Genomic DNA, 127,711 nt, shown 5'->3' on the forward strand with positions numbered 1-127,711 from the left:
ATGGAAAGTAGAAGAGAGGTTACCAAGGGCTGGAGGGAGGGGAGGATAGGGAGGTCTTGTTTAATGAGCATAGGGTTTCAGTTTGAGATGGTGAAAAAGTTCTGGAAATGGGTAGTGGTGTTGGTTGCACAATATGGTGCATGTATTTCATGCCGCTGGATTGTATACTTCAATGTGATTAAAATGGTAAATTTTATGTTATGGTTATTTTACCACAATAAAAAAAATCCTTTAAAAAACACTTAATTTGTGTTTTCGTATTCTTAAGTTTTATTAAGTGGCTTCAGAACAGTCTTTAGAGTTAAGTTAGCCTTCGTGATGAGGCAACAGCCTCTTGGGTTTCTGCTTGATGCCCTATGTGTTGAGGTCTTTCTACCCTTGCCAGTGAGAGCACAGACTGTTCCTAGTTTGCTGAGCCTCAGGAATTTTCTGCCTTTGTCCTGTTGGTGCCTGTTTCTCTGGCTTCGGGTGATTTCTCGTAGGTGTGTAGCTGGTCCCCAGCCAAAGACTCGAGAGCATCCCTCTGTTGATTTCTGCGCAGCTTGTCTTCTCCCTGATGCTCAGCCCGGCAATTCTGGCCACGTTGCACCTGCCACACTCCAGTCTCTGCCTGTCAACTCGGCGAGGCTGCTGGCTCCCTGCACGGGAGCTTGGTGACCATGGCCACACAGCGAGCTGCTGCCGTGGGAAAGCTCACCTTGTCTTTTCCCTTCTCACAAAGATCATGGTCCAGGGCTGCTTCCTGGACAGGGTCTCAATCCCTTCGGGGATGCCTGGATTTCTTTCCGTGCATAGCTCTCTCCACTCTGGTACTCTGCCTGAAACTCCCATGGCTTCAGACTCCCTGAGCACGGATCCCCAGCTCTTAAAGACTTCGACCCCACTGTGTTTTGCCTGGGTTTTCCCTCCTCCTGTCGTGACACAAAACATGTGTCCACATGGGAGCCAGAGCCCCTTTTCTCTCGGGAGTTATCTAATGTCCGAAAATTGCTGTCTATATTGGATCCAATTTACCTGTTTGTGGCATCAGGGCAGGTCTGGTACTAGTGGAGTTGCCTGGTCTGGCCAGATCTGGAAGTGTGAAATACTGTGCTTTTAATTTTTAGAATTTCTTTTAAAAAACAAAACAAAACAAAACAAAACATATCTGATCCTTTTCATTACGTCTTGTTCTTACATTATGGTTTCCACTCTTGATTCCCTTTGAACATGTAAACATCTTTAATTTAAGGCACGCTCATATTTTTCTATTATCTGTATTTCTTTGGATGTGATTTATCTAATTCCCTGCACTCTCCCTCTTTCCTACTTCCTTGTCTCCTCTTGTGGGATACACATTTTTACTAGGAATGCTTCTTCAGTGGGAGCTAGTTCCACAGGGATCAAGTGCGCTGATGTGTGGAGATTTTCTCTGTGGGGCAAGGTCACATTTGACTGTGTCTGCCAAGGCCCCAGAGGTTTCAGTTTTTATAAGAATTTATCGTTTGGGGTTTTCCACATAGACAGGATAATGCAAATTCATACAACACATCGATCAAAGTTCAGGGGCAGGCTTCCTATTTCTTTTTTCTCTACCCTCTTGCTCCTTTGCTGCCTCACTGGCTTAGTGAGCAGGGTAGTCTAGTTTCCATTTTAGGGACTGGCTCTCAGATTTACCAAAGGGCCCATTTCTTGGTGGCAATGTTTGTCTGAAACTTTGGACTCAAGTCTAGAGCTTCGTATGTGTTAAAACCATGGTACCCATAGGGATTTACTTCATTCTGGCACCTCCATAGGTCATTGGGTTTAGCTCTTGCTCACTGCACTGGTTTTGAATATTCTATTTGTTCTTCTACCTGGGGATTTCCCATTCTCAATTTCAAGCTCAACTGTCTGTTTTAAAAATGTGATTTTGGTTTATTGGATCCAGTTTTTCTAAGCCTTTTGCATGGGATGAGAAGCTTCAAAAGTCAGTCCTGTCCACCATATTGGCTTGAAGGATGTGTGGTATTGAGGACTCCATCATACGGCCTCTCGAGTCATACAGTTTCTGGAATCACGCTCTTTCGCTTGTAATGAATGTGTTATTTATCTTCTGCTTGATTCCAAAGAGAATTTTAGATGCTAGTGGTGAATTTCTCATCTCCTAGTTTGACTATAAGGTGCTTTCGTGGCATGGAGCATGTTATTGTAGCTTCTATGCTCCAGGACTCCTGAAGCAACACCAGCCTAACACAGGGCTGAATAGGTATCTGTTGAAAAGAACAGAAAGAAAATTTCTTAAACTTTATTAAGAACTTGTATGTATGTATGTGTGTATGTATTTATTTATTTTTAAAGATTTTATTTATTTGTTCATGAGAGACACAGAGAAAGAGAGAGAGACAGAGACACAGGCAGAGGAAGAAGCAGGCTCCATGCAGGGAGCCCCATACGGGACTTGATCATAGGACTCCGGGATCATGACCTGAGCCAAAGGGAGATGTTCAACTGCTGAGCCACCCAAGCATCCCAAGAACTTGTATTTATCAAGTTCAATTTCTTTAAGATGAAACCCTTTTTATTGGACTGAAGATAACTGCTGGGTAGGCACACGATCCCTCAACCAGTAGCTGTTTTTTATTTTCTCTATTAATCTGCTAAGAAAATACAGCATTGGGTAGCCCCGGTGGCCCAGCAGTTTGGCGCCACCTTCGGCTTGGGGTGTGATCCTGGAGACCTGGGATCAGGTCCCGTGTCGGGCTCCCTGCATGGAGCCTGCTTCTCTCCCTCTCCCTCTCCGTCTGCCCTTGTCTCTGCCCCTCTCTCTGTGTCTTGAATAAATAAATAAAATCTTAAAAAAGAAAAGAAAATACAGCATTAGAAAAAAGCTCAATAAAAAGATAATACCTCCTCAGAGAGGTAATGCTTCAATTGGCTAAAACAGGAAGTGACAAAGTGGAACCACTCCTTTTAAATCCTATTGGTTATCATGAAGTAATTTAGACACACGAAGATGCAGAGAAAACTTCATAAATGTCTAGCAAACAGCGTAAAGAAACAAAACCTTCCAATGAGGGTGGGGGCCAGGGAGGAGTGGGTGGTGGTGCTCTCTTGGAGTCTATTACTGGACCACTCAGGGACATCCTCTGGATCTGGAGCCAGAGCAGAGCGAGATGTGGCAGGGGCCCCATCTGTAAGAAGGGAGCTCTGAAACCCCCTCATACTTGCTGCTTGGAGCTCCCCAAGAGGTGGTGCCTCCCAGAGAGCTGATTGTCTGGGGACTAGAGAGGCCTCTGGTTGACCCTCCAGCCAGAGACTCTGGAAATAGTTGGATGCACCCCATTTCTCCTCATTTTAAGAAAATCCCTAAGAGACCCTTAGTTGGAAATTTACGCAACTGGATTGCCCCAGACTTCCCGAAGAAGGAGGAATATCTTGTTGCTTCTGCAAAGAAATGAATCTTTTGGAAAACTTAGGACTCTGGATATTCTTTCAAAAGGCTTTTCCAAGGACGGGGGTGCAGAGAGATGGAGGGGCATGACACTAATGGGAAACACTTGAGGAGCACAGCTGGGAAATAATTTATTTGGGTGCCTGCTTCCTGCATCCAGATTTTGGGGGAAAACCTCTCTCTAGAAGGATCCAGGATCCCTGGAGGGGCAGAAGCGAGGTGTGAGGACAGGTTTAAGAGCAAAGTGGTCTCAGCACTGAGCAAAACAGGCTTCATGGGCCCTATTGCCAAACTGAGGACAGTGCTCCATCCTGTGGGCAACTCCTCCTTCAGAGAGGGCTTCTAGAAGAGCCCATAACGAAAAAAAAACCTCAGGCTATATATTGGAAAAAGCTAAAAACACCCAAATATCTGTGACTTCCATGACATTTAAAAACTTAGATTAAAGTTTATTAAGAAAGAGGAAAGCCAGCAATGATAATAGGGATTCTCCAGAGGCAGATAAAGACATCCATCAAGTTGAGTTTATCCTTTTGGCGCTTGTAAGACAAAACATTAACTCTGCGGACAGAATGTTCAACCCATAGGGAAGGAGGGATCCCTTCTCAGAAGAACATATACCAACTTGGTCCACTTACTTTTACTCATCTGTAGGGATTGCCCAGAGAGCTGACTCATTCCAGTACCAGGGACTTTTGAAGCAAAGGCTAGGAATTAATTTCCAGCTCTTGACTAGACTGCAGAGTCCGCTCACCCATGCTAGGAGAAACCTTTGCTAGTCTTCAGTTTAACTCACTTAATTTGCAGGAAAGAGCCTTGAAGTCCTAAAGACATGCAATCATACCACTCAATGACAGCTGGGACTGCAATCTGATGTCCTGACACTCAGTCTCATGCTTTTTTCTGATACAACCCCAAAGCCTTTCTGGGCTGGAGGGCACACTCAGAGCTGGCTTACCTGTGAAAGACAATTAAGGAAGTACTGACTTTAGGTGGGGAAGTGACTTGTTCAGCGGTAATGGAACCTTTCCACTGGCAGGAAAATAGATATGGGCTACTTATTATCTGTGATAGGAAGGAAGAACGTCGAAGTTTCCATACTCAATTTCAGACTTTATTTTTATTTTATTTTAATTTTTATTCTAAAGTAACAATCTCCAATTTTTTTTTTGAGTATATCTGTTTGGATTATTAGAACCACAAGTAATCCCAGTCCCCTTCTGTGTTCAATACTTCCTGAGAAGGAAGACAAAGTTTGAGACGAAATCTTTGGGTTATCTTTCTCGTTACTGTTGGGAGGAGTGCGTGAGGTGGGAGGGCAGGTGGTAAAAGTTAAGAGAAATCGAGGCTATGATTCAGTTGCTCTTCCACATAGCAGATGTTCAGAATGTTCTTTTCTACACATGGTACGTATGGTGGTTTCTAGGGTCCTACAAAGCACGGTGGGCCTCCAGGTGGGCTTGGAGCCCCTTGTTCAGGGGAACCTTGGTGGGAACACAGAAGGATCTGACTCAGCTTGATCTTGCCTCCCTTCCTGTTGTCTCATTGTTTTATCCAGGTCACAGTTCCTTTGATGGGAATAAATTGACAGGGAAAAGGGAAGCATAGGAGCAGTAGAAATAAGAACTTTTTAGGGAAGAACCGGAATTGGTTGTCTTCAGAGTTAGCCTCCAGCCCCCATGTGCACACTCCGTTCACACGGTGCCTTATAAAGACAGCCAACCAATAAACATGCTTAGCCTGTTTCTTTCTTTTTGCTAAACAAATGTTCCTTGGACTAAGTAGCATCTTCTTCTTGTCATTCTTTGAATCTATGGCAGAAATCTTAACTTAGCAATAATTGACCCAATGGTATTTTAAGAAGGTGCTGTAGAAAACGTGCAGGAAGATAGAAAATATATATATTTGTATATGTATTTTTGTAAAGCCTCTTAAATTTCTGGACATTTTTTGATGGTCAGCTCAATTCAACTTGATGTATAGACTTTTATGGAGTATTTTTCTATTTTATCTCCTCATAACCTTCTCATATTCAGAAACCTCGTTGTTCTCTTTATTATGTAATTTTACAGTGAATTCATCATATGGTTTCACTCATAGGTGGAATATAAGAAATAGTGAAAGGGATTATAAGGGAAAGGAGGGGAACTGAGTGGGAAAAATTAGAGAGGGAGACAAACCACGAGAGACTCCTAACTCTGGGAAATAAACAAAGAGTTGCAGAAGGGGAGGGGATGGAGTGACTGGGTATTGGGTACTGAGGAGGGTACTTGATGGGATGAGCACTGGGTGTTGCACTGTATGTTGGAAAATTGAATTTAAATTTTAAAAATGCAAAAAAAAAATTACAGTGACTTATATTCCTACTGGATTTAAGCATTTGTACAAATATTAGCTGACTTCATTATCATAATTGCAAGTAATGGAAGGTCTTATAAAAGGCACTAAATTTGGAATCAGGAAATCTATGGCATATTTCCATCTCTGACATTTACTTGTTTATTGAGATTGGATTAATTAAGATATCTTTACACCACATTTCCTTCATCAGAAGACAGAGGCATAAATACCTTTTCTATCCTCCTGGCAAAGTTGTGGAAAGTGTTGAGTGAGACCATGTGTACAAATGTGGGAAGTACTGAAGGTTTTTCAAATGTTGGTACTGTTACAGATTTAAAAAAATGGAAGGCTCAAAAAGATTCACTTAGTAAATGAAGGAGAATCATTACAAAGTTATCTACATTTCATACCTGAAACCATTTTATTTTTAAGAAAGTCTGAGGGCAGGGATGCCTGGGTGGTTCAGTCGGTTAGTTGTCCAACTCGATTTCAGCTCAGGTGATGATCTCAGGGTCATGAGATCTGGCCTCGAGTCAGGCTCTGCTCAGCGGGGAGTCTGCCAGAGATTCTCTCTCTCCCCTCCCCCTGCTTGTGTATGCTTTCACTCTCATCAGTAAATAAATCTTTGTAAAAAAAAAGTTTGAGGGCCATATGTAAGTGTGAATAATATCGGCTCTTAAAATTTAGCCAGAGGCCAACCTGAGAAAATGACCAGATAGCTAGCTGACTCCATCACATAAATAAGAACCACTAGCATCTTTATTTTTTTCACATTCAAATAAGCAAAAATTTTTCAATTAATTAACAGAGTATATTACTGCTTTCAGAGGTAGAGGTCAGTGATTCATTAGTCTTATATAACACCCAGCGCTCATGACATTATGTGGCCTCTTGAATGCCCATCATCCACTTACCCCATCCCTCCACACCCCCCCTCCCAGCAACACTCAGTTTGCTTCCTAAAGTTAAGAGTCTCTTATAGTTTGTATCCTTCTTTGGTTTCATCTTGTTTTATTTTTCCCTTCCTTCCTTTATGATCCTGTTTTATTTCTTAAATTCCACATGAGATCATGTGATAATTGTCTTTCTCTGATTGACTTATTTCACTTAAGCATAATACCCTGTGTTCCATCCATGTCATTGCAAATGACAAGATTTCATTTTTTGATGGCTGAGTAATATTCCATTGTATGCATGTACCATATCTTCTTTTTTTTTTTTTTTTTTTTACCATATCTTCTTTATCCATTCATCTCTGGAAGGATATCTGGGTCACCACATTTGTAGCTTTGGGGTAAATCCCTAGTAGTGCAATTGCTGGGTCATAGGGTAGCTCTATATCCAACTTATTAAGGAACTTCCACTGTTTTCCAGTGTGGCTACACCACTAACATCTTTAATATATATTTTTATATGAGAATTTTAGACTTTATACAAAAGGATCTTGTTAATATTTTAAAGACTTGACACCACTAATTTGAATAAAGTAAAATTTAAATAAAATTTTTAGTCAGCAAAAAATATTTCCTCCCTACATAACAAGATAAACTGTGGGGACCCTGATGACATTTACCCAACAGCAGCCACAGTAATTCCTATTTATTCAACGCTTCAGAAGTTTCCCAGTGCGACCATGGCCTTATTTATTAAACAAGTACTTGAAATATTTTTCTACCACTAGATGGAGACATAACTATAAGAGATCAAAGCTCACTTGCCTGTTTAAAAGAAGGGGGGAAAAAATCACCTCACCCTGCACTAATTGCATAGAGAAAGGGACATATAAGTAATACAATGTGATCATTTTTTGACAGTTTTATATACTTGTTTATATTTTTAGTATTTCATTAATATAAAAGCCTGACATGTAAATGTTCCAGGTAATTTTCAGATGCCGTATTAATACCTCAAATCTCTGGGACTGAACAACAGAAGATGGTCAGTTATGAAAACAGAATATAGTAAAACTGCATGTGTAAGGTTATTAGGACCATGTCTAGAATCTAGTTTTCTTTTTTTTTTTAGAATCTAGTTTCTATTTAATAATAGTAAAAGATCTAATAAAAGCTATTATCTAGCAGTACTTTCTGTCATGGAATTTAAAGATTCTCTTTCAGAATAAGCCTTTGATGGATGCATTTGCTTTATCAGTTCTGCCTAAAATTCTGTAACTTTTTACTCGATTCAAGACTATCTTCAAACTAGAAACATCTTCCTTTATTATTTCTCTAGTTATCGTCTACAATGAAAATGTTTTTATGTACATTATTATGTGGTTATATGTGTATGTATAAATTTTAATAAATTAATATATATTCACCTATTTATAGGATATAGATAATAAAAATGAGATTCCCAGGTTAAACATTATATATATTTATTTTTTTTTTATTTTTTTAAACCCTTTCTTTTTATTTATTTATTTATGATAGTCACAGAGAGAAAGAGAGAGAGAGGCAGAGACACAGGCAGAGGGAGAAGCAGGCTCCATGCACCAGGAGCCCGACGTGGGATTCGATCCCGGGTCTCCAGGATCGCGCCCTGGGCCAAAGGCAGGCGCCAAACCGCTGCGCCACCCAGGGATCCCTGTATATATATTTAAATGTAATCATATACTGTCAGATTACTGTCCAATTGTTGAAACAGCCACTTTAATCCCTGATGTGTAAGTTTGCTTTACTAAAATCTTTTTAACACTGAATGCTTAGAATTTTGCCTACCTGATCACTGAAAATTTATAATTTTTACCTGCATATCTTTGAATACCTGTGATATTGAACTTTTTATATTTTTATTAGGTATATGCAATTTTCCCCCTATAATTGTGTTTTTGCTGCTTTATCCAATTTCTTATTTGAATGTTTATCTTTGTAATTGTAGAATTCATTTTATATCAGATATTAGTTTGTTGTCTATTATACTGGCTGCAAATATATTCTGGCTTACATTTATAGTGATTTATGCCATATATAATTTTGAAGGTGATCAAGTATTTTTCTTTAGAATTTTTGGTTTTCTGGTATTGTTCAAGTTTATTCAATTGTTATTCTCAATTCTTATTGCATATATATACTTTCACATAAAGATAATAAAATAATATATACATATTTAAATTCTAGATACTTAATCTATCTGGATTTTACTTATGTAAATAATGGGACGCAGCAATCTTTCTGTCTTCCAGAACAATATGCATTTATGCTGGCCTCATTTTTATAAAATAGTCTATTATTTTTCTAGTGAATTAAAGTATCAAGTTCATCCTAAATTAAGTTTCTGTATAATGTTAGATCTCTTTCTCTGCTCATACATTTCACTATCTTGGTTTATCTATTCTTAAATATGTATTAGTACCTTTCATGATTAATTTAATTTCAATTTGATAAGCCTTATTTCAAATAATTTAAGACATAAAACGATGGCTATTATGGAATTACAATAAGCCTCAAAATCAGCTAAACTCCTGGACTCCTGACAGTGAGGATAAGCAATTTCACTTGTTCCTCTTTCTGAGGCCTCAGCAATGATAAATCTAGGTGATTCCTCGTTTTCCTGAAACCTAAACACAACACAGGGCTTTTTAAAAAAATACATTTTCCATGATGAATAGTTCCATTGTCTTGATTTTATTTTTTTTCTTACAGTAAATAACTGTTTTCTCTGAGCAGTGTGGCATACTGTTCTATTATAAATTACCTAAACATAGAAAGATCTTTTTCTCTGAGTGGGACTTTCAGTAGGGGAAAGCCTGGGCTGGCTGCTTAACTGCATGCTTGCCTGTTTGGAATGTATTTCTCCCAATCTCTTTTGCAGTTTCAGAATGATGTTTTATAAAAGTCATCCTCTAGTTTGTAACAGTACATGAAAAGTATGGGCTTCTGATTGGCTGCCTTAATAATATTAGCCTTGGTTAAATTTATTTAAATTCATATATCTGTTTTGTCAAAGATACAAATACTTTTGAGTAGGGGGCCCTGGGTGGTTCAGTCAGTTAAGCATCCGACTCTTGATTTCAGCTCAGGTCACGATCTCAGGGTTGTGGGATCAAGATTGTGGGATGAAGCTGGACATGGAATCTGCCTAAGATCCCTGCCCCCAAATAAATAAATACTTATGAGCCTTATTTTTAGGGAAGAGCTTTAAAATTTTCTTTTTTCCCCATTATTCAAAAGAAAAAGTAAAATCTGCAGTCTTGCTGGATTACTTATTCAAACAGAGAATCAAGAATCCTTGCCTCTTTTCAATTAACAACTCGCTGGGGACTAAATGATTAAAGTGAGGTGGAGTGCATGCTAACAGAGGTAAGAGTCACCACCATCTGGGGCTCAGAGTGAAGACCCATCTGTCTGCTGCCATCTGTCCCAGCAGTTGGTTGTCGCTGGGGATGGATCCATTAGGATTCAGATATTTGTTTTGTTTTAATGACACGAGGACATCTGCAAGCCTTTGAACTTAAAGAAAAATGATTAAACTGCTTAATTCCCCATTTTGGGTTTGATACTTCACCTATTAAACTGGTTAGAACCGTAGTCTGGCTAAAGGCAGGAAATAGATTTCTTTCTTTTGTAGGGAGAGCTTGGGGTCCAGCAGAAGGAGGTTCTGTTTCTGTAATGTGAGGGGTCCAGCAGGGAGTGCTGCTGCTCCCCGCACCCCGGGAGATAGATACACTGTGCGCCCACCTGGTTCCCCAGCTTCACTCAGGGAGGTGATTGGCATCCTCAGTTGAACAGCCTCTCCCTGCCCTGGTTCATTCATAGTTTGCTATTTCTTTTCTTTTCTTTGAACAAAAAGGATGGTCAAAACCCCTACTTTGCTGCCCAAGCATTTGATGAAATTCCACTACTGATGATGATCTGTTTTTTTTTTCTTCACTGAATGAAAGTCCATGACTTTTACAAAACAGGGACTGGGGAATCCAGGTGAAATTTGTGAGTCCAAAACGGGGTCTCCAGTCTTCTAGAAACACTTTGTTTTCAGGGTATGCGTATCTCCTGAGAAGTGGAATGGGCATATTGAAGACAATCCTGATATATTCTGAATATAACCCAGTTCCCAAGGAGGGAACGTTGTTGACCTGGAACAGTTTATGTGCCTTAGTAGAAAGAGAATAATGTTTTCCAGATGCGATGGTATATTAGTACAAAAAGACCACTAAATGCATATATAAATCAGAGGAGAGTCTCTAAGGCTTCAAAAAGCATAAGAAATCATGATAATATTCCTAATGTTTTAAATGTGCCTTTTCTGAAATTAAAGCAAAAAAAGAATAAAGCAAGAAAAACCTCTGTATTTTGAAGAAAACAGAAGCACCTATCTTGCAGTCACTGTGTTTGTAAAGACAACCATTATTTACATATGATAAAGAAATAAATATTCAGGGGACAAAGCCTTAACATGTTTTTTTTCTATTTGAAAATGTGGCCTTCCAGGGGTGCCTGGGTGGCTCAGTTGGTTAACCATCTGCCTTTAGCTCAAGTCATGATCGTGGGGTCCTGGGATCGAACCCTGAATTGGGTTCCCTGCTCAGTGGGGAGTCCGCTTCTCCCTCTGCCTATAGCTCTCCCTGCTTGTGCTCTCTCACTCTATATTTGTCAAATACATAAATAAAATCTTGAAAGAAAATGTTGCCTTCCAAATAAAAATACTGGTTTATTTAAATGTTCTAACATCATTGGCTAAAGATAAGAGTACACTTTGATGAGAGGGGAAATAGAATGCATACACATTAGCTGTAGAAAAATCTAAATTAAAAATGAAAGTGTTTTTCCTGAACTGGTATAAATACTTTCTATCCTTTTTGGGGTTTTGGGTGAAGAAAAGGAAAACTTACAGCTTAAAGGCCTCAGTGTTTCTATTGAAAACAATAAATTAATCAGCAACACTCCAATAATTAATAGTCATGAAAAGGCCAAAGAAGAAAAACAACCATGGAAGGCAGTAGGCCTAAATTAGTTTTTATAGTAGAAAGACAACATTTAAAGCTATAATATACATATAAATATGATTATAAATGCATTTTATTTTTACTTATATTTAATGTAATAAATACACAGCATATTGTGCCAGGCACTACTCTAAGAACCCTACAAATATTGACAGATTTCATTCTTACAAAAATCCTACAGGGTTCTACTGTCAGATTTATAGATGAGGAAACAAAAAGGTTAAAAAAAATTGCACAAAATCACATTGCTAAAGATCTCAAATATACTTTTCAGTTTAAAAATTAATATATAAAATGTCCCTTTAAAATATAATGGGAGTAAAATTACCAAGTGTTCTGTAAACAGACACAAAATAAATAGTGAATGCTACATTTAGCTATTGTTATTACCTGGAGCCACCATAACAAAATACCATAGACTGGGTGGTTTGCACAACAGAAATTAATTTTCTCACCATTCTGGAAGCTGGAATCCTAAAATCAGAATGCCAGCATGGTTGGTTTTGGTGAGGGCTCTCTTCCTGGCTTGCACTTGGCCACCGTCTCACTACGTATTCATATGGTGGTGGTCGGTGGGGGAGACTAGAGAGGGGGCCAGCTTTCTGGTGTCTCTTCTTATAAGGGCACCAATCCCATCCTGAGGGCCCTCTCCTGTGACCTCTTAACCCTAATTGCCTCCCAAAGCCCAGTCTCTAAACACTCATCACAGTGGGGAGTTAGGGCTTCAACATATGAAATTTGGAGTGGACACAAGTCAGTCCCTAGCAGCCACCTTGCAAGTGATAACTCAACATTCCCACAATGAAATGACCATTGAGACTCCACTACATCTGCAGCTCCTCCTGAATCAGCAAAGACCCAATTGTTTTTAGTGTAGTTTGTAGGTAACTAATATATTTTATGTGTTTGTTTCTATAATACTGCATCAAAGAAACTGTGCTTGTGTGTTATTTTTGGATTAGATCTACTAGAGATTATTTATATCCTTCTAGTTTAGGGCTCTAGACTAGCAATTGACACCTGCCCTAGGACTGATAAATATGTGCATAGGCCCCTGTGACAGCTTTCATCTATTTGTTCCAATTGTGGTGCCACCTTTGGCACCTTTGGAATATGGCACCTGAGGATGGTGAGAGTGGTAGCTCTTATCTTCTGTGCCCCCTTGGGGGCACCCAGAACAGTCGCCCACTCCCTCTGCTGGCCCATGTGAAGGCAAATCTCCAGTGATGACATTTCTATCTCTCTCTAGAATTTTCCAGATTGTTGCTCCACAAAGCCAATGACCCTTCCTTTCAATGCCTTCCCTTGTTTCCAACTCATGAGGAGATGCCATGCTGTCCTTGGTCAGTATTAGGCTATGCTGGGGAGAAATGAGTAATCTTTGTATTAATGGGCTGCTTTTTCACTCCATCTACAGGCCCCTTGCCTGTTCTCCCAGCTGATGGAGCTGATGGAAGGCGGAGGTGCAGTCCACATTGAAAGAGGTCCCATTCCAAGAATGCAATGATTATGACCTAAAGAGTCATATCATAGGTTAAGACACACTGCATACCATAAAATCCAAGGGGTAAAATAACAACACATATAGAAAATGAAGTATTATTTATGTTCTCACTGCCTGGAAAATGGAAAACACTTGCATTTGTGTTATCAGTAATGAAGCACAGTAACAACCTTTGAATGGCATTGGAAGCTCCAGGGTTCACAGGTGGTGCAATGAATGATCAACATAACGAATAATGATGTGATTAAAAGGAGTAAATGGTATTAGGGAACCACAGGAATAAGAAGACCTAGACCAATATAAATAGGTTCTAAAGAACTATAGCATTGTGCGTAGTCACAATGTTGCCATCTTTTCCTGCCACTAGAAGATATAAAACTACCCTGAGTAGCACATTGGGCATGTTTAGCACTAAGAAAATGTGGGGGATCTAGGATCCAAACCAATAGAGATGGCAACTGGACACTATGAATTGATCAGACAATAAACAGATACATAAGCACCTTCCCTCTACTTATTATTCTAAATTTTCATCAATAAATGACTGTACTTCATATGGGACCATGAATTTAAAAATTCATTTTAAGCCACATTGCATTTATAGACAGGGGATTCTCAAAAAACAAATTGCTTGCGGCCCTGTACACACTCAGTGCAGCCCTGCTTGTATAGGAAGGCAAAGGCAGCATCTGCCCATGGCTCTGATACTTGGTGGGGCAGAGAAGGGGGATGACCAGCATCATGATCCACAGAGGCTCCTTTCATTGGTCAGCCTGATTTCTGCTTCCTTTCCCAATCCCTATCTTTGTGTCTGCCAGCTCCAGTGTGGGAATCTTTCTAGTTTTCTCCAGGAATAATGCTCCGTGCTTGATGCTGCTGCTGTGCACAGTTGAGGCTCCAGCTCCCCCTACACTGTATCATTCCTATTTGGGCTCCCATAGGCATTCTATCTTCCAAACAACCTAAAAGCAGAAGCAGACAGCTGCTGACACCTCCGTCAGCTTATACAGCAGACTATACAACAGACAGCGTTCACAGCAGTCACTAAACCGTGGATGGAAATAACAGCATGTTCTAGAGAAGTTTGTTCCTCAAAGTCAGAGTTAGGCCTGTTCTGCTATTCTCCTGTGCTGCTGGGCTCAGTGCGGCTACCTAGAACAGTGCTTCCGTACGGAAACTGAGCTTAACCTAAGCTCACTAAAGAATGCTGTAGGGTATGACTCATAAGAAGAACTGGTTAGACTGTCAGAGGCAAACATAGGAGATTTTGATAAAGAATTATGAAGATCACGGGCGCCTGGGTGGCTCAGTGGTTGAGCATCTGCCTTTGGCTCAGGTCATGATCCTGGGGTCCTGGGATCCAGTCCTGCATCGGGCTCCCTGCAGGGAGCCTGCTTCTCCCTCTGCCTCTCTCTCTGTGTCTCTCATGAATAAATAAATTTAAAAGCCTTTTTAAAAACTATTATGAAGATCAGAACATCAGAACAAGCTTGATAAAGAATTAGGAAAGACTGGAGTCTCAGAGTACAGTCCATGTCATGACTGATGCAAAATAAATTCCTGCAGACAGCTAAAAACTAGGATGGTGTAGAGCAACAGTGGCTTTACTTTCATGTAAACAGAGCAGAAAGTCCTCTCCAGCTCTGTGGCCATTTGTTGGGCACCTGCATGTATTCTGGCCTGTATTATATTTGCTTTACTCAATAATAAAATCAGCTAATTCTGCATTTATTAATTAGCACGTTTCCTTTGGGTCTTGATTTCTCCCTTTCCCAATACTTCCAACTGTTTTCGTATCTGGGCACAAAAAGAAAACTGTGATAAAAAAATTCATTACATTAAAACTATCACATAGTTATGATAAGAATAAAATACAAGAATTGGGAAAGGCCTTGTATATTGAATGCATATGAAATTTCCAAATAAAATATTTTCAATTTTTTTTAAAATAATAAATTTATTTTTTATTGGTGTTCAATTTGCCAACCTTCAGCTTTCTCATCCATGTAGCTTTTATGCAACTTTTTATATGGAATTTTGTTCTTGAAATGCTCTACATAATTCCTGATTATGAGCCTTTAATGATCCTTTCAAAATCTTGATGGTAGCTGTCAACGGGAAATTTTTCTTGTACAGTTTGAAATGGTTTTAACTATTCACAGTTTATAACATTTGAAATTACAGTTGACTGTGAACAATGCAGGCTAAGGGGTTGACTCCCTACATAGTAGAAAATCCGCATATAACTTTTGACTCCCCCAAAACATGACTACTAATAGCCTAGTGGTGACCAGAAGCCCTACCAATAACATAGTCAATTCATACATATTTTGCATGTTATATGCATTATTTACTGTATTTTTATAATAAAATAAGCTAAAGAAAAGAAAATGTTAAGAAAAGCATAAGGAAGAGATAATACATTTTTAGTACTGTACTGTAAAAAAATGTCACATGTAAGTGGGCTTATACACTTCAAACCCATGTTGTTCAAGGTCAACTGTATATATTTTTCTTTGATTTAATATTTTACATTTACATTTACACGTATTACATGTATTGTATCATTGTATCTTTCTTTTCTTTCAACGATTTCATTTTTCATAGGTATGTGATGAGAGCCTACATTGTGCTTAGGAATTCTATACTTCAACAGTGGCAGCCTAAGATTTGGACTTATTACTAAGAAGCAACCAAGGTAACGGGATTTAAAACATTAGAAATTATCTTAAACCCATTGATAAGCTAACAAAATAGCATGGGGATTGTCAGAGATAACTGATTGCAAAACTGAACCTAGGAAAGAAAGGGAGAATATTAGCAAGAAAATTAAATCTGCCTGAGGGTTGATAACAGGAAGCTCACATTTATCCTTTTAATTTCAAGGGGCAAGAGGACAGAAGTCATGGTCCAGTGCCCATCCAAGGTGGAGAGTTTTATCAGCTGTGCGGTCCCAGCATTGCACTGGACTTATAAAGGACTCTAGCCTCAGGCTCAGAGTGAACCAAAAGTAAGGTCCCTTTTCTGAACCCAACCCTGGAAGATTGCAGGAAAGGTTGCCATTCCGTTGAATGGAACAGAGGAAAATAAAAATGAATACAAAGATAAAAATGTAACCCTGAGAATTTGTGGTGATTGCCCAGTCATGGTGAGAGACTGTCAGTCCAAGTTCACAAGACCTGAGTGGGTCAGGGAAGCCCACACTTTAAACATGGGTTAAGGTAGTGCCCAAATGATACTGCCAAATAAATATGGTGGATGGCAAACTAAAGTAACCCTGGAGAGAGTACCTTCACCCTATGCTTAAGGTAATCCCAGCAAGCAAGTCTGCAAAGAGCAACAGGTAGCACAGTCAAAGGCAACCAGGCACACACAAGGAAGTAAGCCTCCATGAGTGAGAACCTGCAGAAACGAGGCAAAGAATGAGATGGTGAGTAGGAGGCAAAGAAACAGATCAGGCTTGAGAATTTAATTTAGTAAATTGTTTGGCAGTGGCAACTGTCCCATAGTATGTACTGGAAACAAAGAGATCAGGAGCCCACTAGGTTTTTGAGGGAATTGTATAGTCAAGGAACTTAAGATCCTGGACTTAGAAGACCTTGGGCTGTTCAAGCTTTTGGGTGCCCCAAATTTCATGGGCAGTATGTGGGCAGCAACAGATGTATACTCCAAGGGAACGGAGCCCCTGACCTCCACTCATGGTCATTCTGAAGTGAACAAAAAAAAGGAACCTCCCTGGGGTGGAACCACAATACTAGTGACAAAGGGTGTTGGCTGTAATGAGACTTACTGGGAATATAGGAATCAGACGGAAAGCAGAGCACACAGGATTCCTAAACCCCGATATTCCATACGTAGACAGGTTTGGGCCTGCAGAGTGGTGGGTGCTGTGAAAGGTAACTTCATACAACGAATCTCATTCCGGCACCGCTTTACATACTTCTAGATTCCTCTCCATTTGTGCCTTAGCAAGGGCTAAAATGTACTGAGCATTTCCTATGTGGTTTGCACTATTCTAAGAACTTTATGTTTTTTAACTTAATTCTCATAGAAATTCTATATATTCCCACTTTGCAGATGGAGAGGCACTTTATAGATTGATAACTAAGGTACATAGACAAGGCGTTTTCCTAAAGTCACACAGTTGTATAAGGGCAGGAGTCCTACCCGAGCTCAGGCAGTCTGTCTCCAAAATCCACGCTCTTACCACTTAGCTATACCTCTCACCTCATCCAGGGCTTTAGAAATTCTTTCTTCTTTCTCCTGCATCATATCCCATCAGCATAAAACCTGATACAGTTTCCCCCATATTTTAAAATACAATCTCTCTTGAGCAAACATGTCTCTGCCTGAACTTTTCTGTAAAACTTCTCAAAAGAGTTGTCCGCATTCATCTGTATTAGTTATCTTCAATCTCTCTCCTCCCAGTCTCTGTTTTAGCCCTCAGTCTAGGCTTTTCATTACAACCACTCTATTGAAAGAGCTTAGCTCAAGGTTACCAGTGACCTCCACATCGTAAACCCTAATGTTGAGTGTAAGTCTCCAGCTTGCTTTCTTCATTTGGGTTCATTGACATGTGTTCTCTTATTGAGGACTTCCAAATATGTATCTCTAGTCTAGACCCTCTTCAGAGCTCCAGATTTGTATTTTTAACTATTTATACAACACCCCCACTTTGATGTCTAAAGGGCATATCAAACTTACTGTGTAGAAAAACAAACTCCTGATCTTTCTGTTACAGAAGTCTTCCCCAAGGGAAATAAGGTTAGGAAAGAGGGACAATCTCCCTCTTCCTGTTGATCAGGCTAAACTGCCTGATGTTATCCTTAATTCCTCTTTCCTTTTTAACTGGACATCTAGTCCTTTAACCAATCCTGCTAGTCTTAGCTGCAAAATATAACTATACCTCCCATCACTCACCTCTGAGTCCTTACCTCCTCACCCTAGAAACTATCAGGATACCTTGGATCAGAGGCTTTGAGCAACATCTGTCTTCTTTGTTGTTCACAGGAGTCTTCTCTCTTCCTGATTCTGCTTCTACCTCCCTCCCTATAGCTTAGTTGGTCCACGATGAGAGCAAAGGACATCAGAGAAGAATAGCAAGAAAGAAAGTTGACATTAAGTGGTTCTGCTTCCATAGGTCATCATGCTCCTCTGTAGCAAGGAAGACCAAAATTTGGCTACCTGCTTGGCATTGAGACAGAGAGAAAACTATAGGGAAAAAACATTTTAGTAAATTGCCCTACTAGAGTGAAAGAATAGTTACCCTTATGCGGTACCTGGGTGGCTCAGTGGTTGAGTATGCCTTTGGCTCAGGTTGTGATCCCGGGGTCCAAAGATTGAGTGCACATTAAGCTCCCTGCAGGGAGCCTGCTTCTCCCCCTGCCTATGTCTGTACCTCTCTCTCTGTGTCTCTCATGAATTAATAAATAAAATCTTTAAAAAATTAAAAAATAATAGTTACTCTTTTTAAGGAACATATGGGAAACTTAAGATGGATGGAAGTAGAAGCAATGGGTAGTAAGGAAAAGAATACTTCTCAACATTGAGGCACATGGAGTATGAAAGTGAACCAGCCCACCACTGGGGTAGTTTGCAAAGGAAGCACTGACTTTACAGAAGAGGCTATTTTTAATTTAGGGGGTGAAGGGAACATTCAAGTTGTTTTTTTTTTAATTTTTTTTTTAAATTTATTTATGATAGTCACACAGAGAGAGAGAGAGGCAGAGACACAGGCAAAGGGAGAAGCAGGCCCCATGCGCTGGGAGCCCAATGTGGGATTCGATCCCAGCTCTCCAGGATCGCGCCCTGGGCCAAAGGCAGGCGCCAAACCGCTGCGCCACCCAGGGATCCCCATTCAAGTTGTTTGAATAGAAAATAAGTCATTTCCACTTTGGCATTAGCCAACCTAAAAAGCTAGGGTGTGGTAAGACAAAAACTATTTATGCTTAGGTGTTCTAAGAAATTTGATGGTGATAGTAGGTTAAATATAATAAAATGCAAATTTCTGTGGTAAGCAAGAACAATATCCAGCAACAAACCAGCATCAGTCTCAAGAGCAACACAATCTTCACAAAGTATAATCTCAAAGGAGGGCTTACCTTGGGGAAAAATAAAATTATTCAAGCTCATGACAACAGGACACAAAACAATAATAAATCCTATAAGAAAATGCCATTACCCACAATTTGCCTACTGTTCATATTATTATCTTCAAGATAACTGTTAAATATTTTTTCAGCTTTGCCTTTATCTAAACCATAAGATGTAAAGGCTAACTCTGGATTGTGTTGCTAAAGTTCAATATTTCCCAATGGCTACAATTCTTGCTATTATCAACCTGTGCTCATTGACTCCAGCTTTAAATTTAATCAAGGCAGAATAAATATTTGGAACTTGTGGTATTTACTTCTACACTAAATACGAGTCATCTCTCTGAGCCTTTCCTACTTTATCATGCTGCATTGTTTGCAGGTTCCATTTCCCCTCTATTTGTTCTTCCGCATTTCACATCCTGTCTGGAACACCTCCCTGCCCACCATTCACCCACATAGCAAAGATAGCTTAGGCACTCCCTGTATTCCGCACGGGCGATTACTAGAACACTTGTAATTCTATCCTCTTTGTCTCAGTAAGTGTTAATTTTGGTTTTCCTGTGATAGAATAAAAGCAAATTGAAGGCAGCCACTGTATCATAGTTATCCTGACAAGCTCACACCTGGCACACAGTAACCTGAACATTGTTGGCTCGCAGGTAGTTTTCTGAATAACTGAATCGGTGTTATCCTTGCTACTCCCCGAGGAAGCACCAGACTGTCACAGGGTACGCAGAGTAGGCCCTCCCATTTAACAAACAGATGAATTAGTAGTTGGCTATGTGTCTATCCATATCCAACACAAGAACTTTTAGGAGAGTTAAAAGAACTTCCTAATATTAGAAACTATTAGGAAATTATTGTTAATCTTGTTAGTTGGGACCATCATGGTTAGATAGAAAACATGTCCTTATTACTAGTCCTTATTACTAGAAATACATATTTTAGTATTTATAATGAAATATCATGATGTATATGGAATTTACTTTAAAATACTTCAACAACAAAATAGATGAAGCAATATGACAAAGTAACTATTGTTAAATTTCGTTATGTGTATATTCTAGTCTATTCCAACTCTTACATATAATTGGTAAGGTGGTAAGAATGAATAATAATCTAGAAACTAATGTGATTGCCCTTAGGGAAATCAGTAACAAGTGACACAACTCTAATGTGAGAATATGACATGCTTGAGAAAGTACAATAAGGTATAATTTAAAAGCAACTGAAAGTGATTCACACCAGGAGAAGCAGAGGACAGCATTCTAAACTACTTACGGGAAGCAGGAGAAGGATTTCTTATTTAGAAATAAATTTTTTATATCTGAGAAAATAAATTTCAAATACTACATGAGACCAAAAAATGTGATCAATTATTTATTTCTACTTAGGGAAAATAGATTTTTCTTTACATATATTCTTGAACTTTTCTTCCTATACATGTAAAACCAATTCATTCACCAACATAAATAAATATAAATAAATTAATCTCAATATTACAAAAGAAGATTTACAATTTGGCTATGACCATCTCACTTCAGAAAGATACACCTTTTTCTCATGTTAATATCATAACATCTCTGGATATTTTTAAAGACATTAAGTCAATAAAGACACCTTTCATGCTTTCATAGGGGTCTTTCTCCAAGTGAAAAAAAAATTTGTCCTAAAACAAAATTATAGCCAATCCATCTTACTTACAAGTGAGAGGCTAAGTCTTGTTGTGGTACCTGTACTTGTGTGACAAAGAAGGAATTATTTCTTCATTCTATGTTCTTCCTTTGTCCCCAATTAACCCAAGAAAATCAACTCTTGGGTCATAAGCATGTTTTTCCTTTAGGATATTTTGCCACCCCATTCAGACTCATTTTAATGGAATAAGAAAAGATAAAAATGCCCTCCAGTCAAGGGTTATTTTATAATAGGATTCATCTCTTTTTGGCAAGTTTGCTCAGAAGAGACTGATTTTAGATTTTTTGTTTGTTTGTTTGTTTCTTTCCAATATCCAGTTACTGTTTTTAATTTTCTTTGTGAACAAAATAATGTACATATCTAGTGAGGAAAAATGATATTTTCTTTTCTTCATGCTCACATTCTAAGTATGAACAAACCTCTACACTTTCCTACACTTTTAGGAAAGTAATCACTCTAAATCTTGCAAGTTGTTCTATTGGTTTGGGAGTGTCCAAGGACAGATTCACTTCTCCTTGCTTTGTTGATTTTCCTATGCCCCTTAAAGACAAGGATAGTATGCAGAATGAAGAGCACTATTCCATTTATTTCGTCCACTCCTTCAGAAAGGTCTAAGAAACTAGAAATATTCTGCATACTTGTGTGCACTTTCTTCTTAACTCTTCTTCGGATAAATCAGCTAGCCCATGGTAACTAGCGTCACAAACAAGACTGTCAATGTTACACATGCATGTCCTGAAAGTTAAAAAAGAAAAGTAAAATCAAAATAAATTTATTGACTGATGATACACATTAATCTTTTGGTTACCACGTATGATAAACAGTGAAAATTAATCGGTTAACATGGCATGCAAAACAAATGCAAAATTAGTAAGTTATCCAATCTCGGCCAGTGTACACTCTAGGGTTTAGTAGCTAGAGTAACAGCGATTAAAACAGGACACTTGAGTTTTTCAGTTTCTTGAAATTAAGTGGCCAAGTTAGAATCAATTCGGATACTTCCAGATTAAAAGTCAATGAAGACCCCCGACATGGGCAATAGAGAAAAGTGTCATCAAAAGACACCTTGAGGAAGACACCTAGAATGTTTCCTAGATATGTTTCTATTAAGTTATTTTTGTGTCATAATTTTGTGTAACATGAAAGGGATGTAAAATCTATAAACATGACTTATAAAAGACACCATAAAACAAATCTCAATATTTCCTATATACTGGAAACTCTCAAAGCCACCAAGCAAAAAGGAGAAACAAATACAACAAAAGCAAATCATCTCATGATGCAAAGTCATAATGAAGGCATTCCTATTTGCAAGCCCTAATTTCTTCCCCAAATATTTGTGGCATTACTAACATCCAATCATTTCAATAAACTGAGTGCAAAATGCAAGATGAGATGATGAATGAAGAATGGATGACATGTCATGCTAATGAATGATCCAATCTGTTAGTCATTCACTCAACAAAGAAAAACCAGTATGACAAGATAACAGAGGTCTGGGCCCCTATTATTTTTGAACAGTCGTGGATAAATCCTGTACCAGCTGTAGTGATGGACATTTTGCAAGACACAGAAGTGTGACTTTATAAAACCACATACTTTTTATAATTTAGCAGAAGGTCTTACTTCTGAGGCATCACCAGTCACAGTTAAATTTTGAAACACAGCACTGAATGCTTTGCTGTTTTCATGAAGGTAATAAGAGCTGAATAGTAGAGAAGGAAAACACTAATTGAATTACATAATTTTAACTTCAATCAAAAAGCAGTATCAGCATTTCCTTACAATCACATCCCTTTCATGAACTAAAACATATGCAAACCCAACATTTCTAAAAAAAAGTAAATCCTTTGATAGGCAAACAAAGGATCACCGATGAAGGTACAAGATCACCTTTACATCAACTCTCTTCCCTGTCCCTATTCAGATCCAACTTTTAGTTATATTGGTATGAAATCAGGAGCATAACCAGGAATGTACAAAGTTAGCTCTTAACTTCAACAGCTTTTATTTCCAAAACAAGGCAAGTGGAGTGTTTTTTAAGTGCACACGAAAAAGGCAAATACTTTCTTAGGGGTTAGCACGAATTTCCTCTGACTCAGAAATAGAGGAATTCAGTTTACTGCGAAACCCCAATAAAATTCAAAACAAATATTCCATTCTTCTACATTTCAACACTTTCCATCCCAATGGAACCATCATGGCCAATTATTTTACTGAAAAGTGTGTAAAGAAACTGAAACCACCTGGAGAGGGCCCCATGAGCTCCACATTCCAACCAACCCGCCTCACCTACCAAGCCACAAAGCACTAGCTCTGGAAGGTAAACCCATAAAGCTCTAATTCAAAAGGAGAGCCAGAACAAGGGCAAGGAAGTACATAAGATGAGTGCTTTATTTTTTTTCTAACGGTAGCTTTGCTCAAGCGTCTGTGCCAACTTAACTCACTTTATAGGACTCTGAATTCTGTTCGTTTTTGGTGGACTCTAAGCCACATTCTTAAAGTGTTTCTGAAAAATCCGAAATTAACATATTAACTTAGATAAGTTAATACTGTATAAATTAATGTACTTTACTATATATAGCATCTAAAACATTTTATTGACAGTAAACACGTATCTATTTAAAAGCCCACAAAGCCTAGGACACAATGGCCAGATAGTTTTACTGTAAGCCCGAACCATTTAGTGACTTAAAGAATATTTACATACTTTAGCTTACAACAGGCTTAAATAATATTGTTAAGAAGAAAGGTAAGAGTACAGAGGGTAAAAAGTAGATAGCTCACATCACTTCCTAAATTAAAACAGGCCATTTAGTAACAGCATTAGAGTCATTTTTAATTAATGAGAAAAAATAGACAGGCATTAGGGCAGTTCAGAAATAATTCAAGTTTCTATGAACTCTACACTAAGTTTTCTGAATAGTAAAATACACGAAACAGAGGAGGATCCATTTAAATAAATCCTCTGTCTACAGGATATGTCAGAGCCAATTATGACATTATTCTTAACACACGCACATTGAATGCAGGTCAGATATTTCAAATAATACTGATTTTTTTTCTATGTGTTGCTGTTTTACCATCTGATGGCTTTCCAGGTACCAAGCAACAGTCTACCTTCTTCACAGGTGGCAGCTCATTTGATCCTTACTACAATCCCCTGAGGTAGGTGTTCTATTTGCCCCACTTTACAAATAAGGAAGGAGGCATCAGAGAAGTGACATTGCCCGTTTTCACCCGGCACAGGTGATTCCTGTGAATCCCAGGAGGATTCAACGCAAACGGTCAAGCTCCTGGGCCTGCCCTCTTAACCACTGTTTAGCTGTTCTGGCGTGTTTTAATGAATACAACCAGAAAAAGGCCGAATCACAGGCAATCTGACAAGTCTGTTAGAAGCTGATTTTTTTCCCCAGGTTTTTGGCTTCTGTGTAACACACAGATACTACCAGAAATTGTACTGAGTGGGGGAAACAAGGTGAGTTGATTAATTGATGGCTTTCAAATCGTTTTCCTTTGAAACGTTAAAGTCCTTGATTCTACTGAAGAAGTAAAAAAAGAAAAAAAAAGACAAAGTCTGTTCACCTAGGGAATTACAGAGAAAAGGAATCAAGAGATAGGATGTCAAAAAATACAATTAAGCTAAGAAAATTATGGTCGGATACAGTGTTAAGTTTTACTGGAAAGAAGCTGAGAATACATTTTTTTTTAATTATCAGAATTTCTGCTCACCCTGATTTTCCATAGTGCCAGAAAATTTTGATTATAATTAGGATAACAATTACAGTACCAGCAACAAGTCCTTGAGGGGGGAAAAGATTTGGTAACACAGTTAATAGAAACATGAGCAAATAAATATACAGTGCAGTTTCACAATGACAAACACACCGGTAACAAGCCAAGTTAAAGAAAAACAGGAGACAGGAATTATATTCTGTGTGTGGCTTTCTCAGGTCACAAGTTTGACAGTAAAACATCATCATGCTCAAATAAAATGTGTCTAACTGGTTGGGGAGAGGCTTCTGAAGTATTTCAGCCCCACCATGCTCAATTTTAAATGCTTTTTGATCATTGATCATTCCAATATGATGACTGCATTATGTAATTTCAGGACTAGAAGGTTTCTTGGAGTTCACTGTCATTGTGTAGATGAGTAAACTGAGTCTCAGAGAGGCGAGGGCTACATATGTGGTTAATGGGGAAGCCATTTACTCTGTTCCTAGAAAAGATAAGAGCTGTAGGCATTTTGCCGTCACAGGAAAGGTAGTATCACCTGTGCACGGAGGCTAGCCCATGTTTTCCTTACAGAATATGCTGTTCAGTGTTTAGTCTGTTGTAGATAAAATTTCATTTAGGAAAGCTAACATTTCCTTTTAAGATCAAATGCACTATTTTGAGTTGAATGACAGAAAAAGAATTGGTCAAATAAGTTGGTCAACAATAATTTTTATAGCTTGATTTTTGACACACGATCTTTCTTCTCCAAACACACCCTTTCCCCATACCATTCTTTGTCTCCCTTTTCCTCCCTACTCCACCCCACAAAGTCCTTGAGCTCTATTCTTTTGATCTGTATTGCAAAGGAAATTACACATGACACCAGGAAAACAACGGAAGCTGATGTGACCAAATCCCAAATTGGTTCCAAAATCAGCAAAAACACACATGCCACACAATTGCATTGTCATAGGGATACATGATGGAAGAAAACAGCTATTTCTACAGCAGGTTAAGTTTTTACAGTATTTTACCCAATCAATTTCTTTCACTGATCCCCTAGCTCCAGATTGTTAGCTCAGAAAGACTGAATTCATAAAATAAATCATGGCTCCTCAAAAATTTGGGTTTTTTTTTTCCCTTCACCACTCCCATGAATGCCATCATTTTCAGTGATTGTAAGACCATCCCATTTTCAATTTGAATGATAAATGAAGATCGAAAAGTTTAAAGTGACCCAAAGTATCTGGATGACAGAACTAAAATCTTATTCTTAGAACACTGACCAGCAGATATATGTAATTCTAGAAGAATATGTGCAGAGACTCATGTTTTCACCGGAAACTAGATCAAATACAGAAATATGAGAAACAAGATTCTACATAAATGATTCCTCAGTAAATTAATAAGAATATTACTTCCCAAATTGTAAACAAAGATATCTTTGAGTATAAAGGCAATAGCTATGATCTCAAAATTTACTTGGTATCTATGGAAAACCAACCCAAGCGATTCAGTCTCATTTTAAGACTTATGGCTTAGAATACGTGAGGCAATGGAATTATGATTATGATACCAACATTCTGAATCATTAATTGAAGAACTTTTAGGTAGGAAAATTATATAATTTTAGAAAACAGTTTTCTCCAAGTAAAAGGAGTATTCTAACAATGTTCCTCAATAGGATGATATTTACAGTGTTTAAAACACTATAAAGCCGTTTGTCACCTCGTATCTCATTACTCCAGTAACTAGCACAGTACTTGGCAAACAGTAGGAAGTGTTTAGAAAATATTTATTATTAAATAGCATTGAATAATCTTTTTGCAGATGAGAAAACTGAGATCAAAAAAGGCTATGTTGAATAGTTTGTCACCAAAGAAAAAGTGATTTCTAATCCCAGATTCTGGTCACAATTTTAATTGTTCATAGTATGCTCAATAAAAACACCTGAAGGTTATTTGAATACCATTTATATTAAATGGGTACTAAATTAACATGTATAGTATCCATCCCCATTCCTGAAGAAACCAAGTCAGAATTCCACTAAAAGATCTGATATTAATTTAAGGATTCTATTTCTGAAGAAATGTGGGTTTGTCCAGTCACTTCAAAAGGTCTCACTTATATATAATAAAGTGGAAATGCAGTTCATATGCAAAACTAAAGAAGTTGTTAATAGGTTGTTCTTCCTTATAATCCTATTTAACCTAATAGAATAAAGGAACTGAGGTCTGTAGACAGTGGAAGTCACACCAGAAAGAGTCTTTTATAGAAGGGAAAAAAATGTGCTGGAGTAAACCTTAAGTTTTCAGATTTATAAATGACAATTCAAGACTACTTCCTTAGCAACACCCATAGGACCCTTAAAGGGTTTTGTTTTTATCAGTGGATTTTCTGTGCCTCTATATTTTTTAAGTGAGGGAAATTCAAATGCCTCTCTGGCCAGCCTAAGCAGATCAATGAAAAATTATATGATTATGTTACCTTATTTCTTAACTTTGAATTAAGCTTCAAAGACTTTAAAAGAGGGATCATAAATGAGAACATGGAGACTCAGAAAGATTAAGTTCAATCATCTGGGTTGAATAATTACTAAATTAAAAAAAAAAAAAACCAACAACCAACAGGATTCAAGGCCCGACTCCAAAACATAAGCCTGTCTTCTATACAATGTCAGCTATGTGGAGCATGTATTCTCAATGGGGGTAGGAGTATCCCAAAGGGGTGAAAAAAAATCTTACTTTTTTAGGGTATAAAGTATAGATATACATACAGAATATAAATAGATTTACAGTATATCAATGGTAGTAAAATTTCATGGTGGGGGTTATTAGGGAAAAAAATGTCTAAGAAGTTCTGTGAGGGGGAGAAGGCAATAAAGAAAAAACTATTTTTGAGAAACACTGGTACAGAGTCAGCTGAATGGATAGCTTTAAACCTCACAATAAAGTCTTCACTTACGTGGCAAACAAGGAAGTTCTGAGATTAGTCAGTCTCTTTCTTAGCAGAATTAAATAGGAAAAATTCAAATACTTCCAAAGTTCTAGTGTCATCCACATTAGTCACTAACCTTGCAAGGTAATCAAGAAAAGCAATTTCCTTGCAAGTTGAGTTTGCTTATCTTCCAAATGAAAAAAAAAAAAAGTGGCAGGAATAAAAGGCGCAGCATAAGGAATTTTGTTAACGACATTGTAATAGCAGACGGCAGCTACAAGGGTAGTGAGCACAGCATAGTGTATATACACTTGTTGAACACTATGTTGTACACCCGAAACTAATGTAACACTGTGTGGGTGGCAACTACACTCAAATTTATAAAAAAAAAAAATTGATAAAAATAAATAAAAATAAAATGAGAAAAGTTACCCAATTCACAGAGTAAATTGAAGAAATAAAGATAATTTTTAGGTTCATATTTTACAAGTATGGGATCCCAAAGAAAAATATTGCCACATGTCTGATGTAAGAAAAGGGAAAGAGCTCCTCTTTATTTTTGAGCACAAACTGGAATTACAACTAACTCTAAGGGAAAGTTTCTGGGAAATCACATAATACACACTTCAAGAATTTCAGAGAAAATAAACACCTGAAACCTTCCTTGGATGCCACTGCGCAGGCGAGAAAAAGCCCATCCACTAAACTTATCATTGTTAATATTAAATGATGAAATCATGAAGTTTTCATTTAGAATACATTTATTTCTATTTAAAATATCAAACAAACAAAGTGAATTCCAACTGTTCAAACCTTCCAAGATAAATATTTTAGCTAAGGAAAAGTTCATTCAAAATATAAAAGAACTATAAATAATAATACTAAAATACTACTCTCAGCTTGGGCCCCTTGTGTCATTCATGCATACATCAATAGGCAACTTTAGCTTATAAGAACATAATTTAAAATATTCACTTTTTTATGAGTATATTTTCTATTGGACATTATTTATTAACATGCCAACTTAGCTGTATTGCTTCTTAACAAATGCTTCTTTCACCATCTTCTTCAGGGGTTATTCATCTTCTTGTTAAAATTTGTACCATCAAATAATATATTTATGAACACTCAAAAAAGGACTGGAATAAGGGCTAGAAGAAATCGCAACACAAATATGTCCTCCTATCTATAACAACAGAATAATTTTAAAGCTATCTTTGCTTTAAATCACAGACAGGGAAAGGAAGAAGAAGAGGATGCAATTAAAGGTAGCATTCCGGTTTATTTGGAAGAGAAGTGAAGGAGTAGTTTGCGATTACTTATAAAATATTTGAGGCTTAAAAACCGTATTGATAACTGCCTCCTTCTCCTTCTTCTTTGGCCCCTAGAATGATTATGCATTGACACACAGGCATTCAATAATACTTGACTGGCTGGCTAAATGACTTTAAGTCACCCTAAAATTACCTTGGAACAAGAACATGGTTGGAAATACTTAGGAATATACCGAGTACCTAATGGTGTCCAGCAAACATGTCGATAAAACGCATTTACCTTTCTTCTCTTTGACACCTTTAAACATCGCATTTTAATAGTATTCTTAAGACACTTAAGAGACAACATTCTCTCCCAGGGATATGGACTGTACAGCCCACAGTAACGACAATTCCTTTTAACTGCCGAAGAACCAAACTTACCAGTTGTAATGGTGCTAGCACCTGAAGAAGAAAATAAAAGAAAAAAAAGAATTAAAAAAAAACCCCAATAAATTTAAAGTCAACGATTTGCTAGCAATTTAACATATATATCCACAGAATGTACTTGTTCAAAAGTAACTCAGATTTTCATAGCTGAAAGAAATAATTGTAAATAAATTTATGAAAAATTATATGTTAACTTAATCCAACAACATATATACCAGTATCTACATCTATTCAATAGAATCAACACTATAAATATGAAACATGTAGAGAGTTAGTGAATACTGAAACACCATATAATTCAGTTATATGACTTGATGGCAAGAAACAAGTTAGAAAGCTTAACAGAGTAAATAACTACAATCCAATCCCATGACCAAGAAGCTATCAGAAACTGAGGTCTCTCTCAGCAGACTCTATCAAAAGCTCAAATTACCATAGCATGTTAATTTTTACACCTTTCGAGGACTATGGAGGCGCCACTGCAAAATAACTTTCAAATAAATATATTGGTAATAATACGCTGCTCTCTTAAGTAGTGAACAGATTTACTCAAAGTACCACTGAGAACAAGGAGATATTATGCAGCAGAAAAACCAAAGGATTTGGAGCCAGCAAACAGATGTTTAACTCCTAACTTTGTCCCTATAAGCTGAGCACTATATGAATCATACAAATTAATCTCTGAGCCTGTAATTCATCATCTATAAAATGAAGCCAGAAAGGCTTATTTTGCAAAGTTGGCACAAGGACTCATGTCTAGAAATGGGAAATGCATGGTACACACCACTATGGCACATACCCAGCAAGTAGCAGCGACTTTCTTCTTCAATTTGAGCATAAAATAGTATATGATTTTTAAAGAATAAGCTAACTGCACAAAAGAGAGAAATCTGACTCGAAATATTGGTTGTATTTTCATCATAGTTATTGACTCAGGTTTCATTCATTTTTTTTCAGGTTTCATTTAAATTTGTTTCATTGTCATATATATATATATATATATTTTTTTTTTTTTGCAAAAAGAAATAGTTCAACAAAGTACTGTAACAAATTTATATAAAGTGGAACTTATTTCTCTTTGCCTTGCTCCATGAAAAATCAGGTGTACTCATCGTAAAACCTTTAGGCCCAGGGAGGTCATAAAAATTGGAGAAGTTGGTAACCTCCTACGAGTGTTAAAAGTAATGTACTAGATCTAAAAGCATCAACACAAGCTATAAAACCGATGTTGAGGGCCAAAAGTTAAGTCAGATAATGAAACATACAACATGCTGCTCATGTAAATCATAAAAAAATACAAAACAATATCATGTACTACTAATGGATACACGCATACAGCATAAGAATTAAAACATAGCTAGAATGCTTACGCACCAAGCTCAGGAGAGTCAGTGCCTTAGAGGGAGAGAAACGGAAGTGGCACAAAACATAGTATCTGTAATGTTAGAATTCTTAAAAAAAGAATGGCAAAAAAGGCTTCAAGAGAACAACTGTGAAATGAATGAAATCCCCATGAAGATATGGTCATAATGTGTAAAACTATTTTTAAAAACTTTCAAAAGAGGGCAACCTGGGTGGCTCAGCGGTTTAGCACCACTTTCAGCCCAGGGTGTGATCCTGGAGACCCGGGATCGAGTCCCACGTCGGGCTCCCTGCATGGAGCCTGCTTCTCCCTCTGCCTGTGTCTCTGTCTCTCTCTGTCTCTGTGTCTCTCATGAATAAATAACTAAAATCTTAAAAAAAAAAAAAAAAAAAAAAAAACTTTAAAAAGAGCTATAAAAAACCCACAGTGATTTGATGCCATCGAAGAATGAGCAAAAGCAGGCAGGAATGGCTTAAAATTTCATGTACATGCCTGTACTTGGCTTTTTTACCTAAGGGATCAAGAAATAAAGGAAAGTTCAACAAGGATACGGGTGATATTTCAAGCTCTTAAAAATTATCTGGGTGATGATGGTAAAACAGGCTTCATCATAGCAGTTCTGAAATTTGGACAAAATATGGAAAAGCAATAATCACAATGATTTGAAAGCACTGGTGGGGAAACTAAGAAGACAAGCAGAAGCCGGCTGAAGCCAAAAGAGGGAGAACCATATGCCATGAGGGAAGGTCCTCGGGCCATGTGGTGTAGGGGGCAGAAGCCAGGGTCCTACTGGTTAGGGAAGTCAGAGGACGGAGTTCAGGATCATCGACAGAGCACCTGTAAAGTAAGGGGGCAAGTCTGAAGGGCTGCCAACATTTTATTTCTTGATGTTTGTAGTGGTTACACAAATATTTGCTTGAGAAAAGTTACTGAGCCATACATGGGTGCTTTATGCAGATTTTGTGTGTATGTGTGTGTTGACTTCAACTAAAAAGTTAAAACAATTTTAAAGAAGTCTCTTCTGGCTCAAAGTCCTATTGAGATTTCCCAAAGAACTGAAAAAAAAAAAAAAACAACAAGGTGGGGGGGCTCTCTCTAACAGGGAATAAGAAAGTCTATAAAAATTTTGGCTCTACATTAGGCAAGTTAATAGACAAGGCAAGAACATCCCGGTAGCCCGAAGCAGCAGTCATCAGTAAGAAGGGTTTCATTCGTTCACTCAAAGCGTATTTCTGAAGTCTACAGCGTCTTTTACTCCACTTTTCTAAAAATTGTCATTTAAAGACCCTGTGTAAATATAGACTATTTCAAAGAATTCTGCATTTTCTGTTATTTAGAAGACACAGTTGACATGCTCTACCAAATTAGCGACTCTACGGAACCTAGAGAGATCCTGGAGCGTGCTGAAGCAATGGGTCTCTATCAATAAACTGGACCCCAAAAATGACCATAAGGATGGTACATATTTGGTTCTCTGAAGGATCTTGAGGAACTCAAGGACCCCCTAAAGCTCAGATAAAGAACAGAGTTTCTTTGCCAAACTTAATGTAGCATTGTTTTCATGGAGCCCCACTCTTTTTATATATTATTACAGAATGTTTCACCCTCACATACTCCCAATCTGCCTCTGAAGAAAGTCAAGAGTGTTCATAGGAAAAACTCGTTCCACCATAGCACATTAGATCCCCACTCAGGAAAACCTGAGTAGTGTCAACTAACCTGAACCGGGGGTCCCTCTTCCTTTAGGTGTGCTGGTTGCTCTGGGAACAGCTGAACTCTGTTTTGCTGTAATATGAGCAAAGGTCAATCTTTTTGTTGTGTGGAGACCCTTAGTCGTTGGGGCATGTACAGCAGTGGACTTTTGTGTTGCTGGAAGGCGCTGTGTAAATGAAGCTTTCGTTGTGGTGGATTTATGGGTTGCTGGGATGGCCTGTGTAGCAGATGCATTTGCCATGATGGGATTCTGGGCTGCTGATGGGGTCTTTGTAAATAGAGCATTTGATGTGGGGGATTTTTTGGCTGTGGCTGAATCATTTCCTGTGGTGCGTTTCTGAGGAGGTGATGGGACCTTTGTAGATGAAACATTTACTGTGTTGGGTTTCTGAGGAGTTGGTAGGACTTCTGTAGCTGAAGAACTTACTGTGTTGGGTTTCTGAGTTGATGGGACCTTTGTAGATGAAACATTTACTGTGTTGGGTTTCTGAGGAGTTGATAGGACTTCTGTAGCTGAAGAACTTACTGTGTTGGGTTTCTGAGTTGATGGGGCCTTTGTAGCTGAAATATTTACTGTATTGGGTTTCTGAGGAGTTGGTAGGGCTTCTGTAGCTGAAGAACTTACTGTGTTGGGTTTCTGAGTTGATGGGGCCTTTGTAGCTGAAATATTTACTGTGTTGGGTTTCTGAGGAGTTGGTAGGGCTTCTGTAGCTGAAGAACTTATTGTGTTGGGTTTCTGAGTTGATGGGGCCTTTGTAGCTGAAATATTTACTGTGTTGGGTTTCTGAGGAGTTGACAGCACTTCTGTTGCTGAAGAACTTATTGTGTTGGGTTTCTGAGTTGATGGGGCCTTTGTAGCTGAAACATTTACTGTGTTGGGTTTCTGAGGAGTTGACAGGACTTCTGTAGCTGAAGAACTTATTGTGTTGGGTTTCTGAGGAGCTGATGGGACTTCTGTAGCTGGAACGTGTGCTGTAGTGGTTTTCTGAGGAGTTGATGGGGACTTTGTAGCTGGAGCATTTATGGTGGTGGGTTTCTGAGGAGCTGATGGGACTCTGGTACCTGGAACATGTGCTGTAGTGGTTTTCTGAGGAGTTGATGTAGCTTCGACACCTGGAACATTCGCTGTAGTGGATTTCTGAGGAGCTGATGTAGTTTTGGTACCTGGAACATTCGCCGTGGTGGGTTTCTGAAATCCTGGTGTGACTGTAGAAGTCTGAGAACCTTATGTGGAAGAAAAATGTTTAAAAAAATTTAGCTAAATAATGCTGTCAAGTTAAGACTTAGGAACCATTTGCTTCCTCTAGGACTTCTCTCTTTCTCTCCCACAAACACCCAAATACAAATATGACATTTAGGAAACCAAGTCTAATTGTGATTTTCCCAGGGAACTGAAACGATGCATTGTTTTTACTTTAATATAAATTATACTTGTGGCCAACTAAAGTAGGTTTACACCAAAGTAGTAGTACTGAGGTTCTTAAGCTGTTTTCCGTGTTAAAGAAAAGAAGCCAAAGTCAGAGTTGGTGGTGATCTCATTCTGCGACACACCCCAAATTAAGATATTTTCTCTCACTAAATGTTTTCCTTTGCTTATGCCAGGACCAAAGAACCAGATATAACCACTGGACAGGCAGAGATAATCACAGCATGGTTCCTTTTTCTAATGTTTTCAGGACATGTAAGTGACCTTGGGAACTTGTTCTGTTTTGCTTCTTTTTTTTTTAAAGTAATACAGTTGACCTGAATAAAATTACTCTTTTTCCCCTTGTGCCGGATGCCAACTTTACACATTTGAGTTTAGTCCCTCAAGGGACCATAAGACCACAGATCAGCGAACAAACCTCTGAAGTGAACTCGGATTAGGATCCTATTCTGAAAATCACAAATCTAACCATTTAGTACAATGTTAGGTCTTCAGTGCCTGTTGGTTATTGGGGTTGCTTACAAACTCCCTTCTAGGGCAGCTAGTAGGGCTGCGTTTCACCACACACTAGAAGAGAATTTCTCTAATCCCTCTGAGCTTTATCATTCCTCATGGGTGCAATGAGGACAAAAACAAAGCAAATTTGAGAGCATTATGGTAAGGACTGAGAGAAATAACGGAGGTAAGTCATCTCACACAATGCCTGCCCCTGGAGCAACCCATTTTACCATTCAGGTGTGCCACCACCAGCACTGCGGGCACACATTCTGCTCCACGTACCCAGGTGCTGTGTCACTTACTTCTGCTTCCCGAATCTACCTCTGAGGACAGTGGAGAAGTGATAACTCAGGTAAAACACCTGGCCAGAAGCACAGCCCTTAGCACACAGACAATGATGGATGGTAATGTTAGGGTAGGATTTTATATGGACTCTTCCTCTAAGATGCTCATATATAATATTGATTCTGTGTTGCACTAGGCTGGTTCTCATTTTTGGTCCAGCAGACTTACATGCTACCATAGTTTATGTTTCCTGGAAATGGCTCTTCCAGTTGCCTTTTTTGGTTTTTGGTGTCTAGTTTAATTCCATCACCATCGGCGCACTCCAAACTATTTCAATCTTCCAAACCACATCATGATTTAGAGCCCAGCATATGGTCAGTGGTCCATGTACACTTGAAAAATTTTTTCCCATCTGTCCTTGTGGGGCTTCCTTATGTCCTTATGACTCTTAGCATGTCAATTTTTTAAAAGTTTGACTGTTGCTTCTATAGTCTTATTGATTTTTGGTTGCTTATTCTAACAGCTATTGAAAGAGGTATGTAGAATTCTCAAACTATAATCATGGAATTTGTCTATTTTTCTTTCTGTCCGTTTTTTTTTTTTTTTTGCTTTTGTTTTTGTTTTACATGTGGATGGAAGCTTTTTCTCGAGTGTTCATAGATCGCAGATCGTGATAGATTCCTGTTGGATGGACCCCCTTTATCACTATGAACTGTCATATCTTAAAGTATTCTTTGATATTAATAGAACTGGCACCAGCTTCTTTTTTCTTTTTGGTAACTGTTTGCAAAGTATATTTTTCCATCCTTTACTTTTGACCATTCAGTGTTTTAATCATTAAATTGTGTCTCTTGTAAACAACTAATAGGTCTAATTTTTGTAATCCAGTCTGACTCAAATTACACTTGGTGTAATTACTGATGTAGTTGGGTTTATATTAAACACCTTACTATTGGCTTCCTCTCCCACTCATCTATTTTATGTTTCTCTTCCTCTCTTGTTTCCTTTTGGATGAAGTGTTTATTATCATTCCTTTGTTAGCTTATGATTTATACTTTCTGTCACTATTATTTTCCTGGCAGCCCTAGTGATTACAGTAGGTATTAGAGGATAAGTCAATTATGCAAAGTAACAATTTTACAACCTTTTAGTATTGCCAGAGCCTTTTAACTTTTAAATTCAATTGACCTCTTTCTGCCTTTTGCTCTGTTGCTATTATATACTCGTACTCGACATACAAGTCAAACCCCAGAAGACACTGCATTTATCATTTTGTACAGTCCATATTTGTGTACTTTGCTAGTGTGCTTCATTTCCTCTTGCATTTTCATGTTTTTCTTGGGATTATTTTAATTCTACTTGAAGGAATGCCTTTACTTTGTCATTCTGTGCAGGTCTGGTCTGCTGGTGACAAGTGCCCTTAGTTTTCGTATGAGAACATCTTCATTTTGCATTCAGTTTTAAAGGACATATTCATTGGGTAAAGGATCTTAGGTGAGCAGTCATTTTCTTTTCTTTAACTTGAAGGATTTCTTCTTACTGTCTTTGGCTTCCATAATTTTTGCTGAGAAGTCTATGATCAGTTTTAGCATTGCTCCTTTGAAGATAATGTGTCTTTTTGTTGCCTGCTGCTTTTATCACTATTTTGAGTTTCCAAAATTTTTGCCATGAGATATGCCAGAAAGTGGTTTTATTTTTATCCCTGAGAACCTCTGGAATGGGTTCATGTATTTGGAGCATTCTATTATCTCTTGGAATACTTCTATTTTTTTTCATTCTGTTTATCTCTCCTCTTAGCTAACCTATGTTAGAACAGTTTCACATGTCTCAAATAGCTCCTGAAATGCTATCTATACTTTACATTTTTCTTCCCTCTTTGTGCTTCTGGGCATTATTCACGAACCTTCCTTTCAGTTCCTAATGCTGTGCCCTAATCACTGTTAAACCTATGGTGCTCTTCGTTTCAGATTTTAGATTTTTCAGTTGTAGCATATCTACTCCATTTTCATAGATTCCAGTTCTTTGTTGAAATTCTCTATTTCTTTTTTTCCTTTAATACCTTAAACATATTAATCACTTATCTTAAAGTCTTCATCTGTTAACTCCATTATCTAGACCTCCTTGATCTGGATTTATCTTCCCCTGATTTGGTTATAATTTCTTGCTTCTCTTCGGGTCTAGTAACTTTACTTTCCGTTTTATACCCTTCTGCATGATTTTAATATTACTTCACTGTCTATGTATACCATTCATAACAAAAAACTGTTTTTAGTGAGCACTGACATTCACAAATTCATGCTAACACAATTCTTTGTATAATTATAAAAGCAGCATTTGCTCAAGTCACACTGGCATTCGCATATAACATTGTGTAAACAAATACCACCTGCGAGGGTCACTATTTCAATCCCTCACCTTAGTCTAAGCGTCCCTCACAACTGAATAAAATAAACCATACATACAAAAAGCTTCCCTCACAACTATTAATAAAATAAACCATTCATACAAAACACCTTTTGTATGAATATTAACTTACTGAATGTGATCTGGTAAGAAATGGCAAATTTAAGTGAACTTACTAAAAATGTGAGACATATTATGTGTGTGTGTATCATATGCTATATGTGTGTATTTATATATTCATACATTTTACATTACCCCATGTTTTCCATATCAGTGGTTCCTCCTTCCTTGGAAATCACAGACCCCTCTGAGAATCTGATGAAAAATTGTACCCCTCCAGAAAAATGCAAATATGCATATGTACCACATTTTCCATTCATTTCTCAAGGAGTTCATAGAATCTGTGTAGTCTAAGTATAGACCAAAAGGTAAAAATAAAACAAAAATACAACTATGCAAACTCATTACCTCTGCATTCAGGTGGCGGGCCGCTCCATTCTCCTTGATCATCTTTAACAGTACAATAAATAGAGTTCTCTCCAATCAGGGTGAAGCCGATCTTACACTTATATTTTACAGACTGTTGATACACGTAAGTCTTCTGTGGATCATAAATGAATCCATTGCTAATTTCTGGTGGATCTGGACAAAAAATCTCTTTAAAAAAATCCAACATAGTTTACATTAATAAAGCTGCCAATTACTTTAATAAGTTAGGACTACAATATGTTAGATAATTTGTTTAAAAAATTAAAAAATCTACCATTTCTAAATTCAGCATTATCAACCAGAGAGCTTAGAAATACCTATTAAGTAATGAGTAGTGTGTTTGGAGTTTTCGATACAAATGGTATAAAACATGAATGCTAATTTTGAGATCAAAGTATAGAAATGAGATTTAGGAGGAGGCTAGTGGCTCAATTGGTTAAAAGTCTGCCTTTGGTTCATAATCCTGGGGTCCTGGAATTGAGCCCCTTATTGGGCTTCCTCTTCAGCAGGGAGCCTGCTTCTTCCTCTCCCTCTGCCTGCCACTCTCCCTGCTTGTGCTCCCTCAATCTCTCTCTCTCAGTCAAATAAATAAATAAAATCCTTTAAAAAAAAAAAGATTTGTAACATACATGTAAAGCAAAAATTATAATAAAGTCCTCACACATTACATACCAAACTGTGCAAGAAAAAGCAAATACTGCCGGAGTTCAGACAGAGGTGAAAGCAGGGCAGAGATTTTTTTTTTTAATTTTTATTTATTTATGATAGTCACAGAGAGATAGAGAGAGAGGCAGAGACACAGGCAGAGGGAGAAGCAGGCTCCATGCACTGGGAGCCCGACGTGGGATTCGATCCCGGGTCTCCAGGATCGCGCCCTGGGCCAAAGGCAGGCGCCAAACTGCTGCGCCACCCAGGGATCCCAGGGCAGAGATTTTTAAGGAGGAAATGGAACTTGAGTTTAATACTGAGCTAGCTATACCCGGGACGCCTGGGTGACTCAATGGTTGAATGTGTCCGCCTTTGGCTCAGGACATGATCCCAGTCCTGGGATCGAGTCCCGCATCAGGCTCCCTGCAAGGAGCTTGCTTCTCCCTCTGCCTATGTCTCTGCCTCTAAATAAATAAATTAAAAATCTTTAAAAAAAAAAAAACAACTGAGCTATACCCTTCTGCTAAGAGGGCAGAGAAAAGGGCATTGCTCTGCATTCCGGAGGGAAATGATGCCAAAATGAAAGGAGCCTAGAAGTCACATGGCATACTTAGGAAACAGGAATAGATCATTTGAACAGAGCAAAATATCTAAAGTATCAGGATTACATTTTGACTTTCATGATAAAATTTTTTAAAGCAAATATTGACTCACAGTCTTTTACTTAAAGTAAACTTATTGAGCAAGAGGTATAAGTAGAGTGGCTCTAGGCATACCTGGCAATAGCCCTGATAAAAAATGCAATGGCTCACACTGTCTAGAGGCAGGAAAGCAATGTGATCACTTGTGGACATCAAATTTTGTTACATCGAGTGGCCTTAAGTATCCAGAGAATACCAATAAACGTTTAAGTTACTTTTAGGTCACTGATCAAAGCAAGGAGCAAGAGCAAATTAATCTGATTTACACTGGGCTAGGGTGCCTGATGACTACACATCACCATCAGTACAGTTCAGAGATTTCCTGAGTACCTAACACCTACCAGGCATTGTTCTGTAAACAGAATTGCAAAACTAAATAAGATATTAAGTCCTAGGTCTTAAAGTGACAAAAAGATTCAAAGATTTTCATTTTAATACAAAATAGTGAGGCTTATCATAGAAGTGTGCACCATGGCGTAGAAAGAGATAAGAACAGTTAACTAGAGGGGAGGTCAAGGAAAGCTTCTAGAAGGAGTACCAGAGCAAACCCTTAATAAGGGGGGGGGGGGGAGAAACAAGGAAGAAAAGAAAAGCTAAGCAAAGAAGGGGCTGAAGGACATTCCAGGCAGAGGTAGTAGCAGGAGGAAAGATGTAGGGCAGTCTGCGTGGGCAGAGCATAAAGTGTGAGGGCAAGACCTAAGCGTGAAGTGGGTAGACCATGGCTACCCTTGTATGCTTTACTAAGGAGTTTAGGCATTGTAAGTGATGAGGAGAAGCTTGAAGAAGGAAGAGAAAAGTCGCATCTGTGTTTCAGATGGATCCCTTTGGGTAGAGTGTGGATGAAAAATTAATGGAGCCCAAGAACGGAGGATGGGAGCCATTGCAATCAGTGTCACCCTTGAACTCAGGCAAGTGAGACTCCTGCCCCAGCTCCCACACTTTAGAGGTCATGCTGTGCCCCTCCTCTCACTGTGCTTCTCCCTACCAGGTAGGGTATCTGCAGGGCTGAAGGTATGCTCACTGAGAGCTCCTCCTCCACCTCATTGTAAACCATGCTCTAGGAACTGATCCTCGGAACTCCCCGTGCAGAGCCTGAAAGGGTCCTTTCTTCTGATCCATATATATTTTTTAGTATTTCATAGATTTGCAGGTCATCCTTGAGCAAGGGCCATGCTAATCTTCTCTGCATCGTTCCAATTTTAGTACATGTACCACATGGTCCAGATTGTTGAGAATGGCCTATGCCGCTAATGTGTACACCCGTAGCCCAAAATTCAGTGTCGTGGGAGAAAAGGTCTCAGGGTCCATGACTTGGGCGTGGAGGGCAAATTGTCCATTTACACGCATCAAGACCTCACAGAGCCAAAAGGGGGTACCTATTTGAGTAAGTTTGCTGTCCAAACTTAACTTTAGTATCACTTACAACATCCCCTTACTAAATGGTGGAAGTGAGAAAGGTGTGTAGTGAGGGGTAACAGTGAAAATTTCAAAGTAATAATGATAAGAAAACGGAGAAGTAGCAGACATAAGAGGGTAGAGCACAAGGTGGTGGGCCATGTGGGGGTGTACTTGGGTGTGACCAGCTTACTCCAGCTCTTTGTTGGCAAGACTTCATTTTATTTGTCTTCATATCAACTGACCCCATACATACATTCCCTACCACAGTGTATCAATCAAGACGTGCTTAACAAATTACACTAAGTCTATCCCACTTTTCTGCTCCTCAAAACACCAAAAACTTGACTGGAGCAGTAATTTTAGCAAAGATGGGAGACATAATGCCTACATTTTTAAGTTGTTGCATTTTTTTTTCTATTATAAAAGAAAAAAGAAGTATGTTACACATATTTTACTCCTCTCTATTTTCAGGAGACATATAGAAATTTGACTGGGTACATGCATCTATGATACTATTTCTATGCCCTATCTCCCTCTGAGAAGATTCTCAAGTCCAGAAATAATATTTCTTCTTTATTGTGTAACCTTATTTCTCTAATGATGAAAAATAAATCACACCTCAAAACATGTATAATTAGCTCAGTTCATAATCCTAAAAGAGGCAACTCTGGGTCCTGGAAAAATGATGGGTTTGAAGTCCAGAGATCTGGGTTAAATGCCTTCTCTTGACACTTATCTTGGGATGTAGGGTCAGATGATACAGACTCTCTGATCAATAGTAATTTAATTCATAAAATTAGGAATTATGAAGAAAGAAAACCCCTGCATCTATTTTGCTTGACTGTTAGAAGGAAAGGTAGGATAATAAATGACCAACCACAATACATACCTGTTTGCTGTGTATTTTTTGTTTTGTTTGTTTTGGAGTTTGTTGGGTTTTTAAAATCCTGTATCTTCACAGCTAATAAATTAAGAAACACTACTGATAAAGATCTTTAAATTAGCTAAGACGCTTTCACACTGGAAGGTGAGGGTACTCCAAATACACAATGTGGATAATTTTTAATGAGAGAAAGTAATTTACCATTGATTATTCAGCCTTATAACCAGAGTGCTTAGGGGTTTTTTTCAGTCTTACCTTGGCATTCCGGAAACGGATCACTCCACTCAACACTGTTGTCTGCGAGGACACAGTAACTAGAAGCTGCACCAACTAACCTGTATCTAAAGCAATGAAGGGAGAAAAAAAGTTAGGTCCCATCCATGTGTTTGGCTTCCCTGAAGTTCTCCAAAATATCATCGTAGAATATTTACTCCACCAGTAGATGGAGACAAAACAATGGTTGATCAAAGTTCACGCAGGAGTTAATAGGAAAAGAAAAAATTAAATTTAAAAAAGGTGATATCCAAAGGATAAAAAAAATGCAAGATATGCAACACATTTTTTATTTGGGTGAGCCCACATGAGAAAATGTGAAAGCGTTTTTGAAACATTTTAAAGTGCCATAGATGCTTGAATATTTTATATTTCCGAGTTCTAAAAGATCAACACAGGCTTCATAGAATAGTAGAATATATTTGTATTTTAAGGCTCAAAGTACTCCCCAAATTTAATATTAATCATATGAACCATGCAAACATCTCTGTTTCGTACAGGAGATGCATGACACTGATATTTTTAGTTTATAAAGAGCAGGGACACAGACACACAGAGTAAAATATCATAATTCAATATGCAGATGTTTAATGAGAAAATGAACATAAAGTTTCCAGCAGTCTCTGAGACAGATACTGATGATACCCAGAGTGAGTTCCTTTTCCCTACATAGAGAACTGAGAAAAGACCTCAGGTCAGAATGACATTTTCATACTAGGAATAAGTGTTTTTAACACATAATATCATATAACAAGCAGTTTGTATACAGAAAAAAAACACGCAAATTCACTGTTAGGTAAAGTAAGGATTGGTTTCATTTGAACACTTGAAGGATTTAATTTCCACAAGTGCCAACATATTATAAGGTTTTTCCTTTACTAATCAAATTTAAAATTTTTTAGTGAATCATATATGTACCGAAATCTAACAATTGAGAGAATTTGGTGATATAAGAAATTGTCCTTTCTTGTTCCATTTTATTAAATTTAACCACGATGAGCTCATGATGAAAGATCTTTGAGCAGAGGAGTTGTTTTATTGAGACTAGCTTGTAAACACCGATCACAAACCTAAAAACTTCAGTCTTAAATCCTAATTTATTTTTAAATTTGTTAAATATAGAGTATAAGTGTGTAGTGTGCCAAAACTTACCCCACATTACACGAGAAGGAGATAGATGAACCAAATAATATGTCATTTGGTATAGTGACATGACCATGTGTTAAATCTCCAGGATTAGGACATGATTTTTCTAGAAGAGAGCACAACTTGATTTTGTTTTTCATTAAATTATCAGGCCCTTCTGTGCAAATTCATCATCCGAACTACTGACATTTCATATCCCTAGACTTTTAAAATCTTGCCTTTGTTTTGTAGGTTTCAAACGAGGCACCATATTTAGAACATATGCTTATTATATTCTAGGTACCCTTAAACTAATTAAATGTGATATCTGTGAGTGAATTAATACTCCTATATCACAAGAAATTAGTTTGCCTAATTTAAAACAAAATTATAGAATTACTCTGATGGCTCTTTTCAGAATAATTCTAGGGAATCCCTGGGTGGCTCAGTGGTTTAGCACCTGCCTTTGGCCCAGGGCATGATCCTGGAGTTCCAGGATCGAGTCCCACATCAGGCTCCCTGCATGGAACCTGCTTCTCCCTCTGCCTGTGTCTCTGCCTCTCTCTCTCTTCTGTGTCTTTCCTGAATAAATAAATAAAATCTTAAAAAAAAAAGACCCATTCTAAATAATAATATGCACACAAAGATTTCCAGCATGAATGAAAGAAGAAATACTGTTTCCCCAAATACCATATGATTAAGAATACTCTAAAATTATACTCACTTTTACAAAATTCATCTGGCTTGGACCACTTAAAATTCTTAAGGCAAGTTAGTTTTTCTGAGAGAGAATAGTCTCTTCTGTAGCCTGGACGACATTCATATTCCACAACAGAACCCTCTGGGAAATAATTCTGTTGGCTGAAAGACTTTTTGAGAGTTGCAAAAAGTAGCCTGGTTGGAACATCACAGCTACCTAAAGGCATTAACAAAAGCAACAGCATAATGAATATTACCTTATTTTAGAATCTAGGTTTAATTATCCAGAATTATTTGGTCCTTACATCACCTTTTTCTGTACTTCTTTGTACATATTTGGTATTTAACTATATTCATATCACTAGGACATTTAGAGTGCATCAAGCATATTCACATATATACTTCTACTTTCTACTTAGTAAATTGGAAGACCTCTGATCTCAAGAAGTTACTGATCTCTGGAGGACGATTTCCCCAGACTATTTCCATACTGAAAAATGGGGGTTAGAGTCCTTATTCCACTCATGGGGTTGTCTGGAGGAGTCAATGGAGTAATATATGTAGAAGAGTTATAAACTCTACAACATGATACATGTGCAAAGGCTTAATTAAGTACTTCAACCCACTGCCTTCTCTCTAAACAAAAAGTTAAAGCTGATTTCACACCTGGTTTCAAAAAATACTTGTGGCAGTTTCAATATTTACTCTACTTTCTATTCCCCAGGGTGTCCAAAGCTGGGAACCAAGTCTTGTCTTTATCTTTACTCATATATGTCAAAGTTAACACAAGACTATGCATCTAATGATAGATTTCTGAGGAAAACATAGAGAACTTTTTAAAATGCCACCATGGAGTTGTATTTGGTAAGTGAAATGAAAATGAAATTTAAGAACACAGAAGACCTATGTTAATGTGTCGCAAGGTGACTGCCAAACATATTCATAGATAATTTACTCCCTAAGTCATACTTATTGTTTATTTTCTCTATTAGTTCAGGATGTACAGCATCGGGGGATATAAAAACAACAGAAAAAAAAAAAAAAACAAAACCCAAGCCTGTTAATGAAGCAGCAGGACCTATTCTGGGAAGTAATGTAGTCAATTAGCCGTGGTGTGAAGTGCCAGGTATACCCTGGGGTTTCATAATGCTTGAAAACTATCAATTACCAGTCACTCTTCTGCATACAAAATTAAGAACTTACGGTTGCAAAATTCGGCCACCTTTGACCATTTGCTGTTGAGGCAGATCACGGAGTCTGATTTGCCAGGAACTTTTACAAAGCCTTCATTACATTTGTATGTTACTGTGACGTTTTCAGGAAAACTGTCGCGATCTCCCAAAATTGGTTGGGCATTAGGTACCACTGGGGGAAAGGTGCAATTACCTAGGGAGGAAAAAAAAAATCACCAAAAAACAGAACTGAAGGAAATAATACTTGTCAGTCCACAGCAACATTTTCTTTTCCAAGAGGAGTTAGGGAAGCAGCCAGGGCTTCTGATGCACGTGTTACATCCCCTCCCAGTGCAGGAGGGACACACCAGAAACTTGCCGGGCTGCCTGTCTTGTCGTCAATTCAGCACTAAAATAAAGACAGAATCAAGCCCTCCTTCTCATCATTATTATTTTTTGAGTGGTTTCGAGTTGATCTCCACATTGGTGCTGTTGCTGAGCCCACAGGAAAGACAGATGCCCCCACGGACGTTACACCTGGAAGGCGAGGCCTGCGCACTTGCAGCCGCCCGTGCAGCACACAACCCGACTCCTGTTTAAAAGGTGAGGGTGGGAGTCCCCAAAGATACAGATGCAGTGAAATGCCGGGACAGCTGCACCCCGATGTTCATAGCAGCAGTGTCCACAAAAGCCAAACTGTGGAAGGAGCCTCAGTGTCCATCGAAAGGTGACTGGATACAGAAGCTGTGGTCTATGTATACAGCGGAATATTACTCGGTCATTAGAAACGACAAATACCCACTATTTGCTTTGACATGGATGGACCATTTCATCCATGGACCATTCCAATACCATGGAGGGTATTCTGCTGAGTGAAATAATTGGAGAAGGACAAACAGTATATGGTCTCATTCATTTGCGGAATATAAAAATTAGTGAAAGGGAATAAAGGGGAAAGGAGAGAAAATGAGTGAAAATATCAGTGAGGGAGACAGAACATGAGAGACCCCTAACTCTGGGAAAGGAACAAGGGGTAATGGAAGGGGAGGTGGGCAGGGGGTGGGGGTGACTGGGTGACAGGCACTGAGGGGGGCACTTGGCAGATGTGCACTGGGTGTTATATGTTGGCAAATTGAATTCCAATAAATAAATAAATGAATATATATATTTTTTAAAGTGAGGGTGGGGGCACCTGGGTGGCTGAGCCGTTGAGCATCTATCTGCCTTCCACCCAGGGCATGACTCTGGGGTCTTGGGATCGAGTCCCACATCAGGCTCCCCACAGGGAGCCTGCTTCTCCCTCTGCCTGTGTCTCTGCCTCTCTCTGTGGGTCTCTCATTAGTAAATAAATAAAATCTTTAAAAAAAACAATAAAAAATAAAAGGTGAGGGCGGTCAGCCTCTTGGCCTCCAGCCCGTAAAGGTGTGTTGGGGGACCCAGGATCCCTTTCTGAGCCCTGCGGTTGGGCTTGCAGGTATTTGGCCCTCGGGCTCCTGAAGCCCTGCAGGTGGGGATCCCGCCCGGCAAGCCCCCCCTGCACCCCCAAACTGCAGGTAGCCCCGGGGGACCCCGCTGGCAGCGCCCCAGCCCGAGGGGGCGGAGGACAGGAACAATCCACCTGCCCACATTCCTCACCCCCCACCCCGGTCCCCAGACGCGCCCTGCACCCAGCACCCAGCACCCAGCACCCGGCACCCAGCCCCGGGCTCCCCCGCGGGGCGCCCCGCCCCCGCCCCCGCCCCCGCTCACCCCGCGCGGCAGGTGGACGCAGCAGCAGCAGCAGCAGCAGCGGCAGCGGCGGGGGCGGCGGGGTCAGCGCGCGCGGGAGGCCCATGGCAGCGGGGACCCGCACCCGAGCGACGCGGAGCCGCCGCCGGAGCTGGAAGGAGCAGCCGCGTCTAGGCGGCCGCGAGCCAGTTAAATGAGCGCCGGGGCGGGGCTGGGGCTCTGAATCACGGAGGGTGGGGCGAAGAGCCGGGAGCAGTTTGGCTCAGGCAGGTGCAGGGCAGGGCCAGGGCGGGGGGCAGCGGCCCGGAGAGGGGCTCCCTGGCCAGACGCCTGGACCCGCCTTTGCTCTTTGCTAGAGTGGGGCCTGCGATGAGCCCCCATCTCAGAAATGTGAATATATCTGCTTTCCAAGTGAACAAAACACTGGGGGGGCCCCAGAGGAGGGGGGGGCGGTGGCTCCAAGTGGCCAGGGCTTTGCTTCCCCGGGGGATCTGAATTAGGCGAAGAGGAAATTCGGGGCTCTCGAGAGCTGCCAGGCTGAGCAGAAGGTGCGGGGGACCTGGGAGCCTGAGAAACAGTGTCCACCTGGGGCCCCGGGGCCTGCAACTAGGGGCCAGATGCCATCGAGCAACGAGCAATCAGGAAACCCTAAGTGCCTGGCCTCTAAGCACAGGCGCCCTCTGAAACCCCAAATGGGAAAGGGGGCGAAGAATGCGGGGCCAAGCAACACAGCAAGGGGTGACCGTGGTTCTACTATGTTGGGGTGCCACTTTCCTCACCAGGGTTCTCCTGGTTGACCAGGGACAGCTCATGAATGCCACTTTGGGATTATTCAAGTCTGACTGCTGGAGAAGTGCACCCAAACTTGTGCATTGTGTGTGTGTGTGTGTGTGTGTGTGTGTGTGTGTGTGTGTGTGTTGGGAGGGAAGAAAAGTGCCCAAGCGCCAGAAAACGAAGTGATAGGGTAGTGGTTTTAAGAGGAAAGTTTGTTGGAAGACCTTAAGTATATGCCAGTGGTTTGCAAGACTAGCCACACATTAGAATCACATGGGGAGCTCAAAAAAATCCGGTTCCTCAAGCCACCCTCAGACTACTTCGACTAGAATCTCTGAGGATGGGAAAAGGAGTGGCAGGATGATTTAAGGCATTCCAGGAGATTGCACTGGGCAGCACAAATCTGTATTGGGCTGGTCAGCATAAAGGTCCCCCCCCCCCCCCGACACACACACACAAACTAGCACTGTCCTTGTCAAAAACACAAAGGACATTGATGGAAAGGCCAGTTACTGGGCTTTGTGGAGAGTAACCTCAAGAAGATTTCCCTTTAGCAATTCCCCTGGGTCTGATTAGCAGAGTCCATCCTAGGTTTCCTATCCCCTCAAGTACCTTCGCTGGTTAAATGAAATCCTTTACTTGGAAATATAATAATAATGTTTCTCTGGCTCATGCTTACTGTAGGGAACTGAATGAACCTGTGTCACCCAATGATGGAGCCAGTTTGTATGGGGATTCCAGGAAAGGAACTCCTATGGGCTTTCATGGAAACCTATCTGTACTAAAACATTCTAGAGTTTAGAGGTTGGGTAGAGGGACTTTTAAAATTATCTAGCATGACCCTCATATTTGATATTAAAGCACTTTGCTTTTACTTCTGTATGTGATATAAGAAGACAAAGCGTATCAGGCCCAGCCGTGTTCTAGAATTGATATCTGATCTTTGTTTATTCTCCTTAAGAGTCTATGACCTCCACCACCATTCTTTTCTGCCCAACCATTATAGGTAGGCAGTCTTCATTCCCGCTTGAGCTCACAGAATTGGTGTGAAAGGCAGGGTGGCATCATGGGAAAGAGCTGAAGGTCAAGGCTAGTTATGGAGCTGTGGAAGACTTAACTTCAAAGCTCAGTAGAGCTCTCTACGTGTTTATTAGGTGAATATAATACCTTTTTATCCAGGAAAACAAGCAGCTCTGGAAAGTGCATTTTGACAAAAAATCTCTAGCCCTCAGTTTAGCTATGCTAAGTTCTCTCTACACATTCACTTTCCAAAATATTCTGTTCTTGATAATAGTCATTTTCCAAAATCCACGCAGCTAATAAGTGACCAGGCCCAAGTCAACACCGAGTTTGTCTGATTTTAAAATCTATACGTCTCCAATTGTACCCTACTACATTCTTTTTATTGGACCCAGTTGGCAAAGGTTTCTTGTGTGTTAGAGGATGCTGAGTTAGGTGCTTTGGGAACCCATCTGCTTCCGGTGTCTGCAGTTGACCTGGGTCTTCAAACTTGATCCTCCAAAATCTAGCTGTGTGTTCTCGGTGAGCCACTCTACCCATTAAAGCCTTATTCCTACAGTGACAAAAAAAAAAAAAAAAAAAGAGTATGGGGCTGAGATGGTCTCTATAGAGCTTTCCAATTCCAAAACAATAAGTGTATGTAACTGGGTCAAAAACTGTTTTTAAAAAATAGCAAATAGGTCTATGACTTTGGCAGAGGTTAGGGAACACGGCTCTCCCCCTGTCCCAGGAACCACACATTGACTAAATCAAAGACTTTTAGTAATTGGAGAGCACACAGTATTCAGAGGCACATGAAGGATGTGCCAATGCTTGTGCTCAAGAATCTATAATCTACTAGGGAGCTCTTGTGTGATGAACGGTACAAGAATGCCACAACCATGCGGTGTGGGGGATTAAAAAGAGAAAAGACCATGGCATTTGGGGTGGAGGAGGCCAAGGCCTAGTGATTCAGCTAAATGTCATAAATGAACATCAGTGCAATAGGGAAAAAATATGAAAGGTGATAAGAATGGTATGAGCATATATTTGCAGTCAGGAGAAGGTCAGTTGATTCCAAGAATAGTAAGAGGGTTAAGGGAGAACGTAGAGGAGTGAACTAGAGCAATGGAAGAAGGGGTTGTGGAGGCTGAGAAATAGGCTGGCGAGAGACGTGAGAGCTTTAAACACAAGGTTTCTTCCTTTTCTGTTACTCAGAAGCACCGAAGGACTGTTGGAGATCTTAAGCAGGGAAGTTCAAGGTTAGCGTGAAGGTCGTGTGCAGGATGCTGCAGTGGGAGTGACGCTCTCAGGAAAAACCAATTTTACCAACTGTGCAGTAGTCCAGGCTGTGAAGTTTAGAGAATAGAAATGTCTTTAATTTTGGTTTTCAAATTAATAAATCTATAATAAAGACACAGTCTTGGGACACCTGGGTGGCTCAGTGGTTGAGCCTCTATGCCTTTGGCTTAGGTCATGTCCTGGGACCTGGGTTCGAGTCCCACATCAGGCTCCCCACAGGGAGCCTACTTCTCCCTCTGCCTATGTTAGCGCCTCTCTCTCTGTGTCTTTCATGAATAAATGACAAAATCTTAAAAAAAAAAAAAGAAAAGACACAGTCTTGTTGCTGTACAAAACCCCTGACACAATTACTACAACCACATAAGTGTCCCTGCCTGTTCTGACCCAAGATGTTTTGAAGAACCCACAGAATTTAGTGAGTGATTAGATAAGGAACAAGGAAGAAAAAAAGGAGGGTTAAGGATGACTCAGAGGTTTAGTGTCTGTGAGACCCAGGGCCCTACGCAGAAGAACTATCCATTCCAAAGTCAGGAGCTAATTTAGAGAAGAAATAACAAATTTGGCTGCACACTGGCTGAATGTGAAATGCCTTGGCAGGTGTCTGTGTGCGGATAAACAGCGTGAGATGGGCCCACAGGGGCACTGAGCTAGCGCCTGGGTGAGACATGGCTGTGGGCAGGGTGGCCAAGGGAAAGAGTGTAATCGAAACTCCAAGAGGCAACCCCCCACATCTGAGTATAGACAATAAAGGGGAAGGAGAGAGGAGTGGAAAAAGAAAAGGAGATAATGCAATTTCCTGAAAACCCGGGATACCAAACTTCGAACCAAATATTATCACTCTAGTTATAGGTGAAGCAACTGGTGTTTAGGGAAGTTAAGTAACTAGGTCCAAACCACGAGGCTTGGTCGGGTGGAGCTGCGCTTAGAGATTTAGCTCCTGTTACACTGCTCGGGCATCGCCTCCTCCGGGAAGGCTCCCTTGCTTACAACATCAGACCCAGGCCCTTCCTCTACATTACCAAAGTGTGCCTGTCAGTCCTCCAGTCTAAGGGATCACTCTACTTCATATATGCATTCAGAACTCAGCCTAGAATGATTCCCAAGTGATCTTAACGCGGCCGAGGGAAAAAAAAACAACAACAAAAAAACCCAAAACTTTTTATTGAGGTATTTTTGCCATGCAGCTGTAAATGAGGGCAGTTGTACTCAACTGTGCAGAATAAGTGGTGTATTTTTTAAAAGATTTTATTTATTTATTCATGAGGGATACATACAGAGAGTCAGAGACACAGGCAGAGGGAGAAGCAGGCTCCCTGCCGTGTGACATTTCCTCCTGATGCGATGGCATCGAGGAAAGGCTCAGTGACCAACCCAAGTGTAATGCCTGACTCACATAGGCATATGTTTCTTTGCCAAGCCCTAATTTTCTGAGATTGGAGCGGATGTTTGCCAAAGTGGAGAAAGTGGTGGCAGGAGCCAGAAAACTTGTGTGGGAGTTGTGTGTGTGTGTGTGTGTGTGTGTGTATTCATGCATGTGTGTGTATACTGTATGTATATATGCCTGTGTGTGCGGCATATGTGTGTGTGTGTAAATGTGAGTGCTTGGAGTGTGTGTGTGACATGAGTGACAATACAGCACGGGCACAGAGTGGGAGAGTTTGGGAGTCAAACTGACTTAGTGTCAAATACTGACTCCAGGGGTGCCTGGGTGGCCCTGAATGTGGTTGAATGTCTCCCTTGGGCTTGGATCCTGATCCCAGGGTCCCGGGATCGGATCCCACATGGGGCTCCCTGCATGCAGCCTGCTTCTCCCTCTGCCTGTGTCTCTGCCTCTCTCTCTGTGTGTGTCTCTCGTGAATAAATAAATAAAATCTTCAAAAAAAATACTGACTCCATTGCTCCCTTACTTTCTGTGTGGCCTGGTTTTCAAAGTGCTCTGTACCACACATTCCTCCTTCGTAAAACTGATATGATAGTATTACCCACCTCCTAGAGTTTCTGTGAAGGATAAATTGGACATAATGTATGTAAAGTATTTGGTATGTGGCTTGGCCCACAGTGAATGCTCAATAAATATTAGCAATAATTGATGGCAATGCCTGACATGGATGAACACTTTCTCACGTAACCTATAAAAAGGGACATGTCATGACGCAGAATCTGAAAAATCTATAAAAGAAGTAGAGAGTCTCTGGAGGAGCTGCTAATAGTGTTGAGATCATTCACTTACTCGTCTAGTCTTTCCCCACCCAGCGGAATATGTTCTTTGGCAAAGATTAGATCATTTGCAAAGTTCCAGATTTGTTTACACGTTGTCCTCTTTCCCTCCCTCCACTGTCGTCCATCTGCATTTGTTGGCTTTGATTTATGATCTTTCAAATTAAGAAGCCAAATTACACTCGTGAGAATCACACAAGGATGAGGAGAGAGGAAAGAAATTTGCGTTTAAGGATCACGTACCATTGTGCTCTTACTCTGGGCCCTAGCTTCCTGCTCACCCGTTACATCGATGCCATGAGTAGCCCCGTACAATGTCCACTTTTGCTTAACGAAACAGACATTCGAAGAGGAAGTGATGAGTTCGAAGATGTAGCTATAACAAAGCCAAGATTTGAACCCAGGTCTAAGTAGCTCTGAAATTATGCTCCTTCCACGACACGTGTCCCGTAATAGTTGTTGGTGCATAATTAAGGCTAAATGTTTCCTTGGTATGTCTCGAGAGTATTCATTAGTGGGTAAATATTTTCCTACCACTTTTCTTTCAGCTGTCAAATAGAAGTCATTTACCCAAATGACGAGCACTTCCACGGGATAAATTGCCCTTTCTTGTACAAAGTCAAACAAGCTGCTATGAAGAAGACACTTTGCCTCAAACAAACAACGATTTGAATTAGCCTTGATAATGCTCCTCTTTTCCTCAAGAGGAGGAAACGACCACCTCCACCTCTAGATTTCTGGGATACCCTTTCTTTCTCCCTCCTATCCTTGGGTCTCAGGGCACTTGCACTCTCCTTGATGGTGCTTTTTTTGTTTATGCTGCCACATATAGGCTAACTGAGGCACAAGTGTACATCCCAGGGAGATCTGAACTTATTGAGGCAAGTATATTGTCTCATTTATCTTGGTGTCTTTTACTCTCTAGCATGCAGCCATAAAAAAAGGCCGAGACTGTGCCATTTGTGACAACATGGCTGGATCCAGAGGGTATTATGCTTAGTGAAATGAGTCAGACTGAGAAATACACTTACCATATGATTTCACTTAAATGTGGAATCTGAAAAAAAAAAAAAGAATATACAAAAAGCAGAATTAGAACTATAAATACAGAGAACAAACTGATGGTTGCCAGGGGGGTCAGGGTGGGAGGATGAGCAAAATGGGTGAAGGGGAGTGAAAGGTACAGACTTCCAGTTACGAAATGAGAGAGTCACGGCAGTGAAACCCATAAGGGATACAGTCAGTGATATTGTAATGGCATTACATGGTGACAGCAGCTACGCCTGTGATAAGCACAGCATAATGTATAAACTTGTTGAATCACTAGTCACACCCCTAAAACTCATGTAACATTGTGGGTCAACCATCCTCAAAAAAAAAAAATTAATGTTTCCGTTTGTTTTATGTAAATTACACCTCCATCAAGTGGATTAAAGACCAGAAAATGAAATCGAAGACTTCAGTTCTGGAGCTTGTGGGCTGTAGCTACAACAGAACCAAGTTAAGTCATTACACCAAGCACAGCACAGTCCAACGTTCTTTCCCCCGTAGGCTCCTCTAATTTAGTAGGTCGGTTGTAAATAGTGTTGATGTTGCTTGTGAAATAGTCTTAGCCTATATGGAACAAGATTAGCGGGTGTTGCTGACTTCCCCAAAACTGAATTGTAGCATAGATACAAGGAAATTAATAGGACAAAAACAATTATAAGCATGTTAGATCAACCTTTTGCTTTGGATGGTATGACCCTGGTCGTTTACTATATTCTGAGAGGCACAGGGTCGAACTGGAGCACTCACCATTACCAGGACAACCGTGGGAACTTCCAGGGTGACTTTCCACCAAATAGGAACCAAGGAGATTCCACGACCCATATGGTGTTGACCCCAGTCTGCTCTTGCCACTCCATCTGAGTTGCTGGTGCTGTTTTCAGAGCTAGGGAGGAGAGCTGTTGACTCTTTTCCTAATGACCCCTCCCTTGCTCAGTGAATCCCTGCTAAGTCTCGTGCCAGGATAATACGGAGGATGGAAAGGCTGACAGCGAAGGTCAGAATTGTGTTGCTTCTGGGGCGTTTTCCACTAAAGTCCCAGCTAATCTCAGGTCCAGTCTGTGAGGAAGATATTAGGACCATCTCCCAACCGAATTTCCAGCATTACCTAACTAGCCCAAAGTCATACATCTGGTAATGATCATCACAAAACTTGAACCCAAATCATCTGACCGTGGATTTTGTGCTTTGTGCACCATGCCACTCACACTCCACAAGGCCCTGCAGAATGAAAAGCTGATCCCTGCAGGCGCCAGTGCTCACTTGGCGAAATTTTCACTACTAGTGCCAGGAGCTACTAACTGGCGCAGATATCAGAGGCTACTAACTGGCTCAGATATCTCTTCTTAATAATGTCTGCTGTTCCTATGAATTCAGAATTTTAAGACAACAATGTGATGAACTAAGAAAAATTGCACCTGTATTTCAGAATGTACTATAACTCTTAGCTTAAATGCAGATACGATATACATAAATTTAAATGCAACCCCCAAACGCACAAATATAGATATAAATATAGTGTGCTTTTGGTGCTAATTATCAACCTTAGTTTGCTTCCTTGGATGGTTTCTATGCTCTGGTTAATTTCCCGAGAGTCATTATCGTTTGTCCTCAGGGGCAGCAGTGTGGTTAAGAAACGGTCATTTTGTCACCTTGCTAAGGTTTTTCTGTTTAACTGTTTGATCCCCATGTAAATAGAAGTTATGTTTAAATGGTCATTTATTTCACTGCCCATTGTTTTGCTTAAAGATTTTTATCTAGGAAACTAGACTAAGAAAATAATTTGCAATATAGAAAAAAGATTTCAAGCAAAAAGATTATACTATGAAACAAGAAAATTTAGCAGGTGCTTAAAGACCGTTCTATTTGGGGGGTGGGAAGTGTCTGGGTGGCTCAGTCCATTAAGCCTCTGACTCTTGATTTCGGCTCAGGTCGGAATCTCAAGGTCCTGGGATTGAGCCCCAAATCAGGTCAGTGCTCAGCATGGGGTCTGCTTGACTTTCTCGCCCTCGGCCACCCCACCCCCCGACCACAATAAATAAATTAATCTTTTTAAAGAATGCGGTGGTATTTGGTTAAATACCTATGCTCGCATTACTGAATGTTATGTAATTATTTAGTTATGTATACAAGTAAATTTGTAACGGATTATGAAATGTTTTCTTTTTCTTCTATTTCCTGTATTGAGCATATATTACTATCATTCTAGAAATCTTCATTTTCATTTTACGAGAAATCCTACCAGCTGATTCAAGATCATTATTGTGAAGTATTTGATTATTCTGGGGTGTAAGCTGATTGACTCTAGTAATGTGAACTTATTTTTTAAAAAGCAGATACTCTACTTGAACTTCTTACAATTTAACTGCATTTTAATAATACCTGTTCCATACTTTCTGGTTTGAAAATCTTTCCCCTTGGTATCCTAGAGATGAGAATTACTCTGATTTGATTTTTCCTTTAACACCCCCTGCCTCCTACAGGGTAGACACCTGGATGCTCTGAGTATGTGAAGAGTCCTTGGGATCCAGCTACTTTACATAGCCTTTCAACATGTTCTCCCATTTTCAGTCCAACTCTCATCCCATCAACATCTCATTTTCAGAGGTTCTTGGAGCCCCCAATTCTCAGCCTGTATGAGGTTCTTCAGCATAAAAGACGGGCTCCTCCCTAAGCAGGCAATTAAGTTTCTCCTCTCTGCTAAATCAATAACCATTCAAACACCTTCCTGCATCTCCTTACCCATCGTCTTGTGTTCCTATGCCTTTGGAAAAATTACTGTCATTTTAGTGGAATTTGGGGAGAGTAGAAATAAATATGAATATTCATTTTTCGTCATTTTAAGCCAGAAGTCCCTGTCAATATATGTATTTATGGCTTCACTGTCTCATGGGATGCTATTATTACCTAAGGAACAGAGACCAATTTATCAGCCAATATTTATTCAGCATCTGGCTAGTAACCTTGGAAAAAACACTGGATGTCAATTTAAAACGTGGAACAGAAGTATAAGTTGAAAAATCTTTGTTCCTAAGGGAGGAAAAAAAACACACCCAGCAAGTAAGGCAAACTGTAAATCAGCTCTTTCCTTTTACATGGCTTGGAGAGTGGGCTGTTCTTATCCCAAATGTGACCTAAAATGCAAATCAGACAGGGAGACAAACCATGAGAGACTCTTAACTCTAGAAAACAAACTGAGGGTCGCTGGGGAGGGAGGACTGTGGGGGGGGGGGGGTGAGGCAACAGGGTGATGGACAGTAAGGAGAGCCTGTGACGTAATGAGCACTGGGTGTTACATGCAGCTGATGAATCACTAAACTGTACCTCTGAAACTAATAATACACTATATGTGAATTAATTGATTTTAAATAAAATAAAATAACCAAAATGCATCAATATTTGTCGTCCGAAAAGCCCATTAACCTGTGACTTATAAAAGAAAATCATGATGGCCACAGGGTGATGTATGGAAGTGTCAAATCACTATATTGTACACCTGAAACTAATATAATTCTATATGTTAATTAACTGAAATTAAAATAAAAACTATTTTAAGAAAGAAAGAAGGAAAGAAGAAAGAAAGGAAGGAAGGAAGAAAGAAAGAAAGAAAGAAAGAAAGAAAGAAGAAAGAAAGAAAGAAAGAAAGAAAGAAAGACATTCTTCGAGGTCTAGTCATGTTTTTCAATAAAATCACACACACATAAAAATGCTAATTCACATTCTAGGATCTAATGGACGTAGCAGTGCTTCAGGAGAAGACAGTTAATTTTTATGTATTGATTTAGCAACTATTTATCATGCCTCCAGTCTGTGCCAGGAACGGGGGTGGCTGGCCTTTTGAGGTGAGCAGTCCCTGTGGATGAAGTGATAGGCCTCCACGGGGAGCCTTCCTTCCTTCTCTAAGCCAGCCAATCCAGGAGGGTTGCCAGCGATCACGGGTGCTCCATCTGTGCACTAAAGTTTGTACTTCCAGTTGAAGTTTACACCATCTCAAACATGTGATGAGTCTAAGCTTCCAAAAGGGGCTCCAAATTAAGAACTTTTCTGAGACGGTAACAGCATGTATTTAATGAATCAAGTTGAGAAGCATCGGTTGTTTTAATCTGGTAGCTGAAATGATGTCGCTACCTATTCCTCATGGGCTGAGACCAAAATGTGTAAAAGAAATGCAAGCTCTAGTGTGGATGAGGCAATGCAAAGTCAATTTGGTTTTTCTTTCTTGGAGCCAAAATCCCACTCATTTTCTTTCTTGGAGGCAAATCCCGCGAAATCCTGCTCATTTCCAGAGCATGAGTCCCTCAAGGTCCCACCTTGAGGTGGCAGCTTTAGTTTGGCAATGTTTATTTACATAGATGAAAATCTGAATATTGATCGTATTTCCAAAGGATGTCTTTTTCTGCTGTGGAGGATACAGGGTGCCCCGTGGGTTTTCGGGATGAGCAGGTAATGGACGCGGCCTGCGGCCTGCTCTCAATGCTCACACTCTGGCCTCTGTGCACTATGGCCTCTGTGCGCTGTGGCCTCCACTCAGGCCCCAGGTCCCATCCTACGGCTCCTGCTCTAGAGCATTCTTCCAGCAATTGTTTCCCCTCTCACCAAATCCGGGGAGTCTTACTGGATGCCTCACTTTCTTTCACACCCTGTGGAGGATCTAGTGGCAGATTCTGTTGTCTTGACCTCCAAATACATCCCAAATCTGCCTCTGGGTTCCCTTAGCAGTCTTGACACTTGCAGCCTGAGTTTCTGCAGTAGGGTGGTCTCAGGTCTCCTTTTCCTGCCCCGACTCTGTGGAAGTTCACCTTCACCATAGCAAGCATGGAGTCTCTCCTCAGCTCAGAAGGACCACTGGCTCCCCATCTCACCCACGACAACGGCCCAGACCTTCACCGTGGCCGACAAAGACCCAGTAGCACCTAGGTGGCTCCATGCTTGAGCATCTGCCTTCAGCTCAGGTTGGGGTCCTGGGGTCCTGGGATCGAGTCCTACGTTGGGCTCCCCACAGGGAGCCTGCTTCTCCCTCTGCCTGTGTCTCTGCCCCTCTCTCTGTGTCTTTCATGAATAAATAGATTAAATCTTAAAGAAAAAAAAAAAAAAACAGTAGCAGCCTCTCCTCCTTACTTCTCCCCTTATCGTTCCAGACTCTTCCTCGAAGTGTCACTGTGTCTGCTGCACCGGCCTCTTTGAACTCACTGGGCAAAGTCCTACTTTGGAGATTTATTGTTCTCTTTCATGTAAATATGGAAGTGGTTATCGGAGTGGCTGGCTCCTTTGCTTCCTTAAAGCCTTTACTCAGACCTTTTCTCAGGAAGGCCCGTCTCTGCTACCCTACTTGACACTGCAGCCCACTCCGACATTATCCATCCCACACTCCCGCTTTCTGTGTCTTCTACGCTTGCCTCTCCAACGAACATACTATGTATTTTCCTCATTTCCTTTGTTTACTTTATGTGTCCCTGTGCTTAAATATAAACTTCACCCAGGAAAGGGATTGTTGCCTCCTCTAACTCACAGCAAAGTCTGCAGGCCCCACAATGGCACCGGCACACAGTCGATGCTCAACACCTATTGATACATACAGGAATTCACTCACAGGGTTTTTTTTTTTTTTTTTTTTTTAGTCTGAAAATTTCCTACAAAACACCATGTTTTGAATGATGGAGACAACGACTGAGGGTCTGAATATGTCCCTATAGTGTAGACTGTGTGCTAATACAATAAGGCCTGATGTGAGCCACACTACTGCCCCTCTGTGAACACACTGTGCTTCTCTGATTTGTCGCTGGTACAACAAATATGTTGGTACAAAACGAACAAGGGGTAGTGAAAGTGGAGGTGGGCGGGAGGATGGGGTGATTGGGTGACGGGCAATGAGGGGGGCACTTGACGGATGAGCACTGGGTGTCATACTATACGTTGGCAAATCGAACTCCAATAAAAAATACAAAAAATAAACAAAAACGGGAGATTAAAAAAAAACAAAAAACAAAAACACCATGTTTACACTTCTTCTTGACCTATTAGAAGATTAGGCAACACAGAGACTGCCTGGAGTGGCATGGGGCTGTTTCCTGGGTGATAACATGCTCTCCATCACTCCCATTGTCTCTCATCGTGGTGATGAGTGTGTCTTATCTGAGTCTGCAGCAGCACCCACTCCCGTCCTACTCGTGTTGATAAGGAAACAATTCTTTCTCTTTTCTTTTTTTTTTCTTTTCCAACAAAGACAATCTTCAAAGTAGCAAGAAGGAAATTAAAGGGAAAAAGTAGTTTCATTTGTGTCTGATTCATGGATGCTGGAAAGTTCATCTCTGGTCCCTCAGGCTGGGCATCTATGTGCTCTGTGCATTCTGTTGAGGATCTTCTTTCATGGCCTCAGTGAGAACCCAGACACTGACCTCTATCTCGTGCTTTCAGCCTGAACTCTCTCCTGAGGTCCAGACTCGCAGAACCACTACTTAATGGAGGCCACTGCTGGGAATTCTTAGAATCCTCTCAAATCAGTCCTGTGAAAGTGTTGTTTGCATCTCCCTCCCTAATCCCTCCCAACTCTCACCTCTTCTTCTTTATTTTGCAACCAAAGTTTCATCTCCTCCAGTGTTTCTAATCATAACTGATGGACCCCACAGAACACCAAGTAAACCTGGACCAGATTCTTGAAGTCATCCTGGAAATCCTATGCTTTCCTCTTGTTCTCAATGTACATTTCCGTCACCAAGTCCTAGGAGTTCTACCTTCTAAACATCTTCTAGTCTCCTCTCTTTTCCTTTACCACACAACTGTACTTTTTTCTTTTGTAGTAATCTCTTGACTGATCTTCTGGCCTTGAATTCTCCCAACCCTCATCCCTACTCTTCTCAATCCATGTTGCCAGCATTCCCATCTAAGAAAAGAAAAACAAAACAAAAACGTGAAATCCTACGTGGCCTTGATTTTCTATAGATTAGAATCCAAACTCCTTAGCATGGCATTCAAGGCCCTTCAGGACTGGCTTTCTCCATACCCTCCCATTGATACAACCTACTATTCCCCTCCACATACCTATACCACATACCTAAAGCCCAGCTGAACTTCCGGTTCTTTTTATCGGCTGTGTGCTCTTTTCCACCTCAACTACTAGGCCTTTAGCTAAGATGCAGACTAACTGTTGTCAGCTTCAGGAAATTCTCCACAGTCTTCCCATGGAGACATTCATAACACTTTGTACAATGTTCTATTACAGCCTTTAACAAAGATCTGTTATTATTTCTGCCACTAGACCATGGCCTCTCAAGGAGAAAGATCAAGAGTTAATCACCTCTATGCCCCTAGCAACTAAGTTTATCTAGGAGTGCATCATGTGTAAGAGATAATAAACGTATAAATGACTGAATCTGTCAAGGACAGAAATTTGCTTCAAGTCTCTCCTTTCATTAGTACTTTCTGTTTCAGGGCTTATGTACATAGTAACCCAACTCACATAGTAACTCAACTCAATTATTATAATCATAATATATTAGATTACTTAGCCATAAATGAATGATTTAATTTCTCTCCATCTTTCCCAAGAATTGTGAGTCACAAGGACCTGGGTGTAGTACATTATAGGTTTCATCATAGTATATTACAGGGCTGTACAAACAAGTAAACCGGTCCACCAGGCACAGAGAAGAACAACGGACAGCCTCAAACTAGGGTGAACTCAACAGTCAGCAAACATGACTTAAGAAAATACATAAGCAAGAGAACAAATTGTATACTATTTACAAGATGCTAATTCATTTTGCATTTAAATTATTCTTTTTAAAGAAAAAGTTAAAAATACCCAACCTCACCAATTCTGTGGTTTCTATTAGTAAACAACATGCTTGTTCTGCACTATAGTTTCAGATAATTTCTTTTCCACCCACGGATGGAAACATTTCCCTCCCTGGTGGAGATGGTTCCATTTAGCAACACTGCTCCATGCCTTCTGCTCATCATCAGCTGCAAACCTCTCTTTGCCACAGATCTTGATTTGTTGAAGACTTTGGCATCCTCACAGTCTTCTCCATCCAATATCCCACCCGTTTTTCTGTGTGACATCATATCCATGTTTGACATTCGGGGCATTAATTTCCTTGACATAGTCATTTCCAATGACTTCTTCTGTTGCAGCCAACCCTTTCCACAGATGCATTCTGGAACTTGTCGTCACCTGAAATTACTCCAGCTCTAAAAACATTTTTTCAGATGTCAGACTTTGAACATGACCTTGAATCAGTCACTCCCAATCTGCTGTTGTTTGTCCTCTCTGAGACCTCCAAATCACTGATCCCTCGACTTTCTACCCCCTCTCAGCTTCTGTCTTTATTCTTTCCTTTCCTGATGGATAGTCTCTTGCCCATTACTTCCCCATTTTTCTTTCTGATACCCTTAATTTTCATACACTGAACTTTCTAAAAAAGTTCTCCATCCACTTATTACCTGCAACATTACCATCATGTAAAGTTATCCCAATACAGGGAGGCCTGGCTGGCTCAGTTGGTAGAACATGCAACTCTTGCTCTCAGAGTTTTGAGTTCAAGCCCCACATTGGGCATGGAGCCTACTTTAAAAAAAATAAAATAAAGTATAAAACTGCAGACAAAGCTATTTGGACACATCAAATGTTTCTGAAGAGTTGAGGGTACACACAGAAATCCTATTATGTAAGAGGAAATTAAAAAGACATGCAAAGGGAGATTCCTGGGTGGCTCAGTGGTTGAGCGCCTGCCTTTGGCTCAGGGTGTGACCCTGGATTCCCAGAATCGAGTCCCACATCAGGCTCCCAGCATGGAGCCTGCTTCTCCCTCTGCCTGTGTGTCTCTGCCTCTCTCTCTGTCTCTCAAGAATAAATAAATTAAATCTTTAAAAAAAATAAAAAAATAAAAAGACAAAAAACAAAATTGATATCAACAATAAAAACTCTTGGCTAAATGTAATTGGAACCATAGTTCGAGAGAAAAAAACAGAAAAGTCAAATTATTCAAAAGAAGTGCCCTCAGGGATCGATCCCATTGAATAGCATTGGCTCCTTGTTCTCTAGAGCTGCAGTTCCGTCTTACCTGCTAGACGTCCTGCTTCTTTAAACCTCTGCAGTGTGAATATCCACCCCCCCACCCCCCCCACCCCCCCCACCCCCCGCCGCCAATTTAGGAAACTCCATGCTCTCCCTTTGGGGTTTGATCAGGCCATGGGATCCAGCCCTCCAACCTCCAGACAATGCATCGGAGGGAATGACTAGAGAGAGCAATTGTCAGGTCCAGGAGAGAAGAGCCATGTCTGCCTTGCTCTTGAAATACAAGACCTGCCACAGAGTTTGAGCAAGAGTTAAGATTTCAGTAAGTATTGCATAACAACAGGGGACAGAACCCAAGTGGAAGGCATAAACAGAGACTACCTTGATGTTGACTTTGCCTAAGTTGTGCATTGGTATCCTTGTATTTTCTTTTGACAAACACAGGTAATCTTTGACTTCATCTCTTTTTCCTTAGCCTCTCATCTACGTCTTTGGAATTCAGGTCAGCCTCCTATAATGTCCATTTATTCTTGGGCCTGGAGTTCTTGGTCCACCTTAGACTAACGGAAAAAGTGTGGATTACATCATGTGTCCATCATGCCTGCAGCGTGATAGCACTCCCGACACTTACCCATGAGCACTCCCGACACTTACCCATGAGCATATGGGTTAAAAACCCATATTTAACGACAAGTTAATACCTCTTGTATAGCAACAGAAACCAACTTAGTGTTAAAATCCCTCAAAACTTAAGTGGGCTACTCCCTCCTTATGATCATATAGCACATCTTCATTAAAGAAGTTCAAGATTTTGAGAGGCAGACATTTACCCATTTCTTACCATCAGCTAAGCTGGCAGGAAAGGGAGAGAAGGAGTTGGTCAGAAATGAAAACAGAACCCGGAGCTTTTGACTCCTGACCACCTTCTCTAACTGTAAGCCCAGAACCCCTCTGCTGTGGTCTGCCAGGACCTGTGCAAAAAGAAGCAAACAACTTTTTAGCTTGAAGCTAAGTCCAGCTCCGTAGGCACGGAGATTCTCTGAGACACAGCAAAGCATTCCTTTTGAAGAGAAACTTCCCTTCAGGACTTTGAGCTTTCCAATATCTCTATTTCCTGGTGATTTTACTCTCTCAACCTCTTTGCAGTTTCAAGACACTTCTCCAATTTGAAGACCATTTTGGCTTCAGTTCCATATAGGGCCCTGTGTGATTGGTATAATGTGTAATAATTGATTTGACACCATTTTTACATCATCAACAGGGTGCAGTTTTAATATGTCATGTATAAATATGTAAAGCTGACACGTAACTTGTGCTACTGTGAAAGTGTGCTGTTAGATCTGTTGGAGGACACACACGATGGCCTTGCTTGAATCAAGGAGTTTCTTGGGCTTGGCCTGTCAGGCCTTATACAAGTCACTATCAGCAACCTCAGTTACTATCAGTCTGAACAAATGGTTTCCAACCCAGTACATAACTTTTTGAATGTCAAAATCTAGATCCTTATATAATAGTAGTTGTATTTTTTAGAATTTCTTGATTAAAAATATAGTCATTTAAAAAGCTACCATGAAAAAAAAAGCTACCACGAATTTAGAGATGCTTTAAAATTCATTTTATTTTCTTTCTTTTTTTAAAAAATGGTTTTATTTATTTATTTATGACAGAGAGAGAGAGAGAGAGAGAGAGAGAGAGAGGCAGAGACACAGGCAGAGAGAGAAGCAGGCTCCCTGTGGGGAGCCTGATGTGGGACTGGATCCCAGGACTCCGGGATCATGACCTGAGCCAAAGGCAGATGCTCAACCCCTGAGCCATCCAGGTGCCCCTAAAATTCATTTTAGTTTATTAATTAACAGTGTCTATATACTTTTATAAATATCATTTTATTAATTTGTCAGAAAATGGCTTCACCAAGCACAATGATCCAGAAACATCCTTAGCATATCCGCAGCTATCATCTGGACCCACTTTCCCTTCCTGCGGTGCTGGACCTTTTCTTTTCTTCTTTCTGGCCTGGCTTATCTCAGAGATCCATCCTCCACTCCAATTATTAAACTACATTCTCTCTCATATCTTTTCACTGTGCCCATCCTTCAGGATGTTCTTTGAAATACAATTAGTTCAGATTTAACAAACCTTACTGGGCATTGATTATGTGCCAGGTACTATGCAAGGCACATCCATGCCTTAATTACATGCAATATTCACATAAGTCTTCTCAATAACACCTATTATTGCTATTATTACCACCACTTTACGTAGAAGCATATTGATGACGTGGTCAGGTTGCCAATTAGAAGACCCTAGATCCCAAATACGTCCTCAGTGCCTCTAGTTTTTCCACTGGATAGTATCTGGCATGATACATACCTCCTGTTGCTTTTAGTATTTATGTGGACATACATTGTGTAACATTTGTTCTGCACCAATTTCTATTTTAGGGACTGGATGAGGACAGTGAGAACAAGTTCCACACATCGAGGTGCTTCTCATAGAATAAGTGTAATAAAGTAATGGATTTTTTACAACATGACTTAGCATACCCACGAGTAATTTTTTGCCTTTCATGCAAATGTCATTTCTCCATTTAGAAAAGCTAGTCAAGTATATTTCCCCTTATCCACATAATAGGGATTTCCTACATACATCCCTATTAACAGATTCAATGAAAAAAAAAAGGACTCAGAACCAAATTACAGAGATGTGATAGTTATTTCAAATTCAGTGCCTGTGAAATCTTGCCAGAAATACGCTGGCCTCTGTGGAAGTCTTTGTAACCAGGCAAACATGACATTGCTATGGCATTGTCTCTTGGAACAAAATAAGGCCCTAAGGTCTTTGGGGACCTGAGGCCACTTTGGACCTCAGATCAAATTGGAGTCTAAAGAAGTCAACCATAAAATACACCACAGGTGTAGTGTACCTTCATATATGCACTTACTCACGCACGAGTGTAAACGCTTGGTCTCCTCTCTGTCTGTTCTAGGCATGTGACAGGCTCTTCTGCTAGGATGTCCATTTTGTCCTTTGACAGAAGAGTAGAACTTCAATTTTAAATATTTATTTTAGAAAGCAAGATTGACTTATATTAGTAGAATAAACAAAAAGAAAGGAAATAAGACCAAGAGGTAAAAAGATTTGCCTCTTTGGACATGGACGGAAGCTCAAGTGTGGAGAAGTCTGACAGACAACCGAGCAGACGTCATCGTCGGTGTAGGAACTAGGAGTAATTACGACACAGTGAAAGTACTTTGACGTCTGAGGTTAGGAAATCATTATTCGGGCATGAGTACATTTGAAGACACGTTGGTAGGGCCGTTGTACTATGATTTTTAAGCCCATGTGAAGATGGTGCCAGGAGAACAGAAAGGAGGATATTTCTGCACAACTGAAATTTTCATTTTCCCCCGAAGGAGGTTCTCCCAGTTTCCAAGCACTTCTGGCCTAGGCGCAAAGTCTCGGGCTGAGACTCAAGAAATGTGAGTTCTCGTATCAAATCTCATAGTAATGAGGAGGCTTACATGAGGAAAATCAAAGAATAATGGAATTCCAGGCTTGAGAGAAACTTCAGAATTTTATTCATATATTGCCTTATTTTACAGCAGTGGAAATGGAGCTGGGACCTTTCTATGCTTTGGTTTTTCTACCCTGTCAAATGCACTCATCATCCTCCTACCTCCATCACCAAATGGTGGCGAGGGTCTGATGAAATAGGTTTGAGAGTGGCTTATCCTTGTGATCTCTTTTTTTCCCTGGATTCCTGTATTATTTACTGTTATTCTCATCCTCCCATTCTTCCTCCCTCCTTCCTTTTCTTAATGGCCTAGTCATATTCCTTACACTGCATTTTTCTACCTTTGATCTTACCTTGATTCTGAAGGCAAGGAGTAGTATATTAAATAGCAGACAGCCTGAAACAGATTTGTTGAGGATATATTAACAACTGAAATCCACTGTGTGATTACTATGCACAGGCACTGGGCTACCAGACACAACAAATCCTTAGAAGTGGGTTGTATGATCTTCCTTTTCCATCTCAGGAGACTGAGCTACCCAAGAACACACAGGAAGTAGTGAAGGAGGGACCAGATACAAATTTCTCTGGCTCCCAAACCTTTATTCTGTCCATGCAAACAGGCTTGATTAAGTTAAATATGATTTTGAAATGTTGGGCATAATTTTGACCACCCTTGAATTTCCATCAGGGACCAAGGAGATAAAGTGCAGGAAAAGTCAGGAGGAAGCAAAGGGAAAAAAGATTCTTCTGATGTTATTGAAACCCACAAGAGAACCGGGAAGCCATTCATATACCTCATACCCCCAAGATTACTGAACAGGAAATTTCCTTCTACCTTATTTCTACTCTTCTCTACCTGCCTATGATACATTCTCTGGCTCTTCATCCGCAAATGAGGGATGAATTAAACATTTTTAGATCCCTTGAGTTTAATCACTGTCCAAGTGTCTTCCATTTTATATTCTTCAGATCCTCTTATGTCTTCTCTGTGCCTGGTGGGGCAGTGCAATGGGCTCAGTCAGGGCACCGGTTCTCAAGGTTTGATTCCATAATGAGTGGAAAGCTACAAGCTGTGCCCCCAGGGAACACTAGAACCCTGTTCTCTGCACCTTCTGTGCTTTCATGAGGCACTGGCCGCCAAGGATACCCGGCGTTAAAAACAGCTGCAGTTTTAAATGGCAAGTCCTCCAGGAAAAGATTGTGTTTATACCTTTCTCAGAGTTGTCTACAATTTTTAACTCTTTTTTAGCCCCAATGCTTTAAATTACACCTTAGCAAAGGACAAATTTCACCAGAAGAAAACTCTTAAGAACAAATGGTCCAAATGGGTGAAACATGAATCCCCTCTGTTTTTAATTCATGTAATATGTATTGATTGTCCACTCTCTGCAAAGCTTTGTGCAGCAAACTTTGAATTGATGGGCATTTGGGGTCCCAAAGACACTGCAAGAGCTATAACATCACCTGTACAATTACGTCTGGACTTCCCCAGACTTTCTTGTCTCCCACTTGCTGTTTTTTTTCCTTCTCTATGTCCTACACAAATACTGATTATTTTATTTATTTATTCATGAGAGACAGAGAGAGGCAGAGACACAGGCAGAGGGGGAGAAACAGGTTTTCTGCAGGAAGCCCGATGTGGGACTCCATCCCAGGACCTTAGGACCACACCCTGAGCTGAAGGCAAGTGCTCAAACACTGAGCTCATCCAGGTGTCCCAAATACTGACCATTTTTTAAAAATCCACTGGACAGAAATAGCCCAAGTTTCAACACTGGGAGGTATGAAGATGCAAGACTTATGCTGGAAGATGAGGCTTTACATTATCATAAAAATATACCTATCATTGAATCCCATTGTTTATACTGGCTTTAGTTTTCCTAAGAGGGATATTCTTTTATTTAGTATTTTACAAAATCCATTTTTTAAGAGAGAGAGGTGTGAGAAGGAGGGGATGGACAGAGGGAGATAGAGAGGATCTTAAGCAGGCTCCATGCCCAGTGCAGAGCTTGATGGGGACTCAATCCCACAACCCTGAGATCATGACCTGAGCAAAAACCAAGTCAGATGCTCAACCGACTGAGCCACCCAGGCATCTTTACAAAACCCATTTTAAAAAAAAAATCAATATGTATTATAATTGAGATGTATTTTTGTGTTGATGTTTTTATCACTCTTCAGTTTGAAACTCACTACTGACCATTTATATTGCCATTTATCTTGCCATAAAAATATTAGGCATTTAAGTCTTGCTCAAAATCAAGATGCTGGATTAAAAACTGGCAAGCAAAAAAATAAAAAATAAAAACTAAAAACTGGCAAGCAAGCCACCTACCTTTCTCTTCTCCACAAGAAAGAAACAAATAAAACATATAATCTTCAAGTACTCGGCTTTCTAGAAGTTTGACTATTGTCCTGAGTCTCTGTTAGTTATAATTATCTCTAAAAAAGAGAAAATACTTAATAGCAACTCATGTATTATTACATATTCATAAATATTTAATATCATTGACATTAAGTAAAATATATAGGATTGGGGGGAACACTTTCTGAGTGAACCCATCAGAAGTGATTATTCAGTATCTTGATGAATTCCCTGTCAACTTTTTTGCTTATATAATTTTTACTTAATATCATATTGTGAACATTTTTATATCAACGAAAACTTCTAAAATAGTTTCACAATAGTACATTTCTAACTGGTCAGTAATTTACTGATCATTTTCCTATTGTTGAATGCTTGGTGGTTTCTAGTTTTCACATTACAAATAAGGCAGAAATGGACATCCTCCATATACATTTTCCTAGTATTTAAATTATTTCATTGGTGGACTCTTATACCATACAGAAAAATAAATTTAAAATGGATTAAAGGCTTAAATATAAGACCTAAAGACCTAAAATCATAAAACTACTGGAAGAAAACACAGGGAAAAGCTTCCTGACATTGGCCTTAGCAAGGATTTTTCTGGATAAGATACCAAAGGAAAGGCAATACAGGCAAAAGTAGACAAGTGGGACTCTATCAAACCAAAAACCTTCTGCATAGGAAACCATCAACAGAATGAAAAGGCAACTTATGAAATAGGAGGAAATGTTTATAAGCCATATACCTGATAAAGGATTCATATCCAAAATATATGAAGAACTCCTACAACTCGATAGCAAAACACCAAATAAGTCAGTTTAAAAACGAGCAAAGGGCCTGAATGGAAACTTCCCTAAGAAGACATACAAATGCCAACATGTATATGAAAAGGTGCTCAGCATTACTAACGATCAGAGAAATGTGAATCAAAACAATGCGATATCACCCTGTCCCTGTTAGCATGACTATTCTTAACAAAATCAACTATGTTCATTGCATACCATGTATCCATGAAAGTGGTGAGAAAGGGAGCCTTGTGCACTGCAGGGAATGTAAATTTGTATGGCCGCCATGGAAAACAGTATAGAAGTTCCTCAAATATTAAAAATATAGCTGCCATAGGGTATAACAATTCTGCTTCTGGGTTTATATACAAAGGAAATGAAATCATAATCCTGAAGAAATATCTCATCTCCATGTTCACTGCAGCATTATTCACAATAGCCAAGACATGGAAGCAACCTAAAGGTCCATTGACAGATGATGAATGGATAAAGAAGAAGGATATTCATACAATAGACTATTATTCAATCTTAAAAAAAAAAGAAGGAAATCTTGCCACTTGCAACAACAAGGATGCCTTGAGGACATTATGCTGAATGAAATAAGTCAACACAGGGGTACAAATAATATACTTTTTTTGAGGAGTTTAAAAATTGTCAGATTCAGAGAAACAGAGAGTAGAATGGTGATTGCCAAGGTCTGGAGGGAAATGAAAGTAGGGAGGTAGTAATCAAAGGAAGCAAAGTTTTAGTTCTGCAAGATGAATAAGTCTTGGAAATCTAGGGTACAGCATAGTGTGTATAGGAAATAATACCGTATTGTATGCTTGAACATTTGGTGGCTGTCATAAGAGGGGTGGCTCTTAAGACAGGTGATATGATTACATACACACAATCGAATAAGTAAAAAGGATGGGAGGAAACGTTTGGACATGGTGGAGGCATTTATGGCATAGATTGGGGTGATGACTTCATGGGTATCTACTTATCTCCAAATTGATCAAGTTGCATACATTAGATATGCACAGTTTTGGTATGCCAGTCATACCTCAATAAAGTATTTAAAAGTTATTTCTTTGAGAATGAGTCTAAGAAACAAAATAAATAAACAAATAAAAAAAGATACAAACAAAAACCAGACTGTTAAATACAGAGAACAGACCAGCGATTGCCAGAGGGGAAGAGAGGGTATGGGTGAAAGACAAAGGAAATGAAGAAAACACTTATCAACACCTTCATTGCATAATAAATAGAACTGTTGAATCATTACACTGTACATCTGAAACTAATATAATGCTGTAGGCTAATTATACTTCAATTTTTAAAGAGATACAAACTTCCTGTTGTCAGATAAAAAAAAAAAGACAAAAAGAGAATGAGTCTCAGATACAAAATTATTATATCAAAGGCTTTTGATAGAAATTTCCATATTGCTTTTTAAAAGACTTGTACCAGCTTACTATTTTAAGAGAAAAATATCAGTCCTGGGATGCCTGGGTGGCTCAGTTGGTTAAGTGACTGACTCTTGATTTTAGCTCAGGTCATGATCTTAGGGTCATGAGATCAAGGCCTGCATTGGGCTCCATGCTAAGCATGGAGTCTGCTTGGAATTCTCTCTCCCTCTCCCTCTGCCCTTCCCCATCCCACCCTCTGGCTCATGTTCTCTCTCTCTCTCTCTCTCTCTTTCTCTTGGAAAAGAAAAAAAAAAAAAGAAAAACATTAGTCTACCACACTCTCAAATTTATATTCAATTATGATATCTATATTACTGATCTATGAGGCACTACAATTGGAAGGGACTCCTTAATTTCTGTAACTCTCTGACTGTAGGCCTGCTGTCGAAGTTAAGGATTTACCTTATCCCATTTCATGTTCTGAAAACTTAATTTTTACAAAATGTGAGTTATCTAGAAAGAAAAAAGATTCTGAATGAACTAACAAATATTTCCTAACAAACTTACTGTGAATGAGGAACCCTACCTAATGCTAGGGAACATAGTCCTGGCACTCAACGCACTTATTCTCCACTAGGAGAGGTAATATGATTAATCTGCCTGCCATGGCACCCGCTTGCTGTTTTGTATTAGTTACAGAGCCAACACAAACCAAAAAGTAGTAAGAGCCACAGAAGAAATACAAGGAGCTTCAAGAGAGGACAGAAGAGAGGGATACATTTGAGGAGATTGGGATATCTACTACCAATTGTTTTGAGACTTGTCCTCTTTTATTAAAAAGAATAAAATGCTGGAGCAAGGGTTTTGGGGCCTTAAGATGCTGTTATAGAAGGCTCTGGCAGAAATAGGACTTTCTTGAGAAATTTGCGTTTCTTTAAAGCATTATATACGATGGAAGGAAGGACTTCTTACTCATGCTCACCATCTTTTTCACTAGTATAAATTCTTTCCATAGTGTTTCAAGTAAAATGGATACACAAATAAGTTCTCTGTTTTAAAATATATGCAAATACTCTTGATATGCATATATTTTAAGGTCTTTCCTTTTCTTGTATTTAATAGAGATGAAATTGATTTTTGCAGCAGAGCCAAACAAAAGGAAAGGCCAAGACTTTGGCCTCTTAGGGTCCTGGTGGTATGTGTGCACACTGGACAAGAAAATGAAAGGTGTTGTTCTGTTTTTATCTTAGTACCATTCAGTTGTCATTCTTTTTGCTCTCAGCAGTCTAGAGCTGCGTTATGTAACACGGTAGCTGCTAGCCACATTAGCTGTTTACATTTACTTTTAAATCAACGGTAATTAAAATTTTAAGTGTAGTTCCTCCATCATACTAGCTGTACTTCTGACACCAGAGGTGTGTGTTTTCCACACCAAGCCGTTTTAACACTCACTGCGTGGAGTTAATACAGTCTCCACAGGTGAAGGGCTCATCATACAAGACTGCCCCCCAGTTTAGACACCCAATGCAAGTAGTGGTTCCCCTGGTTACTCACACCTTCTGTCTGACTTGGCTACAAATCTGAAGTTCCTTCTCCTTGAGTTTGGTAATTTGCTAGGTAATGTCTTGTAAACAAGAAATTTTGTTAGGTAACTTCTTACCTAACAAAAAAATTTTGGTAATTTGTTAGGTAATTTCTTGTAAACAAGAAAACAGTTTACTTACTACTGCTGATTTATTACAAAAGATATTTTAAAGGATACAAATGAACAGCCGGATGAAGAGCTACATAGGGCAAGGTTTGTAAGGCTCCTAAGCATAGGAGCTTCTGTCCTGTGGGGCCAGGATACAATGCCCTCCCTGCATGTGGATGTTTTCACCAACCTGGAAGTTCCCTGAACTCCACACTTTGGGGATTTTTATGGAGGCTTCATCACATAGACATGATTGATTATTAACTTAATTTCTAGTCCCCCTCTCTTCTCTGGAGAATGAGGGGTGGGGTGGTGCTAAAGTTCCAAGCTTCTAATCATAGCTTGGTCTCGGTGATCAGGCTCTATTTAAGAGCCAACCAAGAGCGGTCTGACTAGAAAGAAAGAAAAGAAAAAAAGACACTCCTATTACCTAGGAAATTCCAAGGGATTTAGGAGCCTTGTGCCAGATACTTCCATCGCTAAGGAAATTATAAGAGTTTTAGGGGCTCTGTGTCATAGGAACTGAAATCAAAGACCAAATATTAGCAGGAATCGGGGGAAGAGATCAATATACATCTGCTTATTATTTCATACTCATAAATATTGACTATGCAGTTGGGCAATTTTTAGAGATTTCATAATTAGAGATCAAAGACCCAATTTACTATGGATGAGGGAAGGGAATGTGATTCTCCTGTTTTCTAGGATATAGTTAAGAACATTCTTTGCACATCAACTATTTTCAGAAAATCTTCTGTAAAATGTAGACTAAAATAAAGGCAAAGAGAGGAAAACTGCTGTTGAAGATTTCTAAATCTGTGAAAGTTTTAGTTATAGATGGAATGATTATATGTTCCAGTTTATGTGGGTGGGCCCGGTTCACCCCTGTTCTCTTGACACATAGTTGTTTTGCGTTCTCCATTTGACTCTCAAGGTTTCCCAGTTGGGATGATAAATTATATGGTCAGTCTATTTATAGTTCCATTTCCTCTTTCCATGCTGAAACTTTGTAGATTCACAAAACAAAAGCACTCTAGATGGTTTCAAACCAACTTTGCCAGGTCACATTCAGGTGGATGTGTTCACAGACTGGAAAAATGTTCCCCACATATTTACTTACTTCTAAGTACTTGTTTGCCAACTTACTTGCAACAACTTTTTCTCTTACTTAAAGGCGAAGCATCAGAGCGTCACTGTTTAACCAGAAGGTAGAATGACTTAAGGCAACTTAAGCTTCATAAAATGCTTGCATATATTTCTTTTCTGCATCAACAGATTTCCATGAGCGTGGTGATAGAAGAGAGGCTTGGCCTCTTGCAGAAGTAGAAAGAAATATTTAAAGGAGAGAGAGCTGAGCTGGGAGGCAGAATTTCTTCCTAGTTCAGTCATCTATATGAACTTAGGTTTCTCGTTTTTATGCCTTGCTCCTGTAGACGACAGTTTTCTAGAAAGAACAATATAAATTTTAAGCATTCTCCATTTGAGAGCCAGTTTGAACTTCTAAACTTCCTCCGTCTTAAATATGCCAGTGTCTCTCTCACTTTCTGGGCTCTGTATATTCAGCTCCTTCATTCCTTTAGCCTCAGCATGACTGTCGCTCAGGGAAGTCTCCTCTGATCCCCTGAATTGAATCAAGTGATCTCATGGTCTCTGTGTCCCATCAAAGCATGGGCTTTAATTTTCTATTTACTTGTCAAAATTCTCATTGAGACTTCAGTGAGAAGTGAGACACATCCATTTTATTTGCGACACATCCATTTTATTTGCTTTATATCTCCGGCTCTAGAACAGAATCCATATAGTTGCTGCTCAGTTACATTCGTGGAAGGAATGGATGAATAAGTGAATGAGCAAGTCTGTGCAAGTTTTTGTATCCATGGATATAGAGCCAAGGAAGACAGGGTGTCTATCCCGAAGGAGCACATACTTACAGCCAAACTAGAATGACTATAATACAAGGCAAAATAAGCTTCGCAGAAGACGTAAAGGAATTCTGTAGGAATTCAGAGGGGAAATGACAGGGCATCGGAGATAAGAAAGGCTTCTTGAAAGAGGGAGCAGTTGAGATAGCCCTTGAAGCATAAAACATTGATGGGCAAATATAATATGTAGTTAACACTCAACATATTGTAAACCTCTTATTAGCATAGGAAGATACTTTTTGGGGCACTGTTTGTCAGTAAGACAACAAAAAGACATGAGTCCTGCCTTAAAGGGGCCAGTGATCTAATTGGAAAACATATAGACAACCTAAAAGCGACGGTAAAATAGCAAAATGTATTCTGTGCTGAAATCAACAGTATAAACAAAGTGGGGGATGAGGGTGTGGGGAGGGCAGACGCAGCAAGAAGAGAGATCAGGTCTGCCTGGGAATGTCTTCCACTTGGGTGGAGAACAGTAAAGCAAAGCCCTGCAGCTGTGAGGATTAATGAACTTCTTGGAACTTGCCTTTGTTTCTCTTGTTGCTTGGTAACCCTCATTCTGGCTCAGGAGATGGCCACCGCTGGGAACAATTTTTTTAAAAGCTCAACCTTAAATCCTCCATTTACACATAGACCACATTTGAAAAACTCTCCTCCAGATAACTGCATATTTGGGCAATGACCTGGACCAGGTTAAGGGCATTTCACCCAAATTTTGTCTTCCTTTTATGTTTGCCTCTCCTTACGGGGTAATAGCCGGGCTTATTCTAACTTCGGTAACTCCTAGGGACATTTTGAGCTGATTTCTTCCAAAGGGAGTTGTGACTGGTTAGAACGTACTTCAGCTGAGATCTATTTATTTCCCCTTTCCCTCTTGGACTCTCACTTTGGGAATTATAGGCTGTGCTGCTCTACAGAGTCCCGGCGGTGTATGTGCCAAATGGCGTGCCTAACCCAGCTGGCTGCTTCTGCCCTTGGGATGCTCCAAGGTTGCTCAGCAGCAGCCTGAGGAGGGGAAAAGAGGCTTGTCTTCAGTTAACATGAAGCTTAAACATGATTCTAAAGCCTGCCATAGACTCCAGAGTACCGTGTCCATGTGAGTGTCAGGGAAGATTGGAGCACCAAGGTCAAGTGCAAATGCTGACACAAATTTGAGGATCCCCTGAGTCATCAGCATTATGGCATTTAGCTAACGACCTCTATTATAGACCACTGGAAGATAATAATACCAGTATTAACTGATATCTTCTTAAAAAGTCTTTGGAAAAATCAAGGCCTATCAACTTCTACAGTTTATAAAGGTCCATACACCTCCAAATACTCCTGGAAAGATGGGAAAGTTGGCAGGGAACGTATTTTTTCTTGGGAAAGGGTGTCATCTGGACAGAAGGAACACTGTTAAATGAGTGGTTGATCTAGGACTACAGAATGGTATAATGTGGTAATGAAATAATCTCTAAGTGCAAATATATCTAGTCCTAGTCTAGAAGAGAAGTGCAATTTAAACAAACATCAGGTGATGGCCATCCACCCATGCTATCAGCACCAAATGACTTTGCAACCTCTCCCCATTCCACAACAAATTCTCTGCTTTGCAAATGGATTTTGTTGCAAAATCTGGAAGTACTGTTAGTTTAAAGCAGGAAAGAAACTACAGGCCCTAAAGACACAAACATTCATTTTCTTGCTAATTTAAGCATAACAGATGCAGGATCTAAGTAGAAAATATTTCCAGAAATAAACCATGATTATATGGCCATTTAATCTTTGACAAAGGAGATAAGAATAAGCAATGGGAAAAAATCTCTTCAACAAATGGTGTTGAGAAAACTAGACAGCTACATACACAAGAATGAAACTGGACCACTTGCTTACACCACACACAAAAACTACCTCAAAATGGATGAAAGACCTGACACCATAAAAATCCTTGAAGAGAGCTCAGGCAGTAATTTCTTCAATATCAGTCATGGCAAGATTTTTCGACATGAGTCCCCTGAGGCAAAGGAAACAAAAGCAAAATAAAAGGATTGGGACTACATCAAAATAAAAAGCTTCTTCACAACAAAGGAAACAATCAATGAAACTAAAAGACAACCTACTGAGTAGAAGAAGATAGATGCAAATGACATACCCGATAAAGGGTTAGTATCCAAACTATGTAAAGAACTTCTACAACTCGACGCCAAAAACCCAAATAATTCAATGCAAAAATGGACAGAAGACATGAACAGACATTTCTCCAAAGACTACAGATGGCCAACAGACACATGAAAAGATGCTCAACGTCACTCATCAGCAGAAAAGTGCAAATCAAAACCACAATGAGATATTGCCTCACACCTGTCAGAATGGCTAAAATCAATAACACAAGAAAACAAGCGTTGGCGAGGATGTGTAGAGAAAGGAAGACTTGTGCGTTGCTGGTGGGAATGCAAACTGGGGCAGCCATTGTGGAAAGCAGTGTGAAGGTCCTCAAAAAATTAAACACAGGGCTATCGTAAGATTCAGAAGTTCCACCATTGGATAGTTACAAAAGAATACAAAAACACTAATTCGAAAAGATATATGCATCCCTATGTTTAAGCAGAATTATTTACAGTAGCCAAATGGGATCCGTGAAATAGGTAAAGGGGGTTAAGGGTACACTTACCATGTGGAGCACTGAATAATGTATAAAATTGTTGCATCATTATATTGTACCCCTTGTTGTAAAATTAATATAATGCTCCACATTAACTATAGTGGAATTAAATTTGTTAAAAAATGAATAAAATACAAAATATTTCAGAGCAGAAATACTATCCTCTTCCCATCTGTGGCATCCCTGAGTATGACCAGCCTACCCAAAGACAATTATGCTGACTGAGCAAGTCCTTTGTCATTTGTAAAGCAGACAAAAGTCTCTGGGAAAAATCATCTTTCCCATTAGAAAAAAAAAGAAAACTTTGACTTTTATGGCTAATTCATGGGGAGGATTTGGTTTTTTTATTTATAGTTCTTTAAACAGATACAGCAGTATTCAGAAGAGGATGAGTAAGGAAATATAAGCTCTCTGTAGGAGGGAATTTAAAGAAAGAGACACACACCCATATGGTGTCTGGTATAAATGCTTTATGAAGCTATCCTTCGGAATCAGCAGTGTTACTGCCAGAGAAAGAAAGCTGAGAATCTAGTCACTATTGACTCTGAGCCACAAAGAAACTATTGACCAACTGCCACTTCCTTCCATTTCACTGATTCAGTCAACATTTTCTCTCAAGTGGAAACATCTCACTGTGTGTCTGGGAAATCTTTTACCACAATATTCAAAGTGCAGAGCTCTGGGGAGGGCACATTCCAGCCAGAAACCACCATGCCCCTCTAAACCAGGTAGTCCCATCCTGGCTCAGTTGATGCTAAGCCTAGTGCACCCTGGCCACCCTCGTGCCTTTGGGGCTTGCCAATAGTTTTACAGGAAAAATATGAGTTACTGGGTGAAGGTGAGGACGGGGCACAAGAGCAAACTCTCACTTCTGGGAAAGTGCTTACAGAGTGCACCATGACGCAGGATGCTTATCACCCCCTTTCAAAGACCTCAAAGCTCTACATGGTTTCTTTATTAGAGCTAAGAGAAAAATCGAAGGGGAAGATAGGAGACTCATGCATAGATAAGAACTAAGATACCACTGAACCCATTACCCAAGATCATTGCTCTAGGAATAAGAAAGAATCCACGGGAATCCCCTATCAGACAAGTCATCCTTCCATTTCTTCAAGTTTCTTCTGTGCTCAGCATCCCTCGAATTGCCATTCCCTGTGCTTAGGACATTTTGAAATCTCACATGGTTGAAATGTTTCTTTTCCGCGTATTTCTTTCCAGCACCCAAAGAGCATGGCTGTTGGCAGGCTCGTGCCTGCCACAGCTTCACAACAGGGACAGGCTCCTGTGAAGAATGGAGAGAAATGTCTGATCTGAAATCCCAACTATGGAATGAGACACTGCTGGGTGTTGCCAAAAGCCTTTAGCTGAGCTCCAAGCATAGCTGGATGAAGCAAAGCTGGGAAAGCTCCAGCTGTCTATATATATGTTCCCAGAGTCACACAGATTGGTTTTTGCTTTGTTCTGAAAAAAAAAAAAAAAAAAAAAAAAAAAAGCTGTGTCTTTTCTGAGGTTGGGGCATCAGCAGAAGTGAGTAAATATAAACTAATCCCGTGAGCTACGGGCAATCCTTTCCCGCCAGTCCTGTTGACCCAGAGGAGTATCATGTCGCTTCTGTTCCCTCCCTAACTGGACTACCAGGGATCTTGAAAAATGACATTATTCAGAGTTCTCAGGCATGCTCAAGAGAAGGAGGCAATTATTAAGCATAAAGTTCAAAACCAAAATCCCACCTCCTCTACAGCCTTTCTGCTAAAATGCCCTCTGTTGGCCCTGAATATACGAATACGTGGCTCTGATGTCCAACCACAACAGCTCTGACCTCCCGCTCAGTTATTTTGCTACAGGACATTTTGTTTCCCCACATGGATTTTGGATCATCAGAGGGAGGAGGCTTTGTTTTAGCTTTCCCGTTATCTCCTAGTAACACCTGCTTCAATAAGCCTATATTAAGCGCTTGTTAAATAAATACTTGCTTTAATGAATGATGCTTCCTGCCTTCTCTTTCCTCGGTCCCATCAGACTGAATTGATTCCCTCAACGTTTGACACTCTGGACTCCGACTGGTTAAACCACTCTTGTGGTCCTGCTCTTAATCTGCACAATCCTACTGACTGTGGAAAAATCAGATGGGCATCATCTGGGAAGAGCTGCCCAGTGATCATCTCAACACGAGATGCTCAGTTTGCTCTTGCAGCTCCTCATCCTTCACCTTTCAACAATCTTCAGAGGAAGGGAGGGGACAGGGCACATTTCCTCATGACCGTGTCATTGAAAACAAAGTAAAACAGATAATGTGATGAAGTTACATAAATTATGATCAGCCTCGGGAATAGCCAGCCTTGTTACATGGTGCTCTTCCTATGTCATTTGGATTACAGACCTAAAGGTCATTGCCATTTGTAAACTAAAAAGAAATCTGGTCCAAAGCACAGCTATCACCAATTCTAAGCAGGCTGGACACGGGTAAAGTTTGTCCTAAGTATGGGTCCAGCTGCTGTTCTGTATCCTGCCTCCAAGCCAATGTTGCTTTCTCAGTCATGAATTGTCCATTTTCTACTATTGTTCCTGCCTTCAAAAAAAATATGTTACAGGGCACTTAGGTGGCTCTGCCGGTTAAGCATTTGCCTTCAGCTCAGGTCATGATCCCAGGGTCCTGAGATCATGGGGCCCGGCATCAAGCTCCCTGCTCAGTGGGGCGTCTTCTTCTCCCTCTTCCTCTGCCACACTCCACTTGTGCTCTCTCTCTCTCTCTCTCAGTTAAATAAAATCTAAAAAAAAAAAAAAATCTGTTACAAATATATATATATATATACAGAACTTGCTAACTTTTCCTCTGTGAGAAAAAAAAATACTTTAAGGAAGATGCAATGAAACAGTGATAATTAACACAAATACACTATTAATGACAGAAATTCAAGCATTAGCCCGCTCCAGATTAAAGAAGGGTATGTGGGGTTTTTTTTTAATTGAAGGGTAAGAAACTACTAACAGTATTTTTTTTTTGAAACTACTAACAGTATTAATGAGGCTGGCTGTGACTGTAATAAACATCGCTTGCAGAAATAAATTGTCAGAACTGTTGCGCAAATCACTTCATGTTATTTTATTTTTAAAGGAGGAGATCATCTCATCGAGCTATTTGGCAATCCAGTATTTGGGAAAAAAAAAAAAAAAACTAAAGGTCAGCAATGAATCTTTCCTGAGACTGTGATGATATTTTCACTTTGGAGGTCTGGGTTTGCCTGGAAATGAACAGCCAAATCTGTTCGTAAAAGGAAAGAAATCACTTCCAAGCTTTTATTTGGTAAGAGAATCTTCAGTCGGGCCCAACTGCTAGCCAGAGGCTCTTCTCCCAACCTACCAACCTGCTCTCACATTTTGGTTGTTTCTGCCACCTTACACTGATGTGTGTTTGAACTCTGTGCCCTTTAATTTTGACCAAAGTGTGGACACCAACTCATTTCTTTGTTTCCTCCTTAGCACAGCTAAGATTGGAGCTTTCACAAAAGTTTTTCTAAAACACCAGTTAAAGAAGGAAAAGAAAAGGAACATAACACATATACATGCATGAAAACTATGGCATATAAACCAGTTTCCTAATTTTATATGTGCTGGTGTGCACCAAGGGCTTATAGGCCTTGACCTATTTTACATCCTATCTGAGATGGTTTACTTAATCCCAAATAGCTGACACAAATTTACAGCCTTCTCCCTATAGGGGAGGAAAAAGTTTTCCTGACCCTCTTAGGGTCCCTGGCTGGGTCTGAAAATTAAATGGACAGAGGCAGAGTCATGGGAGGAAAGTATGCAAATGTATTAAATTAGCTGGATGGACGTGAAAGCATCTTCCCAAGATGATGAAGACATCAGGAAAGCAGGAAACTGATGAAGACATCAACAGAGCAGGAAACTTTATACCTTTTAGACAGATGTGATGAACTGACAACCAGAGGGGTTTGGGGCAGGGGTAGTAAATGGTGAAGCAGTAAGAAGGTTTCTTTATATACCCTTCTTGGCTCTGAATTCCCATTCTCCGGTGTTAAGGATGTTTCCCCTATATAGGGAGGATACCTTTCAGGAGAAAAAAGCAGACCCACAAGACGTTGGGAAGGAAGGAGCAACCAGAGTGACCTTCCTGTTTCTGCCTTTTCCTCACATTCTTTCAGTGTAAGATATTCAGTAGGCTAGTAGTGCCATATTTGGGGGTGGTGTGTCCTGAACCCCATTAATTACGCCTGTGTTGTGACTTCCAAAGTCTGGCTCAGCTTCCTACGGAGGAAGTCATTTGAGCATCCTCAATCTCCTTCCAGACATCTTCCCCACACAGTGGTCCAGATCAAGAGAGAGAGAGGTTGCCACTCAACACCCTGGACTTCCCGCCTCCCTTCCCCGCCGGTACCAACAGAGCCTCCTCCCATGTTCTACTGGGGAAAACACACATTTTAGCAAACTGATTGATGCCAGCAACGATCCCACTCTTGAGGTGAGATTGTCCCACCTGCACATACCAGGTGCCCTCATCCTTTAAAGGCCCAATGATATAAAATATCATAAACGACTGTGCCATTAGCACAGCATTCCCAGGTCCATACAAGAGAGTGGGTAAGGCCAGAGCTGTACCTGCACCCATAAAAATCAAGATAAGCTATCCCCCGCCCCCAACTTAACATTGGAAAGTATCACGTTTGTCCTTCCCCCCCAGCCCGTCAGTAGGATTATGTCATAAAGGGCTCACTGAAGCAGAGAGGCTTGCTGACCGTTCCGCCACTATACTTTTTACCTAAAACGACTCCTACTGATTTATTTGTATATATTTATTTCCATAACTAAAATCTTTTCTTTATTTCTGTTCTCATGAAATCAGTTCTGCTCAAACCTACACAGGACCCTGAATTTATTAGATAAGGTTGGATGAGCCTTTGCAAGAGAATCCGTGTGGAATCAGACAGGAGAACATGGGCACAACTGCCACTCTAAATGGGTCTCTTTGGCATGAGGATTACTTTAGACCGATTATTTTTAAGAAACAGAAGACTTAAGAAGTTTTTCTTTTTACCTTGCCCTTAATTACCCCAAATAATTCACATAGGGAGCCTGCACCAAGTGCCCCCTTAATCCCCATCACCTATTTTACCCATTCCCCCGCACCTCCCCTCTGGTTACCATCAGCTTGTTCTCTATAGTTAAGAGTCTGTTTCTAGCTTTGTCTCTCTCTTTTTACCCTTTTGCTCATTTTTGTTGTTGTTGTTGTTTCTTAAATTCTACAACAAGTGAAATCATAGGGTATTTGTCTTTTTCTGACGTATTTCACTTAGCACAATACTCGCAAGCTCCGTCCACGACTTGGCAAGTGGCATGATTTCATTCTTTTTTTCTTGGCCATCATCCCCACTGTGTGTATATGCCACATCTTTATCTATTCATCAATTGATGGACACAGGCTGTTTTCATTATTTGACTAGTGTAGAAAATACTCGTAAAAACTTTGGAGTGCATGTATCACTTTGAATTCGTGTTTTTGTATTTTTTGAATAAATACCTAGTCGTGCAATTGCTACATCACAGGGTGGTTCTATTTTTAACTTTTCGAGGACCCTCCATACAGTTCTCCACAGTGGTTGCACAAGCAGTTTCCTGTGTTAATTTTAGCCATTCTGACAGGTGTGAGGTGGTATCTCATCATGGTTTTGACTTGTATTTCCCTGGTGATGAGTGATGCGGAGCATCTTTTCTTGTGTCTGTTGGCCTTCTGGATGTCTTCTTTAGGAAAGTGTCTATTCATGTCTTTTGCCCATTTCTTAACTGGATTATTTGCTTTTCGCGTGCTGAGTCTGATAAGTTTTTTGTAGATTGTGGATACCAGCCCTTTATCAGTCATGCCATTTGCACATATCTTCTCCCATTCTGTAGGTTGCCTTTTTGTTTTATTCATTGTTTCTTTCACTGTGCAGAAGCTTTTCGTCTTGATGAGGTCCCAGTGGTTCACTTTTGCTTTTGTTTTCCTTGCATCCAGTGATGTGTCTAGTAAGAAGTTGCTATGGCCGATGTCAAAGAGGTTGCTGCTTGTCTTCTAGGATTTTGATGGTTTCCTGTCTCACATTTAGATCCTTCATCCATTTTGAATTTGTTTGTGGATGATGTAAGCAAGTGGTCCCGGTTCATTCTGCATGCTGTTGTCCCATCTTCCCAATACCATCTGTTAAAGAGACTGTCTTTTTTCCATTGGATATTCTTTCCTGCTTTGCCTAAGATTAGTTGACCGTTAGTTGTGGGTCCATTTCTGGGTCTTTACTCTGTTCCATTGATCTGTGCATCTATTTTTGTGCCCTTCCCATATAGTCTTGATGACTACAGCTTTGCAATACAGCTTGATGTTTGGATTTATGATGCATCCTGCTTGGCTTTTCTTTTTCAAGACTCCTTTGGCATGGGAATCTCTCCTTTCAGCTGTAATTTCCTCAAATAAACCTTCTTCCCCTTTTTCCTCTCCTTCTGGGAGTCCTATGATACAAATGTTCTTATATTTCATGAAGTTGCTGTGTTCCCTAAGTCTGCATTCATGATTCAATATCTTTCTTTCCACCTTCAGCTTAATTGTTTTTCACAGTTTTATCTTCTATATCATTTATTCATTCCTCTGCTTCTTCCATCCTTGTGGTCATTACCTCCAGTTGGTTTTGCATCTCAGTCATAGTATTTTTTACTTCAGCCTGACTAGTTTTTATGTCTTCTATCTCTGTAGTAAGGGGTTGCCTGGTGTCTTCTATGCTTTTCTCAAGCCCAGGTAATATCCTTATTATTATTGTTTTAAATTTTGGATCAAGTATATTACTTATATTTGTTTCAATTAAATTCATGGCCATGAACTTTTCGCATTCTTTTTTGGGGGATAAATTCCTCCCTCTTGGCATTTTGTCTAGGTTTTTGCTTTCTGTGTATTAGGAAAATATGTTTCCTAATGTTTCCTGCTCCTGAGAGTAATGGCTTTATTAAGAAGAGGTCATACACTGTCTAGTGCCTCCTGCTTCAGGAAATGTTTCTCGTGTATGATCTGCTGCTGTGCTTTGGCTGCTCTTTCCCTCAGGTCAGTCCTCTGCAGAGTTTCTCCTTGCCTGCAGTGGGGAGGGTTTGAACCTTTTCCAGAGTCTGGTGAGTTTTAACTAGGCGCACTCTGGTTTGCTTGTTAAAGAGGCCTGCTGATATTTCCACTAGAGCTGAAGCTTTGCACACTCTATAGTCTGTAGACATGCTGCGTGTTTGGGGTTTGTGCTGGTGTTCTGGGGGACGGGCCTGTTACTCTAGTTCTCAGGCACATTTGCCCTAGTAAAGAGGCACCTGCAGAGAACAGAGAGGTAGAGCTTGGTGTGAGCAGCCCTAGCCTCCAGTGTTGACACTGTGCTGTTCACTGAAGTCAGTCTGTGCTATTGGGTGGGGGAGAAAAATGGCACCAGGCCTCTCCTTTATCCCCAAAGCGTGAAGTTTGCACCCCCCCCTTCTGTCTGAGAAGCCCTCCCAGAAGAGCAATCTCCTTTCCTGTGTCCCAGACATCCCTCATATTTATGCCTTCATTCTGTCTTCATCTGGGCCATCTGCCTGCCTGGCCATGCAGGGCACCTGTGTTTTATTCCAGGCAGGCCAGGTGAATTCCCAAACTCCAAACTTTAGGGACCTGGCATGATGTGAACACATGCTTTGGGGGAGGGTCTCACCTCGCTGGGGCTGGTGCTGGTTTGTTCCAAGGCAGTTGCAGGAGCTTAAAGTTTGGAGTAAAACACAACAAAAATCTGGTGTCTAGGTTAGCCACACTCAGCAGATGTCTCCGCCCCTATGCTAAGGAATGGGGCAGTGCAATTGTGCCTGCTAGCTCTTTTGTCCCCTGAGATGCCCGCCCTTCCCGGATGTGCTCCAAGAAGGGAGAACTCTCTCTTCCCGTCCATACCAGGGGATCCTCAGATTCCACCCTCCACTCCTGAGCCTCTGTCCTCCTCCACAGGAGCACTGCGGTACCTGCTGGGCTCAATACTAGCCAAGGCACTGACTTCTGACATCCAGCCTTTGAGCTCTGCTGGTTGAAAAACTGATGATAATCAGCCTGTCTGGTTTTCCTAGTCAATGACTTTGGGGAAGTGTTTATCTTGTGTGATCCCCCATATGCTGCCCTCCCTGTCTCTCGCTCACCTCTCTCCATGATCAGGGCTCAAGTCAATTTGATTAATAGATCAGTCACAAGAACATAGAAGAGTAGAAGAAACTCCCTATGCCCTACACCCAACAAACTCCCCAAATGGAAGATTAGCTATTTGGTCCTTATTGAGGATGTGTGCTTCTCATTCTAAGTTCATAACCATTCTAACTGCATGACAAATGTCTGAAAGCTAATGAGTAGGAAAAAGGAACCTGCTAAGTTATGGCAACAGTTTCCTCCTCTTTATTTTTTTATGTATGTCTTTAAGTTTTTTTTATCTCCACACCCATATGAGGCTTGAACTCACAACCCTGAGATCAAGTTACATGTTTCACCAAATAAGCCAGACAGGCACCCCATTCTTCCTGCTCTTTAAAAACAATGATGAATATGACCTGAAACAAAAGGCTCTACTTCTCACTTCTGGCCTCTGAAGCCTGAGAAAAGCAGGATATGGACTTCTGACCTATTAACCCTACCAAGTTCATAAACATGAATTCAAACAAAAACAAAGTGTTTTCTATTCATTGGAGAAGGAAACAGCTCTAGAAGACATTTGTTGCTCAACTCATAAATATTTAATTAAATTCAAGAGTGATTATTTGGGATAAACTCGGAATAAATGAGCTATATAATAAACAATGAATAAATCTATCATCTTAAAATATTTCTGCCCACCCACCTCAAGCCCCCTTAGCCAATTGGATTTGCTTTCACTTCTCTTCCCGGCCCTACTGCCAAATTTTGTTCCTAACCTGCTACTTAAGCTTTCAATTTCCTTCATCCCTGCTACTTACTCCTACAACCTTAAACAAAACCAAACAAAACCAAAAACAAACAGGCCAAAACCATCACCCCTGCTTTCCCTTCAAAATAATCCAAGTGACTCCAACCCTGCTGCCCACCACCTGACTTTCCTGCTAGGCCCACACCCCACACCCACAACTGGCCTGTTGAATGAGTTTACCTTTATTTCCTCCTATTTTAACAGAAACCAAGCTATCTTGATAATACTTCATGCCTGACTGCCTTTTCTTATGAGATCCCTACCGTCTACTCCTACTTTTTTTATGATAGAAGAGAAATTTATATCCTGTTGTGCCTTTAAACCCATCAATCTGCTTTCATTTAAAGTCTTTCCAACCCTAGATTTAATTACTTCCAGAATATAAACACACAGTCCATATGGCTCTTATGATCACATTTGCTCTCCAATTTTTTTTCTTTTTTTTTTCCTTTTTTTTTTTTGTCTCAAGGAATCCATCTTCTCAGCTGAAGCGGGGATAATCTTTCTAAATTGCATATCTGATTATATTATTTCCCACTTTGAAGCTGTTTAATGATTCTCTGTAACCTATTGGGTAAATTCTAATCCTCTCACATGCTTGGAAGTCACTTATTATGGCATTGTTCTAATTTTACTTTCTGACATGTTCTACTCAAAATTTCATACCTTTCACTCCAGCCATGCCAAACTGCAGTCCATCCACATCTACATTCAGGAGCCTGCTTCTGCCCACCACCTTCCAGGGTAATTGATGATCCTCTCCATTTCGACACACACATCGGGGAAGCCCGTTTTTCACTTTTTAGGTGTCATAAGTATTTCCTACTATGTGTGTCATGCCACAAAAATTCCAGTATGACTGCGGCAAGAACAGAGTATATCTGGGGATGGACGGCTGGTTCATGGCTTTTCAACTATATGTGATCTGACCGGGGTGGTAGCAGAACTCTCTTAGGGCCACTAGTTCTCTGAGCCTCCTGGACCAGAGTGTGACACATGGGTATTTTAATAACTGGCACCACCTTAAGTTGGTATTATTTAAACTATGGTTCAGTAATTATTTAGTAAAATGGGAAGAAGATGATCTTTAGTAATTAAAAAATGTGTTAAATTATGTTAAAACTTGTAATATGGGATTTCTGATATCATCATGAGTATTCCCATCACCCTAGCTAATACTGTTTGCAACATATCACATACTGATAAGTACGTTATATCCATTATTTCCTTTGTTTCTCAGACTATTTAATTCTACTCTTACCGCACTTCAAGTCACACCCCCACTCACTTCTGCTATTTCTAATCACCCTAACTTGCCATACTTCTCCTTTTCGATAGCAATCACATTCTAATGTATCGTTTATCTATTTATGGTGCCTACCGCTCTTTTTCTGTCTTTCCTTTACAGAATATAAATTCCACAAGGCATCACGCTTTAAAAACAAGTTCTACCCGATTGTAAAAGCACATAGGAATTCTATAAATATTTGCTTCTCGAGTAGCCAAAGTTCTATGAAATACACAATATTTTTAAGTCATTGTACGGTAAGGAAATTGAGACACAGAGAATTTAGCATATACAGCCTCCTTCTTGGAGGACTCAGATTTTGGAGGATTCCAGAATCTACTTTCTTAACATCACACGGAAAGTAACATAGCAATTTATTTGGAATTCTCATCAGTCTTGCTCACAAAGGCTAGCAGCCCCTTTTACAGATATAGTCATTGAATATTATTTAAAAACTCATGAAAACATCAAATATTGTTTAGGAAACTTTATTTCTGGTTTTTATGTTCCAAAGAGTGCTTCCCTTTTTAACATTGTTTATATTGTCTCTTTAGGTTTTATTTGTCTCTGTTGTGGTGGTAATTTTCCAAACCAGGAAACTATTTTGGGAGTATATTTAGGGTGTTTAAATTTAGACAATAAACTAAATTGCTTGTTCCAAGCAACGGAGTCATGCTTTCTATGGTTTCAGAATTCTAACTGCCAAATACAAAGGATTGTCAGCCAGATGGTTCTTTTTGGTGGTTACTGTCAGAGCTTTTAGCAACATGCATTCCCATGTCACAAATATCTCCACAGAGACACGATACAACCAGCAAGGGCCAGTGAGTTCATTTTTTCTAAAGGATGTCAGCATATAAATGCACCAGGATGAAACTAATACGCATTTTTTTCTACTAAAGAAAAACATACTCCTCCTTTGTCTTCTCTATTCTCAATACTTCACCATAATACTACTCCACTTGTGACATCAGGTGCATGGGGTTTCCGCACACTAAGCAATTCTGCGACACCAGCTGGATACCTGACGATTCGATTCAATCCTGACACTATCTACCTGGTGTTAGTGTCAGATCCCTACTTTAAGGGGTCATCCTACCAGATTGCTCCCCACCCCACTTAGATGCCAATCACAAGTCCAGGTCGTCACCTGTGCTTCTGACCTATTGGTATAAATTGGAGGTCCCTAGGACACCCTCCTAAGGTTCCATTAATTTGCTACTCAGGAAATCACTTTACTTACTGGATTGCGAGTGTATTATAAAAGGATATAACTCAGAAACAGCCAAATGGGAGGTATGTTGGAAGGGGTGAGGACGTTCCATGCCTTCTCCGGCACCACCTACCTGCATTTCCACGTGTTCACCACCCCCAGATGCTCTTGGACCCAGTCCTTTGTTTGCTTGTTTTTTTATGGCAGCTTCATTACATAGGCACAATTGATTAAATCATTGACCATTGATGATTGAACTCAATCTCTAGCCCCTCCCTTCTTCCTTGAAGTCAGGTGGTGGGACTAAGTTCCAACCCCATTGTAGAAAAAAAAACCCACTGTGCTGGGAAATTGATAACATTGTTTGCTTTCTGGATAACTGTAAGGAATTATTCCAGCACTAATTTGATATACTATGTCTGACCCTGTTCAGTGAACACAGATGTGGAGAGCTCTGAGGAGAGCTTTAAAAATGGATAGTCATATATAAATTGTGAGCCTTGAGAGATGAAGCCATTCAAGTGGCAAAGTGGCCCCTGGAAGCAGAATGAGCTGTGTCCGGGAAAGCTTGAAGTTTGGCTTTAAGGTCAGAAGTGTACCACTTTTGAAAGGGTGTCTCCAAGGGCGCATCAAATATCTATTTTGGCCTGGTGGCAAAAGGCCAAGTGTCGGAGTATAATATTTGATCAAAGTGGAAGCCAAAGCTTGTTATGAGTACCATGGAATGTATTTGGATGCTGGGGAGAAAAAAAATTACCAAAAAAATATTTTGGGTAAACCAAAACAGTGTAACAGTTATTGCAAATACATCATGAAAATGTAATAGTCAAACATTTAGTATTTACTAATCTCACACAGGAACAAAAATTTATCAAGATTTTATCAGCGCTGTCAGCTGCTGGACTGTTCCTCTGGCTTTTGGGCTGCTTCTGTGTGACACTTAAGAGATCTTCATTTTCGACCGAGGTCAGGAAAGCAAGCAACTACATTTTTTCTTACCAATTTCTTTTCTTCATATGTCTTATAATAATCTATTATATTATGATTGATGATACTTTATCATGAATGTCACATAGGATTTGGAAGTTTTTTTCTCTTTTTGTCAAGCTCGAAGTGACAGCATTGACGTTCTTCTTTCTATTCTGCTTTGGTGAGTTCCTCGAGGACTTGTGTAAAAATATAGTGGCCTAAAGGAAATAAAATAATTCAATACAGCTATGAAAGATCTTTTTGTTTAACACAATAAGTGCTATTCCAGAACAATTCTCACTCTGATGCAAACTATTGTTTTGCCTTGTATAATGATTTAATTTCATTAGATGTTTGTTGGTTGGAAAATTATTTTCTCTCTGTTTTCCTTAAAGTTGTCCTTATTACGCACTGTCAATATTTAATATTAACTGTCAAACTATTTCCCTACTTATTTAAATATTCAAACATTTTTTGTACATACAATCAATAGGTTTAACAGTGACTTATCACCGTAATACACATAAAGCATATTTGTAATAATACGTGTGTAGTATATGCCCTTCAACAGACTGATAGAATCTTAATACAAAGCACATAAGGAGACTTTTCACCGAGTTGCATCTAGAATACCTACTACCCATATTTAAAAGAAAATATTCAGCAGTCAGTATACACTCTCATATTTAAAAGAAAAATTTCAGTAGCGACTCTACATTTCAACAACATTCTTTCTTATTTACATTGCCATCATTGTTATTTGGATTAGATGTGATCACATATAGCCTTGAGACATGCCAGAAATTATACTGCAAGAGGCATTCAGCTATTTGGTCTTTTACCAGACAAGGCTGAAAAGCAAATTATGATCAAGTACTGAGGCTACTCGGTGCATCTCTGGTATCTGTACCACTGAAATGGTTAAAAGGGGCTGGAGGGGAGTTGCTCTATTGTGAAATCGAATGTGATAGTGTTTCCGGGACATATGAACAGGGGTAGGTGCATGCATTCCTGGTCTGGGTGCATTGTCAGAAGTAGTAATGAATGGAAGGATGTCAGTTGTAGGCACATCACCAGAGACCCACTGGGCCCTGCTCAGCATTTTGTAAATGCACCCTAATTGCTTGGATTATCCGTAGACAGGTTCTAGGTAAGTAGTCATCAAATATTGTTTACCATGAATCTTTTTACTTTGGTAGAAATAAAAAAATAATAGCCTTAGTCACGACTCCCTTTTAGACATGCACCCAAATAGTGTTCAGAATCCCCTGTGACCTCTGGGAGCAGAATGTTAGGTTCTATGTGTAACCAGTAATTTCTTCCACCTTCTCCATGAGTCAGGATGTTAAAAATACCATCTCTTCCAATAATTCCAAAAACCCATATTACTCATTAAATATAGGAATTGCATAATAAGCTTTACATTGACTTTAGATTTCCCTCCCATATAAACTCTGAAGTTTGGAATAGGGGGAGCCCTGGGAGGGTTGGGAGGCTGTAGAGGCAGGACTCATGAGAGGGAAAACATCTCCAGCAGAACTTTGCCTAATTAGCCCTCAAGGATTACTACCTCCTGGAGCCAGTAGGCTTGATCCTCTCTTGGGATCATATTTTAGGTGGGTAAGGAGGTGGCAGGGAATAGAATGTGGCCACAAACTAGACTTAGTAAATGGCATGATAAAGGAAACATAGATTTACAGCAAAATACCTGAGATCCCCTCCAGCCCCTTTGGAGGACCAGGCGCACTCATCAACCAGACAGACCAGTGATGGAATTGCAGGCCCCAGGAGGCAAGAGCTAAGGCAGAGAGTCCTGATCTCCAGAGGGCCAAGGATATCATTATTAGAGACCACTCAGGGATTTGGACGGCAATAAAGAGCCATGTGCCCAAGGGACTCAGGAATACCTGAATTATGCCTTGCCAAATACACCCTATCTTCTTTGTCATCACTCTATCCCCTCCCCTGCTCCCTTGTGTGGCTCCCTCACAGGGAGATGTAGGATCAGGAAATTACCCTCAATAGTGCTTGGCCTCTCATTTCCTTGAGTTCCACAGCTCCAGACTAACTAATTTTTGTTAGTCTTTACCCATGTTACTCTCCTGTGCCAATGTCAGCTCCAGTGACATTCTCCTCACTCAGCACCTTTTCCAATGGCCATCCTAGACTTGGTCATTACCCAGAACTCTTCTACTCGAAGAATAAAGAATTCAGATATGCCATTCTATGACTACAACCTTTTGTCTTTCCAGTTTGGTCATCTCTAATGGTTTCCTGCCATTGAACTTGTTTCTCCCCCCAACATCACTATCTATCGGCCGCTCTTTGGACTAAGGGTCAATGCACCATTTCAGTCTTGCTTAATATCTTAAGCTGCTTTGTCTTTTGGCCCCTTTGTTATATTCATCTAACAAAATCCAAGCCTTAAATGAATCAGGGCTCTGCTGTTTTAATCAGCAGAGGTCCTGAAAAAAAAAAAAAAAAGCCCATAACATTAGGCCGATTGGTACCGCTATAAATTGATGTCTACCGGCTTCACCAGGGCCCTCAACTCTTTTCAGTAAGGTTGCTCTTAATAGTTTCTATGACACTCTCAACGCTTTTTTTCCTTTCTTGAGATGCAGACCTTATTTCTTCCCTCTCTTTGAGGAAGTGTTCTTACCTCCTACTTAAGTGGGAAAACAGAAGCCATAACATACACCTCATATACAACCAAACAGCATCCAGACCTGTTCTTCCCTTTCCCCCCATAAAATGGAGATGCCCATCCTCCCATCCGAGGTCATTTTCAGCAACTGAGTTCTGAAACTCATCCATAGAGTTCTGAATCTCATCCACTATGACTTTCTCAGGAGACCCATGTTACTCTCCTATGCCAATCTCCTCCACACTACACTGTCTAGTGCAACCAATCTACCCTTTAACCTGATGCACCACTCCAGCTACTGCCCTCTGTCTTTACTCTCTTTAGCAGCCAAATACAATTTTTGTTAGTTTTTAAAATTATACCAGTGTTTTCATTATGTATATATAAAGTTATGGTCATTATATATAAAAACACACTCATATTACATGAGTATAAAATGCCAAATAAATACTCTCTCTTCCCAAACTTCCCTCACATACATATCCAGGAGATAACCACTATGAAATTGTGCATATATGCATGTAATGGACATGGGTGCATAAGAATTTCTTACGGTGGGGGGGGCACCTGGGTGGCTCAGTCAGTTAGTGTCGGACTCTTGGTTTCGGCTCAGGCCATGATCTCAGGGTTGTGAGAGTGAGCCCCAACTCAGGCTCTGTGCGCTGTAAGGAGTCTGCTTAAAGATTTCCTCCCTCTGGCCCTCCCCCCACTTGCATGTGCACTCTCTGTCTCTCTCCAAAATAAGTAAATAATGATAAATAATGATAAATAAATAAAAGCATTTCTTACATGAATCGAATCATAGGATACATGCTGTTCTGCAACATGCTTTTTTCATTTTATGTATTTTAGATATCTATCCACACATGTAGATATCTTCTACATATAAATACATCTCATTCTTAATGTCTGCACTAAATTTTAACTGTTTTTTTTTAATATTCACAGCTCTGTCTTCAGAGACTGTAACAGTGCCCAGCACGTAGTAGACACTCTGTGAATATTGGTGAATGAGTGAATAAATTCCACTGTATATAAGCACATCGTGTTGGAAACTCAGTCCTCTGGTGATATTTGGATTATCTTCAGTCCTATCTTTATTGCTATCATAGGTAGACTTGGCTTTGCTCCACGCAAGACCATTCCTCCTCTATTGAAGCCTCGGGCTCCTTAGATCCTCCTGACTTTGTCTGCCTGGACTCCTGTGCCCATGCTTGTTAAAATAGGCTCTGCTTCCTCTGTGATCAGCCAAGAGATTGCCCTTAATTGGCATCAACAAGAAACCCAAGAGGAGTAAGCACGTGTGATTATGTCGGTTTTGGAGGAAATTTGTGTAGTCACACATGTGGTACTCGTTAGTGTGGGTCACCAGTGATTCTGATTCCTCGCCTTCCAGGCACATAGTAGGATTGTTCTTCCCTGTTTCCTTTAAAGTGACTTGCTTTTTCCAGTAAAAAGGGCAGTCTTCTTAAAGAGCCTCTTAAAGAGAGGCCCATGTTCCAGATATATGACTCTTCATAAGGGTGGTCATGTCATGTTCCCTGTCCCCCGTGGCAGAGGCTCATTTTGTGTGGGTCCCAGTGCAGATCCCACCTCACTCTCTGTGATGCCTGCCAACACAAGGTGGGCATTTAGCATTAGTAAGAAATACACCTTGTTTTTAAAGCCCCTGAGACTTGGGGATTTTTTGCTATGGGAATAAACCTAGCTCCTCCCAACTAATGCACATAGCGAAGGAACACACTGGGTGCTGTACAGCTTCTGAAGGCATCCTGTAGGGCCACTGCTTTATTTCTTCCCCCGAGGCTGGGATGGGCACTCCGGGCACCTTCCATGGGGCCCATGTTCCAAATATATGACTCTTTTTTTTTTTTTTTAATATTTTACTTATTTGAGACAGAGAGAGAGAATGAGAGAGAGAGAGAGAGCACAAGCAGGGAGAAGAGGGAGAAGCAGGCTCCACACTTGAGCAGGGAGCCCTACATAGGGCTCCATCCCAGGACCCTGAGAGCATGACCTGAGCTGAAGGCAGACACTTAACTCACTGAGCCCCCCGGGAGTCCCAATATGTGACTCTTCTAAGTGCAGTCCATCCATAGCCTCTGTGACTGACTTTTTCTGATAAACATGTTCTCTATCCGCTGCTACTTCTCTTCAAAACATTGTTATCTCAACAAGTCTATTACACATTTCTCTCTCAGAGAAATTGCAAAAAGACAAAATATAACAGTTATTTTCAGGCATATTCTTATCTCCCCCATCACCCTCACCCAGAACAACAGTTCCACCAGGGCCCTACATGTAATGTCTCTGAAACTCTTGTTTCCTGTTCCCTCGCTGGACCTGGTTCGTCACTGCCATGGGGAAATCCAGTCACTTGGGGGACTCCTGTCCCACCCAGTACAGAGAGAAACTCCTTGGTATCAGAGGTTCTGTAACAACAGTAGAACAAACGTTTCATCACACCTCCTTTCCATCCCCACTCACATCCTGAGCCCAGGTCTCCCTCCCTGTGACGGGAAAGAATGTGTTGGGTGAGTACCTCTTCAAGGTCTGTCAATTTTGCCTGAGTAGTCTACCACAAAGGCCACACCAACCACCAATTGAACAAAATAATAAAAAGTAAATTATTTCATGTGCGAAAGCCCCAACTGGTTCTTTGTAAGCTGAATGTGTCCCATATATAATGAGCCCCGTGAAATGCCTGGGGCTGATACTCGACAGATCTGGGGCAAATACTTGAAAACTGCCAGATTGATAACTGCAACCCTTTCTGTGCTTTATCTTAACAAACTGCTAGCAAATTACCAGGGTATTTTGATTGGCCTTTGCAGCAAAACAATCCTAAAATTTAGTCCCCTAAAAAAACTACTTATACGCAAGGATACTTCTGGGTGGTCTTTCTGGTATGGCTCAGGCTCTCCTGGTCTTGGTTAGACTAGCTCATGTGTCTGTGGTCAGTTGGTGAGTTAGCTGGGGACGGGCTCGTCCCAGTGGCCCACTCACGTGTCTGGCAATTGGCCACTCTCAGTTGAGCAAAGAAGGGGAACCTGTCTTTCCCCACCCTGCAGGTTAGCCTGGGCTTATTTACATGGTGGTGAACATGGGGTTCTAAGAGCAGCAGCAGGGCAATAATCCTCATGCGTAATGATTTGCAAGACTGCTTACATCATATTTGCTATTTTTGTCCCGTTGTTCAAATCAAATCAAAGGCAGCCCAAACCCTCAAAGGGTGAAGAAAGACTCTACCTCTAATAGGAGGGATTATTAAGGATGTGAATACAGTGACAGAAAGCAGCCATGGCCATTTAAAAAATTAATTTATTATTTTTTTTTGCCATCTGCCATAAAGAAGGTGGTCTCCATCCCAGGCCTCAGGCTTCCTCTGCAGATTTCCTGCTGAGAGGTGGTGAATCCACTCAGTATATTCATTCCACTCTCACTAGGACCCTTCAGAGGCCTAAGTCACTGCTGCCTCATACCCAGTTCCACAAATCTGCACTGGTGTTCATAGCACTAAGCGGCTATTCTCTATGACTTGGGATAAAAGTCTGTCACTCACACAGTCATCAAAATTGATTTTGAATCAGTAACTTGATATTTAAAGTTTTGGTAACTCACCATTACCATGTACATTTTCAATAGCTGGAGGAATTAGAGCAGTGAGGAATTTTAATTTCTATTACGTCCTCACTTACGGTACTGGCATTCCTGTAATATTTCACATTCTACTTGTAGATAAATACACTTCTCTCTTTTACTTGGCATTACGTTCTCTGCACATTTCTCCTTTAATGGCTTCCAGATTGCAAGGAACATTTTAAAAAGTTAAACATGGGGGGGATCCCTGGGTGGCGCAGCGGTTTGGCGCCTGCCTTTGGCCCAGGGTGCGATCCTGGAGACCCGGGATCGAATCCCACATCAGGCTCCCGGTGCATGGAGCCTGCTTCTCCCTCTGCCTGTGTCTCTGGCTCTGTCTCTGCCTGTGTCTCTGGCTCTGTCTCTCCTTCTATCTCTCAAGAATGAATAAATAAATAAAAAAAATAAATAAAAAAATAAAAAGTTAAACATGCCCCTAAAAATATGAAAACATTAACACATATTTTAATATTTGTTAACATTTACATTGTAGAAAACCTAGAATTGCATTATATAATACAGTAGGTATTAGCCATAGGTGGCTATTGAACACTTGAAAATAAAAAGTTAAACATGCCCCTAAAAATATGAAAACATTAACACATATTTTAATATTTGTTAACATTTACATTGTAGAAAACCTAGAATTGCATTATATAATACAGTAGGTATTAGCCATAGGTGGCTAGCTCAAATTTAGATATTCTGTGAATAAAAAAATATAAATTGAATTTTGAAGATAGGAAGAAAAGAATGTTAAATATCACATTAATACTTTTATATTGGTTACATGGTAATATGAGAATATTTTTGCAAATTCGGGGTTAAAGAAAATATATTATTAAAGTTAATATCACTTGTTGATTTTTATTTTTCTTCATGTAACTAATACAAAATTATACAAAGTAGCTCACTCTCATTCTCAGAACTTATTTCAGAATTTAATCTAGGAAAAATAAAGGTGAAGTGCTATATATTAATACCAAATTATATTTGCAAACAAAACATTATCAAAGATAAAGTTTATTACATAATGATAAAGGGGGTCAGTTCATCAAGAAAACATACAAATTCTAAACATTGGTGCCCCTAGTAATAGAGCTTCAGAATACATGAAGCAAAAAATGAAAGCTGAATGGAAAAATAGATGACTCCACAATTAGAGTTGGGAATTTTGATATTCCTCTCTCAATAATTGGTAGTTCAAGTAGACAGAAAATCAGCAAGGATAGAGAAGACTAGCAGCCAACTTGACCTAACTGGCATTTATAGGAAATGCCATTCAACCGCAGCAAAATACACAAGTATTTTTCTTTTTTTTTTTTTTTTTTAAAGAGCACTGCTTTATTTATTTATTTATGATAGTCACAGAGAGAGAGAGAGAGAGGCAGAGACACAGGCAGAGGGAGAAGCAGGCTCCATGCACCGGGAGCCTGATGTGGGATTCGATCCCGGGTCTCCAGGATCGCGCCCTGGGCCAAAGGCAGGCGCCAAACTGCTGCACCACCCAGGGATCCCCTCACAAGTATTTTTCAAGCACACATGGAACCTTAGAAAGATATCACATTCTGAGCTTTAAAACATGTACACATTTTAAAAGGATTCAAATCGCACAGAACATGTTGTCATACTGGAATTAAGTTAGACATCTATAACAAAAGTATACTTGGAAAAGACCTTCAAATACTTGGAAATTAAATCACACACTTCTAAGTAACCCATGGATCAACGAAGATGTTGGAAAGGAAATTAGAAAGTATTTTGTACTGAATGAAATTGTAGCACAACGTATTGAAATTTGTGGAATGCCAGTATTGAGGTTCTCACAGTGAAATTTATAGTATTAACTGCTTATATTCGAAAAGAAGAGGGGCACCTGGGTGACTCCGTCAGTTGAGCACCCCCTCTCGATTTAAGCTTAGGTCATGATCTCAGGGTTGTGAGATCAAGCTCTGTGTTGGACTCTGGGCATGAAGTCTGTTAAAAGTCTCTTTCTCCCTCTCCCTCTACCCCTCAACCTCATCTCCATCTCTCTCTCTCTCTAAAAGAAGAAAGAAAGAAAGAAAGAAAGAAAGAAAGAAAGAAAGAAAGAAAGACTGACTTATGTCAATGACTTCAGCGTCTATCTTAAGAAAGCAGGATCAGAGGACCCAATTAAGGGGTGCCTGGCTGGCTCAGTTGTTAGAGCACACAACTCTTGATCTCAGGGTTCTGAGTTTGAGCCTCATGTTGGGTGTAAAGATTGCTTAAAGATAAAATCTTAAAAAAAAAAAACCTGATTAAACCCAAAGTAAGCAGAAGAGATAACAATCACAGCAGAAACCAATGAAATGGCAAAGAGAAAAATAAATTGAATACAAAAGCTGGTTCTTTGAGAAGATGAACAAAATTGGTAAACCTATAGCCGGGCTGCTCAGAAGGAAAAAAGAGAGAGAGAGGAGAAGCTATGAATTAGCAACATCAGGAATGAGCATCACTACAGATTCCCTAACTATGAAAAGGATAAGGAAATCACCATTATGAAAATTAGTAAGGTAAATGCTACAGCATGTTACGTGAGTGTGGACAGAAAAGATCTCTCCCACACGGTGAAGTAAAGTGATTCTACAGCAACTTTCCTGAGCGTAGATCCAAGAGAAAGCCCCAAGCAGTATCATAAGGAGACACGTACAAGGATACTCATCACAGGGTTGTATGGGGTCCAGGGGAGTTGAAGGGAGCTAAGAGCTCATCACAAAGAAAGTGAATAGGCAAATGTAGGAGATACAGGTGTGGAATATTATGCCGCATTCAGGAGCAAGGACCATGAGAAACATATTCACATCCCAAACCTGTATGTGTGTTTGAGGGCATCTATCTTGAATTAAAGTGGGTTCCTGGAAGATGGAGAGCAGGAAATGGGAATGGCAATCAAGAGATAAGAAAAGGCAGAGGGATGTTTACAGTCACCACAGATAACAGTTTCCTGTGAGCTAAGGAATATGCACCTGGTGTCCAGAAAGAGGGAAATAATCGCCTGAACACTACCAGGTAAACCCATTGCCCTTTACAACCACTAGGATATAATGAAATGAAAAAGAAACTTAACTCACTTTAGGAAGTAGACTTGTGCAGGGCACTCATATTATATGACATAGATATCCTAATGAAAACTAGGACAAAGAAAAAAGAAAAGAAGGACAAACTGATTTTTAATAGGTGATCATTTACTTCGGATAGCCTGACAAGTCCAGAAAAGTACAACTCTAAGCTGAGCGATATGAAGTATTAATAGTTCCACATTCCAGGGCCACTATGTGTATTAGCAAGTTTTACCAAAGTTATATATTGGAATAAATGATGGTATTTCAGTGGAGCTGATAAACAAGGTTTTCTTTCTAGAGCTGTAGACAAAAGCAAACCTTTTCTCCATCTTCTGGGGGGGTGGGGAGGTGCGGTATTATCTAAATGATTTTCTCCTTGCCTCTCTCTTGCTCTAGCTTTTCAATTTTCAGAGGCAGTTTATGTAAGTCTAGGACCACTTTTGAGTTCTGGAGACTTGAGAGACAAGGTAAACATTTTTTTTCCCCTTTCAGGACTATCCCATAATCTTCAGGGACTTCCTAAAGAAGGAAAATCAAAAGGATGATTCCTCAAAATTTCTCAAAATCTCCATCCTTGTAAAAGGTTGTGCTTCTTCCAGAAATTGCGTGATAGGAGGAAAATCAGATGATGAAGAATGACCACAGGACTGAGTCATGGACAGGACACTCCAGAAAAATACTTTGGGTCCTTAGCAAAATATTTCCCTGAGAGCTGAGGCCACATCTGTTCGTTGGTAATTAGAATCAGCTCAAGCAGAGAGGGAATTTAATCAGCGAGAAGATCCCCTGAAAACATCTATGAGAACAAGAGGTATGTCAGTTCTGTTGACCAACTAGAAATGGAACAAAAGCACATCAAATACTGGGGAAAATGCGAGGGCTAAGGCCAGGATACCTGGTCAGTAGACTGTCCTGTTCACAGACCCAGGCTGATCTGTGATAAAATCCATGCAATAAACTTTGCTTCCACTGCAGACTCATCACAATTCTTCAAGGGGGAAAGAACCAGTAAGCACCTTATAAACTAACCCCAAGAACTGAGATAGTCCTTTAGGATATATTATTACTTTTCCTATTTTCTGAACCGTTCTATTTTCCTGTAATTTATTTCAAGGTGTCATAAGACATAAAATTCATTGAACGAGTGTAGTTCACCCTCTTGGACTTGGGCACATCCAGCTTCCAAGGTTTGTTCTCTAAGCAAAAGATACTGTGGGAGCCAACCATCCTATAGCAAGGGTCACACTAGATGGTGACAGTTTCAGGGGAGACACACTGATCCTTCTCCACAGATTTCCATTCAGTATATCTGGTTTTAGGCACAAAGGTATAATCAAAACACATTTTCTTAGCATCTTGAGTATCTCAGAGAAAACACATTTTTTAACACTGATAATTTCATCATAAAAGGGATAAGAAATATTGCTGAGTTCTACTTTTTTTGTACCCTACTACTTCCTCCAACAACACCAGCTCTACCAACACTACCACCGGCTAATATTTACTGAGCACCATGTGCTTTGGGCATTACACGTATTATTTCATGAAAGCCTTCGGAGACGCCAAGAGGGAAGCAAGGCACTATGGTTATTCCCATTGTAGAAATGAGGAAACTGAGGCACAGGGAAGCTAAACGCCTTGCCCCAAATCACATAGCAACTTTTAAGTGGCAGAACCAGAGTGTGAATTTAGGGGTGTTAATTCCAGACTCTGAGCAATTCTGCACCATTGGACCTCTCTTCTCGCCTCAGTTTACCCCTGTGTAAAATGAAAGCAATGACAGCAACTTAGCTCTGGGAATCACTATGAGTAAAATGACCCAAACAACCTGCCTAGGAACACTTTGCTTAGTCTACTATTATCTTCACAGTGTCCTTGTTTGATTCTGGGTGATGCTGCCTCCTTGATTGGTAAAAGAAAGAGGACGAGAGACTTGTTTGATTTTGGTTTTTGACTCACTAAAGAAAATAGCACACAAGTAAGGGGATTTATTGGAAGACTTTCATCCTTCCTAATCAATGTCATTGCCCCATAAGACAACTTGGAATAATTCACAAAGTAGGGGTGCATGCCAGGTTACCATGCGGCCGTGAATTAAGTGGGTATATGGATGGATGGGTGGATATCTGGGGAAACATATGGACTCCTCACCTTGTACAGAACAGTTTTTTTTTTTCAATAAATTTAAGTCTTCAACAAAATGTGTGCATGTTTACTATAGTGTGCACATTTTAAACACTTAACAAATGTTAACTTATTTAATCTCCCAAAACAACCCTAGGAGGCAATTATTATTATTATCCCCATCTTACAAAAGGTGCAACAGAGAGGTGGAGTGGGCAGGAGCAGAGTCGGTGCTGTGGTCTTGGCAAATATGCTGTGTCCCAGCTGAGAGAATGGTTACTTGGGGACAGAGAGGAACCTTATAGATGATAAGGCTTAGAGTCAGCCACTAAGGAGTCCTTTTCTTTTTTCTTTTTTTCTTTTTTTTTTGGAAACTGAAGTTACTCAACAAATACCTGTGACAAGGAGACATTGCTCTGTGAATACTTGTAAGGACTGCGCAAATCCAGAATCGCCCAAGCACCTCCCTCCCTCTCCATCACCGCCAACAATGCTCTCTGGTTTTGAATCTTTTCTAGAGAAGAATCTTGGGAGAGAAGTTTTTTAAATTACTTGAATGGTGAACTAAGAATGAGTTCACATGAAAAGACATTGTATAAGATTTCATAAGCTCTTATTAGAGCACTTAATAATACATTTTAGTGCATTGGTAAATCCAGATACTTTCAAAGAAATAGCTTTTAGGGAAGATGTCTTACTGAAATTAAGAAACGTTTCATAATTGTGTATTTTCTGTAAACAAAAGGTTGAAACCACAGTGCATCCCTGAGGTTTTTAGAAAAACTTTTTCCTGGTCTTGCTTATTGAAAATGCATGCTCAGCATTCTGCTATCATGCTTTGGGTTCCTATGTCTGTATCTTTACTTATGCAGTCCCTTCTCCCTACCATTTCCTTGATCCTTCTTCCCAGTATCTAATTCAATTCCCACCTTCCCTACTCTTTTTGGTGTCCTTGGGCCCAAATTCAACATGTAGGGGGGTGGGCTAGCTTGGGCTGTGGGGGCCGGGAAACCATTCTCCATACCTTCAGCAAGCAGTCCCCCCAACACCAGCTGGGTATCCTACCACAGATAGCGTCAGATCCTGCCAGACTGCACCTGCCCCCAACTTCAGACACTAGTCTCAAGCCCAGGTGCTTACCTGCACTTCTGACAGACTGGCTGTAAATCAGGTTTCCACAATCCCCTCATCAGGTTAACTAATTTGCTAGAGAAGCTCACAGAGCTCAGAGAAACATTTTACTTACTAGATCACCAGTTTATTGTAAAAGGAAGTAACTCAGGAACAGCCAGACGGAGTAGAGGCACAGGGCGAGGCTTGCGGGAAGGGCAGGAGCTTCCATGCTCTCTCCAGGCAGGGCACTCCTACCATCTCTGCGTCTCACCAAGCCAGAAGCTCTCCAGATTCTGTCACAGTAGGTTTTTATGGCAGCATCATTCCTTAGGCAAGATTGATTAAATCATCGGTCATTGGCGTTGATCCAATCTCCAGACCCTCTCCCTTCCCTGGAGGTCAGGGGCTGGGACTGAAAGATTCAACACTCACAGCATAAGATTGGTTCCCCAGGCAACCAGCATGAGGTACTTCACAAAAGTCATTACATAACCCAAGACACTTTGTTGTTATCACTTAGGAAAAACTCTGGGTTTGAGGAGCTCTGAGCTAGGAACGGTGATCATCGGAACGACCAAATAGATGTTTTTCTTATAAATTACAACATCACCTCTGTGAACCTCCTCGACTGCCCTTAGCACGCAACAATCTTTGGTTTTTCTGAACTACCTTGCTAGTAAAAACAAGAATATTTATCTACGTAGCAAGCAGTGTGTTAAGCACTTCACTTACAATATTCCATTTAATCCTCAGAAGAACTATGTTAAGTATTATGATGGTCCTCATTTGTAGATGAAGAAACAGACTAACAGAATAAATAAATTATAAATAAAAAGAGTAAGTAAATACAACACCCAAGGTTACTCAAGGAATGGAGTACAATTCAGGTCTATTTGCCTCCATGATCTGTGCTCTTAGCAAGATTCTTTGTCTCACTGATTTTGGGAGTTGTGGTGTGTGTGTGTGTGCGTGTGTGTGTGTGTGTATTTGTGCATCTATGTCTATGGATAGATAAATGGACAGATTTTTACTATAACTTTTGCACTTTGAGAGCAAGGAGCATATTTCACACCTCTCCATGCCATGGACACTTAGCATACTCCTCTGAGAAGAGTAATTCTCAAATATGTATTTGTGTGAAGTTGATATTGTTACCTGTGTAGGAAGTCTAGAGCTGAAATATGGCATTTTCTGAGCTTCATACAAAATAAATTTTTGTTAACATAATGGACACAAGATTATTGCACCAAAATTCATGAAGAATATTAAGGCATATGCTGGCATCTTGTTGGGATCTTAAGGCACAGCACATGAATAGTTAAGTCAAAATACTAAGCAGAGTCTGGCAAATGTCATAAGGGAGCAGACAATAGGTAATATAGGAAGAGAGAAAGAACACCGAGGGTTATATAGGTCAGGAAAATAGCTCCTGGTATCAGGAATCAGAACTGGATAGGTAGCTGTATTGGTTGGTAGAAGGCATTTTGTATTAGGGGAGAATTATATTAGCAAGAGGGAGAATGAGTGAAATGTATGGAAATATTCATAGTAGATGAACTAGACTAGAGAATCATATGGGGCAGAAGTGAGATAAGTTGAGATAGAGTACAGCAGGTTTTGAACAACACGGGGTTAAAGACATAATTCCATAAACAATGGAGGAATTTTTAAAGGAATGAAAAATAAGGAATTTATTCAAAAAATAATTGAATAACTCACAAGACTTATTGACCAATAGGGCGTGGCCTTCCTTTGTTGACTTAGTCAACATGGAATAAGAAACAATGAACATGAAAGATTGGTAGAATAAATATACCACACACACGTGTGCAAAAGAAGAAAGAGAATTTGACTATTTATTAAATCTGGTCAAAACCCACCAGATCCAATTCTCAGCCAAAAACTTGAAGACATTCATAATTCCACATTGACTCCTTTGCCTAACTTTCAGTCTTCTCTTGATGATTTTCATCTTTTGCTATAAAAGAAATTTTTAAAAGAAAGATGTCTCCATACCCTTCTTCGAAAAAACTGCCCCAATGTCACCAGGGTATTAAGGCATTTCAAAAAGTCTAAAAACTGATAGTTCCAACTTTAATTTCTTTAGGCCTATAGGAATCAATCAGCACATCTTCCCTCATATACAAAATCTTGTATTTTAATGCTACAAGAGCTGGTATGGGAATCTCGGAATAAATATTTTAAATATCAGGTTAAAAATTAATGCAAAATTCATAAGAGAAAAGGAAAGTTCTATAAGTTCAAAAAGACTTGAGAGATGTATCAACCAGTTGCAATATGCAGACACTATTTGGATTCTAGTTTGAACAAATAAACTGTTCGAAAAACATTTATGAGACAATCAGGAAAATTTGAACACTAGATATTTGATCTTACAGAATTTTTATTTAATTTAAGGTATGATAATAGTTTGTGGTTATGCTTTTAAAAACAGAATGCTTATCTTTTTTTAAAGATTTTATTTATTTGAGAGAAAGAGAGCATGAGTGAGGGGCAGAGGGAGAGGGAGAAGCAGACTCCTTGCTGAGCAGGGAGCCTGATGCGGGGCTTGATCCCAGGATTCTGGGATCATGATCTGATCTGCAGGCAATGGCTTAACCAGCTGAGCCACCCAGGTGCCCCAGAATGCTTCTTTTAGAGATTTTAGAGATACCTATTGAAATAATTAGAGCTGAAATACTATATCTAAGATTTACCCTAAATAACTTAGAATGGGCAGTGAGTGTAGGTGTGGTTAAGAAAGACTGACCATGACATGATATTTTTTTAGGGGAAGGGGAGAGAGAATCTCAAGCAGGCTCCATACCCAGTGTAGAAACCCAGTGAGGGGCCCAGTCTCATGACCTAGAGATCATGACCTGAGCTGAAATCAAGAGTCAGTCACTTAACCCACTGAACCACCTGGGCCGCCTGAGTTGATAATTATTCAAGTCAGGACATGAGTACATGGAGTTTTGTGTATGTTTTAAGAGGGGAAAATGTAATCATTATCGCCTAATTTAAAAAATCACCCTTAATTCATAAATATTCATTTATTTAAAACTTAATGAAATATTTCAGTCACCATATTTCCCCATGGAGTCCTACAGATATGGACTGTCTAACTTTTTCAGTGTTGATTACTTTATATATCCTTTGTGGGAGGTATAACCTGTTTTATTAATGTTAATCCTTATTAACAATAAAATTGTTTTATCAATGGTAAAATACATTGTTCATTAATTTCCACTTTGTTAATGAAAAGATTGAATTCCAAAGTATTTCAAAAGGTTTTAATAATTTTTGGCATATGTTACTACCATTCCTAGAGAAAAGATTTTTTAGGAATTTTTTTTATTTATTTATTCATGGGAGACATGGAGAGGATAGAGAGAAGCAGAGACACAGGCAGAGGGAGAAGCAGGCTCCACGCAGGGAGCCTGACGTGGGACTTGATCTCAGGTCTCCAGGGTCATGTCCTGGGCTGAAGGAGGTGCTAAACCCCTGAGCTATCTGGGCTTCCCGAAAAGTTTTTGATATACATTCCTGGGGCCCTCCTTCTGTAAACAGATAAGTATAAATTGCATGTAACTTCACCTTTATAAATATAATTTCATAAATGTTTAAAGTTCCTTTATTTTTTTTAAGTGAGTTTTTTGTCCCAACTATTTTTGTTTGTAATTGTCACATTTTTACCATCTATAAAGCAAAATTGAAATTGGAATTGTTTTCACTAATCATGAGAAAATTCATTAAAGTCTAAATTTATGAGTCATGTGTATAAAAGCCCTTTGTAAACTATTAGACACTTCATAAGTGTAGTTGTAGTTCTTGCAGTTTGGTAAGTCATTGTCATAAATTAGTCAACCTTGAAAAAGTTTGACATACTGCAATCTGATCATACTTCTAGAATTTCTAGTAAGGAATACATTTGCAATTATTGGTCTAAACTACTCTCTCTTCTCTAGTTGATCATTTCTCTCCTGTTTGTCTTGGGCTTGAAGCCAGTAACTGCCTTACTCACCAGGTAGGCGGGCTGGGTAGAGGAAGCCCAACAACCCGCCCGCCCCAGGAGAGAGGTGGGGAGTGGCTCCCTGGAGAGGCCTCATGACTGCTGTGGACCTTGCACCAACAGAAGCTTCAAAGTGTCGGATCTCCCCTGGAGATTTATCTGGAAGAAAGAGAGTCAACGAGCGGCAACACTTGCCAAACTGGAGTTGAACTGTGTGCAATCGTCAGCAAAACCCTAGGCCAAAGTCCAAGACTAAGGTCTGAGTTAGGGACAAGCTGAGCGGAAGGGGGTAGAATTAGGGCTCTGGGCACCACCTGAATCAAAGAGCACTTGAAACCTCTATGCCAGCATCCGTGGCTGGATGCCAGGTGCATGCAGACTTGTAGGACTCTGGCGGTATTTAGAAGTTTAACCCTACTCTTTTCATGGTAGGAGTGAGAAATCGCTATCTAGAAATGTAAATAATTTATTTCCTTTTAATAAACAAGGGACGGTAAAAGAGCACTTTGGTTCAGAGTGGGCAGCCTCAGCAACCCCCAGAGCAAAACTTGAGTAAGATCAAGCTGAGGGCTAAGTCCAGTGGAGTCGGAAACTTAGTAGGAGAGCAAGCTATTCCTGAGAAACGTTAAGTATCAGGAAAAGGTGTGACTTCAGTGACGCATTTGGTCTGGCAGCAGCAGAATGAAATTAGAAAACACACAAAACAAAACAAAAAAATGTTAGAGAAAGTTAAACCTCTTTCCTGAAATTCTAAAGCCTAGTAGGGAGAGAGAAGTCAGAAAAGACTCAGCATACGGGCTGGCCTGAAAAAACTTCCTTGGACAATCTTTGAGTGGGACATTCATTTTTCTTATTCCTGATTTGCCTAAGACACCTAATGAAGCACCCTCGGGTGCCATTCTAGTCTGTTAGATAAGGAACAGTGGTGCCTGAAGCATCAAGAAAACAAGCCCAGGACATTGAAGGGGTTTGGGTGGTGAACTATGAAGAGAAGAAAGTTCCATAAGACCTTAAGAATATTTGGAATGTGTTCAATTGGCCAATAGATAGATATACCCAGTCCTACGTTATGTCCCTGGCTAAAGCAACAAATAGTAAGTATCTGGAAACAATCTTCCTGAGGTCAGCTGCAGACCATTACAGGGTTCAAAATCCAAAGTGCTTAGCCCTCGCTAGAGATAAGTAGGTAAATTATGATGTAGTATTGGTTGCGACACAGTTAAATTTCAACCTTCCTGAAAGAAAGGCAAATAAATTCACTAGGAATTTGCTTTACTTTAGAAAAAGTATCCAAGACAATACTAAACATGGGTTAGAAAAAAATAAGCAAAAAATATTCACTACACTATTTTGAATTATTCTACTAAGCACCTAGTATGTTCTAAGCATTTTCTACAAATATTTCCATTTAATCTTACAACAATCCTGTGATTTTGTTTTTAAGTAGGCTGCATGCCCCACATGGAGCCCAATGTGGGGCTTGAACCCAGCACCCCGAGATGAAGACCTGAGCTGAGATAAAGAGTCAGATGTTTGACTGACTGGGCCACCCAGATGCTCCAGTCATGTGATTTTAAAAATTTTCTCAAAAAAGGTTAAGTAACACTTGTCAAAAACTTTACAAACAATGAGTGGCTGAGCCAGAATCTGAACTGGATACATGCTTTCCACCATTACCTAGTACTTTTAAAATAATGTAAATAATTGTCAAAAAAAATAGATAACTATTTAGAGACAAGGGACACAGGAAAATGTGGTTAAGATCCAGAATGCAGAAACACTATCTCCTTCCTCCAAACCACAAAAGGACTCAACCAAGAGCTATTGAGTGGATGTTGACATTGATACAATCTACTGTTTCTTATTCAGAGCTTTGCACTCATGTGTGAGTGTATGCAGTTCTGTACAGTTTCATCACACGTGTAAGTGTGTGTATCCACCATGACAGTCGAGATACAGAACAGTTCCATTACTACGAAGATCCCTCATGTTGCTTTTTTATGACCACATCCACTTCCCTCCTGGCCATCTCTCCAGCCCTAACCCCTGGCAACCACGAATCTGATTTCCTTTTCTAACATTTGGTCATTTCGGGACTCCTGGGTGGCTCAGTGGTTGAGTGTCTAGCTCAGGACAGGATCCCGGAGTCCCCAGATCGAGTCCCTCATTAGGCTCCCCGCGAGGAGCCTGCTTCTCCTTCTACTTGTGTCTCTGCCCATCTCTCTGTGTATCTCTCCTGAATAAATAAATAAAATCTTTAAAAAAAATTTATCATTTCAAAACTGTATAGAAATAGAAGGATGCAATAGGTAATCTTTTGGAATTCGATTTTTGTTTTTACTTAGCATAATTTCTTTGACATCCATTCAAGTTATTTTATGTGTCCATAGTCTGTTCCTTTTAACTGCTGAGTAGTATTCCACAGTATGGGTGTAGCATGGTATGTTTAACCATTCACCTATTGAAGGACATCTGGACTGTTTCTAGTTTTTAACCAGTAGGCATAAAGGTGATAAGAACATTCATATAAGGTTTTGGTGTGAACGTAAGTTTTCATTTCTCTGGGACAAACAAAAGGAATGTACTTGGTGGGTCATGTAGTAGTTGCATGTTCATGTTTTTAAGAAACTGTCAGACTGTTTCCAGAGCAGCTGTACCATTTTACCTTGCTATGGACATGTGCCCATGACCTAGTTTCTCCACATCCTTGCCAGCATTTGATGTTTTCACCCTTTTTAATTTTAGCCTTTCTGATAGCCATTCTTGGAGTCTTAATTTCCATGTCCTTAATGGTTAATAATGTCAGACATCTTTTCACCTGCTCATTTGCCATTTATGTATTCCCTTCAGTGAAATGTCTATTCATGATTTTTGCCTATTTTCCAATTGGATTGTTTTGAGAGTTCTGTATCTATTCTAAATATCAGTCCTTAGTCAGATACGGTTTGAGAATATTTTCTCCTAGACTGTAGCTCATCTTTTGCCGCTTTCACATGATGTCTGCAGATAAAAGGTTTTCATTTTAATGAGGTCCAATTTTTCCATTTGTGAATTGTGTTTTTGGTGTCAATTCTAAAGACTCTTGGCTTAGCCATATATGCTAAGATTTTCTCCTATATTTTTTTCTAAAACTGTTATGGTTTTGGAGCACCTGGGTGGCTCAGTCGGTTAAACATCTGTCTTTGGCTCAGGTCATAATCTCCAGGTCCTGGGATCAAGCCCTGTGTCGGGCTCCCTGCTCATCAGGGAGTCTGCTTCTCCCTCTCCTGTTGCTCATTCTCTCTCTCCCTCTCAAATAAATAAAATCTTTAAAAAACAATAAAAAATAAATAAAAGTGTTACAGTTTTATAATTTACATTTAAGTCTTAGATTCATAATGTTTCTCCTGTGCAATATTCTAAAAGTTTTTCTTGTTATGTTTTATATGTAAGTCCAAGATTGATTTTGAGTTCATTTTTATATGTGATGTGAAGTTTAGATCAAGGTTCATTTTTTGCTTCTAAATGTCCAGTTGCATACCATTATTTGTCAAAAAGGCTACCTTTCCTCCATTGATTTGTTTTTACATTGTCAAAAATCAGTTGAACATATTTGTGTGTAAATTTGTTCTTCATTGTCTAGCATGGGCTACTAATTTAATGAGTATGTATTTATTTGAGCCCCTACTATAAGTCAAGAATTCTAGGTGCTGAGGAGACAACACCACCCCAAGCAGACAAAAATTCCCATATTCATAGGGCTTATAGTATAGTGGAAAAGAGGATCTAAACAGAAATAGAAATTAGTGTGTAACAAAGTCAGAAAAAGAAATACTATGGAATTAAAATAACATAAGGTGGTAGACAGTCATGTGTGAGCTCTATGAAATAATGTGGTTAAAGAAGGCTTCTCTGAATAACTGATATCTGAGCAGAGACTTAAATTAATATGGGAGTAAACTATGCAAATATCCAGGGGAGATTTTTGCATGAAGAGAAAACATGTCCTGCAAGTTTAAAAAACTACGTAGGTGTAAGAGTCTGGAGAATATGTGTGTGAGTTTCTGTGAGTTTTATCCTCCCACAGATAACTGTTAAAAATTCTAGAAAAGATAGAAGGTGAGGGGAAAGCCTACTTGAAGGGACCAGAGCGTGAACCAACACAGAGTGTGTTTCCTATTTGTTATGGCGGCTAAGCTAAGAGAAAATGGCATTTGGCATGGTGAGGGATGGCTAAAACTTAATGGAAAACCAGTAGGCTTTCTGTCCTGAAGAAAGTTCCTGTTGCTTCAGGACAGAAAGAATTTGGAGCAACAACAGCCACTGCAAAATGAAAGGACACCTAGTAATTAAAGAGCCAGAGAGGGGGGCCATACTGTGTAGAAACTTTGCCCAAATGGCAGCTGATTTCTAAATTGCTCATGGGGGGCGGGGGGACATACTGAAAATGGCCCAGCTGAGGAAAAAGAACAGATTGGAGCTGCTATTTAAAACAGAATTTTCAGTTTGGATCCAAATAAATTGTCTGCTTAGACAAACAAACAAACCCCTTCCTTTTAGGGGGCTACCACAGAATCCATTCCCAATGTCCAGGATACAATCCAAAACTAGTCAACATATGAAGAAACTACAAAGCCTAAATAAAATAAACATGTAACAAATAACCAATAAAGCCATATTATAGAAAAATTCCCATAATCCTAACATAATTTTTTCCCCATTCTCTCAAAAACATTTCAAAGGAAGAAGCAATTAAATCGCATGGCTGATTAGATATAGAGGGCAAGAAAGAGGCAAGGTCATGCAACCTGTGATCGTTAGTCATGGAGAGAATGGTACTATTCTAGAGAAATATAATAACTTGGCTGCAGAGAGTTATCAGGATAGGCCTAACGGCCTGTTCCTTTGATTTCAGGAGGTGTCGGTAAGTAACCCTTGTTCTCATTCAGGAAGTATTAGCCAGGGCTTTGTTAGCCAAGGAGGCCCTCTCCATCTTCATACCTGCGGTCACCTTGTATACTGATAAGGTACACCTGGCCCAGATGAGCGGGCTCAGCATTTATCAAAAGCAGCCAGTGGGGAGAACTGTTCCAATGTTACAAGGCAATGCTCAGAAAAGAACATTTGAATTTCCAGAAATTCTGATGAGACTCCTGCTCAGAGGAAATGATCTCAACAATACATTGACTATGATTTCGAAGTCTAGAAACTTGACCTTTGCCTAACTTGGAAAATGTGACTGATCTTTCTGCCCTATGCCCTGACCTCGATGACTTCCTTCCGCATATTTGTATCTTTTCTGTAAGTACGTGGTTTGATTATTCAAGCATTTGACTTTCTCATCATTCTGGACTTCCTCTTAATAATTGTCAATACTGCAAATACCATCACTGTGTAGATTAGTGCTAACAGTAGGAATGATGCAGAGTCTCCACCTTTATTATGTCTAAATTTCTGTTTAGAAGTTGGGACAATGAAGCAATATGCTATTGTGCACCCAGATTATTTTACCATCCATAGTTTGAGCTACCTAAAGCCTTGAGATGTTTAAATGGAGGTAGAAATTCCCAGTGGGACATAAAAACCATACCCCTTGTCCTAAGGATCTGGTCTAGTGGAATAATGTGGAGAAGGACACCAACAGAATTGAATGCCCTGGCTATTGTTTACGGCATGAGTGAAAATCAGTGGGCCAATAGGGGGCAGCCAAAATAGCACAGATAAAACTTCTGGATACTGGGTTTTGTTTCTTCACCAGGATAGTGATACATGGGTTGTTTTGTTTTATATAGTTGCTTTTTCATTCTTTTTTTTTAAGATTTTATTTACTTATTCATGAGAGATACGGAGAGAGAGAGGCAGAGACCCAGGCAGAGGGAGAAGCAGGCTCCATGCAGGGAGCCCGATGTGGGACTCGATCCTGGGACCCCAGGATCACGCCCTGGGTCAAAGGCGGGCACTAACCACTGAACCACCCAGGCGTCCCTCATTCTTTCTCAGTATGTAACCACTGTATCTATTCTTGAAATTTCTTATGAAAAAGCCTGATCCCTGGTGTATTTATAAGTAGGGGATGTGTGTGTGTGTGTGTGTGTGTGTGTGTTTTCTTGACCAACTTTAATTCTTAGGAAAATCAACAAACACTTAAAATATCCAACCAAATTTTTCTCTCCCAACTTTGCTCTCTAAAACAAAATTCAGCTGCAGCTTCTTTATTTCTGCAAAGCCATATTACATTTAAAGTTCATAGTCAAATAAGCAAATGCATTTCTAGAGAGATCATTTGTTTTTTGCAATTTTTATGCCCTGTGGTATATTGAAATCTTGTTCTTTTGCTATCTGCATACATATTTATAGAAAAATATCTCATCAGTTTATGATGCTTATGCTTCCATATTAAAGGACTTTGTGTTTTATTTTTATTTTATGAAATTTATTCAATTTCTTAAATTTAAGAAATTTATTCAATTTTTTAAAAATAAAAAAAACAGTTTACCCATTTCTCTTACCCCCCTCCTTACCCCTTATCTCTGTCAACTGCCAATAGGAATTGGCATCTATGCCAATTTCCCTGCACCTATGAGCTTAGTTATATGTATATTAGATTCCACATATAAGAGAGATCATATGGTGTTTGTGTTTCTCTGACTTATTTCACTTAGCCTAATGGCCTCGAGGTCCATCCATGTGGTAGTCCAACCAAACACTGTTGTTTTAATTTTAATTTCTCTGGTAATTAATGAAATTGATCATCTTTTTATATGTCTCCAAGCCAGTTGAATATCCTTTATTGTGGAAGCTCTTCGGGTCTTTCTCCATTCTTTTGGTGGGTTGAGTATATTTTTCTTATTTATTTGGAAGAATTCTCTATATATTTTGAACAGAAGTCCTTGGTTGGACATGGGTACAAATACCACTTCCCAGCCTGGGGCTTGCCTTTTCACTCCCTTAATGGTGTCTGTAGTAGTGTGCTGGTACTGCCATAGCAAACTATCACAGATTGGGGGTCTTAAACCACAGAGATTTGTATTCTCACAGTTCTGAAGACTAGAAGTCTGAGACCAAAATGTAGCAGGTTTGGTTTCTTCTGAGGGCTGGGAGGGAGAATTCTGTTCCAGAATGTTCATCTCTCTGCATGTACACATGGCTAAGCTCTGCGTGTATGTGTCCAAATTTCCTCTTCTAATGAGGACACAAGTCATATTGGACTAGGGCCCACTCTAGAGACTTCACTTGAACTTAGTCACCTTTTTAAAGACCTTATCTCTGAATACAGTTATATTCTGAAGTACTAGAGCACCACAGGCTTGAACATATGAATTTGTGTTGGGGGGGCAATTTAGCCCAATTTTTTTTTCTGGAGATTTTTTTTCTTAGATATAATTAACATTTCACAAATTCACCATTTTATAGTGCATAATTCATATGGTTGTGTGACCATTACCACTAATTCCAGAACATTTTCATCACTCCAAAAAGAAATCCCAGACCCTTTAGTAGTTACTCTTCATTCTCTCCCCTCTCAGTCCCTGGCAACAGCTGATTTCCTTTCTGTCTCTATAGATTTGCCCATTTGGGACATTTCATATAAATGCAGTCATCACCTTTGTGTCTGGCTTCTTTAATGTAGCATCATGTTTCAACGTTCATCTGTGTTGTAGAAGGTGTCAGAACTCCATTGTTTTTAATGGCTGAATAGTATTCCATTGCATGGATAGGTCACGATTTATTTATCCACTTATCGGGTGGTTTGTTTCCACTTTTTGGTTATTATGAATAATGCTGTTATGAATGTTTGTATTTGTATGAAGATATGCTTTCAATTCTTTTGGGTGTAGAACTAGAAGTGAACTGCTGAGTCATAGAGTAACTTCAATTTTTTGAGGAGCTGCCAAACAGTTTTTTTATAACAGCCACATTATTTTCCATTCTTCCCAACAATGTATGAGTGTCATCCTAGATGGTGGAACATGGGGTGTCATTATGGTTTTGATTTGTCTGATGATGCTGAGTAGCTTTTCCTGTGTTTATTGGCCATTTTTATGTCTTCTTTGGAGAACTTTAATAGTGTCTTTAAATGAACAGAAATGCTTATTTTAATATTGGATAATTTATAACTTTTTTGATAATACTTTTTATATTGCTGTCTGTAAGAGGTAGTGCCTACTTTAAGGTCATAAACTTTTTCTTCAATATGTTACCTTTCACATGTAGATCTATAATCCACTTTGGATTTCTTTTGGGCAGAGGTAAGGTAAGGATTGAGATACAATTTTTCCATATGGCTTTCCAATTGACCTAGAAAATATGAATTGAAAAAAGCATCCTTTCCATCACACTGAATTTGTCACAATTTGATATTATATTAAATATTATATATAATTTATATTTGCCTTAATCTATTTACTTCTGGATTTTTTATTCAGTTGCATAATCAGCTTGATTTTATTTGTACCAGCATCACACTATCTTAATCTAGCTTTATAAACCCGTCTTTAAATCAAGCAGTATTAGTCCTCCAGCTTTGTTTTGTTTCAAGATTATCTTGATGATTCTTGGCCCTTTCCATGACTCTGGGCTTTCCTGTTAAACCCAGAAAAGAACAACAGATCACTTATTGTTGGTTTGTGGTATCATAGAAGGAATTACATTCAGCAGAGAATTTTTAAAACTAATCTTTTGTACTAAGTCTTACCTCATGGAACTTTAAACATCCCTTTATGAAATGATTATTGAACACTTACTGTGAACAAAGCCCACAAATGAAATAATAAGTGTACTGTGTCAAAGGTTAGTTCTGCCATCAATGAATAGTGGTCAAGTCAAAGGTGTTCAGTAGAACCAAAGAGCTAGAAATGTGCAATATAAAAATAATAGTATGTAGACAGAAGTTGACAGGTGTAAAGGGCAGTGAAATTGGGTATAGACTTAGAAGCACTCATTTTTTTTGAAATTTTACATGGTACACATAGGTAGTAGAAACTCAAGGGCACCTGGGTTCCTCAGTTAGTTAAGCATTTGCCTTTGGCTCAGGTCATGATCCTGGGATCCTGGGATCAGGGACTGTATCAGGCTCCCTGCTCAGTGGGGAGTCTGCTTCTCCTTCTCCCTCTACCCCTCCCCCTTGCTCATGCTCTAACTCTCCCTCAAATAAATAAAATCTTTTTTAAGAAAAGAAAGAAAGAAACTCAAGAGAAAAGAATGAGTTTGATATATCAATCCAGAGGGAATTACAGAAATCTCAAGAGACAATGAGCATCCCCAAAGAAAAACACCTATAGATACATGTCCTATTTAAAAATTTTTAAAAAACATACACATAGTTAAACCTTCTTGCTGCCTATCTTGATACAAAGAGGTTAACCATTGGAAAAGCCTTGTTCATCTCATTCATTCAGAGACATCAGTCAGTATGTAAAGGTCTCATTCTTTTTTATGAGCAGAAAGCCAACAATATAAAAAAAAAACCCCACCCTATGCTTAATACTTTCAGAGACAGAAAAAATGATATTGTATCCATTAGGAAAGAATAGGCTACCATTTAAAGGAACATGTAAAGACAACTAAAGGCTATTGGAAATTAAAATGAAATAGATTTTTAAACTTCAGTAAAGGTCTTAAAATACAAGATCAAGAAGATCTCCCAGAAGTAGAACACAAAGAAAAAAAAAAAAACATATGGGAAGTAAGGCAGAAAAGGTTAAAACAATATTTTACTGAGGCAAATTCCAGGGGCAGGAGGTAGGAAGACAGAAACAAAGAAGACAAGACAAAATAAAACCAGAAAATAACAGAAAAAAATTTCTAAATTCTAAGACATATGTGTTTCCAGACCAAAAATTCCCAGAAGGTACCCATGTTGATGCACAAAGAGCACCCTAGAGCAAAGCCACAGAGATAAAGAGTATATAGTAAAATCACTGGAGCTGGGGGGGGCGGGGTGTGTGCAAAGATCAATAACACTGTATCAAGGATTGGAATACCATGGACTGTTTTGTAGCAGCACCAGAAGGCCAATGACAATGGAGAAATGCCTTCAAAATTCTGAAAGAAAAAAAAAAATTCTGAGAGAACCTGGACTTTTATGTACAAGTAATCTATCAATTAACAGTGAGGGTTAAAAAAAAAAAAAAAAGACAGATTTTAAAACATGTAAGGATGTTAATTCTCAGGCACCTTTTCTTAGGCATTTTGTGAAGGATCTTTTCCAGAAAAAAAAAGGAGGAAATAAACCAAAATACATGAGGACTTGGAATCAAAGTAATGAAGAGCATAATGAAGGGAAGACCTAAGATTTAAAAGTAAACACTTCATTTCAGAACCACTGAGTAGACAGCCTGGAAAGGAAATCTCTAAGAGGGGTGGCATGGAGGGAGGTGGTACTGAAATGGTATCTGCAATATCTGAGCATACTCAGAAATTAATTGCTAGATCTATTGGAGCACATAGCAAGAATCAATAACAGAAGCAGAAAACAGCTAAAAATCAAGATAAAATATTCAAGTCCTAAAAATTAAAGCATTTTCTGGTAACAAAATACATTCATGAGTCACTGCTTGGCTTACTGTGTGTTAGCACAGATTACAATTTGCTCAGTCATAATAAGGTAAACATTGAGTATAATTCAATCAAGGGGTAGGATACAACTACACTGAGGGAAGATGATAATTATAAAAAAACCTAAACTCTATTCTCTCCAGATTGTAAGTTGATACGTAATGTTGAAAAAAATAAACATAAGTAGAATGAGAATATCATTTGGAAACCTGTAGATAAATACCCTAAGAAAGTGCTAAAGGAGTTGAAAGTGGTTATTTTGGGGGCATACAACCAAGAGATAGGATTGCCAAAATACCAGTTTCCGTTACACATCTTTTCGGATTGATTATTTGACTTTTTAACTACTTGCTTGTATTACTTTAGTAAAACAGTAAATTACTAAAAAATTAGAGTTGCATAAATAATAATAGAGGTTTAAGTCAGTTATTTAAAGCCATAAAGATAAATCACCAATAAGAGAAAATAAAATTAAATGAGACTGACCAATGGAGAGAGAGAAGTGAGGAAAAATCAGAGCTAGACTGATCATTTTATAGCAGGAAATCAAAATATTTGTGTTAGAGAGAAAAGGACAAATGACATAGTGTGTACTTCCTCTTCAGAATAAATAAGTTCACCAGTAGAAAAACTCAAAACAGAATGGGACTTAGGCAGAAGGAGAGAAGAATTTCATTTTCATTTTTTATATATACCTTCATGAGGCTTTGGGTCTCATTCATAAATATATATATATTATAATTATGTGTAATTAATTTGGACTTAACAAATACTAAGTTTACGATGTAATTCACATCAGTGTGAAAATGTCTCCACAAAGCCCTCCACAGGCTGCAGGGAAGGACACATGGAAAGGTTCCTATTTCAGAGATTTTCCTGAATCTTCTCTATAGCTTGGTGTCCAGACCTGGAGTGGATGGCCCTTTGTTTGTGTACATTCATGAATTTTTGGATATAAAAGCCCTGAGACTAGGGAAAGATGGTGAGCTAAACTGCTCTCCCTAATAAAGTGAAGGGAAATGAATTTCTGGGGCAGTGGTAGCAAGGATAGATAAAGTCTGACAAGGAGAGATTTGAGAAGGGTAATTGGCAGCCCCGAGAAGCCCAGAGGCTGACAAGGTCATGCAGGGATAGTCAGAAGAGATTCCTGGTGGCAGGAAAAGGTAACGGTCTTTTAAGATCACCGTTCTGGAACATTCACTGGGGAAGTCCTGTCTTGTGCAGTCAGCCCTATTAGCCCTCTGCAAACTTTTAGGAAGTTTTAGGAAAAGTCTTCTACAAAACTTTCTCGTGTGACAGCTGTTTTAAAGAAATCCAAGAAAAGAGGCGATGTTCTGTATTACGGATCAAGATGTAGTGGAGAAGCAGAGACCAGGAGAGCAAGCATGAGTAGAAATGCGACTTCAGAGGAGGTGAAGGATTGGCAGGAGAGGTGACGTCAGAAACAGAACTTTCCCAAGAATATCCAGAGCTATAAGAGGGATACAAGAGGGCCAAGCCCCCAGGAGCTCTGCCTACCATCCTCGGTCCCTCCTAGCATTTCTGTGGGCTCCTCTGCAGGCTTCCATGGGTTCTGGTTTCTCGTGGTCCTACCTTCTCTTGTCTTGAGGGCATTCCCCTCAGGCTGCTAGACAGTTTTGCCTCCCAGAGAGAGCTGGATGCCCCAGGCACTTGTGTGCACCCAGGGTGGCCCTTCACCAGTATCTGACAGGTACTGCAGAATGAAAGCCCAGTTCTTTTACCTGGAATTGGGAGACAAGCAAATTCATGATCCAGAGTTCCCTTTGGGGACAAGTCTAAGCCACTTTCTGTAGGAGTTTCCCTGATCACTGTGCTAGGGTCCTTCCCTGTCCTGTCCTGCTCACTCTACTCCTTTTCCTGTTTCTCCTTAGAACAACTCCTTAATAATTACTTGCACACGATTCCTTTTCTCAGGGTCTGCTTCTGGGGAATCTTATCTAACAGAGACACTAAAGCCATTTTAATTGGAATATTAAGAAGAGAGTTGGAAGCCTTGGCCATGCCCAAGGGGAGTACTGGGTGGCACCAAGATTAGGCTTTCAAAGACCTGCAAGGTGGTTAATATTGGGTGGAAGGGATGTCAAGCAAAACCAAATGTAAAGAAGTAAGAAGTTGTTCCAGAGAAATCCTGGTGATCAAATAGAGAAGCAAAGCAGAAGACCTGCAGGAAGATGTGATGTTTGGCCCTGGCAGCGAAGGATGGGTAGGAAGTGAAGATGTAGGGTCAAGACAACTCAGATAAGGCACAAGTATATATTTTCGAGGACGATATACACTCTGTGATACAGTAAAATAGGAAAGGAAGTTAACTAGAGAAACATTAGGAAGTGATTTGTATAGGGTCCTAATTTTTCATTTTATAGGAATCAGGGTGAAAACAAGGGCCCCGGATTTTTGACAAGTGGTTTTTTATTTCTGTCATTCCACCATGTCCTGGACAGCAGAAGCGTAGGTTGAGCAAAGATACAAATCAATAGCTCCACATTATTGGTAGCACTTAGAATATCAACAGATTCTTCTACAATGAGTATTTTTTTTTTTTTTAGCAAACAGTACCTAAGGAATGGTTAGTAGAGTTGCTAATGACAAAAATATACCGGATTCTCTATTTTTTGGGGGGAAGGTAGAAGGAGAGACGTACTGGTTTCAAAATGGCATTCCTCTTCACGTCTGACCCTTGCCTGGGTGTTCAGTCTCCAGAGACAGCTTATGCTCCCTCCAGGGCCTTTTTCACATCCTCTGGTAGGGGAGACACTGCAGGAGCTTACTGCCGACTAGCACTTGCTCCCAGCCCATCTGGACTTCCTAAAAGAGATAAAAGGGTAGATTTGGAGACTTCACTCCAACTGTGAAAGTATAAGATTTCTTCAGGATGCCTCAGTGATGACAGGAAAAGGAACATCAAGCCCATTCTCAGGACTGGTGAGGGAAACCCGAAGATAGCTAGTCTCGGCACAGTGCCCAGCACTACACCAGCACTCCTCAGATGGGGTGAATAACAATTGAAGCAGGGAAGGAAGGAGGCAACTGAAGGAACGGTTCTGACCATTCTGTGCAAAAGCATAGCTCGCACTGTAGAAAATACAGGACTGGGGGCCAGGTCACCTGGATCTATGGAACCCTCCTACCTCGGGGCTTGGTTCTTCTCTCTATAAAATGAGAGAATCAGGACTTGCTTTAAGTTCACCAAGTGCTGTGAGGATGATTTCCAAAGTGATCTAAACAACTCGTGAATCCTAATACAAGTCAGAGTCCATCCATTGGTTGACAGGGCTCTGACACTGGCTACGATTTTGAGGCCATGGTAGGACATCCTGAAGTGTGTGCCACTTACCCACTTACACTTGGGCACCGCTGGGAACCAGATTCCATTCTCTGAGCAGGTGATACTTTGAGAACCAACTACGCCATAGCCAGCGTCACACGGGGCAGTAATACTTTCAGGCTCAACATACTGGTCCTTATCCACAGGCAGATCTCCATTTTCCATGTCTGGTTTCAGACACAGAGCTGTAATGGAAACACAATTTTGATCATCTTATGATTCTCAGCATAAAATCTTATAAAAGTGAAGAATCCTGAGGGGGTGAGAAACACTGATAATAAATTATACCTGCATGCTGAGAGTTGTTCTCTACTTCCATTAATTGTATGATGATAATAATAATAATAATAATAATGTTATTTTATATTCTATTCTCAACATAATACACTATTTTTTTAAAGATTTTATTTATTTATTTTAGAGAAAGAGTGAGAGCATGCAAGCTGGGGGTGGGAGGGGCAGGGCAGGAGGGAGGGAAGGAATCTCAAGCAGACTCTACACTGAGTGTAAACCCTGACTCAGGGCTCAATCTCATCACCTGGATATCATGACCTGAGCTGAAACCAAGATTTGGATACTTAACCAACTGAGCTTACTCAGGTGTCCCATAAAACACTATAATTATCACCATTTGGCTAGAGAAAAAAATTAGGTACAGTTTATGTGACTTGTTTAAGGTTCCATAGCTTTTAGGTGGCATGATTATGATATAAACCTAAGTACTGTGGTCCTAGAATTTGAGTTTTTAAAACTACTGTATCTCAAAACGTCACTCTTTTCGTGATCCTAAATATGTGACTTTTACTCACATACTCTTAACATCTTCCTATGTTAAATGAAAATAATGATGGGAAATTAGCTCTTTGACTTGTTATTAGCAGTGTGATTTTTAGAAAGGTAGACCTCATCTTGGTGGTCAGCCAGAAATTTCTTATTAGGTCAACCTCACCATGAGAAGATGAACGGTGTGCATGAGGCTCCCTAATGGAGATAGCAGACACCTCAAGGAGGTTTGGATTTTATCCGTAAGAGTAGTCATTTAAAACGAATCAGGTACTTACTAAAATGTTGCTAAATCCTCACCGAGTGTCTCAAATCAAAAATTGCTATCTCTGTGTGCCTACATACACAGGCACTTGAATTATGCCAAAGGTAGTGGTGGAAACTACGGTTCACTTAATAAAAGGTACACAGTTAATTGATTATCCACTGGGGAAAACCAAACTTTCACGCCCCACTTTCTACCATAAACACATAGGGATGTCAAGTGGGTCGGTGATATCATTGTGAAAGGTAAACAATGAAACTCTGTAAGAGAACATTGGCGAATACTTTTTGTTGTATTTTGTTGTTGTATAGAATATTGCCTTGTGGTAGGCAAACATTCCTCGAACAAGACACAAAGGTTTCTAACATCAAGGAAAATATTGATAATTTGAAATAAATTGGAATTTATAATTTACGTTTATCAAAACTAGAACACTCATAGCCTATGGGTAGAAATAGAAATTGTTATGATCCCTTTTGAACAAAATTCAGCATCATCTACGAAAGATGAAAATGCGTATACTTCACAAAACAGCAAATCTACTCCTGAGTTTATGCCTAACAGAAATATGAGGCGGATCCTTGGGTGGCTCAGCAGTTTGGCACCTGCCTTCCACCCAGGGCATGATCCTGGAGTTCTGGGATCGAGTCCCATGTCAGTGTCCCTGCATGGAGCCTGCTTCTCCCTCTGCCTGTGTCTCTGCCTCTCTCTCTCTCTCTTTCTCTGTGTCTCTCATGAATAAATTTTAAAAATGTTAAAAAAAAAGAAATATGCATACATTAGTACCAAGGGACATGTACAAAGTGTTCATAAGAGCATTATTCATAATAGCCTAAAACACGAAAAACTCAGACTTTTATAAAATACCTAAAATGTAGCATATTCATCCAGAAGAACATTATAAAGCAATGAAAGTGGAAAAAAAAAAAAAAAAAAACTATCACTATGTGTAAGAACATAGATGACTTTCCAAAAGTAATGAAGAAAGAAGCCAGGCACAGAAGAGTACAAGCATGATTTCCTTCATACAAAGCTAAAAAGTTGGCAAGACTAATCCATGGAGTTAGAGGGTGGGAGAGAGACAATTGAGGATTTCCCAGGATGAAAAGGTACTTTGAAACCAAAAAAAAAAAAAAAAAAAAAAAGAGCAAGCCATTGTGTGCGCTTTACACAGTTTTATTCAGGATAATTTACTGACAGGAGGGGAATCAGGAAGACAACAATCCAGGCCCTGCGCAGCTATTCTCTGGAAAGTCTGGCCTTGAGTCCACATTATTTTTCAGATGTAGCATGAGCCACTGAAGGGAGATGGGAGGGCGCCCATGCACCTGATTGATTAGATCTTGTGGCGCCATCTATAGGTCAGTAAGAGGAAAGACTATTTTATCTCTAAGACTCAAGGGAGGCCAAGGCCGGCCTCCCCTCCATGGGCCTTGGTGGGCATTTCTAAGGATGAGCCAGGAACACACAGCCCGGGGGGAGGGCATCAAGCAAACATGAACAAGAGGTAGGGCCGAAGGTGGGGTCAGGATTGTCATCACTCCTACACGTGGTGTCGGTATAGCGACGTCTTGAGGGGAGATTCAGGAGTCACTGCAGGAGGACATGTGGTGCTTCAAGGGTGGGTTCCCCTTGTGGTAATTGTTCACCTTCACACCTAAGATTTGCACACTGTTCTGTAGTATGTTACATTTCAATTGAAACTTTTATTGAAACGAACAAAAAGTGGTCCTCTAGGTTACCTCTGAAAAGGTGCGCATTGGTAACCATGGTTACTTCCAAGAGTGATAAGCTGGGTGATGGTTTAGACTTTTAAAATATTGTGCCCTATGCATGTGTTAACTACACGAAATGAACAAATACGGTAAAAAAAAAAAAAAAAATTAAGTGTTTCCCTAGGCTGGGAAGAGACTGTATGGTCAGAACTTTCACGGAGGCCCCATGGTTTTGGTCAGGGGCCATCAGTGAGTTTGAAGTTACCTTTACATTCAGGGGCTGGAGAGGACCAGTGGGAGTTCCTGCAGGTGATTTTAGGCTGTCCAACCAGAATGTATCCTTCGTCACATTCATATGGCACCACGGTAGGATGGGAGGAAAACGAACTCACGTCTTTATGGGATCCATGGGCAATGCATGGAACTACTCTGCAATTTCGAATGGTAAAAAGAGAAGGGTGGGAGACAATGAGCTAGAGTCTAATTTAATTAACAATTCAGAGTGAGGGACTCTTCCGATTTGATAGAATGAAATCATTAAATTATACTGCAGAGGAATATCTCATTTCCTTGACAAAATCAATAGGAATGATTTACTGAGATCTTAGCTACTTGCTGTATTAATCATCTTATATATGTTAAGCCAATTAATCCTCACTCTAACTCTCTGAGGTGGTATGATCATCATCCCAAGGAAACACAACCTTAAGGGGTCAGATATCCCACATAGGGTCACGGCTGGTAAGGGCCGGTAACATCCATCAAACTTAGGGACTAAGCTGAGGTTTGTATCAAAGTCCACTGGTACTTTCTGGAATGCGACTATTTTCTGCTCTCTGTAGCAATCATTGGGTACTTACTTTATATGGCATCAATGGATATTTAAGGCCATAAAATGGAAGTTTTGGTTTAAGAACAATACTCATGCAACGTCAAGTAACATCCCATAATTGATGAAGTAGGTAGCTCAGAATCTGTTAGAAAACTCTTAATTCCTTCACCCAAATCAAAGGTACAGGAAGATTAGGAATTGTTTAAATTCAGATTAGGCCCACGTGAGGCAAATGTGTGGGTGCATTTCTCCTTCACCCTGACAGAGGGGCTCTGAGGAGCCCGCTGAGAGAAGCCAATATATCTCTTATTAATTTGGAGGTTACATCAGGCACAGTGGCTTCGCATCAAGCTCCTGCCTGGGAAATCTAAAATGCAAGAGTGGGCTGCCTTAGGGGCTCTGCTGGTGAGGGTGGAGGACAGATTTCTGTTGCTTGGAGATTGGCCTATACTCCTGATGTTATTGGGAATAAAGAATGAGCAAGTACTTCCAGTCAATTGGAAATGGGATCCATGAAAAGGACAGCCCTGGTGGCATTGCCTTCAGGCCTGTGCAAAAGGACCCCCTGAGGTGGGAAGAAAGCCTCAGTAAAAGTAAATCTCCAGGGGTCACTAGGTATTTAGGAGATAGGAAAGAGGAAATGATCAACCAGACGGATCCTGGGATCAAGCGGACCAGAAAATCGCAGTTAGCAGATCCTCGGTGATGATGAAGGACCCATGGGCAAACCACAACAGCAACAAGAACAAAACACAAGAGGGAGAGCAAGCTTGAAACACTCGACGTGAAGCATCAGCGCAGCTCAAGCACTGTTTCCCTTACCTCTGCTCCCCTCAAAGCTTCAACTCCGAGGGGTTCAGAAAACATAAGAGCAGTAATTCCATAGAAAATTCTCTTTTAGTAAAGAGGAAAAGGAATTCACCTGTGTATGAGTCAACAGCTTCCATATAGCGTTTCTTAAACTGCAGATTAAGCCCTTCCATAGACATAGGAAAAAAAATGGCTCTTAATTTTTATGACCAAGCACACATAGAGAGTCCTGTACTCCACTTTCAGGTACTATCATGGAGGAATACTTGCAAGGGACTTAAAAAGATAAGGTGTCGCCACATATGTAGTTATACCGCAGCACCAGTCACTCTAGTGCCAGATTAGGACAGGAAATGAGTTCTATAGGGGAAGGTGTTCGCAGTAATGGAGGGGAGGCCTCCAAGGGTAAGCTGGAGATACGCCTTGACCGCCGGGTGGAAGCTGAGTGGCTGATAAGATAGGAGAGGCAGAGCAGTATGGGCAGGGAGCAGAGTCTGGCGTCAGGAGCTGGTTACTGTGACCGAAGGGAGACTCAGGTCAGACATTAAGTACCTTTTCAGAGGGTTGGGGCCTTCCCAGTTGGGAACTGGGACGAGATGAGGGAACAGAAGGGAAAGGGGGAAGGGGAAATGGAAACCTGAAGAAATAATTGAAAGATGTGACAAATTCGATGAGGCTTTCCTCTGCCACCTCAGACTGGAGGAGAAGGGAACTCAGAGAGGAGGCTGGAGGACCGGAAGAGCCCCTGAGCACGAAACCCTTTATCCAGTAACAACTCTACCACCCAGATCAACACTGCCGCTCAATACTTTTCATGCATCTGATGGGAAAAATCTTCTCCCAGATGTTGCTTCCTTAATTAGCGCATGCGTCCCCCCTGCCCAGGCTCAGGGATGAGGAAAGCATGGGCTTCCACATTGTTGCATCAACAGGCCACCTCACAGAGGAGCATTCGGCTAATTATGTTAGGGTCGGGGTTTTCCCTCTAAGCTATGTCAGATCCTCAGTTTTTAGGCCACAATAGCTGTTTCTTGGAATATGTTTATAAATATTTTTAAGTATGAAAATTAATGACCTCAGATAAATAATGTCAGTTAACAAAAGAGGAAAAATACCACTTTGCTTAAAGGACGCTTCCACTTAAATAACAGAGCAACAAATTAATTTCCACAGCCGCAGGCCTTCCATCTTGCTCTGATGAGTTCTCTCAAACACTTTCGCTTCTCAGTCTGGCAAAGGTTTCCCTACATTTCCATAACAATGTCTTATCATTTATGTAGCGGTTTACAGTTCACAATGTGGCCTGAAATAATACCTCAGAAAATTTACTCAGCATTGAATAACAGAAAACGTACTTTAAAATTTTTGTTCATCATTAATTTTTTTTAAATTTTTATTTATTTACGATAGTCACACACAGAGAGAGGCAGAGACACAGGCAGAGGGAGAAGCAGGCTCCATGCACCGGGAGCCCAATGTGGGATTCGATCCCTGGTCTCCAGGATCGCGCCCTGGGCCAAAGGCAGGCGCTAAACCGCTGTGCCACCCAGGGATCCCTATCATTAATTTTTAATCCCAGTGTACTTAACATACAAGATTAGTTTTAGGTGAACAATACAGTGACTCAACACTTCCATAGGACACCCTGGTGCTCATGAGGACAAGTGCCCTCCTTAATACCCATCACCTATGTCACCCATCCCCCACCCACCTCCCCTCTAGTCACCATCATTTTGTTCTCTAGCGTGAAGAGTCTCTTTCTTGGCTTCTTTCTTTTTCTTTCTTTCTTTCTTTCTTCTTTCTTTCTTTCTTTCTTTCTTTCTTTCTTTCTTTCTTCTTTCTTTTCTTTCTTTCTTCTTTCTTTCTTCTTCCTTCCTTCCTTCCTTCCTTCCTTCCTTCCTTCCTTCCTTCCTTTGTTTCATTTCTTAAATTCCACATATGGGTGAATCCTATGGCATTTGTTTTTCTCTGATTTACTCTACTTTGCATCATCCTCTCTCACTCCACCTGACAACAGAAAATAGGTTTGCTTTTCAGATGGAAATTATTTCTAATCAATCAGTAACCAAGTTTGAGGATGGCAGAATTAACCTATCTGGAAAGAAGATTGGTTTGAAGGATTTTGGAGCACTGAAATATAAGAAATTGATCTGAAAATTCAAGATTATTCGTTGCCTAAAGCCTCATAAGGATTTTTGCATATCAACAACACTTTTTATTTTATTCTGGACATAACAACAGCTGAATTAAAACAATTTCCTTTATATTTAAAAATTCTTCATTTTTATTAATACACAGCTCATTAGATGCTCCCCAAAACATTATGAAGTACTATTTGACTATATTCAGTTAATTCTTAATTGGCTACTCATCCTCCATATCATAGAGAATTTACTCTCCTTTCCCCATAACTACTGTACCCACCACACAGGCCAGAAGGGCACAGCAGTAGGGTCAAGACCCCAAGGAGGTACAGAGCTGGGAAGGTGTTCTGCAACTTGGGGGCCACGGCACAGAGTCTCAGAGGCTCAGTGTCCTCGGACACTTGAACCAATATGAAGAAAAGAATTCTAAGTAACAATTGAAATGGTGCCCAAGCCAAACTAACCAGCCTTGGCAAAACCCAACTTTGTGTCACAAAAGGGGAGAGACAGGGGGAGTGACCAGGTGCTAAGCACAGCTCTGACAGGGGTAAACGGATAAGGTCCCCTTCTTGGAGAGAGAGATGGAAGGTCCTCTGGGATCTGTCTATAGTTACTGTTATAATCCTCAGACTCCCTTGCTGTTCAGATGGAGCACCTGTTGAGTTCCTTTCTGGATATACCCATGATTCCTCTCTCGGTAAACAAGAGTAAAAAAGGCACAAGGCACTGTGGCTCACAAGGCACAGTGTATGTGGTGGCTTCTACAGGAATTAGAAGTCATAGCATGAGACACAATAGAATGTCTGAGAAGTGGTGCCTGTTTGGGAAATGGTTTCTGTGAATAGAAGTAGGTGTAACTTTCCCATAGAAGAATGGATTTTTTTTTAATTTTGAAAATTAAATTTCTTTCTAGATCGCACATAGTCTAGGCAGAACAGAGTAGTATGAGTCTCTCAGTGTGAAAATACTCAAGGATCCAGTCCACACAGTTACAATTACAATTACAGTACTTCAGGAGGCACTGCTTTTCCCTAATTCCTGGGTTTTATAAGGTACATAAAACACCAAATGATTCACTCTGTGAAACTGTTCTAGTATGGAAGTTGTTCTAGTTGGTGTTTGCAACACAGAAAAAGCATGCACTGAATGTTAAATGGTTGAGGATGATTAAGGAGAAAGAAAGATTTATTATGACTCATCTGAATGATGAGAACCCAGTATTTTGCTTCCAAGCATGAAAGACAGCTGAATGGAAGGCACATTTGTTACTCGTCGTGGATTGTTAACCCCAAGTCTAAGTTTCCCTTAACTCTCTGGGATTGCCTGGCTAGTCATCTAGATCATTTCCTAAATTTAGTCTCCTGAAGTGGGACAGATGAAACTACCAACTGGGATTCTACTTCTTGCCCACCAACTGTGGATATCTGTTCCGGGAAGAGACAGAGATGGTTGTCTGAACAAAAGAGTAAACTCTGAAAATTGTCCTAACATGAGCTTCACCACTCAGCTGAACTGGAATGACCACTACATACCAGCAATAGCCAAAATGCTTATTCCTCAGAAATAAGAATTACTAAATATAGCTGAACAAAATTCTTTGGAATATTGAGGGAAGCACAATTAAATTTGAACTTCTTAAAGAAAAAAGAAAGCAAGTAAATCCACTAAATGGTTGCTTCCTTTAGAACAAGGAACCACAATAAAAAGAAGTAATTTAAATGATCAGTCAACATGTTGCATTAACTTACTTTTAATCTTTAAGCATGTAGAGTACCATTACTTTGCATAAATTATTATAATGAATCCTCAAAAACATGTGACATGGCTCTTGCCTTCCTTGTTGCATAGAGGAAACAGGTTCAGATAAATTAAGTAAACCATCTCCCCCAAAATCCTCAGATAATTAGTGGCTAAGTCAAATTCTGAACCCAAGATTTATACTAAAATCCAAGTTTTGTCTCTAAACCAAAATAATTTGTACTTTTTGGCCAATAATGATTTCCTGTCAGGGCACAGAACCAGCCATTTGGGAGTAAATCAACACTATTGGCTTTTACCCAATGGTATGCCCATCCTCCAGACACTGCTGGCACTGCAATTAATGGCTTAGACTTGTGACCTCCAAAACATGAACTGTGAGGACAGAAGCCACCTCGTTCCTGATATAGGAAGTTACACCCCGCTCCCCCAGGAGAAACCAATGCCTGACGGAGCTTAGGATACAAAAGCACTGATTCCTTGCCTCAAGTCTGTATGACTCTGTGGTAAAATTGATGTCTTAGAGCCCACAGTGGATCAGGTGAAGTCTACACTTAACCTGTGAGTACATTTTTGCTCAGCTACCCTCTTGTTCCTTTTCTTCCCTGAAAAGCACACATCAAAAATTGATATGCA

The 127,711-nt window shown here is 39.9% G+C and overlaps 1 protein-coding gene and 1 non-coding gene across 8 annotated transcripts; both read right to left on the bottom strand.

The window, feature by feature from the left end:
- Positions 1–246: 246 nt before the first annotated feature.
- On the bottom strand, positions 247–46,371 carry CD55 (CD55 molecule (Cromer blood group)). 7 transcript variants are annotated; one of them, XM_072733381.1, is made up of 12 exons: positions 46,173–46,371; positions 44,455–44,637; positions 43,277–43,468; positions 42,580–42,679; positions 41,410–41,495; positions 37,504–37,692; positions 33,486–33,647; positions 32,430–32,495; positions 29,342–29,362; positions 24,723–24,792; positions 22,590–22,695; positions 20,663–21,725 (listed from the first exon to the last, which is right to left on the bottom strand). In XM_072733381.1, the coding sequence occupies exons 1-11, from the start codon at positions 46,255–46,257 to the stop codon at positions 22,593–22,595; spliced, it is 1,257 nt and encodes a 418-aa protein (XP_072589482.1). In that variant the 5' UTR covers positions 46,258–46,371; the 3' UTR covers positions 20,663–21,725; positions 22,590–22,592. The 7 variants fall into 7 exon arrangements, 5 of the variants coding, with proteins under 5 accessions (XP_072589484.1, XP_072589485.1, XP_072589482.1 ...); XR_011996410.1 differs by lacking the exon at positions 24,723–24,792; XM_072733383.1 differs by lacking the exons at positions 20,663–21,725; positions 22,590–22,695; positions 24,723–24,792 and adding an exon at positions 247–2,231.
- LOC112911005 (U6 spliceosomal RNA) lies at positions 39,994–40,095 on the bottom strand. Its single transcript, XR_003233323.1, has one exon. It is a non-coding gene; the product is annotated as a U6 spliceosomal RNA (small nuclear RNA).
- Positions 46,372–127,711: the final 81,340 nt, after the last annotated feature.

This window comes from Vulpes vulpes, chromosome 13, assembly GCF_048418805.1.
Source record: "Vulpes vulpes isolate BD-2025 chromosome 13, VulVul3, whole genome shotgun sequence".
Classification (NCBI taxonomy): Eukaryota; Metazoa; Chordata; class Mammalia; order Carnivora; family Canidae; genus Vulpes; species Vulpes vulpes.

What these genes read in the sequence shown, in the direction of transcription:
- CD55 (XM_072733380.1), bottom strand. Translation starts at nt 46,257, where the DNA reads ATGGGCCTCCCGCGCGCGCTGACCCCGCCGCCCCCGCCGCTGCCGCTG. An exon ending in GCCAGATGAATTTTGTAAAA is followed by an intron (nt 42,680 to 43,276) that starts GTGAGTATAATT and finishes GCTCTCTTCTAG; the next exon opens with AAAAATCATGTCCTAATCCT. An exon ending in CCCGCCACCTGAATGCAGAG is followed by an intron (nt 33,648 to 37,503) that starts GTAATGAGTTTG and finishes CTTCCACATAAG; the next exon opens with GTTCTCAGACTTCTACAGTC.